The sequence below is a fragment of the Notolepis coatsorum genome, assembly GCF_963971535.1.
Source record: "Notolepis coatsorum genome assembly, chromosome: 5".
Lineage (NCBI taxonomy): Eukaryota > Metazoa > Chordata > Actinopteri > Aulopiformes > Paralepididae > Notolepis > Notolepis coatsorum.
Window position 1 is genome coordinate 22,081,979 of NC_140169.1, and position 144,179 is coordinate 22,226,157.

A 144,179-nucleotide genomic window follows, 5' to 3' on the forward strand; every position below is an offset into this window, starting at 1 on the left:
TCACATGAGTCACACAAGTCTCCAAGTCACAAGTCACACAAGTCCAAGTCTCCAAGTCACACAAGTCACACAAGTCCAAGTCACACAAGTCACACAAGTCTCCAAGTCACACAAGTCACACAAGTCACACAAGTCTCCAAGTCACACAAGTCTCCAAGTCACACAAGTCACACAAGTCCAAGTCACACAAGTCACACAAGTCCAAGTCTCCAAGTCACACGAGTCACACAAGTCTCCAAGTCACACAAGTCACACAAGTCTCCAAGTCACACAAGTCTCCAAGTCACACAAGTCACACAAGTCACACAAGTCACACAAGTCTCCAAGTCACACAAGTCACACAAGTCTCCAAGTCACACAAGTCTCCAAGTCACACAAGTCACACAAGTCACACAAGTCTCCAAGTCACACAAGTCACACAAGTCTCCAAGTCACACAAGTCACACAAGTCTCCAAGTCACACAAGTCACACAAGTCTCCAAGTCACACAAGTCACACAAGTCACACAAGTCACACAAGTCCAAGTCACACAAGTCACACAAGTCTCCAAGTCACACAAGTCACACAAGTCTCCAAGTCACACAAGTCTCCAAGTCACACAAGTCACACAAGTCACACAAGTCCAAGTCACACAAGTCACACAAGTCTCCAAGTCACACAAGTCACACAAGTCTCCAAGTCACAAAAGTCTCCCAGTCACACGAGACTCATGTGACTGGGAGACTCGTGTGACTTGTGTGACTTTTGTGACTTGTGACAATCAAAATACAACTCCCAAACGTTCCCGTAAACATGTTGTGACCTGTGTATTTACCACGTCTCCCAGTCACACAAGTCACACAAGTCTCCAAGTCACACAAGTCTCCCAGTCACACAAGTCTCCAAGTCACATGAGTCACACAAGTCTCCAAGTCACAAGTCACACAAGTCCAAGTCTCCAAGTCACACAAGTCACACAAGTCCAAGTCACACAAGTCACACAAGTCTCCAAGTCACACAAGTCACACAAGTCACACAAGTCTCCAAGTCACACAAGTCTCCAAGTCACACAAGTCACACAAGTCCAAGTCACACAAGTCACACAAGTCCAAGTCTCCAAGTCACACGAGTCACACAAGTCTCCAAGTCACACAAGTCACACAAGTCTCCAAGTCACACAAGTCTCCAAGTCACACAAGTCACACAAGTCACACAAGTCACACAAGTCTCCAAGTCACACAAGTCACACAAGTCTCCAAGTCACACAAGTCTCCAAGTCACACAAGTCACACAAGTCACACAAGTCTCCAAGTCACACAAGTCACACAAGTCTCCAAGTCACACAAGTCTCCAAGTCACACAAGTCACACAAGTCACACAAGTCACACAAGTCCAAGTCACACAAGTCACACAAGTCTCCAAGTCACACAAGTCACACAAGTCTCCAAGTCACACAAGTCACACAAGTCACACAAGTCACACAAGTCCAAGTCACACAAGTCACACAAGTCTCCAAGTCACACAAGTCACACAAGTCTCCAAGTCACACAAGTCTCCAAGTCACACAAGTCACACAAGTCACACAAGTCCAAGTCACACAAGTCACACAAGTCTCCAAGTCACACAAGTCACACAAGTCTCCAAGTCACAAAAGTCTCCCAGTCACACGAGACTCATGTGACTGGGAGACTCGTGTGACTTGTGTGACTGGGAGACGGGGTAAACACACAGGTCACAACATGTTTACAGGAACGTTTGGGAGTTGTATTTGGAGTATATTTCCTGACTGTAGTGAACTAGGCTAGATGTCTGCCCCACTTCCAGTGATGAAGTTAAGCTAGGCTAACGGTCCAGGCGTTCCCTAAGCCCAAAGCATGCAGAGAGACGAAAAAGGTATGCATCTTCTTGTCCAACTCCAGGGAAGATGTTAAATAAGCTAATTTCACAAAATGTTGGAGTTTTCCTTTAAGCGTTTCAATTGGCCAGCCAAACATGTTATCTGTGTACATGTAATATTGTACTAATTGTGTATTTATTAATGAGGTAAGTTATGCCCCGAAATCCAACGTTAGAGTCAGTGTGTCAATATAGTTACTGCACTTTAGCTTTGTAGGGCAGTATGGTTATGCTGTTAAATGAAGTAGTGGTATTGCAATGGCACCATCTCCGTCTGGAGAGAGAAGACATTTGCGCTTGATATAGCGAAGTTTACCTATCCCTATATCTTCTTGCAAGCCACTGACCTTGTATGTACCAATGTATGATGATTCACAGGGATACATGTAGTATGGCTGTTTGTGTCTGTACTTTCTGTAAATTATATACACCTCTTCCTCTGATTTAAGAATATTCTCTACTAATGCAAATCCATCTCCAACCTCAATACAATTGTCTCCTTTCTTTGTGGACAAAGTAAACCGATGAGTGGAGACCTTCCTGTACTGTTGTGAAGAAGTAAACTGTGGGGGGACAGGCCCATCAGTGTGAATATTACGCAAAATTGGATCATCTGTGGGACATGGGGATCCAACATGTGGAATTTCAGACAACCTTTTCACTACCTGTTGTAGAGGCTGATGTGGCTTGCGTAGAAGATGCTTAATTTGTCCAAGATAGTTCTCAAAAGGGAATCCTGAGATATTATCTAGAGTGCCAAACTTCCTGTATTCCTCAGCCAAATGAATAAGCTGGTGTACATTGTACACAATTTCACCTCTTCCATACACTGTCCCAAAGTGTTCAACAAAAGAAACCATCAACTTGTGCGCAAAGGCCAACATTTCCTCAGAAATACTAGGGGACAGCAACAAGTACATTCCAACAGAAAACAACATGAAGTTGTCATACAGCTCACTGGGGAGGGAATCCTTCAAAACAACAGGACCCCAATACAACATGAAGGATCGCAACTCAGTAGCGTTCCAGCGATCTAACTCTGACAGTTCCCTTGGTTTACGGTTAAATTCACAAGGCATGTAGGGACGTAGCTTTAGCAGTTTACCTGAAATGGCTTGTACAGTTTTGGAAGGGACCCTTGTTGCCAAATTCTTCCCCTTTAACCATATATTAAGCAGTTTCCTTGTAACTCCGAGACAACAGAAATGCATGTAATCAGTTGGAAACATAGAAACCATCTTAACTAAACCTGTTAAAGGGCTCGTCCCATTGTGATGTGCCTCATCAACCATGTCTGAGAAACTGGAGTCTGTCCTAAGTCTGACTTTTGTTTCAGGGTATGTCATTTTATTTCTCCATACACCCTCCTGAAAACACTTGTCACAACCAGAATAGCCATTAAATGCCTTGGTCTGCTTAATATAAGCTCTAGCCGGGGCATCACAAATGAAAGAAGAAATCTGTACATCAAATTGCTTGTCATTATAAATAATGCCATTAGACAGTACATTCTGAAGATCTTTGACAAACTGCTCTAGGTACTCAAAAACACTCTTTGGCTTGCTGAGACCACAAAAAATGCCAACAACAAATGGGGACTTTGTGTAGTCACATTTGAGACTTCCAAGTATGGGCCAAAACTGAAGTTTAGAACTTTTGAATAAAGGTAAACCATCTATATTAAACTGTAAATTAAGAGTTGTCAGAGTTGCCGGTAAAATCAAACATGCCAACCGTGAAAGCACCCCTTTGACTAAACCAAAATGATAGTATTCTCCCCCTTCAATCTTAGTGGTAGGCACATGTTTTTGTGTTCCTAGCAATGTTCTTCCATCTTTAGGAAGGGTGGGGTGAAACATCTTCAAAAAGGACAGCAAAGATGATAGTGCAACCAGAGAGACTGAATAGGATGTTGCCCAATATTTTAAACTTGTCATGAGGAAATCTTCATTATGCTCATCACTGTCAAAGACATGTTCAGGTTCAATTTCGTCATCCCCAGCTATACTTTCAAAATGTGCATTTGACTCACCTGGTGAGTCAATATTTTCACTTTGATCACTGATAGTTAGTGGTCTGTTTAGTGGCAAGTCTGAAGTTGATAAATCTAGTGGCAAGTCTGATCTAGTTGTTAAATCTAGTGGCAAGTCTGTCTTTGGTAAATCGAGCAGGCACTCAGTATAGGCTGTGACAGGATCTGTGTTCTCTAAAGAGTGATGGTTTGTCCTTGAATTAGCAGCAACAATTAACTTATAATCAGTGAGGATAGCCTGCTCTGTCTCTCTCACTAATTTGTTGACTCTACGTCTTTTAGCCCGAGAATAAGATGACATAGTGATGAGGTGCTGTAGTCAATGTAATGGTACATAAATTGTGCTATTTACTTGGCTAGAACAGGTCTTTGCTTCAATTGCTGCAACGTGCGGCTTCTTGAAACTGGTACGTGATTCTGGAAAAAGAAAGAAAAAAGAGAGGAGGGTCGACATTAATGTGCTGCATTGCAATGTGCAGGGTGAAACGCTTGCATAATTCTACATTTTGATCAATATCAAGAGAGTCCATTATTATATTATTGTTATATTGTTCATTAGAAAATACCATGTATATAACCAAACGTCTAACTATATAGTCAATGTAATGGTACATACATTGTGCTATTTACTTGGCTAGAACAGGTCTTTGCTTCAATTGCTGCAACGTGCGGCTTCTTGAAACTGGTACGTGATTCTGGAAAAAGAAAGAAAAAAGAGAGGAGGGTCGACATTAATGTGCTGCATTGCAATGTGCAGGGTGAAACGCTTGCATAATTCTACATTTTGATCAATATCAAGAGAGTCCATTATTATATTATTGTTATATTGTTCATTAGAAAATACCATGTATATAACCAAACGTCTAACTATATAGTCAATGTAATGGTACATAAATTGTGGTATTTACTTGGCTAGAACAATTAAGTCTCAAACAGCCTGCAAACTACCTGGCGTTCTATCGCCATGCTCTAAGACAAACTCTAACCTTAACCAACTTAGAAAGAGTGCAAGGGGAGATGAAGCATATAGCGATATAAACATAGTCATAGCATCAAATTAGTATTTAGATAAGCCACAGAAAAAAATCACGTTATAAAAATAAGCAGTTTCTAAGAAAAAACGATTTGTTATGTGACGCGCTTTATCAACATGGGCGCCGCCATTTTGTCGTGGTGCATTTAGCTAGCTGGCTACCTAGCCGCAGCCGGGATTCAAAGCCAACTAACCGGCTAACCCAGCTCGCTAAATACTGCATGTAGCTAGCAGAACTGTAAAATTAGTTTGAACAGCCATACAAAAAGAAACACGCGGTCCCGTTGTTGTCTGGTAGGCAACGTTGCATTTACGGATCCACGTGTTTACTAGGCCAGCTAGCGCGTGCTTCCTTGACTACTTCCTGTTCACCCAATAAGCATGCTTTTGATTGGCTGAGTCGCACAACGTCATTCAGTAACAACGCACGCAATTGGACCACGCAATTTATAATCGTTGGCGCTTTAATATTAACATCGAAATAACTTAAACAACCGTAATATTAACATCGAAATAACTTAAACAACCGTACGATTCCACTTGCACACTCTCCAGAGTTATATTAAGCACACGCTATGAATATTCATGAATATTTATCTTAGTTGACGTATATATATATTTACCTACCAAACTGCAGCATATCACATGCACAACGCCGTCAAGATCCACTGGTGCACACTCACAATAACGTTATTTTTCACAGAACACAGTTAAGATAAAAGTAATATAGCCAAAACTTACTGTAAAGCACTCAGTAGAATCAAATCCGGGGGGAACCAGACGTGCTGTTCTGAACAGCAGTTCACATTGAGAGATCGAGTGCTCAGCTGCATGCTGGGACGTACGTCTGTTTAAATTGGGGGGGGGAATTCGGGCCAACGTAATGACGACAAACAGCATATACGTTGAACAGCATCCGTTGATTCAACATTTATTAGATATTGGCATTTCAATCATTAAAATGCAACCACAAAACAATATTGATTCAATGATATGTTTTCAACAATAGTCAATTGCTTTAGCGGTTAATGGGTGATTCAACATCAATCGTCGACCTTAACCAAAAAGCAAGCATTGTGACCATAAATCAACATTGAATTAACACCTTTTGCTATCTGGGTATAACCGTGGCAGGGAATGTGTTAAAGTAGTTTTGACATGTGATATAGATAAAGATATTGTTTCATTGTGTATTGATTAACTTTACATTTGCGCTTCATTACTTTACAAAAGTTATACTGGCACATGGGTCTAATACAGCAATGGATTATGGGTAAATGCAACGTTAAAGCAGTGCCAATGTAAGACTGACTTTACATTAAACGAATGACAATAATATAGTATAAAGTAGGGTATTATTTGAACTAAAGAATGGTGTTGTCTCACCCTACTCGCATGTTGAGGGAGCGCACCATACATTATACACTGAGAAACCACGGCCGAGAGTGAGCTATCCGGGAACAACCCCACTTTGCCCGACAGTTTGTGGGTATCCCGTCAAGTCTTCCGGGCTGACTTACTGTGCTAACGGTCTAATATACACTCCTGCCACCTGTCGGCACGGAGGGGAATTGCAGCCATTTTGTATAAATTTAAAAATACGGGAAAAATACGGAAAAATATTTTAATGGAAGGACTGCGGGAGAGAAGGTTGAAATACTGGAGAATCCCGGGAAAAACGGGAGGGTTCACAGGTATGATTACATGGGTTATGAGAATTAGACCATGCCTAGGGGGTGGTCGTTAGACCCCCCTAGGCATGGTCTAATTCTCATAACGCACAACTGCATGTGGTGTAATGGCTTTTATACAACTGCCGCATTCATCCAACCTTATTGCTATACAATAAACACACATTAATTGAAGATTTATTGACAAAACCATCCGCAGAAAAAGTAGTTCCAAAAAAAATAAAAGAGACGTTGCCTCCGTGTGTAGAAGCAGCGCTGTTTCAAAGTGAGCGTGTGTTATCGGATTGATTGATTGAAAATGTTATTACAGGCGGCGGCTAGGTGGTGTAGTGGTCAAAGGCACTCGCCACCAGTGTGGAGACGCTAGGATTCGCGTGTTCGAATCCAGCTCTCCACATTGTTTTTCAGTTTGGCTGGTCGTCCGCAGTAATACACATTGGCCGTATTACGGGGAGGGAAAACTGAAGGGTGGGGATCGAACGTTGTGAACAAGCGACTCCTACAAGTCGGTTGGTGCGCCTGCGCAGTAGAATCAGGAAGTGTCGGGGGCAGCGTGAGCCTCCCACGCGTTACTCCTCGACACTGAGAGATCGAGCTGCGCGGGTGAAAAGATGCGACTGCTGTTACCTCAAGTACCGGAGGGGACTTGTGCTATGTATGACTTAGTCCACATTGCAGCCGGCTTGTGGGAGGCAAGAAACAGCGTTCGTGACAGGGGAGGGTTGAATTGGATGATACGAAATTGGGATGGGAGAAAATATAGAAAAATGGGAGAAAAAGTGGATAAAAAAAAAAGAAAATGTTATTACAGATAGACAGTGCTTACATCTTTATACAATTGCCAAATTCATCCAACCTTATTGCTATACAATAAACACATTAATTGAGCATAATGGACGTAGCGTTTATGCAGTCAGGTTAGACGCCGTTTACAGTCAAAGTTTTGCTTGTACACGGTTGCAATTCAATTCCCCCTCCTCGCAGTCCTCCCCAGTCGTGTTAAAATACGCATTGCTATAGGCTTTTAAAACAATTGAATATGCTAAACTTTGTTTTAAACTTCTTTAATTCACATTTGTTTATTTCATTTCATTTTTCCCCACATAATGCTACCTGCCTCGACAAAATCCGTGATTCGGTTGCGATACAGATGAATTATGAAGTTAGTGGTTGTTATTGGAATGATTGATTGATTGATTGAAAATTGTATTACCAGATTGCAGAATTGCAGAATCCAATCCAATCCAATCCACTTTATTTATAAAGCACATTTAAAACAACAAAGTTGACCAAAGACAAGACAAGTCCACAAACATAAAACATAAAACATAAAAAAAAATTGAATAAAAGCACACAATAAAACAGTACAATGTGTCACATAAAAAGGCCAGTCTCTCAAAAACGGTTTAAAGAACAAAAGCCAGAGCAAATAAATGTGTTTTGAGGCGTGATTTAAACACCTGCAGAGTGGGGGCCTGCCTAACATGCAGTGGCAGCTCATTCCAGAGCTTTGGGGCTGCCACTGCAAAAGCACGGTCCCCCCTAAGCTTCAGCCTGGAGTTTGGAACGGCCAAGAGGAGCTGGTCAGAGGACCTGAGGGACCTTGGGGGAACATAGGGTTCCAGCAGGTCCGAGAGGTAACCCGGTGCCAAGTCGTTCAAACATTTAAAAACAAACAGTAAAACCTTAAAAAAATCGCGCCTCTCAGCGAGGAGTGCTCAGGAGTCGGACTGTGTAATCGCAGACGTTACTAGTCTGTAGCCTGTAGTAGGTAGAGTAGAGTTAGAGTAGACAACTCACTTACCGTCCGGCCGTCTGGACGGTCTGGGCTGGGCTTCCACAGCACATTCCATGATAAAAAAATTCCGATCGTTGTAATACTAATAATAGTCCCCACGGCCACCGGAGCAGCACCAGCCGCAGGTGTAATTGCGCCTGTAGATGATCCGATTCCCGCCTCCTGCTGCTCTGTCAGCTTCACTGTCTTCGTGAAACCAAAATTGGTTAGGCTTACTTGTTTTCGTTTAGACATTTTACTGGCTGTCAAAACGATCACTGTCTGTGTCAACAAGTAACAGCCACAGCACAGGTTACATACAAAGTGGGTCAAGTTTGATGTGTGCCGACAGTGCCGTGCAGGCTGTAGCGCCGCCGCGCTCCGAATGGTAATTGCAAGAATAGCATGCATGTTGCCATATTACGTGTGAATTAGTGCGCAAATCATTAATCATACATCCAAAATAGCATACGTTTATTATTATACACGATGATGATACAGAAAATTACAGAAAAATGAGAAATGCATGGCAAAAGTAGCATTTATTTTCAGTAATTTAGAGACCCCCCAAAAAATCGCAAATCAAGTTTGCAGGGGAGCTGATGTCTGATCTAGGGGAGCTATAGCGGACCGGGCTCCCCTCGTGGATCGCACCCTGCTCCTAGGTTGGAAAAAACTCTTTCCCACCACAGCATTGATCTGCTTGTCCAACTTTAGGTCACAATAAAATTTTACCCCTAGGTTGGTGACTGTTGGCTTCACAAAAAGCCCAAGAGGGCCCAAGTCACCAGGAGGACTTGGGAGACACATGCCCATTGCTGGGACCAAACACCATGACCTCTGTTTTACTGTCATTGAGACAGAGACAGTTTGATGCCAGCCATGCCTTAACATCATCAAGGCATGCTAATAGTGGTTTTACCGGGTTGCCAGTGTTTCTTTTTAATGGCATGTAAATCTGGCTGTCATCTGCGTAGCAGTGAAAGGAGACGCCATGCTTTCGAAGTATAGGCCCTAAGGGGAGCAGATACAACACAAATAAAATTGGCCCGAGAATTGAGCCCTGGGGAACCCCGCAGGGGAGAGGTGCTGTGGAGGATACAGCGTCGCCCAGGCTAACACAAAAACTTCTCTCAAAAAACTCCAGGGCTTGGCCTTTAATGCCAACCCAGTGCTCCAAACGGGAGAGCAGAATATTGTGATCCACTGTGACGAAGGCAGCAGTGAGATCTAAAAGTACGAGGATAAGGGAGTCACCAGAGTCAGTGGCCAGAAGGATATCATTAAAAACTCTTAAAAGTGCAGTCTCTGTACTGTGCAGTGCTCTAAAACCAGATTGGAAAACCTCCAGAATGCCATGTGTGTCAAGGAAAGACATTAATTGGACAAGCACAATTTTTTCCAAAAGTTTGGATAAAAACGGGAGCTTGGAGATAGGCCTGAAATGAGAGAGGACAGAGGCGTCCAGGTTAGGTTTTTTAATAAGCGGTTGCACCACAGCATGTTTAAAATGTACAGGTATATCACCTGCAAGGCTGTTGTTCATGATTGTTAGGACATTTGGTCCTATGACCCTGCTGACCTCTTTGATAAGGTGAGGGGGGAGGACGTCTAGGGGGGCGCCTGAGGGCTTCATATGGGTAATAATTTCCTCTAGCTGAGCAAGGGACACAGGCTCAAACTGGCTAAAAGTGGCAGGGCAGGTGACAGTAGTAGAATGGTCACATGTAGGGATGGACGTGCTAGCTCTAATGTTGGCAACTTTGTCAATAAAAAACTGAATAAAAAGCTCCCATGTTTCAGTGGAAGCTTCAAGACAAACAGGCTGGGGGACATCAAGAATATGATTAATCATTTAAAAAAGAACACGAGGGGAGCTCCAGTAGCTCACCGCGTACCTCGAACGCTATTTCGGCGTCGGGGACAACCATGCGCGTCACGGATCTGGGGTAGCGAGTTCGACTCCCGGACAAGCCGTACTTTCTCAGAGTGTCTTTCCCCCCATCTGTACCCCCATTCAACCTGTTTCTGTCGGTCATACTTGACCAGAAAAAAGCGATAAACGCAAAAAGAACCAGCTGACTGGTCAAAGCTTAAAAAAAAAAGAACACGAGGCTTGTGGCAGTTGTTTAAAATGACATCAGAAAAATGCGTTGTTTTTTCAGCCTTAACAGTTTGCTGATATCTACACCAGCTGTCCCTCAGAATGTCGAAAGACACCTGCAGCTTGTCCTTTTTCCACTGTCGTTCAGCCCTCCTGCACTCTCGTCTGGCTTCACATGTGCTGTCGTTCAACCAGGGCTCAGGTTTAGGTTTGGAGCGCCTGGTTTTTAAAGGAGCGACGGTATCAAGGATCTCCAAACAGGTGGAGTCAAACCTGGTTAATTCCTCCGTGTTAACACACACGGGGCTAGCTGAGCTAGTTATAGTAGCGCTAGTAAAGGCAGACGAGAAAAGTACAGCAGTGGAAGGGGTAAACATACGGCATCGGCGGGCCTGTGCAGATGGTTTGTCAATACAGCATGCGAGAGCTACATCAAATAAAACGATAGGTTATGAATATAACCGTAGTTCTATTAGTGTTAGTGACGCTCAGCGTCATCGTGCACATATCTCACTCCAGTGACGTGCACTGAATAAAAACTTCACAAATGTACCTTTACATACCAACATCCGTCCAGCCACACCCCCATCTGCTACCTACATAAGCAGGGGTGGGGCCACACACTCATCTCCTTCTCAATCATTTCACCACAAGGAAAGATCAAGGGCCGCAGTGGCGTCTAGACGCTGAGCGTCACTAACACTAATAGAACTACGGTTATATTCATAACCTATCGTTCTATATCGTGTTAGCTTCCGCTCAGCGTCATCGTGCACAACAGGAGCTGAGCGGGAGCTCGAAATGTACCCCGCTGAGGCCCCCCACAACCATCAGAACCGGGGAGGACCGAGCCCCCCGACCCTCCCTAATGGAGGGATACCCTCCCTATTGGAGGACGGGAGGGAGATGGATCCGACCGTGCGAAGAGGAACTCGAGCAACTCAACGCACAGGGTGAGCAGACCATGGCTTGACCCCACGACTACACACACGCACAACCCGCATGCCACCAGGGAACGAACGGGAGGAACAAACCTCGCTACCGCCCCCAAAATCACGGGGTCAAGAGCAAACTCAACCCTGTGGCAAGGCTGTAGCAGCGGAGCGGGCCCGGAGAGGCCAATGATGCCACAGCATCAAGACCTCACCAGGCGGTCACTAGTGACACCGCCCCCCACATCGCCAGCGTATTCGGACCAGCGTTTCCGTTAGCCGGTAATTACCGGTATTTGACCGGCAAAATCTGTTGAAGTCCGACATATTTAATCTCTCCGGTCATAGTGTCAGGTGAAAATAGTTCCCTCTGGGCACAGTTTGATTATTTGAATTGTATTTGGATGGGCTGGAGTTGGGTGGCCTATGCGATGAACGAAACAATCATTGCGTTTGTTGTCGTTGCTTCGCTCAGCGAGAGCTTGCTGCTGGATTTGCGGAAGGCATGCAGCTGCAGACCCACAGAACCCACCAGCTTTGCTGGCACAGTGCGGTCCCCAGACCTGGAAAGCTGCTCTGCGGGTCTGCAGCTGGATGCTTCTTGCAAACTAACTGCGGCCGGCTCGCGCTGATAACAGCTTTCATTGTTGGACCGGCTGCTTGGTGGAGCAACGATGAAACGAATGTAATGAATCGTTCGTCGCATGGGCTATTTAATTTTGGCCTGTTTTGGTACGGTTCGGGTGGTCAAGTTGTGCTTGGAGGGAGTTGTTTTCACCGGACATTATGACCAGCACCAAGTCGTTGGGAGGTGGAGATATACATCACGCAAACCCACGATAATGTTGCTGTCTCTCTCTGCAAAATTTCTCAGTTCTTCGCTTGATATAATTAATACAAATGTCCAATATAACGGAATTCGTTAGCTCATAAAAATGTGATTATAACAGACTGCTGTTTAGTGTCGGACCGACTGCCCACATACGCGGTCTATTTTATTTCAAGTCAGCAGCAGCACGGAGTATCGAGGGACTTATTTTATTTGGAATATATTAATGACTGTATACGCAAAAGTAGCCTATAGTTTTAAGTAATAATATTATAAATCTACATGCCTTGAGGATGACATTCTTTATTCAATTGTTTTAAAGCTCAATAAACTATGACCGGAATTAATCTCATTTGTCCGGTAGATTGAAATCTTGCAGGTCACGGAGACCGGCAACAATTTTTTCTAACGGAAACCCTGATTCGGACAGGGCCCATCCAAGAGCAGGCCCTTCCCCCCCACTAGCACGCCGCCTGGCACACTGACCCTGGCATACTCAGGCAGTCAGCATGGCTGTAACTCGAAGCACTCAAGAGGCTACACTACAGTGGGAGAAGGCAGCGCACCGGGGAGACGACCTCCAGAAGAGGCCGATCTCTCAATCCAGGCAGCAGGCACTTGACCCGAGCCTGGAGCACTGCGGACGAGACAGGCGCCAAAGGGGTCAACTGAAAACAGCACCCCGGCGGAAGGGGCGTATGCTGGCATTGTTTGAGCACCATGTCAAAGCCTCCACCAAAAAATCCCCGACGCTCTAGAGGGGCAGAGGCAGAGAAGGCTGACACGATTGGCAGACATCATGTACGTGCAGGGGCACACTCAACCGGGTAACCCGGGAGTTGACTCTGCTCCAACACACCAGGGAATCAACCACCCTCTTGGTTCAACATGAGGTGGTTGTTCCTATAACCCCCCAGGAAAAAACTCCAAAACACACCTGTGGGTATACACTGGCTATACCGCAGTACAAGTGTTTCAGTTTTCAAAAAGGGGTTATCCCAGGCCTACGGGTCGAGGAAAACGACTTCGGACCGGGCCCGGCGGACCGGGATGCACACAGGGATGCCAGAGGAGGTCTATAAGACCACCCCAACAGCCCCCTCTCAGCCATGCATAAGCGGAGAAGAGAGGGGCGAAAAGAATGGAGAACCAGCCCTTTATGACAGGGTCTCCATAACGCCCAACCCTGTGACAGCCGGGCCGACCCGGCATTTTTCCCCCTGAAAAAAGCACAAGTCCCTCAGGGTACCAGAACAGAAGATCTGCGTCCCCGGCGGACAACGGGTTAACTGACCTGGACCAGCGTGACCAGAACCAGTCCCGTGCCCTAATCACGTCGACATCCCCAACTCCAGGAGAGGGGGGTAGGTACGAGTGTCGATCTAAAACACTATAGAAGGCGCCGCCCGGACGGTCCTATTCGTACCGCACTCAGTGGCCCACCCCAAGGGCGTGAGACCCCTCTACCTATGCTTTGATCTATTCCGTTAACATCCCCCAGATATGAACGAGAATTCGTCGAGACAACCTAGTAAACTGGCGCTCGGAAGAGAAAAACTCCATCCCAGTTGCCCTATAAAAACGCTGTTTTAATAACGAGCAACAAAGGCGCACCAGCCTCATGCGTGATTCCTATCAGAAACACCCAGAGCCAGCACTATGTACACGTCGAGACCCAAAACACATCAATGGATAGTCTAACAAGACACCAGATACCGTTCCTCCAAGCCGCCTGGGGAACGACAAGAAGCCGCTTTTTTTATTTTACTTTTTCAGAAAAAAGAAAAAATAATACAGACATGGGTCCCATGCGACGCGGCTGAGGGAAAACACCACCCCGTCAACCACACTTCATAAGAGGGGACGGTGAGCGACGTACCCCTATGACGGGGGGAAACCCATGACTCAACAGACCTGTAAGGCGAGGAGTCAGGGAAACCCTAAACAATACCCCGTCCACCTACTCCAAAAAGGAGAGGACGGGGAACCCCCAGAGAGACTTCCCACGTGAGCTGTATAGATTGAAAAGAATATTGCAACATTGAGCTATGTAACACCTGGGTTAGGACTCTCCGCGGAGGAGGCTCTGAACCAATACATACTCAATAATCGAATTGAATCGAATACACATACAATAGAGCAGAACTCCTTTTTGAAGTTCTACTCACCTTGACAATCTGAGGAGGAGGCTCTGAAACTCTGAGGAGGCTCCCTCACTGGGAAGGAGGGTCCGAACTCACAGAAGGCTCTTCTCCCTGAGGAGGAGCTTCGTGAGGAGGAGGCACTGACAACTCCCTGAAACAGATCCATAACATGGAACCTGAACAACTCACGGAAGTCTTACCAATAGAAACACGCTCAGTGACGTACTCTATGGCGGGGGAATTTCCGCGGTGCACACACCCAATCTTTCAGGGCGTGGGCCCAGGAACCCCCCCCCCCCCCCCCTACCCTGTAACGTGCCGAAACAGCAACGTGACAGTAACCCTGAAGGACAGGGGGTTTTAACCCCTGACCAATCAGAAAAGGGGAGGAAAGGTTTACCAGTTCACCCCTTTACGACCCCTCACCCCTGATACGATGTAATGACAAAGTAGAGCCATGACACCAGTCATAGCATGCTACATGAAGCATTTAACAGCTTCACATAGCTCATGTGCGAACCTGCTATCTGATTTTTACTAAGGAAAAAACAGAGAGGGCCCCTTTAAGAGCCCCGGTACCAGACTTACACATGTGCTTCTGTGGGCCAAAACCTAATCCAGTTGTAGATCTCAACGACACACACAACCCTTCATCACAACAAAAAATGGCAAAAATACACTCTTACTACAGAGGAACGCTGGTTTTCATAAAGAGAGAGACATAAGTCCTTGATTACGTATTGGCCACAGGCCTTGCTAAGCACACATGATAGTGACCAAACAACCTTTTACCTAGGAAAATAATCGTTTCTCAAGCGGAAGCACAACCCCAGCAGCTTAGGCTATGGTTAGACTAGTGTATTCCTGGCGTTTTTTTATATGTTTTTGACGACGTTTGATGTCCTATCTACACAGAAATGCGTTTTTTGGCGTTTTTTTGTGGATACGGCTGAAACGCAAAATTGTGTTTGCGTTTGGAGATACGCAAAAAAAACGCTTCGACAACAGCGTGTAGTCAGCACGGAGCAGTTGTTGCGAAAACGCCCATGCGCAGTAGATACCATCTGCGTGCCCTTCCGGTGACAACAGTGTGTGTGTTTGGGACAGAGCTCCGTGTCCCAAATAGCTTCAGCTACCATGTGTTGTCAAGTTATTGTTATAAGGACCCCAGTCCAAGCTACAACAGTCTGCATTCCCTTAACAATTGTTTGTATTGAGCCGTATTGTATTGTACCCATATGCAATATGTTAAATAAAGTTTACATCCATTCATTCTGCTAGCATTACCGATTGCATGAGCAGCTGGCTAACGTGAGCTATCAGGATTCAGACCGTTAGCTCAGAGTTCCTCTTTCAACTTAACAAGCATTAAACAAAATGGCCCAGTCATCTATTCACCTTTGTTTAATACACACAGCGTTGTCTCTAATGTTATCTAACTACTGATAGCTCGCGATATCATCAGTTTCGTGCTGGCTAAGTAGCGTGAGCTAACGTTAGCTTCTAGCCACAATGCTATATTGTTATAATGGCATACTCCATTGACGTTAGCATGCAGCTAACAATGCTACCAATCGTTTTTTAGACTAAACTATCCGCTCTTGGTGGTCACTTGTGTTGATGTTAGTTTTGTTTCATCAACAAATGACAGGCAGAACACACAGTGAATGTATCCGTTTTGTTTATTGCACTTTTATTAGGCTTTGCTGAAAAATTATTGCTGCATTGAGTGCATCTTGCATTGCAAGATGGTGGCGCGGCATAGGCGCCTGCCTTATTGACATTTTCTTTGCTGGAGCTTCCACCAGGAAGTGTATTGGCACATTCGTTCTGATTGGTTGAAATTGCCTTCATGTTTGCCACCTACTGCCACCTACTGCTTTGGCAGTGTACTACATCAGTGTGCTCGGCTGACAAAAACGGAAAAAAAACGAAAGTGTGACTCGAGGCGCATGACGTCGCGGCGATACGCGGCGATACGTATAAGAAAACAATACGAAATGATACGAAAGGTGTAACCTCAGCCTTAAGCTGAGGGTTACATCGTATCCCCACAAACACAGTGACACAATATATTGTAAACAACATGTCTGAGAGGAGGGGGGGGGAAGCCCCAGGGAAACCGGGGGGGGTCACCCCTCCTACCTTACCCTTGATACGACCAGGTTGAACAGGTACTGGTAATATGTGAACATGCTGTTCATTGTCATCACAGGCTGAGAAAAGGATTCATTCCTCAATCACATGTCACTAAGCATAGCTTCACAGGTTAATTAACCCACTTAGTTGTTAGTTCACCCACGTTACAAACGTTACATGAACACACATGTTCTCATCACAACTAACCAGTTCATTTTTACACATGTAAAAAACAATGCCGATTTTCTATGTGGAGAGAAGCTGTACCAGTGACAAGACAATTCACACACAACACGCGTCGTATCCTCAATGTATTGCAGCAACACACGTTCTGGAAAACATCGTTATTACAAAACATTTAGAAGGGAAGGAAAGAAGAAGTGTTTAAAGTCCGGTCAGGACTCCTACCCTGAGCGCAGGCAGAGAGGACTGCAACACTGGTTAACGGGACACCGAAGTCGAACCCGGCATCTCCTTCGTTTGTGACGAGGATAATGTCCGCTGCGCCACCCAGCCGCCGTTCTCCATGTTGACGAAGTCCTCGCTGGCATGGCACCCGGTGTAGGGTCGACTAACATCCTCTGTCAAAGATGACGTCGTAGTCAGAGTGTTTAAGGCATGTTATATTCACAGTAACGTTCAACAGTGTAGCATTAAGCTAACAGCCGCTCTCGACTGATAGCAACAAGCTAACGTTTCCTAGCTTAGTGAACACAACGAGCTAGCGCCGCAGCTAACAGCTGACTGGCTAACAGTAGGCCACAAACTAGCACGCAAGCTAAGCAGCTATCACCTGAACTGTACACAACGACATAACAAGCCACACTTCAGACAGGCCGCCGTCTGAGTCTCTCCTCATCCTAAGAGAGAAGAGAAAAAGAAATGCCAAAACAGTTTTCAACAGTGATTTACCAGACATACAGCGGAGCCGGCACAATTCCCATCCGGGCTGCAGCCGACTTGAGCATGGAACTACCGATAAAGAAGATCCATACCCACATTTCCTCGTTAGGGTGTACTCTCACATTCATGTGAAAGATGGGGCCTGCACGGGACAGAGAAGCATCTGCTTGTCCAGAGAATCCCGGGTTCAAACCAGGTCTCGGTCGCGGCCCACTAGTTTGACCATCATGGGCTTCAGACCAGGACCCTCCGTCCGTCGCCTAAGGGCCCGCGTCCACCTAGCGCATATTTCTCCGTGAAACATGCTGGGAGTGCGCCGGCAGCGCTGGCATGAAGCGCATCTTGTAGATGACAGAAAGAAATCTACAGCCATGCCGCGGTTTTGCACATATTATAGCATATTTGAATAACTTTATTGTATATTAATTATATATATAGTTATTGCCTGACACCACAGTTCGCCCTTTGCTTTTTATTAGCTTTTTAGTAGTGTATTCGTGTAGTTATTATTATTAGTTTTGTCGCGAATCTCAATGGTCTGTGGGAGACAGCCAGACAGGCAGGCAGCTCCGGTGTCAGGTTACAAACAGAGTGGTAGATATGAATGGCTGTGATTGGTTGTCTGAAAATGAGCTCAGCGCCTCGCTCTGAAAGTTGAGAAAGTTTCAACTTTCGGCCGCACAAAAAAGCTGAGAAAAGAAGCCGACGGCAGCGCACTTCCTAGAGGCGGCCGCATGCGGCCGCATGCGCTCCCTCCCCATTGGAATACATTGAAAACAGATGCGTGCGGTCAGAAATATGCGCCAAGTGGACGTGGGCCCTAAGAGGCCGAGCAGAGGACCCCAATCTGGGGCCGGCCTTCGTAAAATTGTCAGCTAACCCCCATAGCATTTAGCAGACAACTGGCGCTCGCAAGCAAAACATTACTCACCCAGCTCGGAAGCAACCAGTTTCTCACAACAGCCGGTGCCTCCCACAGTCCAGCTGTATAACCGGAGGTTCAAAGCTATCCAGCCGCAGCAAGGAGGACTGCAGGTGGGGAGTATATCAGTGACGCAAGCCCCTAATACGAAAAAGCCGGTGGAGGTCAGAATGATCATCATCTTCCAGACACTCCAGTGACGAAGACATTATCGCCGTATTTTCTCGAAAATAGTGAGAGAGAAAATAAAGATATAACATCAACGTATCTCCTTGTTCTTCTGTCCTTTCTTCAGCTAAATACTTTCTTTCCCACGTCAAGTGATTGGTATACAGGCACTCTCTTGGGGTGAAATTTGAGAAGGAGATGAGTGTGTGGCCCCACCCCTGCTTATGTAGGTAGCAGATGGGGGTGTGGCTGGACGGATGTTGGTATGTAAAGGTACATTTGTGAAGTTTTTATTCAGTGCACGTCACTGGAGTGAGATATGTGCACGATGACGCTGAGCGGAAGCTAACACGATATAGAACAGGCATGTGGTCAGAGAAAAAAGCATCACAGACTTCAATATTAGAAACGGGTAGACCATATGATAGGACAAGATCAAGTGTGTGCCTGTGTTCTTGTGTGGGACCAGTCACAGACTGCACAAGATCGAATTAGTCAATAAGATTCAAAAAGTCTCTAGCCAACGGCTTAGAAGGACAGCACACGTGTATGTTCATGTCACCCAGGATTAAGACGCAGGACTATTTAGGCATAATTTCAGCCAAGAAATCAGAGAAGTCAGTGATGAAGTGCTTATTGTATTTTGGGGGTTGGTAAATCACCGCGCACAGTACAGGGGGATAGCGACCCAGTTCAAACATATTCAGCTCAAAGCTGGAGAATGAGACTGATGACAGTTGTTTACAGTCAAAGGTTTGCTTGTACACGGTTGCTACGGCTGAGGATGTGGGGGTTTACCACTCTGTGGAGTCGGGGACAATACAGAATGGGTACAATACAGTACAGGCTAGCTCAATATACACACAATTGTTAAGGGGATGCAGACCAGAGAAAGACTTTCGTCTTGTTTACATCAGGGTCCCCCATTTTCAATTCATCATAACATATATGACATACATGACATACAGATACAGTACTGCTACATCTAGACATTTATGACATACCAGATTTACAAATACAGTACTGTTTTTGTAGGGTGATTATGGTTTATTTACATTGATGGTAACATTCCCGGTTATAGTGCAGTTTGTCCCGCGATTTATATTTTGAATAGGTTGCTTCAAAGCATGCCGTCTAACAGCGAAGTGAGCGGTTGTTATTGGTTTGATTGATTGATTGATTGGGAATTGTATTAACAGTGAAATGAGTGTCCTTTTGACAAATGGCATCTAACAACAGACTTTGCACGATTTTTATTTTGTTCCACAATGACTCATGACCCACCAATTACATAATCCAACATTGTGTAAGAAACTAACACATTCCACGTGACAGAATCGTTTTTGAATGAGTCGTAATGACGCTTTCAACACATCCATTCGTAAAGATTATTTTCCGCCATCTTGGTTTTTCCTAAAAAGTCGAACTGGCGGAGTGATTGTAATTCGGTTGTGGGCGGGTTCTGGGATCACGAGCGTGGGTTATGAGAAATAACCACGTCTAACTTGACTGTTTCAGCCAATCAGAATTGAGACATTTGCATCTATTGATTGTAGAATCACTACCCACTTTCAAAACCACTCTGAAAGAGCACCTATGAGAGACTGCAATTCGAAACTGTCCCCTGTAAATGTCCTAACGCAACCCCCTCCAATGTACAATAAATGTCCTTAAACCCAATAATACACGAGACCCTCTTCTTGGGACCAAGTAAGGTTTCGTTGATAATCAGTTACAGTTTTACCAACTCTGATCAATCTGTATCCATCGATCAACACTGTTGTACAGTCATGCAGGCATGTCAACAGTCAACTAAACTCCAGTGTGACTTGGATTATTGAAAGCTGTGGGCAAACATATTATTATTATCATCATCATCATCGTCATATTACCTTTTGATTTGAGCACTATTATGAGTAGCATAGATGTTTGATGTTTGGGGGGATTGGGTTTCTTCATTGAGTGCTTATCCTTATCATTAGGGCCCAAGTATCTTGTGTTTAATTATAAATTGGGTTTTGGGCGGAGTGAAGCCTGGTCAGGCTCTTGAGGGTGGTCTTCCTAGGTTTTGGGTCACCACCCTCCTCTTCCCTCGTCCGACGTTTATCCTTATCATTATGGTACAAGTATCTTGTGTTTTATTATAAATTATTATTATCACCATCATCATATTGTTATTATTGTTATTATTATCATATTATTATTATCATCACCATCATCATTATCATCATCATCATCATCATCATCATCATCATCATCATCATCATCATCATCATCATCATATAATAATAATAATTATTATTATCATTATCATCATCATCAGCATTGTCATCATCATCTAATTATTATCATCATTATCACCATCATCATCATATTATTATTATTATTATTATTATTATTATTATTATTATTATTATTATTATTATTATTATTATTATTATTATTATTATTATTATTATTATTATTATTATTATTATTATTATTATTATTATTATTATTATTATTATTATTATTATTATTATCAATAATAATATCATCATCATTATTATTGTTGTTATTATTATTATTATCACCATCATTATAATTATTATTACTATTATTATTATTGACAGCTTCATGTAGAAACACTAAACTTCAAAAGGGAATGGATGAATACAACGAACATTAATAAATATTGTTAGGTGAATAAAAACAACAGTGGTCATGTTGTCATGTAAATAAAATAATAATCAATAGCTCCCTCTCTCAATTTATTATGAAATGTGTTGACCGGATGCTGCTGAGGGCGTGACGCTGGACAGGAAGTGATCATCCTCCTCCAGCGTGCCGCGCAGCGGGTCGTTAGCCGTTCAACACACAAACACGTCAACTAGGAGGATCTGAACCTGCTTTTAGTTCTGTTTTTTTAGTTCGGACCCGCTGCTAGGTTTCTGGTTTACTCTGTTAGTAGAAGAGACACTGGAAACTAACTTAGGAGCGAACATTGGCTTCATATCACCGGTTAGCATTAGCATATAGCGTCATTTCCGCCTGGTTTGATTTGAAACTAGCTAACGGGTTCTGTTCTGCTGCTACAGCTAACAACACAACACTATGGATTTACAAGGTACCTGTCTATATATATATCCGTCTGTCGTTATATCTCTGTCTCTTTGTATCTATATTGTCATTCTATATCTGTCTGTCTCTTATCTATCTCTGCCTGTCTATCTACCTACCTGTCTTGATCTCTCTGTCTTTATCTATCTATTTGTCATCAATATCTTCCTAGGCTATCAGGTTTGTTAAACATAATTAGCATAATCAACACACACACAGATATAGCTTATAGCATGCTTCCTTATTTTAGAATATTTCAGCTAATTAAATGAAATATTTATTATCATCTACTATCCAGCTTTTATAGTGTAGCGTTTGGCTACTTATAATCATTGAACATACAGAGACAGTCCAAGCCCCTCGCATTCCTAGCTCTCCCTGCAAAAATCAACTCAAAGGAAAGTAAAGTCGCCCAGAGGACTGCTCTGCTATGAGACCCCGGTAAATGTCCAGCAAATTTGGCAATATTTAACTAAATATACGTTTTCTGCCAAAACCTTCAAGTCCTGTCATAGTCCAGACATGGCATACATTAGTCTAAAGGTCCTGGCATAGTCCAGACATGACAAACATTAGTCTAAAGGTCAAGGTCCTGTCATAGTCCTGACATGACATACCTTTTGGTCGGTAATCAGTGGGCATAGAGTCCACTTGTACTATTGGGCTCTGCCTGATGTCCTCGGTAAAGGCTCCATCGTTTGAGATTGTCTCAGGCTTGGGTTAAGACTGTCTCGTTGTCCACCGGAGATTTGGGCACGCTCTTGCTCCTGGAACGGCACCTTCTGTTAGAAGGCGGGGTTCGGCTCCTCGATTTGGACTTTGAGCCAGACCGTGGCCTGGAGGGAGTCTCGGTTTTGCTCCTGTGGGGGCTCCTGGACTTGGGACGGGAGTAGGAGCGGCTGTGAGACCGAGCGGCTTCTGCTGCGTCTGCGACGACAGGAGCTGATTAGATTTATAGATATTTTTAACATACATTAGTCTAAAGGTCCTGTGATAGTCCAGACATGGCATACATTAGTCTAAAGGTCCTGTGATACATACTTAGGTAGTTAGGGATGCACCGATCCGACTTGTTCAGTCCCGATACCGCTTTGGGTATCGGCCGATACTGAGTACTGATCCAATACCATTATCTGATTTTTTTTTTTTTTTTTTTAATCTAACCCTAACTAACCTTACTGTCATGCACTTGTCCTAATATACTAACCTACACTGTAGCACTCAACACTTTGATGAACATTGTTACTCAGCTGATAGAGTTGTGCCCTTCCTGATGACTTGTCGTACAGAACTTGTAAGTCGCTTTGGATAAAAGAGTAAATAAATGACTAAATGTAAATACCCATTGTTCAATTAATAAACTGTGCCTCACTGTGTGGAAGAGACTGGGGTCATTATTTTGTGTAAGGCAACATCAGGCTTGACTTAAAACATTACTTTCCTAACTTAGTGAAACTAAATGTAACAAATGAACACATAGGGCCTAAAAAAAATGCTTTGGTTCCGGTTGCCTACCGACCCTGCCGATTTAGGTGCGACCCAATTCATTTGATGAGTTTAAAGAAAAAAATATTATTTTTTATACAATAAAGTTTCATAAAAATCTTAGTCAAACCTTTAGTACAAGATACAAGAGTTTTATTTGTCACGGCATACAGGTATACAGTGAAATGCGGGGGGTCTCGCCCGCAACGATGTGCATATTACAAGTAATAATAATAATAAGAGTCCAACCAATAGAGCGACATAGTGCAATAAACAAGTAAACAAAGTAGGCATATCGGTATCTACATGGGTTATTTACAGAGCATGGTAGGACATGCTAGGTCCTGTGGCAGTGCAGTACACTGTTAGCTACGGATGAGGCATTGGGTCTTTATGTACACTGCTATACAATGCTATATTATACGATCTCAAGCTATACTATTCTTAAAGTGATCTTTCCTTCTGTAAAGTGTCCATAGTGTGAGCGTGTGCATAGTATTATGGATATTAAACATGCTGGCAGAGTACATGCATCCATGTTGTTGTGAACATTTTAATTAAATAAAGAAATTCCCTATCCATAGTCGCCGTGGGAAAAATTTTAATTAAATAAATTCCCTACCTACCCATGGCTTTAACTGACAACCAACAGGAACCACATTTTTTTTTATGCCTAGATATAAATGTACTGAATTGTTATTTCTTATTTCTTATTATTATATAAAAAAAAAAATCCGATATATATTTTTTACCGATACCCGATCCAGCTATTTTAGTGATATCGGGGCCGATATCAATATCGGATTGGTGCATCCCTATTCCCTAGTGATGGTCCAGACATGACGGAGGTCCTGTGGGAGTCCAGAGTCCAGACATGTCATACAGACACATACATATTACACATACTCAATGTGTCCACTCCACGGCACGCAGACCTATCATGCTGGTGTCATACAACATGTCTTTGCCCGAGCACTGATCAAACAGCTCGTATGACTGGACTATGAAAGACAAAGGACTCAGGATTGTCGGTCTGCATAGTGTATGTACATTGCGCCCTGTACTTTAACACGTCTTGCTCATATATAATGGAACTATATCTATAACTATCTATATCAGTTAGGGGTGCACCGATATATCGGTCGGGTATCGGTATCGGCCGATAAGTGCCTTGTTGACTGCTATCGGCCGATAAGCTCAAATGTGCCGATAGCAGTCGCCGATAAATAACCATACATTTTTGTAGCGTCAAAAGGCAAAAAAAAAAAAAGTTCACTCGCGACCTACCTGCACAACGCCCGCCGTCCCCCACACACACACACACACAAGCTACTGCATCAAAGTTACTTTATGATTAACAAGGCATTCGTTTTGTGGCATTAACGTTATATAGTTAGTGTTACACGGACAATAACATCAGCATATTATTATTACCCATAGCAGCAAGGCATTACTCCGAGTCCGTTCATTAGCTACCGGGAGATGCAAGACTAACGTTACTGGTGAAAATGTGATTTGCGTTGGAATACTCCTTTGCCAACTTGCTGTACTTTGCTTGCAGGTCTGCAGCCATTATTGCTGGATTATGAATAGCCCCAACTTTAGCCAAGGTAACGTTATGGCTAAACCTTTAACAATAGTTAACGCTAGCTTTCGGTTAGCTGTTCAATGCTATTAATAACACAACTCCCCGTCAACACCCTCTCTCGGGAAGATGGCATTTAAGAAAGCTGCTGTTAAAATGACACAAACATTCGTTTTGTGGCATTAACGTTATATAGTTAGTGTTACACGTTCAATAACAATCATATTATTTACCCGAAGATAGCAGTAAACAAGGCATTACTCCGTTAGTCCGTTCATAGCTGAGTTCCATTCCGTTGCTCATTCCGTACCAAACTACCCATTCTGCAATCTGTTAATAAAGTTTTCAACCAGACAAATGTATAGAAAGGCTTTGTTTTATTATAACATTTGTTGCAGTAAAATCATTATGTCTCATTTGGTCATGCTGTGTGGAGCGCTGGTCGGCGGGCCGTTAGCTCCGTTAAGTTTGTTGTGCTCTCGCAAACAGAATGGCGGCAGTAGTAGAAAGTAGAAAATGAATAAACGCTTGCCGATTGGTGGTAAGGACAGCAGGAGGTGGGTGCTAGCGGTGTGGCGTAATTGGCCGAATCGACTGTCAATCAAAATGGTTCCATTGCATTGGTTGAAAGCTCTGGTTGAGAGAATAGTATCCGGCTGCAGGCCGCCAGAATGGTTCCATTGCATTGGTTGAAAGCTCTGGTTGAGAAAATAGTATCCCTCTGCAGGCCGCTAGACGATACTGGGAGAGAGATAGTGATACCATAAACATATTTCTTGATGTTTCCTTTTTTTAAGTAAGTAAAGAGGCCTACAAATACAAACATACACATACAAATATACAGTAGTTTCATTAAAAAAAAAATAAAAAAAAATAAAAATTACAAATACTTATATACAAATATACAAATATCGGTATCGGCCGATAGTGTTAGTTGAACAATCGGTATCGGTGGCCAATTTTCATATCGGTGCATCCCTAATATCAGTGTTGTAGTACTTGAGTCCAGGACTCGTGACTCGAGTTGGACTTGAGCACTGATGACTCAGACTTGGACTCGATCATTGACTGCATTCGGAAGGTGCAGACTCGGACTTGTTAATTGATCAATTATTTATTTTTTGTAATATGGCCTAATTTGGCATAAGATCTTGATGGGTAGTGCATTTGTTTGGCTCTATAGTAAATAAACTCCCTTTGAAATGGTTACCGCTATGTAATTTAATTTATGTTTAATGTAGACCTTTCTTTATTTGTATGTCAGCTCTTTGATTGCCAGAGTGGAGTGGACTCAACCTTGATGACTCGGACGAGGGTAATGGGGACTCGACTCGGGCTCTTCTTTGGTGACTCAGACTTGGACTTGAACACTGGGGACTCGAGACTCGACTAGGACTCTAGATTTACTGATTTAGTGACTCGACTACTAGTGATGCACCGATGTGAAAATTGTGGCAGATACCGATAACCGATATTATTATTGCTGTTCTGGCCGATACCGATATTTACCAATGTCGATATCTGTATAGAAAACACTTTTTTATGATAATCAAATAAAGAGCTATTTTCCAAAACGCATTTATTTTTTTTATTTTATTTTCAGAAATTACTGATATTTTCTTTTTTGATCAACTTTTTCTCCCATTTTCTATTTTTCTCCAATCCCAATTTTGTATCGTCCAATTCTACCCTCCCCTGTCTCGAACGTTGTTAGGCCATGCCTCCCACAAGCCGGCTGCAATGTGGACGAAGCCTTACATCACATGTCCCCTCCGGTACTCGAGGAAGCAGCCGTCGCATCTTTTCACCTGTACAGCGCGATCTCTCAGCGTCGGGGGTCTGCGTGGGAGGGCACGCCGCCCCTGTCGCTTCCTGATTCTGCTGCGCACCAACCGACCTGTAGGAGTCGCTGTCCACAACGTCCGATCCCCACCCATCAGCTTCCCACCCCCTAATACTGCCAATTGTATTAGTATGAACGACCAGCCAAGCTGATAGCAATGCGGAGAGCTGGGCTCGAACCCAGCGTCTCCTGCATTGGTGGTGAGCGCCTTGCCCACTGCACCACCTAGCCGCCCAGAAATTACTGATATTTTTTAACTATTTAACACATTGGTCGCCAAAATCGCTTTCCAGCGGTATTGCCCGCCATGCGTTGACCGCCAACATCGCTGTACAGCGTTTTTGAGATCAATATTTCATATTTTCGCCATGGCATTCATAATTCATCCACCCAACCCCCGGTGCCCTAGCGGGACCCTAGATGGGACAGCAACGGCTCAATACTGCCGCCTGGTGGATGGTAGGGCGAGTTACACACTCAAAAACCGGAAAGTGTCATCGGTGCGTAGAGGAAATTCTTCCGGCAGTCACATCTCGCTACGGGACTCCTGACAGACACTATAGTACATATGGATCGCTACCATAACGCAATAATCGATATGATTTTGGCGTTTATTGCGCCATACAAACCGGAAATGGATCTAGGTGATCGGCGTCGAATAATTGGGTTCTTTCTCCGCCAGTCTCATCGGCGCACGGTAAGGGGGCAGTAACGTTATTTTCAACCTGATTGTGCATTTTCTTGTTTGCAAACAGTCTGATCAATATATAAACCCATAGTAAATAAAGCTGTTAGTGACGATCAAGGAATAATAAACACCCCCCCCCCCCCTTTCCTCCACGCATGATGAAGCATAATGTATACCGATCATATACTTTTGAATTTTTTAATATAGCGTGTATGGGAAAGAAACGCCAATCGATAATCTATATATACTTCAGGGCCTATAACTCGTTTTTGGAATTACAGCAGAAAAGATTAAAAACATACTTATATTCTCGAAGGTATTAACAACAATGTATGAATGAAAAAATATAACGTTCCCACATCCTGAACGATAGATAATCGATGTTGAATGGGCCATAGTCATGTCAATACAGCAATACAATTAAAAAAGTTATAGCCCTGCAAAGAAGGTAAACATCTTCATAGGCTTTTAACGGTGGCAGAGAGGTATAAGATGGGCACAATGCCCAGCGCCCAATGTGTTAAGGCCAAAACATGTAAAAAAAAAAATATAACGGTGCGGCTTATATGTGGACAAAACCCGAAAATCGAAATATTGCTTTTTTTACTGCATTGAAATGTTATTTATCTGTTCCCTTATTTACTTAATACAACTTGTAAATGAGTTAATTCTTGTTATTTGTCCGACAGTATTGTGTCCCAATGGGAGTCATTCTCTGTAGAGGTGGGAGTCATTCTCTGTAGAGGTGGAAGTCATTCTCTGTAGAGGTGGGAACTTAAAGCTCAATATAAGAACGGCCATGCACCACCACCCACAGAATCGAGAAAGAGCAATCAATCTGTCAATCCTTTCCGTGTCCGGGCCGGGTGAGGTTTCCCGTGTTGAGTCAAATTAAGCCGCAGGCTCCACCTCTTACATATGGTAATTAAACATTTAAAACACATGCAGTTTATAGTCCAGTGCGGCTTATATATGTACACATCATTCAATTTAGCTGCTGCGGCTTATAGTCAGGTGCGGCTTATAGTGCGAAAAGTACGGTATATATTATCTACATAACTATAGATATATACAGTATATCATGGAAGATGTAAAGATGTGTAGGAATCACAGCCTATTTTCTGTCTGTCCAGCGTGTTCTGAACCCATGACCCTGGGTTCTCCCACCTCTCCCAAAGTGGGGCCTGGAGCCCAGTTCCTGCCTGGCTTTCTGATGGGAGACCTGCCCGCTCCAGCTACCCCACAACTCAGAGCCTTCAGCCTGTCCTCTCCAGAGACCAGGACCACTCTGCTGTCTGCAGGTAGGAGACAAACTCGTGCGGCATTCTGTGTGTGGGGACTGGGGAAGGGGCATTCTGTCTGTGTGTGTGTGTGCGCGTTTGAAAAGACCAGATGAAGTCAGGAGTATATTATATTGATAGTATTTACTGAGGATGGACAGATAATGTTGATATTTAAACATAAAAAACAATAGATTGTTTTTCATTTAAATGTCTGGAAGAGCTCAAAAATAAAAACGTCAATTGATATTTCCGTTGCCTTTTTTGAGTTGATCTAAATATGACTGATTGTGTTAAATGGGCACATAATATTGTCTCATATTGATCGCAGGCACCTGAATCGAATCATATCGTATCGTGGCAGACTGTGATATCGGCAAATATTGCATCGTTGTCCAAAGAATCGATATCGTATCGTATTGTGATGAAACTGGTGAGTCCCACCCCTAATAGACACACAGGCAGGTAGCGCTAACAGCTGTCTGCATATAGACACACAGGCAGGTAGCTAACAGCTGTCTGCATATAGACAGGTAGCTAACGGCTGTTTTCATATGGAAACATAGAAGGGTAGCTAACATGTCTCTATAGACGCATAGACAGTTGGCTCACAGTTTGTCTACATATAGACGGGTCAGTGTTTCCCCTGAAAAAAAATTCAACAGCGGTGCTGTGCTGCGCGCACTCTGCCGGAATCCATATTGTGCATGCGCACGTGCCGCCGGAATCCATATTAGCGCACGCTGCCGGAGAAATAACTTAAAACTACCTTAGAATTGTTCGAGATAGGTTATTCATGTTCATGGAGTCATGTGCGTGTGAATTTGCTAGGATGTTTTTGGTGTGTCCGCTGACACTAGAAGTGCTCTGGAGGCCCAGGTAGCTGCATATTTGTACACTGCAAGTGAAAATATCTTGTATTTGGTACAATAAGTCCAATATTGAGTAGAATTATCTTGAATTATCTTATTCCACAGATCATTTTGCTTATTTCTTTCTTGATTTTGGTCAATTTAATCTTGTTTTAAGAAAATGTTAATCTTGTTTTCTTAAAACAAGATTAAATTGACCAAAATCAGAAAAAAGCTAAATTATCTGCCAGTGGGATAAGTTAATTTAAGATAATTCTACTCAATATAGACTTATTGTACCAAATACAAGATATGTTCACTTGATAAGATACTTTTTTTTGCAGTGTAGTTGTAATCAAAGTAAATGTCAAGATTAATGACATGCCTCAACACTTGTACACTATTTGTATTAGGGATGCCCCGATCGATCGGCCACCGATCGTTATCGGCCGATAATCAGTATAAATATGCGATCGGTGATAATGCTTTATTTTCGTCGATCGTCAAAACCGATCGAAAAACGAGATCTCACTCGCTGAGTTCTGTCTCAGACGCTCCGTCTCCTCCTCCTCCTCCCTTCCCCGTGTAAACAAGCTCGGGCAATAGTCTGCTCTAACCCAGTCAACTATTCACTTTTAGTTTAATACATGAGGCATTGTTAACGGTATCTAGCCGGCTAGCTACTGATAGCTCCTGATATCAACAAATGCTCCAGCAATAGTCTAGTAGACATGCATGATAGCTCACGTTAGCTCACTGTTAAAAACGAAACGTCCCATTAAACTAAATAGTTCACTGAGGCGTTGTCTTAATGTTATCTAGCAGTAGCTACAGATAGCTCCTGATATCAATGTCTTATAACTAGGGCTGTCAGTTTATCGTGTTAATTAGATTAATTAATTACACAGCAAATTATCGCGTTATGAAAATTAACTCAAAATTAATTACAAAAAAAAAAAAAAAAAATTATAAAGATTTTTTTTATCTCATTCATTCCATAAGAATGTAGAATACACATTTACAGATTTTTTTTTATATGGCCATTTGCATGTTCTTGGTATCTGATTCTAGGGACATCTGTGGATCTCAGGTAGAGCCATATGAAATCCGTTTTATTTTTTTCCAAATTCCATTTAATTTTTTTCCAAATTCCGTTTTAATATTTCAGAATTCTGTATTTTGCTTTGTACGCTCATTTTACCATCAGAAATAGTGTCTAATAAGTTGGAATGAATAAATGTCCACAATTTAATAAGATATAACAGTCCATTTAATAGGGCTGTCTTAAATACTTCGAAGCTTCGTTCGATGGGCATGGGATTCGAATATGAAAAAAGAATTAGATTATATAAAAAAAAAAAAAATATATATATATATATTAGAGGTGGGCATAGATAATTTTTTTAATCTAGATTAATCTATCTGCAATCCTGGATTTAATCTAGATTAATCTAGATTAAAATGGCCCAAAAAAAAAAAAAAAAACCTGCCGAAGGCATTAAAAATATGTGTGTTCTACCCAAATAATGACCAGAAGTAAGTCCTTACTTTTTCTTTCCTCCTTATGTTTCTCAGGCCAGGTGGCCCATTACACCATGAGCCCATCTCCCGTTTCCAAAATGCATTACAGACTGTTTGAAAAAGCTGTTTTGCTATGATAATTGGTAATGAAATATCAAAATAATGTTCAATAAGATGTACTTGTGTTTAATAAGTTGTTTTATTCAGAAGTTAACACAAATAAATAATATTACCAGTACAGTACAGTATCTAGCACTCTCAGGAGCAAAACAGAAAGAATCATTTCAAACTTGAACTATGTGACATGGCTTGAATCAACTGCTCCAGTGGAGTTGCTCAGTGGCCAATGGTGTCAACTGTGGTTGTACTGGGCAGCTCCCAGGTGTGAATGGAACTGTGTGAATGTGAAGCAGGGCGTTCCTGAAAAAGAGCATCTGTGCTCAGCGAACCTACCCTGGGTAAATTTTTATTTTTTATTTTTTTTTTAGATTAATGCGTTAATTATATTATTGCGCAATACTAGTATAGCGTTAACGCAGCACGTTAACGCCGTTAACGCGATACTATTATCGCGCGATAATATAATTGACGCATTAATCTAATTTTTTTTTTTTTTTTTTTTTTTTTTACATTACTTTTTTTTTTACCTTTTTTATTTACCCAGGGTAGGTTAGCTGAGCACAGATGCTCTTTTTCAGGAACGCCCTGCTTCACATTCACACAGTTCCATTCACACCTGGGAGCTGCCCAGTACAACCACAGTTGACACCATTGGCCACTGAGCAACTCCACTGGAGCAGTTGGGGGTTAAGTGCCTTGCTCAAGAGCACTTGAGCGGCATATTTTTTTTTCATTCAGTTAACCTCAGTTGTGAATCCAGGCTACTTTTTATTTTTTTTAATTTATCCTTTATTTATCCAGGAATGTCCCATTGAGATACAAGATCTCTTCTTCCAAGGAGTCCTGACCACTGTACTGTAATTCAGTCTGCTGCTGTTCCCTTCTGTCACCACTTGGTGTCTCTGTTGCTCCACCTCACCACCTCTGTTGCTGCTGTCTGAGAGATGAAGATGAAGGGAGAACTGCACAAACTCAGAGGCTTCTCTCTCTCTCTCTCTCTCTCTCTCTCTCTCTCTCTCTCTCTCTCTCTCTCTCTCTCCCTCTCCCTCTCCCTCTCCCTCTCCCTCTCCCTCTCCCTCTCCCTCTCCCTCTCCCTCTCCCTCTCTCCTCTCTCCTCTCTCCTCTCCTCTCTCCTCTCTCTCTGAAATTAAACGATTTATTAAACAAGTACATCTTATTGAACATTATTTTGATATTTCATTACCAATTATCATAGCAAAACAGCTTTTTCAAACAGTCTGTAACTGAGGGGTACAATTCCCTGACTGTATGGTTAGATATGGTACTTACTACCACTACCTCTTGTACTTTAGACTCTGGCCACCCAGTACTAGGTATGAATATGTTGAACACTCCCACCTGATAAACGGATCCAACACAAATGTACCAAATCGAAAGTTTGAGTTTTAATACATAGCAAAAGGTATGTACAACGATCACTTAATTACATTTATGATTTGAAATAGTATGCACTTTTATGGCAAATGAGTATTCGTAGGTAGATCAATATCGAATGTCCAATCTCTGATTGCGCAGGAAGCAAATATACAACCTGGAATATTTAGGGAACAATAGCGATGATACTTATATGATTATATAGCTGGATACACTAGGGGAAGGTTCCGACTGCTTGTAGGACAGCTGGAGGGGGGGGGGGGTTAGAGAGTCACTGGCTGGATCCCGTCTGGCCGAGGGTATCTTGGGAGAGTCCACAGTTGTGCGACACGGTGCCCAACGATCCTCGATCCACAGATGAATGCAGTTGGACCCTCTGTGGCCGGCGTCCTCCGGTCCACGACGGAGAGACGTGAGGCGACCTCACTGTGCAGAGCGCCGTCTCACCTGTCGTCCTCTCCGGGGGGGGTATTTCCAACACACCGCAGTGTTGGCCTTTATCCATAGAATAATCAAAGTACTCAAAGCATAATCCAAGCCGGGGAAGGCTAGCCGTCGTCGGTAGAATAATCCAATATACAGGTCCACTCGCTCTTTGGCCTGGAGCTCCTCGGGTGCAGCTTCACGTGGGGTCAACCACCCTGGATAAGCGTCCAGCTGATGCCCGAAACGATGGGGGTGCTGATTACTATAGAACTCTTACCGCACGAGGCACTATATATGAATAGACTATTATTAGCTTAATAGAATACGTCCAACTCGACGATATAGTGCCAAATATGACTATTCAAATATTAATATACACAATGTCTCAATGCCGATACTGGGCCGAATTGGCCTTACTGCCCACACGTGGTTCGCGGGGAGGCTTTTGCGTCTGTCACTCTGTTGGAGGGTAAGGAATTGGACTAAAAGAAAGCTCTACTTTAATAGCGCAGTATATATACGCACTATGAACAAATAGTACCATTAGTGGTGCGGTAGACATATTCCTACGCGGAACTAGGACTTGTCCATACATGTTGAGCGGTACGATTGAACCTGGTCTGAGGGGTATGGCGACCTGGCACCAAGGTCTCGTCCAATGGTAGAATGGAGACTATTATGGGATGTTCAGTAGACTAGAAGGGATATTCAATGCATATTGTACAAGGAATATACAAGGGATATCAGGGGATATCAGGGGATATACAAATACAATTAAATATATATATATAAATAAATATATATATTCGGTTTAATCTGATCCTTCAGAACAGCCGCCCCCTAATTGGTCCCAACCTAATTAGTTAAGCAGAGACAGATTAACCGCACTGTCTACCACTCAAGGGTTCGCTGTAAGGGTCAGTCAACTCACAAAGTCATAGGGTCATGGTCATCATCGATTGTGTCTGGGAGTCGGGGCAGTTCTATGAGCCTCGCCACAGGACGGGTGTAAATGCGCCCCTGGACGAGTACTTCAGCTGCTCGGACCTTGCCATCAGCACCGGTGATCACTTTGCTTACGCGGCCAGCCGGCCACATAGCTCTGGGTAGTGACTGGTCAATAATCATGACGACTGTTCCTTCCGTCAAATTGTCTCTCTCTTTTACCCACTTCTGGCGGGTCTGTAGAGACGGTAGGTAGTGCAGTAGGAAACTGCTCCAAAACTTGTCGGCTAATACTTGGCTGTACCTCCACATTCGTCGGCCGTTCGCTTCTTCAGGCCGGTACATTGTCTGGGGTAACGCGGGATCTAGCCGCCCCATCAGGAGGGTGTTGGGGGTGACTGGGTCGACATCTGCTACATCACTGGAGACGTAACCGAGGGGCTTTGAGTTCAATACTCCCTCAATCTCCGTGAGGACTGTCATTAGGACTTCTTCCGCCACAGTCTGGGCCCCAAGTACTGCGTACAGGGCTGTCTTTATAGAACGTACTTCTCGTTCCCAAGTTCCACCGAAGTGGGGTGCGTTTGGGGGGTTGAATTGGAAGTCAATCTGGGCTGGAGCGAGGTGGGTCTTAAGTTCTGGGCCCATAGCTTGGAAGCTCTCCCTCAGCTCTCTTTCTCCGCCTTTGAAGTTTGTCCCGTGATCGGACAATAGTGTAGACGGTTTTCCTTTCCGTGATGTGAATCTTCGGAAGGCCATAAGGAATGAGTCTGCGCTCATGGTCGGAAGGAGCTCGATATGTATCGCTCTGGTGGTCATGCATTTGAATACAATACCCCACCGCTTCTCGGTGCCTCTTCCTTTCTTTATGTGCAGCGGGCCAAAACAGTCCATGCCTGTTGAGTGGAATGGCTTGTCGCCGAGTCGGAGGCGACATGGAGGTAGGTCAGCCATCCGTGGTATGCTGGGCTGCGCGCGCCACTTTCGGCAGTCTAGACAGGTTCGCTGGAAGCGTCGCACCGCCTCTCTTCCTTGAAGTATCCAGTAACGACGTCTGATCTCCGCGAAGACTCTCTCTGCTCCTGCGTGGTGTACATCCTCGTCGTATTTCTTTATAATCAGCTCTGTGACCTTGTGTCGGCTGTTCAATACGATCGGGTACTTAATGTCATCCGGTAAATTGGGGGCTCTCCGCAGGCGACCACCCACTCTGATGAGGGTATGGGTGTCACTCTCGGGGGCCAGATGAATCAATCTGCTGTCTGATGGGACGGGCTTTCCTCCCTGTAGACAGTCTAGTTCATCGGGGAACGAGTCTCTCTGGGCTCGTTGCAGTAGAAGCAGTTCTGCTTCCTCGTAGTCAGCTGCTGACATATCAGCGGGGGACTGAATCTCTGGGTGGTGCCGCAGGAATGTCCGTTGCTGCGCACTCTCTATGGTAATGCAATCGTCTATGTTGGGGTCTGCGGAGACAACAGTGCTCAATCCACAGAACATAGGTTTCTTATTCTCAGCCTCCTCGTCACTTGCTTCCCTCGGGGTGGGCGTGGGCCAATCTCCTTCCGGGAGCTTGAGGAATGCTGGTCCGTCACTGTAGATGTTATGACGGGTTAAGTCATCTAGGGACATTCCCCGGGTGATGACGTCAGCTGGGTTGTGTTTTGTATCAACATAGCGCCAGTTTGCTTCTCCGGTTAACTCTCCGGTTAACTCTTGAATCTCAGTGACTCTGACTCCCACGAAGACTTTGTATTTGCATGAATCCGATTTGATCCAGGCGAGTACTGTCGTGGAATCTGACCACAGGATTGTTCTATGCACCGGAATGGTGAGCTCACGTTGGATGAGCGTGGCTAGATGCGCTCCTGCGAGGGCTGCGCAGAGCTCTAGACGTGGGATAGACTGTTGCTTGCGTGGGGCTATTCTCGAGCGGGCGAGGATGAATGCTGTGTAGATCTCTCCCCCCTCTTCTTGGGCCCGCAAGTAGGCTACTGATCCGTAGGCGACCTCGGAGGCGTCACTGAAGACGTGTAAATCCATTTTACATGTCTCTGGCCTCACCGTGGGTGGGAAGTAGCTTCGGCGTATATTAACGCCTGGGAGTGAGTGGAGTTCCATCTCCCACTCTCTCCAGGTGGATGCAAGCTGTGCGGGAATGGGGTCGTCCCAGCCCTGGTCCTTGTCCCACAATGCTCGTACAATCATCTTTGCCCTGGTGGTGTACGGTAGTATACATCCTAACGGGTCATATTGTCGGGCGAGTGTTCTGTACACACTCCGTCTGGTGGTCGGTATTGCCGTCGACCTTCCCTGCTCCGTGGTCAGGGGTTTGTGTCTATAGTGGAGCGAATCTGTTTTGAAGCGCCACACTAGTCCTAGTGTCATCTCTTGGGCTTCTCCTGGGATTGTGGCCATCCAGGTCTCGCTGCTCGCTGCCTTGTCCGCGGAGGAGAGGCTGCGCAGTACGTGCGGATCGCTGCTGGCCCACTGCCTGAGATCAAAGCCGCCTTTGATCAGAGAGGCGCAGAGTTTAAGTAGGAGAGCCTCGGCTTCTTCCTGGGTCGAAACGCTTTGTAGACAGTTATCTACGTAGAAGCTGTTCTTCACACTGTGTCGGACCTCTTCGTCCGCTGCTGGGTCCTCTGCGACATGTCTCTGTAGTGCAAATGTAGCACAGCATGGGCTGCATGTAGTTCCGAAAGGGAGGACTTCCCATTGGTAGATGGCTGGGTGCTCATCTCCTGGCCTCTCTCTCCATAGGAACCGCAACAGGGGCTTGTCCTCCTCTACTAATCTCACCTGCAGGAACATCCCTTTGATATCCCCGCTGATAGCCACCTTGTCCTGGCGGAAGCGGAGTAGTACGCCTAGTAGGGAGGGGCCGAGTGTAGGACCGGGCAATAGTTCTTTATTCAGATTTTGGGATCCGATCTGGTAGCTGCAGTTAAACACGATGCGGTCTTTGCCGTTGTGATGAACCTTGTGGTGGGGCACGTACCACGATTCAGTCGTCTGGTCGGCCTCTTTAATGTCAATCTTTGTGACGTGTCCCGCTGTGATGAGCTTCTCAATCTCAGCGCGGTATACACTTTATTGGGCGGGGTCCTTGGCTAAGCGCCGCTCTGTGTTTAGTAGGTACCGCTCTGTGGCGTCTTTCTTTGCGTGAAAGGTAGGCATCCCTTCCCGCCGCAGGAGTGGCGTGGCGTATCTCAACACGCCGCTGACTGGGACTCTTTGTTCCCGTCTCGAGGAGGTTAATGGCGTAGATGTCGTCTTTAGAGCGAATGTCTTTCTTTTCGTTCTTAAAGGGCATTTGTTCTAAGGTCCATAGCCTCTCTACATGCTGCAGGAGTGCGGTGTCTCCCTCTGTGACTCGGGAGTGGAGACAGCTAGTGGCTGTGGTTCGGTTGAGAGATTTGGCGAGTGGGCCTTGGAGAGTCCATCCTAGGCGGGTCTCGACTGCTGCAGGACAGCCTCTGGGTCCGGTATGAACCCGGTCTATCGGGACAATGAGGTCTGCATGGTCGGAGCCTATCAACAGTGTCGGGGTAGCACCGTCTATGAGTGGGATCGGTAGTTTGCGTAGATGTACATATTTCTCCATCAGCTTGGCTACGGGGTATGTGTACCGCGACAGTCCTATTTCTTGGCTGGTGAAAGCGTCTGTAATCCTGTACCGTCGCTCGGGCTGGCCGCTTGCTGCGATAGAGAATGAGACATTCTCGCCCTTTATCGTTTTCAAATCTCTTCTTATTGTCCGAATTGTCATTTGGTTTTCGCTCCCCCGCAGCCCTAGCTGGGCCGCAGCGGACGTGAGCAGAAGGGTCTTCTCTGACCCGTCATCAAGGACGGCGTAAGTGTCCATGACTTTATTCTGGTAGCTCAATGTCACACGGACTACCTTTAAGAGCACTCTGGCTCCGCTGCTGCTGGCGGGGTCGATGTACATGACGCTTGCTTTGCTGCTTGATGGTGCGGGTGGAGGCCGCCGTCTGTTACTGTCGTGGAGTATGTCCAGATGGGCTCCATCGCACCGACTGCACTTTTTCTTTAAGCGGCATTCGGCTGCCATGTGTGATCGCGCACAGCGAAAACAGCGTCTGTTGGACTTTATCCATTGACTCGCTTCCTCCGCATTCATCTTGGGGAATGAGTCACATTGTGACAGCCAGTGTTCTTTCTCACAGTAGGGGCACACTATCTTCCACTTCTCCTTTCTTGAGGGGGTACTGTGGCTCCTACTGCTTGGCACTGACTCCGATTGGTGCATGACAGTCACCGATCTTCTTCCATCATTTAGTCTCCTGGTTCCTTCTCTGGAGCCAGGGGTGCTCCGTCCGAATGTATCTAGCCGTAAGCTGCTGACTTCTCTCGCCAGGAAGTCGGCTAGATCGAGGAGGTTCGGTTCGGGGCCATTAGGGTCTCGGTGGTCTCTCTGCCGCCTAAAGCGCTCCTGTCGGGCGGGCGGTAGCTTCTCCAAGATCCTCTCTACATTTGAGTTGGCGTATAGTTCATGCCTACCCTTTTCCCTCTGCGCTCCCAGCATCCCTACCAGGGACTGCACTCTGATGGACAGGTCGTCCAGTGCTCGATTGTCTGTTGCTGGGGGTAGGCGGTCGATGTGCCTGATCTCCTGGATCACGTAATCCCATATACGTCCATATCTCTGGTCCAACGCTACCAGCGCTGCGGTGTATGGGGTCGTGGAAGTGGCGTAGGCGAGCGCTATGTTGTGCGCGCGGGGTACCTTTAAATGCTTCAGTAGTATCGCGTATTTATGGCGTTCATCAATGACATCCACCAACATTGTCTCCAGACACATGCGGAGCTCCGTATACTGGGCCCGGTTCTCCTGGGTGAAGTCTGGTACCATAGGTGTGCCAATGTATGACGCGGATTGTTGATACATCGGCGAGCGTTGGGGGAGAGGCCTCCTAGGCGAGTCTCCTCCTGCTCCTTGGCGTGGGCTGGTACCGGCTGTGTACCATGGCCCGCTGGTCCAGGTGCTGTTCCTCGGTGCGGGTCGTGCGTCGTGCTCACCCGTGAATAGCGTCGGGGGTCTGTAGCGCAGCTCCGCGGGGGTATAGCCTGGGCTGTACTGGACCTCCTGGTCCGGTAGAGTACTGTGCTGTCGTCGGGCGTGGTTCTCCTCCTCTTCCTCTTCGTCTTCCGTTAGGTCATCCAGGGCTTGTAGTCTCTGATTTAGCCTCTCCGCAGTGTATGCTGCTCCTTCCCGGTGGCTGGGTCTCGCTTGGACCGGTTGGGGAAGGGGGTCTGCGGGGGGTATAAACCTCGTCTGTTGGTCAAGTTCAGGGTCGCTTACTCGGCTAGGGGATGCCGCCCTGGAGTGATGTCTAGACGAGTTCCTGGAGCCTCTGGTGGAGGGAGGGGGTGTTGTCCTTCTGATCAGCTGTTCTATTAGTTGCGCTTGTGCTCTGTCGCGCTCGGCTTCGCGCTTGGTGAGATCCGATTCTCTCTGGGCATTCTCTTCCATCTGAATGCGTCTTATTTCCAGGCGTATGTGCACTTCTTCGCTCCGTTGCTGTATCTGCAATCGATCGCGTTCACCCTGGAGTCTATCGCGTTCAGTAGAGGCTTTCAGGCTGACGAGGAATGCCTGCTGTAGTGTCCTCTCTGCCTCGCTGGGAGAAGACGGTTGTATAGGGGAGCCGTCCCTTGGGGTACTCCGTGCGGAGTCTTGGAGCTCTATCTCCACGGTGCTCTCCTCATCTTCTTCCGTGCCGAGTTCTCTCTCGGTAGTGTTGTCTTCCTCCCGGGACTCGTCGGGGACTACTTCTTCGGTATTGGCGGGGTGTAAAGTCATGTCTGGTTCCCCCTGGTCCCCACCGTGAGCTTGGTCAGTTACATTAGAACCCATAGGGGCCTCTATGGTCGGGGTAGCCTGGTCGTTAGGGTTAGACATAATTTTACTTTCTAGTTTTACCGCGTTTACTGTTGGTAGAAGACTAGGTTGTTGACTGACAGCGTAAGCCTCTAGGTACTGAGGGAGCTGTCGTTTGCGCCGCGGGCGTTGTTGGTTAGGAGGATCGTTTCGTGGAGTGTTCATCATAGGCCATTTTAATATTAATAACACTATATTAATATTACACTGATTACCATCCGGCTCGAAGGACCAATTGTAACTGAGGGGTACAATTCCCTGACTGTATGGTTAGATATGGTACTTACTACCACTACCTCTTGTACTTTAGACTCTGGCCACCCAGTACTAGGTATGAATATGTTGAACACTCCCACCTGATAAACGGATCCAACACAAATGTACCAAATCGAAAGTTTGAGTTTTAATACATAGCAAAAGGTATGTACAACGATCACTTAATTACATTTATGATTTGAAATAGTATGCACTTTTATGGCAAATGAGTATTCGTAGGTAGATCAATATCGAATGTCCAATCTCTGATTGCGCAGGAAGCAAATATACAACCTGGAATATTTAGGGAACAATAGCGATGATACTTGAATGATTATATAGCTGGATACACTAGGGGAAGGTTCCGACTGCTTGTAGGACAGCTGGAGGGGGGGGGGGTTAGAGAGTCACTGGCTGGATCCCGTCTGGCCGAGGGTATCTTGGGAGAGTCCACAGTTGTGCGACACGGTGCCCAACGATCCTCGATCCACAGATGAATGCAGTTGGACCCTCTGTGGCCGGCGTCCTCCGGTCCACGACGGAGAGACGTGAGGCGACCTCACTGTGCAGAGCGCCGTCTCACCTGTCGTCCTCTCCGGGGGGGGTATTTCCAACACACCGCAGTGTTGGCCTTTATCCATAGAATAATCAAAGTACTCAAAGCATAATCCAAGCCGGGGAAGGCTAGCCGTCGTCGGTAGAATAATCCAATATACAGGTCCACTCGCTCTTTGGCCTGGAGCTCCTCGGGTGCAGCTTCACGTGGGGTCAACCACCCTGGATAAGCGTCCAGCTGATGCCCGAAACGATGGGGGTGCTGATTACTATAGAACTCTTACCGCACGAGGCACTATATATGAATAGACTATTATTAGCTTAATAGAATACGTCCAACTCGACGATATAGTGCCAAATATGACTATTCAAATATTAATATACACGATGTCTCAATGCCGATACTGGGCCGAATTGGCCTTACTGCCCACACGTGGTTCGCGGGGAGGCTTTTGCGTCTGTCACTCTGTTGGAGGGTAAGGAATTGGACTAAAAGAAAGCTCTACTTTAATAGCGCAGTATATATACGCACTATGAACAAATAGTACCATTAGTGGTGCGGTAGACATATTCCTACGCGGAACTAGGACTTGTCCATACATGTTGAGCGGTACGATTGAACCTGGTCTGAGGGGTATGGCGACCTGGCACCAAGGTCTCGTCCAATGGTAGAATGGAGACTATTATGGGATGTTCAGTAGACTAGAAGGGATATTCAATGCATATTGTACAAGGAATATACAAGGGATATCAGGGGATATCAGGGGATATACAAATACAATTAAATATATATATATAAATAAATATATATATATTCGGTTTAATCTGATCCTTCAGAACACAGTCTGTAATGCATTTTGGAAACGAGAGATGGGCTCATGGTGTAATGTAAGGAGGAAAGAAAAAGTAAGGACTTACTTCTGGTCATTATTTGGGTAGAACACACATATTTTGAATGCCTTAGGCAGACTTTTTTTTTTTTTTTTAGCCATTTTAATCTAGATTAATTCCAGGATTGCATATAGATTAATCTAGATTAAAAAAATTAATCTATGCCCAGCTCTAATATATATGTGTATATATCTTTGCAAAATCAACTCTGCCTCTCTTTGTTAACTACAACAAGCAATGCTGTTTGTTATTTAAGATGAGGTCGGACTCGGCACTGACAGATTTGTGTTCATTGTGCTGCTTTTATAAAGCCTCAAATGACGGCTTACAATATTTCATGAAAGCAAAGTGTTTTGTTTGTCTAAGATTTAAAAGGGTTTAAACTTTACAGCACTGACAAAGTTGAACAAAGTGCTGTACAAGTCCCACAACATAAAAGAAAGAAAGTAAAAAAAAGTATATATAAAAAAAATTAAAAAAAAAACGTTTAATTTTTTTTTTTTTTATATATAGTTGATTCCATTTTTATTGCTCAATTCCGCGATTCCGTGATCGCGGATTCCATATGGCTCTAATCTCAGGGAATGTATTCCCAGTGTCTGAAATACTGTGTCTGTTACTAGGCTTGAGTAAATTGTAATGAACCAAATGAGAATATCAAGTAAAATTTTTTTTTATCTTTGACTGAATAACACTATGCTCAAATGTACCAGACCTGAAAAATCTTAAGCAAATTAATAGATGGAAGATGATTAAACAGAAGGCTTTGTAGATACAGTACTGAATTCTGCCATCCGGACACATGCCATTTGAAATATGATTATAGAATATCAGGCATAAAATGGTTATGCGATTAAAATGTGATTAATTAGATTAATTAATTACAAATCCTGTAATTAATTAGATAAACTTTTTTGTATCGCCTGACAGCACTACTTATAACAGTGATTCGATGCGTATTCGAGCCCCGGCTTGCATCTCAGTCACAAACGGGGCTAGCTGAGGGAGTATGGTATATCTGCAGAGCCTAGGGTATATCTGCAGAGCCGCAGATATACCCTGCTGAGGGCATGCTGAATGTGATTTGATCAAAGCAGAGTATACACACAGACAGTGGAGATAGCGAGCATTTTGACTTGTTGCGTGGTGGCGATGTCTCTCAGATAATACAACTACAAGTATAATTATATAATATACCGTATATATTTAGGGCTGGGCGATAAAACGATAACGATAACTAACGCGATAAATTATTTCCTCGAAATAAACATGAAACGTGGTCGCAAAGTTTCGATATATCGATTTTCCAAGCTTGGATATGAGCACACGCACTAACAACCAATCAGTGAAGGAGATGGCCGATAGCGGAAGGAGAACCGCGCTGCACCTCTGGGTAGAGAGGTAGCACTCAAGTAGTAAACAAGGCTGGCTAGGATAATTAGCTTGCACGGCGCTATTTTATAGTTTACGTGCCGAGTGGGTGTGTGGCGTGAATTCTGAGGGCACGGTTATAGTAGTGTGGGGTATACGGTGGACGTCGTTGCAATGTATTGGGGCGGAACAGAGTATTTTAGGCTTATATTGAGTGCATTGGAAACAAGGCTGGCTAGGATAATTAGCTTGCACGGCGCTATTTTATAGTTTACGTGCCGAGTGGGTGTGTGGCGTGAATTCTGAGGCCACGGTTATAGTAGTGTGGTGTATACGGTGGACGTCGTTGCAATGTATTGGGGCGAAACGGAGTATTTTAGGGTCATATTTAGTACATTGTCATGGGATACACGGCTTGCTCTGGCTAACTGCTAACGTGCGCGGACTGATGACGACATCAACTCGAGACATTCGCAGCAGCAAAACAAGTCTATTAATAGCCCGTCCATCGGCGCCGGGCATAAGAAGTTAATTAAACTTGACAGACATTATATCGACGATAATTATCGATATCGAGTTATATGAAAATAATTTTATAATTTTATCGCGATAATGTTTTTGGCCATATCGCCCAGCCCTATATATATTTTATAAAAAAAAATATATATATTTATATAAAATAATTTTTTTGATTTTTTTCTAATCAAAAACGATCGATATCGGATCGGTATCGACCGATATGGCTCAAGACGATCGGTGATCGGTATCGGTGGCAAAAAACGTGATCGGGGCATCCCTAATTTGTATTGAACATAGATATAGATGATTTAATAGATAATATAAATACTAACATACTAACTGTCTAACATACACAAATCATAACACTACAACAGCACTTTACACCTAAGAAGTCTCAGTGGCATAGGCTACATTCTGCCTTAGCATTTCATTTTCCTGTGCTTTTGAAAGAATTATATAATTTTTTTTTAATATTATAATTTTTGATCTCTTATTTATTTTGAATATTTTTTTTTTAATAGTCTAGTTCATAGCAGCGGCGGTCCTAATTCAGCAGCGGCGCTGTTGAATGCATATAAGGGAAACACTGCGGGTAGCTAACAGCTGTCTGCATATAGACGCATAGACTGGTAGCTATCAGCTGTCTGCATATTATAGACACATACACAGGTAGCTAATGGCTGTCTGCATATAGACCGGTAGAACAGCAAAAGCTTCTAAGCTAAATAGGAACAGGTTTGAAATAGCCACCCACAGACCCCATAACATTAGACATGATCAATGCACAGTATTCGGTTAGTTAGTCACTCACTGTTTAGTCCAAGCGTTTTAATGGTGTATTGGGAGTTGTTGAGCTAGGTCAGGGGTTGGCAACTCGCGACTCTAGAGGCACATGCGGCTCTTCAGCCACTCTGTAGTGGCTCCCTGTAGGTTTGAAAAAAATATATAATATGGAAATAAATAATACCTATTTTAATGTATTTTTATTATGGAGATCGAGGTGATACTGTGAACTGAAATAAACATCAAACCCCACCCCTCTCCCTGCCGTCTGCAGGTGGCTAATCTTGAGTGTCCGACCCCCCAATAAGCTAACCATGGATACAAAAAAAATAGGGTTTAATTCAGGGTGGACAGATTAATTTGCTTTCACTACTAAGTAACAATGCAGGCTTACCCGTATGTCACCCGCCACTCAAATAAATCTAAAGCATGTATTTAACAAACTCACAAATGTTCTAATCACGGATTTATATTAACTTAATTAATACGGGTTTAAGTGGTTAATAAATACACTAAAAAATCTACTTATGTCGACAAATATCCAATTATTATAATACATGTCTATTATTATTATTATTATTATTATTATTATTATTATTATTATTATTATTATTATTATTATTATTATTATTATTTTGCAACAAGATAGCCTACTTAGAACATGAATAGCCTGTGGTCCCGGGGTGTCAGATGGGAGGAGCGCATGCAGCCTGGTCACAATCAGTCCAAAAACACTCTTGGATGGTACCCATGTCGCAGGTATACAGAGGTACTGCCCGCCAGCTCTACCAGCCTGGGGAATCCCCCCGCAAGTGACGGTAACATAGCTTTCGGTCGCCAGGGCAGTCCAGCTGTCTGTCGTCAGGGCAACCTTGCGACCTAGCTCTCTCCACAAGCACCCTCTCTTCGTTACGCCCGCGCAGCGAGTCTGATGGCACACTGGAGTAGATGTATGAAATTATATTAAATAGAAATAGAGAACTAATTTCTATATTATATGCGCACTGCCTTTATGTGATGGAGAGATACACTTTCAATTCGAGATAATCTCACGATTCAGATACAAGATACAAGAGTTTTATTTGTCACGGCATACAGGTATACAGTGAAATGCGGGGGGGGGTCTCGCCCGCAACGATGTGCATAATACAATAGTAATAATAATAAGAGTCCAACCAATAGAGCGACATAGTGCAATAAACAAGTAAACAAAGTAGGCATATCGGTATCTGTACATGAGTTATTTACAGAGCATGGTAGGACATGCTAGGTCCTGTGGTAGTGCAGTACACTGTTAGCTATGGATGAGGCACTGGGTCTTTATGTACACTGCTATACAATGCTATATTATACAATCTCAAGCTATACTATTCTTAAAGTGACCTTTCCTTCTGTAAAGTGTCCATAAGTGTGAGCGTGTGCAGCATGAGTGTGTGTGTGTGTGCTCATGTTAAAGTGGCTGCTAGTGTGTGAGCGTGTACAGTGTGTGTGCTCATGTGTGCTTGTGTGTGGAGAGTTCAGTGTTCAAGGCTCTGATGGCCTGGGGGAAGAAGCTGAGCCGAAGTCTCTCTGTCCTCGTTACTGGTGTTCGCAGGCGTTTGCCTGACCGCAGCAGCATGAACAGGCTGTTGTTGGGGTGGTGAGGGTCTTTCATTATCCTGCAGGCTCTGGATTTGCACCTCTTGTTGTATAGGACCTGCAGGGTTGGTAGTGCAATACCCGTGGTACGCTTGGCTGAGCGCACCACTCTCTGTAGGGCCTTCTTGTCCTGTGCCGTGCTGTTGCCATACCAGGCAGTGATGTTTCCAGTCAAGATGCTCTCTACAGCTCCGGAGTAGAAGGACTGGAGTATCTTCCCAGATACTCTGAACTTCCTTAACTGTCTCAGGTGGTCGAGGCGCTGCTTCGTCTTTTTTACGACTGAGTCTATGTGTGTTGTCCATGTCAGGTCCTCTGGGATGTGGACCCGGCAGGTACTTGAAGCTGCTCACCCTGTTCACGGTAGCCCCGTTTATCCTCAGTGGTGTGTGTGTCTCCTGCTGTCTCCTCCTAAAATCCACGATCAGCTCCTTGGTTTTACCAATGTTCAGGAGCAGGCTGTTGTCCTGGCACCAGCGTTCCAGTACCTCAACCTCCTCCCGGTAGGCCTTCTCGTCGTTGTCCGAGATCAGCCCCACCACCACTATGTCGTCCGCAAACTTCACTATGGTGTTGGAGCCGAACTTGGCCACACAGTCGTGTGTGTGTATAGTGAGTACAGCAGGGGGCTCAGAACACAGCCTGGGGGGACCCGATGCTCAGGATGATGGTGCTGGAGGTCTGACCCCCCACCCTGACCGCCTGGGGCCTTTCGCTCAAAGTCCAGTATCCAGGCGCTCAGAGCGGAGCTCAGACCCAGCTTGATCAGCTTGTCTACCAGTCTGGTGGGGCCTATGGTGTTGAACGCTGAGCTGTAGTCAATGAACAACAGTCTCACATAGCCCCCCTTCTGGCGGTCCAGGTGAGAGAGGGTGCTGTGCAGTACTTGGGAGAACGCATCATCAGTGGACCTGTTTGGCCTGTATGCAAATTGCATAGGGTCCATATCACTGGGGAGGGAGGCACAAATGTGATCCTTGACCAGCCTCTCGAAACATTTCATGGCCACAGAGGTGAGTGCCACCGGTCTGTAGTCATTGAGACCTGTTGGGGAGTGTTTCTTTGGTACAGGGATGATGGTAGACATCTTGAAGCAGGCAGGGATCACTGACTCCGCCAGGGATCGATTAAATATGGCGGTGAACACAGGGGCTAGCTGGTTAGCACAGGACTTAAGTATGCATCCTGTTATTCCATCTGGGCCAGCAGCTTTTCTGGTGTTCGCCTGCATAAAATACAGGCAGCAAGTCACTTGCCCAACTCGGGGAGTGAACACTCTGGATCACTGCTACTGTACTATTCGGCAGGCCTACCATTCTGTCCCCCGTGCTGCACTGGGCAACAGTGATCATCATCTCATCCACCTGATTCCTCGCTACAGGCAGAGATTAAAACAATCAAAACCTGTAGTGCGGAGCTTCAGAGTGTGGTCCAGTGAGGCATGCGAGTGTCTCCGCGCCTGGCTGGAGAGGGCAGGCTGTGACCAGGACTTTGTTGAGTGGGCGGGGCCTGAGGCTGGAAACAACCTGGATGACTACACAGACACTGTGACATCCTTCATCAGCCTCGGCGAGGAGGTGTGTGTCCCCCTCCGCACTAGGAAGATCTACAACAACAACAAACCCTGGTTTTCAGCCCAACTCAGGCGGCTGAGGTCGGAGAAGGAGGTGGCCAGGCTCAGTGGTGATGCTCATCGGTTCAGGCAGGCCAAGTACAAATTCGCCAAAGAGGTGAGGGAGGCGAAACTTCGCTTCTCAGAGAAACTGCGGCAGCAGCTCTCTGAGGGGAATTCCTCCTCCGTTTGGAAAGGCCTCAAGACCATTACAAACTATAAGCCGAAGTCACCACAGGCGCCTGATAACCTCCCTCTGGCGAACGAGCTAAACACATTTGACTGTAGGTTTGAGAAAGAGGTTCCCCCCCGCCCTCTTCCTTCACACACTCGGTCACAACCTCCACCCCCCCACCCCAGTGCCCCCCCCCCCCCTCCCCTCTCTCTGTCAGTGTGAGAGAGGTGAAACGGCTGTTTTCCAGTCAGAATCCCCGGAAGGCGGCCGGCCCGGACTCTGTCTCCCCCTCTGCCCTGAAGCACTGTGCTGACCAACTCGCACCGGTGTTTACCACCATTTTTAATGCATCGCTGGAGCTGTGTCACGTCCCAGCATGCTTCAAGGCCTCAACCATCATCCCTGTCCCCAAGAAGGCCAAGGTCACGGGCCTTAATGACTACAGACCTGTCGCCCTGACCTCTGTGGTCATGAAGGTCCTGGAGTGCTTTGTCCTGGCCCACCTGAAGCTCATCACAGATCCTGTGCTGGACCCGCTGCAGTTCGCGTACAGAGCCAACAGATCCACAGAGGATGCTGTGAACATGGCTCTGCACTACACGCTGGAACATCTGGACTACGCGGGCAACTATGTCAGGATCCTGTATGTGGACTTCAGCTCGGCCTTCAACACCATCCTTCCACCCATCCTGGAGCACCAGCTATCCCTGCTGCAGGTGCCGCCTCCACTCGCAGGTGGATTACCGACTTCCTGTCCAACAGGTCTCAGCTGGTGAGGCTGGGGAAGAGCATTTCCAGCTCTAGGTCCATCAGCACCGGTTCCCCGCAGGGCTGCGTTCTATCCCCACTACTGTTCTCCCTGTACACCAACAGCTGTGCCTCTCTACACCCCTCGGTCAAACTCCTGAAATTCGCTGACGACACCACCCTGGTGGGTCTCATCTCCAGGGGGGACGAGTCAGCCTATAGGAGGGAGATCGAGAGGCTGCAGAGCTGGTGCAGCTGCAACAACCTGGAGCTCAATGCTCAAAAGACAGTGGAGATGGTAGTGGACTTCAGGAAGAAAGCAGCCCTGCCCCCTCCCATCATACTGGGAGGCACTCAGGTGACCTCCGTGGATTCCTCGGCATGACCATCTCCCGGGATTTGAAGTGGGAGCTCAACATCACGGGCCTGCTCAAGAAGGCCCAGGGGAGGATGTTCTTCCTCCGGCAGTTGAAGAAATATAAACTGCCGAGGACCATGATGGCCCAATTCTACACGGCCATCATTGAGTCCATCCTCACCCACTCCATCATCTCCTGGTTCCCCGCTGCAGCTGCAAAAGATCTTGCCAAGCTGCAGCGGGTGATTCGCTCCGCGGAGAGGGTGATCGGCTGTTCCCTGCCCTCCCTCAGGTCCCTGCACGACTCCAGGGCGCTGAAGAGGGCGAGGAAGATCATGGCCGACCCATCACACCCCGGTCACAGCCTCTTCACCCTGCTCCCCTCTGGGAGAAGGCTGAGGATCCCAAAGGCTGTGAAAGCTCGACACAGACTGAGCTTCTTCCCCTCAGCCGCCAGGCTGATCAATGCCTCAGGTCCCCCCCCCCCCCCTCTGCCCCCAAGTGATACTGGCACAATGACACTGACTGCACTGCACTAGTCCGCTCTGGAACTCTGCACTCTTCACTTTATATATATATATGTATTTTATTGATTAATCCCCCACTGCACTGTTTCGTTTCTTGTCTGTGTTGGTGTTGTTTACTGTGAAAAAAGAAAAGAAAATGCATACACTGTATTGCTGCAACAATTACCAATGTGTTTTACACAAATGGCTCAATAAAGGAATCTGAATCTGAATCATAAATGCTCTTCTCACACTGTGTACCGACAACAAGAGAGCGTCCTCGCCCCCCCCCGCGGTTGCCCCCCCCCCTCCACAACAGCCGGCGCGCCATTGACGTCACTAGCCGTTGAGCTAGCGGCGCCACTGTCTACACCAAACAGAGCGTAGAAAGAGTTGAGTTTGTCCGCGAGAGAGGCGTCGTAGCTCCCCATTGAGGGGCGCTGACTTTTTAGTCAGTTATCGTCCTCAGTCCCCGCCATAAGCCTCTTGTGTCGTTTTGTGCCATTTGTGTCTCCAATTTGTCAGCATACGTCCGTTTTGCAAGTTTTACAGCCTTGCGCAGAGTATAGACTGTAGTCTTATACTACTCCATGTTTCCTGACTTTCTGCCCAGGTTGTAGGCAGTGGTGCGGGATATAATATACAATTGAACACAAATGGTTCCAAAGATATTTAATGTTTGTAGGCATATTTTCACACCACTAACAAAGTACTTGGTCCGTTGTCTCTTATTCGGAATGGATTTGGTGCCAGCTGTCATTTCTGCCTGTCTCCTCTCCGACACTTGAGACTGAACGGAAAAATCACAATAGGTACATACTAGTGGTGGGACTCGATTAAACATTTTAATAGAATTAATTTGAGACTTTGTAGTTAATTAATCTAAATTAATCACATTTTAAACGCATATCAATATTTGATGCGAAAAGCAAACATTTTCAATTAAAATGGATTTTGGTATACAAGTGAATCAATACATTATACATACGTTTTAAGCAGCAACATCTTTTTTATTAGCTACTACACAGACCAACAGATCAATGCCACTTTTAACAAAGTGCAGCAATTTTAGGAATAATATATATATAGCGCAAAGGACTTTTTGTAAACTCAGGCACTTTCAAGGTAAAACAGTACTTTCAACACGTTTCAAGTACATTCTAGAACAGTTGACCATTGGAAAAAAACATCTTGATATCAATTTCTCTTATTCTTTCAATATTATGTATGAACAAACCAGACTAAGAAAAAAATTGTTTGCTCTGCTCTGTAGGACCAGAGCACTGTTAGCCCCCTCTTCATCCTCTGAAGCAAACAGCAAGATGCTGATCTTTGCTGGCTCCTCTGTGGGTTCTGGAGTGACCCTGTTGGGTTCTTCTCACAACAGTGCCTCACATATCTGCAGTAGATACTAGTTTAGGAAAGTGATTAATTATTGTACCAATTAACAGTAGATTAAAAAAAATTGCTAATAAAAACAGCAGCAACGTTTTACTATCGTGATCAATATTCAGTACATTTAATTTTGGAAAAGCCATTTAATTTATACTCTAATTCACCGTCAATTCACAAAGCTTTGATGGACAGTAACTTGTAATGAATACCATTAATAGAACAGTTCTTATTGTGGGTGGGTTGTTTACCTGCATGGTTCAAGGAGGGTCTACTCTACAGTAGGGAATCACCGATCCGACTTTTTCAGTCCCGATACCGATACCTGGGTTTGGGTATCGGCCAATACCAATACCGATCCGATACCCATTGTCCAAATTCTTTTTCCAATTTCTTTTTTATTATTATTATTTTTTTAATATATTTTGTTTTTAAGAATTGTAAAGGATCACAAGTGTGTTTTTGATTTGTTGTAAACAAAGACAGAAAATAAACTTCATTCAATTAATAAACTGTATGCCTCACTGTCACTGTGTGGAAGAGACTGGGATCATTATTTTGTGCAAGGTAACATCAGGCTTGACTTAAAACAATACTTTCCTAACTTAGTGAAACTAAATGTAACAAATGAACACATAGATATAAATGTACTGAATGGTTATTTCTTATTTGATTTATTACCGGTATTTATTCGATAAAGATATTCGATATATATATTTTTTTTACCGATACCCGATCCAGCTATTTTACTGATATCGGCGGCCGATACCAATATCTGATCGGTGCATCCCTACTCTACAGCGTCTGTATTTTGGTGGTCTACAGTCCACAGCAATCCAGCGAGCGAGTGTGTGTTTGTTACTTCGTTAAATGTGGTCCGACTCATCTTGGATCAGAACCCTGTCATCTGGTCTAGTGTGGGTTGGCGACCCTGCTTGCTCGTACTAGGGCTAACGTTAGCCTGACCAGCATTAGCTCTAGCATCCACGTTAGCTGCAACATGCTTAGCATTGAGGTGATGATAACGTAGGTTTGAAATGCTCTGGTGATATGCAAAGTATTTGCAAACACAACCGTTCTCGTATCAAAACTTCCATCTGTTTTTTTTTTTTTTTTTTTATCTCCCATTCAACGGGCCTAGCAACGCAGTCTCAACTTTTCCCATGATAGCCTACTGCTGTCTGATGTCACCCAATGCACGCTGTGCAACGGTATGCCTGGAACTCGTCCACTGAGAAAAGTTCTGCAGTGTCTAGAATGCAAAGAAATTATAAAATGTGTAATTTCTTTTACAGTTAAATTTTTTCTGGAGTTAATTCATCGAAATTAACTCGATAAAGTCCCAGTCCTAGTACATACTAGAAATACGTTTTTGAATAAATTCCAATCCCTCTTTATATATAGTATAAGTATATATAAAACTTTATACACACTGTGTTATCTTCATTTCTAGGGTAAACCGTTTTGCGGCTCCAGATTTTATTTTGTGCAGAAGGGGGTGGGGGGGGGGGGGGGGGGGGTGGCTCTTATGATAGTAAGAGTTGTGTAATAGTTGGGTGACTGTCATTGTAAGTTGTGTAATGAATATATAGCCTTGTAGGTTTTTTTTGTGTAATGTTACTTGTATAGTCTTGTAGTTTTTTCCATGGTGGGAATCGACCCAGGAGCCCTCAAAATTCTCTATTCAGGGAAAAGTTATTCTTCTGGAATAATATTTTGTTGGGTTGCTTGTTGTTCCAATGTTGATGTTGTTGTTTTCAGGGGGCAGTCCACCACAGCCTGTGGTTCCTACTCCTAAAGATAAGAGTGGAGCCCCACCCACCCGCAGTATCTATGACGACCTGACCAGTCCCTCACCTACCATGGCAACCACTCCCCTCAACACACACAAACAGGTAGAATGTTTGTGTAAATATAAATATTTGGACATTGACACAATTTTCACAATCTTGGCTCTGTACACCACCACAATGTACTTGAAATTAAACAATCAAGCAGATCATGTGCAGACTTTCAGCTTTAATTTGAGGTAATTTACATCCAAATCAGATGAACAGTGTGCACCCCCCTTTTTAACTCAATGGACGCCACGGACTTGAGCATCGTTTGTTCCTACCACGCCACGCTCTAAATGATAGGAATAAGTGGCGGTGTTTGCAGGGCTATATATATTCTATATTATAGCTATGGATACAATTAGGGCTGACCTTCGAATTTTTATTTGGAATTCGAAGCTTCGGGCCGAGATTCGATTTAAATTTGAAGCTTCGAAATTAAATATTTTTTTATTCTTTTTTTTATGTTGTGGGACTTGTACAGCACTTTGTTCAACTTTGTCAGTGCTGTAAAGTTTAAACCTTTTTAAATCTTAGACAAACGAAACACTTTGCTTTCATGAAATATTGTAAGCCGTCATTTGAGGCTTTATAAAAGCAGCACAATGAACACATCTGTCAGTGCAGAGTCCGACCTCCATCAGAGGCAGAGTTTATCGAATTTTATTTTCATATTCGAATCCCATGCCCATCGAACGAAGCTTCGAAGTATTGAAGACAGCCCTAGATACAATACTATGGCCCATTTGACATCAACTATCTATCGTTCAATATGTGAAAAATAATGCATTTTTTCATCAATACGTTCGTGTGGTATACCGTGGTGTAGGGGTGGACGGTATGGTCTAAAATTTATATCACGGTATAATTTGAAGCATAGACGGTAACGGTATATATCACGGTATCAGTGTTTCCGTTCGAATAATTTTTTTTGCCTGATAGGCAGGCTATATAAAGAATGACATCCTCAAGGCATGTAGATTTATAATATTTTAACTTAAAACTAGGCTACTTTTGCGTATAAAGTCATTATATTCCAAATAAAATAAGTCCCGAGTCGAGACTCCGTGCTGCTCCCATTGCAAACAGCGGGGCTGGATTTTGCTAGAAGCATATGTAGCTGCAGAGCCGCAGAGCCAGTGGCTCTTTCAGGTCGTTCAGCCGTTTGGTGGGGGGGCGCTGTTGAGCGGGCCTGTGACCAGACCTGAAAGAGCCACTGGCTCTGCGGCTCTGCAGCTGCATGCTATTTCGCAAATCCACTGCTGCAGCAGCCGTCCTCTCATCGTTATCATAACACTACACACATATCATAATGTTTACAGCAAACTGTAGTTGATCACCAGGTATGTTTTATTAACGTAGAATAATTCATATAAGAAAAACGATAGGTAAGATCTCTTACCTTTCTCCACTGGTTAAAAATGCCAGGAACTGAAATTGAAACTTGCTGTGCGCCGCGGTGATGTGTTTATTATGAAATGACAATTGCGTGTTGACACGCCCAGTGCAGTGCGCCCACTGCGCGAAGCCTCCTAAATAACTTTGTCCAGTTTGCACATATCTATTATCTATGACTAATTCGATCTATTTTTAGGGGCAAATGCGATTGAAATAGTCGCGCTGTGGTTACATGACGTCATTGCTATTTTAGAGCTGCCCTACCGGTTACACGGTATAGTCAAAATCCATACCGTAGAGCAAATTCATACCGTTTATACCGTATACCGTTTATACCGTCCACCCCTACCGTGGTGAATATAAGTATAGTTTTAGAGTGATCCTGTCTAATACCAGAAAACGACGATATGCAGCAAAACGTGTCGTTTTTTGATGCTTTGATCGTCACCAACGGCATACGTTCTGGAGTATGTTACACATGGTCGCAACGATCAATGTGAAATCATGGTTGGATCAAAGCAAGCAAGATTGATGTCATATAGTCCTTACCTTCACTAGGAGGTACCCCAAAAAGAATATTCCAATTGTCTGATCGCGATTTCCAGTATTGGTGTCCATCGTGTTGCCAACATAATCCACCACAACACATGCATCGGGGGCATTGGATGCGTTTCAATGCCATCGAGTGAACCGCTAGACTCGCCTGACCAAGAAAACTGTGCCCGGAGTGAATTAAACATAACACCGGGTGTGAAGAAAAGGTTTAGAAGGGTGGGCGATACTTCCACCTATCAGGATGCGGCTGGTATTACACTCTAGCGATCTCAGAGTGGTTCCCTATGGTAACCCCGAGGTCCGTGTGAGAGAAATTAATAAAAAAATATTGAATAAAAGAAATAACGATGAAAACCTGACTATACTTGGGTTTTCGGGGGTCCTGGCGATCAACGCATGGCGAGATAACCCGACTATCCTCGGGTATGGCGCTGATTGAGTTAAGGACACATTTTTCACATTAATAAACATATTTGGACAAATGTTCTATAACTCAACCAGTTATTGTCATTTTACTGTAATGATCATTTTGAACTGACAATATATGTATTTACTCAGAAGAGTGTATTTTCATATTTGATGTTTATTTTTATTGCAAAATTGTCCTTAAATGTCTCTCTCTCTCTGTCTCCTATCTGTGTGTGTATCTCCCTTTCTTTCTCTCTGTCTCTCTCTCTGTGTCTATGTCTCTATCTCTGTCTGTGTGGTGTGTCTCTCTCTCTGTCTCTGTGTTTCTCTCTCCCGGTCTCTCTTTCTCTCTCAGTCTTTCCCAGTACTGCACCAGACTCCGCTCTCCAGCTACACAGCTGTAACTCCAGGAACAGGTAATACATTCTAGATCTAGTTAAACTAGAACAAGGTGGATCTAGTTAAACTAGAACAAGATATATCTAGTTGAACTAGAACAAGATGGATCTGGTTAAACTAGAACAAGATAGAGCTGGTTAAACTAGAATAAAATGGATCTTGTTAAACTAGAACAAGATGGAGCTGGTTAAACTAGAATAAGATGGATCTTGTTAAACTAGAATAGATATATCTGGTTAAACTAGAATAGATACTGTATATCTGATAAAAAATAGATGTTAGATGATCTGGGACCGATTGTGACTGTGTGTCTGTGTGTACACACAGGGTACAATGGCATGTCTCCAGCTCAGGTGGATCCCTTCTACAGCCAGGGGGAGGCACTGTCACCATCCGACCAGCTTGATCAGACATGGATCACTGTGTTTGGGTAGGAGACACCTGTCTGTCTGTATATTTTATTTCAATTATTTTTGGAGGGCATTCCAGGTGTTGGAAGAATCAAAAGAAAAAGTAGTTTTTCCTAGTTCAGAGCAAACTAGAGGAACCCTAAGAACCTGCTAGTCATTTGAACGTGTATAAGGGTTCCAAGATATCATTCCGACCAACAGTGTTGTGATGTAAGGGGGAAGTTTACCTCTTTCTACTAATCATGAGAAAGCTGGATCTATTTCTGTAGAGGATTCTAGGGATAACTAGTCTTACTAGAATTGAGGACTAATTTAAGATTAATAAAAGTTTCTTGAAGAACATTAAAAGGAAGCTGCAAGTTCTCAGTGGCCAATGAACAGTGTCAGTGATGCAGTACACAATAATATCGTCTGCATTATGGCTGATCGATTAATCGATTTTAAATCGAAATAGATATTTAACATAAAAAAGTATAATACATAATAAATGTATACATGATCATGAAACATTAAAGTTTAGACTTCAGAGAGAGAAAGTAAAGTACTGAAAAAAGGTACCGTTGGGGTATCGATTCCCAGGTAAAAAGAAAAATGTCCAGGCTCGGTATCCCGAGCAGACCCATCGCGTAGACCAGATGCAAGCCGCATTTTACAATAAACCTCCGTTGGGCTGCTTAAAATATATATATATATCGCAAATGTTATCGCAATCGCAATATCTGTCAGAATAATCACAATTCAATTATTTCCCAAAATCATGCAGCCCTAGTCTGCATACAAATGGGAATGACAGTCATTCAAAGAAGAAACAATATCATTCATATAAATGGTAAAAAGGGCAGGACCCAGCACTGAACCTTGTGGCACACCTGTAGTTATTGACAAGAATTCAGATTGAGCAGCACCCGACATCTAGAAGATGCATAATCCTGAAACCGCATACACCACTATCCAAGCCAATACTAGATTAACTATTTAAAAGTAGGTGATGATCAACTGTATCAAAGGCTTTTGACAGATCTATAAAGAGAGCAGCACAGTGTTTCCTATTATCTAAAGCCAAAATTATATCATTAGTAATCAATGTGTGTGTGTATGTGTTCCAGGTTCCCTCCTGCCTCAGCGTCTTACATCCTGCTACAGTTTGCTCAGTATGGAAACATCCTCCGACATACTGTGAGTTTCTCTGTCCAATCAAAACACACTGTGATTTTTTTTGTCCACAATTCTTTGGTTTGCAGCACAACCACAAGGTATTTTATCACAGTCATGTGATACAGCGTCATTTATGTGTTTTTGGTAAAACTGACGGTAGATCCTCCTGACTGCACATCTAGCAAGTGGAAACAACTGATTGAATAAAGGTTATGAATGATAACCCTAGTTATATTAATACTGGCAAAGCATCTTGCTTGGCTTATTCGGTTGCTAAGTCGTGACATATCAACCTTCCAATAAACAGTTTCCGGGGCCAAGCTTCTTGCATTGGCTGAGGCTCTGGTCTTTTCAACATACCCCAGTGCTGTGTCCCTTGTTGTTTTAATAGATCAGAGTCATAAAAAACTGTTTGGGCTATGTGCCCTAGTTAGTATCAGCTTGCTGTCTGAAGTGAAGCGCTTGGCCCCTGACATGTCAGACATGACAACCGAATTGGACTGCTCCTAAAGAAATTTACCCAATGCACCTATTACTGTCCAGGACCACACCCTTCTGCTTTGCATAATACGTTTCAAGTTTATTTGTCACATCCCTATCATTTTACAGGAGTGAAATTATTTCTGTAAATAACCTCTTAACAGGCACCCAGAAAAGTGGAATTTATTTTTTACTTGAACTTGAGGACTGCATACCCTTTCTTTGAAAAGCGTATCTTTATACTTATAGCACAGGCATAAGCCTGGTCCCTTTTTGAAAGATAACATTCTGAAGTTTCTTACACAATAAAGAAAAATCACTTTTAGTGCTAATTAAATAGAGTAACATAGGGCTGAACTTGAGTTGTACTTGTACTTGTGGGTCCATAGCCTGAAGTCTTATGTAGTACAGGTCCAAATTCCATAAAAATCCATTCAGAACTAGGTTATTAACACATTCAGTACCATTCACTGATTAACACATTTCTGAAGCCCGACTGTTGAGTGTTAACACGTTTCTGGATTGTTAAAAAAGAAAAATCTGATTTTAATACCCTATTCAATGTCCGGGAGCTATGTGTTGCCTGAAAAATGCATACTGGGAATCCGAAGGTGCAGTACCGGTCGCATCCTACCAGGCGGCCGTATCGAGCACCCTTTGAAACTCTGTCTTGGGCTGTGCGTCGATTATATTGGTCCGGGCAGACCTTTCCATGTCGGGCAAGGGGAGCGGTTGTCCCGATCGGCTTGAGGAGCGTCAAATGCTCCAGATGGATGATATATGGCGGATTATGTTGGCGACACGATCGACACCAATACTTGGAATGGCGATCAGATAATTGGAATATTCTTTTCGGGGTACATCCTAGTCAAAGTAAGGGCTATATAATATCAATATTGCGTTGATCCAAGAATGTTTTCATTGCGATCCGAGCGTATGTGTGTAACACTAGTCCATAACGTATTCCGTTGGTGACGATCAAAGCATCGAAAAACGACCCCCCACATGTGCTCCTTGGGGAAAAGGTTAGCGTAGAGCCCTGCATATAACTCAAGAACCGAGCTACGGATTTTGTGAGGTGGCATTCGAATGGCAACAAATAGGGCTTTAATTTTATATATAATATGTTGTATAAAAAATGCAGACCCAAGCTGCTAGATGCTTGCAAAGTGCCGGTGGGCACATCGTCCTAAAAAGGGCCCGGGCCGCTGCACGTTATGTGGTTAACTATTTAAAATAACAGTAGCATCAATTACAGTATTAACTCTAACCCCTTTTTTTCTCCCTTTCTCTCTCCATCTCTCTCTTTCTCTCTGTCTCCCTCTTTCTCTGTCTCTCTCTAGATGTCTAGTTCAGGGAACTGGATGCATCTTCAGTATCAGTCTAAGTTGCAGGCGAGGAAGGCCTTGTCTAAAGATGGCAAAGTGTTTGGAGAGTGGATCATGGTGGGAGTCAAGCCTTGTATTGATAAGGTAGGATTGGTATTGCATTATTATTATACACTATATTCATATGGCAGGACTGTTATTTTATTATTATTATACACTATATAGAGACTCACCGGATATTTCATTGTGTAACTCGAGACTGGAATCGCGCAATAGGTTGAGTGTGGTGACGATCGAAAGGTGGAAAATTCAACTTTCCAACAATGTATTGGTTGATCAGCGAAAACGCAGCCCGGAGCCGACAGACGAGAGCAAAGTGCAGATCGTCCCCCCACTACCTACCAGTTTCGAGTTACAAGACGAAAGCGATCTAAACAATCAATCCATGCCAAAGCTAGTTGTAAAAGGTGAAAGACTCACACTCACAGCCTTGCTGATTTGGCTAAATTTAGTAAGGGGAGTGTCATGGTTTCTCCATAGAGCCTGCATTTTAGTGCAACAGCTTGCGCAAGTAGTGGGCAACTTAGTCACGTGACTCAGTTTGTATTGCTGATTGGCTCGAACATGGTATGTTTGTAAACAGCGAACAGGTCTATTAACCCCTTAACTCATTGAGTGCCACGCCCTTTCCCCATCTGCACTGGCTGGTGCCAGCTTTTCTTTTTTTTTAGATTTATCTTTTTTTATTGGAAGAATTAGTACATATTTATACATTTCAGTTATCAAAATTATACAACTTCCATTTCCTTCCCCATTCCTATCCCCTAATCCCACCCATCCCACCCAGTGAGGGCGACGACAAACATACATGAAAAAAAAGGAAAAAAAGAGATAAAATAAAAATAAAAAAATAGACATTTAAATAATTAAACAAAAGTACAGATGTGGCAGACAAAGCTACGCAAAAGAAAAATGAAGTAAAATTAAAATAAAACAAAGATATTTTTATATATACATACCGTAATAATAATATATAATATAAGTGTTACTCTACATTTTAGTAGCGTAATTTCCAGATGGTAAAACAAATAAAATGGAAAGTAAATTTAACACCCTTAGCAGACCACCACAATGCCATCTCCCCAGCCATGCGTGGGCTAGCAGTGTCATGAAGATAGATAGGGGGTGGAGGGGGGTCATGGGGTCCCAAGTTTGGATGGAGTCATATGGGTTTTGAAATGAGATAGGAAGGGCTGCCATGTTATGTGGAAGATATCCGTGTGGCCTTGTGTAGTAAATCTGATTTTCTCTATATGTATAAGAGACATGACATCCCTCATCCAGTGTAAGTGTGAAGGGGGAGTGGCTGCCTTCCAGTTGAATAGGATGAGGCGTCTGGCAATGAGTGAGGCAAAGGCCATGGCATTGGATTGCCCAATAGATATTGCAGCGTTTTCCGGTGTCAAGCCAAATAGTGCAATAAGAGGGCATGGGTCAATATGTTTGATCTTGTGCCAGCTTTTCTTGACCATTTTCACGATATTTCACGATCTTTGCGGAGCTATTGTATATTCTTTTTTGTTTTTGTTTTTGATCTTTTTCCCCCTCCATTTTCCTCCGATTTTCTCCCATCCCAATGTTAGTCGTATGCCAATTCCCAGTCCCTTGCTGGTCGCTGCGCACTTACCCCCCACAGTCAGATCATCTGGGAGAGTGGAGGCTACCACGTGCTTCCTCCGACACACGTCCAGCCAATCACGCTTCTTTTCACCTGGCAGCGCGGATTCTCATTGAGAGGGCGTAGCGTGTGGGAGGATCACACTATCCCCCTCAGGTCCTATCCGCGCTTAGCAGGCGCCCCGACCGAACTGTAGGAGTCGCTGTTTACAACGACCCGGACCCACCCCGCCAGCTTCTCCCACCCTCTAATACAGCCAATTGTATTAGTGTGAACGGCCAGCCAAGCTGGTGACAACCCCGGAGCTGTGAGCTGGATTCGAACAGGTGAATCCAGCTCACAGCTCCGGGGTTGGTGACGAACGCAATCTCCGCTCGGCCACCTAACCGCCCGCTATTGTATATTCTATATTATAGCTATGGAGACAATAGTATGGCTCATTTGACAGACACTATTTCTAGTCCAACATGTAAAAAATAGTTTGTTTCTACATACCTTCGTTCGTTCACAATACCAAGCTAAACATTGCCCCGTTTCACTCAAATCCAGGCTGGTTTCCTAGATCGTGAGATAAAGGGTGTTTTGTGCAGCGTATGCGCAAATCTCACGGCTGCTCGCTTGACACCTATATTATTGCCAGGTCAAAGGTAAACACATGACCTTGTTTCTTCACAAAGCGGGGGGGGGGGGGGGGGCTGCGTGCATACAAATGCATGTTTTATGATGGTGTTTCGGTAAAGTACACGTAAAACAGACGTTACCTTTGGTTTAGAGGTACTCCATTTCTCACTACGAGTCCAAAAGTGTCTTGAATCAGAACAGGATCATACATATAACGTTAGGTAGTCCGTCTTCTTCATCTGCTCGAGCCAGACTATAGACCAGGGGTAGGCAACCCTAGGCACGCGGGGGTATTTTCATAGGCACAGGGGGCAGCATATTTTTTTCTTTTTTTGCTTTGAAATATTTGTATTTTATTTTTTTATTATTTTTTAAACAAACACATAAACAAACATGACAACACACAATAGGATATACAAATACACATATGCTCCAGCTCGTACCCCCCTCTCCCGGACCCCCCATTGTATAATCCAACCATTATAATTTTTTCCTAACCAGACACTACCATTATATGATAGCTTTTATTCTCTCCACCACTTCTAACCACATTGCCATTTTGGATTCATTGAGACCCAAAATTCTTGCTGTAGATATTTCTTGATAAATCACATCGAGATATGTAAGAATCCAGACCTTCTGGCACATTTTTTCCGCTTGAAACCATCGTGATGCTATCAGCTTTTTAGCCACTGTGATACCGGATAAAACCAATCTCTTTAGTTGTGGAGGTACTGCATGCTCAAAGACATCATTCAGCAGTAATACAGAGGGGTGTACAGGTATATCCAGAGTTAAGAGATTTGACAATTGCTGGGTCACTTCTTTCCAAAATATCTTAACTGGTGGGCAGTCCCAGTACATGTGCATAAATGTCCCTTCGTCCCCATTTGTACATAAGGAGCATTTGGAGTCTTGTTTAAGACCCATTTTGTTCAGTCATATAGGAGTTAAGTATGTCCTGTGAATATAGTTAAGATTGATTTGTTGATGGTCCGGGTTCCTTGATGCAAGGCGTACATTTGCCCAGGCTTCTTGCCAGTCAAAGTCTATCTCCAGGTCTGGTATATCCCTCCTCCAGACTGAGTCTAGATGGAGGGTTTCATACGAGGCCGTTAGTAATTGATGATAAAAATCTGAAACAAAACCTCTCGATGTCTCTTTTTCATAGAAGAATTTGTGGTATCTGTGGTGTACAATTGGTATCCTTAATGGAACACCGTGAGCCTTCAAACATGCCAATAACTGTGCGTAAAAATAATATGAGGACTTGGTGAGATTACATTTTTTGCGTATTTCATCGAAACTACAAAAACCCTGTTTGTTGAAAACGTCTCCTAATGTGTGTATGCCTTGCTTTTCCCATCTAGGGAATCTTATAGGTTGTTTTCCAATCAAGAGTGCATTGTTATTGAATAAGGGAGTATGATTATGCCATTTATGTGGGATAGAGTATTTTTTTTGTGTTTCACGCCATATCCGGATCGCATGAGTGATTATGGGGCCAAATTTCCGTTCGCATTGCTTAATTGATAATTTGGTGTACACTATGTCCTTCAGCCTATGTGGAGCTACTATATTTTCTTCTAAATTTCTCCAGGATACTGATGCTTGGGGATCAAACCATGTTGTCAGTGGTCTTAAAGTGTACGCCTTAAAATAGTGGTGGAAATCTGGAAATGCCATACCACCGTCTGCTTTGTTTCTCTGTGCGGTGGATCTTTTTATACGTGGTGGTTTGTTATTCCAAATAAATTTGTATGTGGAGGAGTGTAATTCTTTCCAGTAACCCTTTGGAGGGGGTAACGGTAGCATTGAGCTGAAGAAGTTGATTCTAGGTAGGACGTCCATCTTAACTATTGATATCCGTGCTTGTACTGAGTTTTTAAGTTTTGACCACCTGACAAGGTCGTATTTGATTTTGTTTTGGATTTTTATGTAATTGTGCTTCACCGTTTGGCTTATGGTAGGGAATATTTCAACTCCCAAACATCTAAAGTGTTTTACCATCGGTATATCTTCTGGGAGGGTTATATTTCTTTTTGCCGGGGCGTTAAGTGGGAGGAAGGCCGACTTCGGCCAATTTATCCTAAATCCCGATAAATCTCCAAAGTCCTCAATCAACTTGAGAAGATGAGGCAATGCGGTGTTGGGGTTTTGCATGAACAGTATTACGTCGTCCGCATATAAACTAATTTTGTGTTGTGTGCCCTTGATTACAATTGGTTCTATGGATTGGGATTGTCTTATATATTGTGCTAAAGGCTCTAATGATAGATCGAATAGTCCGGGACTAAGAGGGCAACCCTGTCTGGAAGACCGTGATACTGGAAAGATTTCGGGGGTGATTGTACCTGTTGTAATCATGGCCGATGGGTCTTTGTATAATACTTTAATCATATCAATGAATCCTTTTCCTAACCCCATCCTTTCTAATACTGCCCATAGATACGACCATTCCAACCTGTCAAAAGCTTTCATTGCATCCAGGGACAGCATCGCCTTAGGTGTGTTGTCTTCCTTGTTAGCATCTAGTACGTGTAGTAATCGTCTTATGTTATCAGTGATCAGGCGGCCTCTTATGAAGCCAGTTTGGTCCGGATGAATTAAAGACGTCATATGCTTTTGTAGTCTGATGGCTAATACCTTAGAGTACAGTTTGATATCGGTTCCGATGAGGCTTAAAGGTCTATAACTACCGCACTCGGTGGGGTCTTTGTCTTTTTAAGGAGGACTGTTATGAGTGCAATATTGTCATTCTTATGGAAGTTCCCCTCCTTGACTGAGTATAAAATCATATTTAGTAATAAGGGTCCAATTATGTCCCAACAAGAGAGATACATTTCTGGTGGGATACCGTCTCTTCCAGGGGCCCTACCACTTTGCATTTCAGATATGGCCTCCCTAAGTTCATCTAGTGTGATCGGTGTTTCTAACTGTTTAGCGTCATCCTCTGAAAGTTTAGGGAGGTTAATTTGATTAAGATATGTGTCCATTTTGTTTTGATCGAAGGTCGTTTCTGATTTGTATAAGTTGGAGTAGAATTCTTTGAATGTCGTGTTTATTTCTTTGGGTTCTGTAACAAGTCCTTGTTGTGCTCTAATGGTAGTTATATCTGCAAATTTTGCGTTGACTCTTAATCGCATAGCTAATAGGTGACTTGGTTTGGAACCTTGGGAGTACTGCTGTTGTCTTGTGCTACGTATTTGCATTTCAGATTGTTGTCTGTATATGGCGTTAATCTCTTTTTTTAGTATATTGACTTGATTTTCCAGTTGAACCGAGTTGTTGTATTGTAAAGAATTAAATAACGTTGAGTAAAGCGTTTCCAGTTCAGCCAGTTTTGAGCATCGATTCTTGCGTATTTGGGAGGAAAAGCTATCGGTGAAATCCTTGATCATTCCCTTTGTCGACATCCATAATATTCTGGGGTCCTGCACCGAATTCGCATTTATCCGTAGGAATACCGTAAGAGCTTCTTTGATTTGTGTAATGAATTCCTTGTTATTAAGCAGCATCGTGTTAAATCGCCATCTTGGGGCTCGGGATGATAGTATACCAAATGTTCCTTTTAAGAGTAAATAACAGTGATCAGACAATGCATTGGGTATCATTTCCACATCGTAGTTATCAAATAGTCTCGGGGTTGTGAAAACGTAATCTATTCTGGATAATGTGTTATGTCTCGCAGATCGACAAGAGTACTTCCGGGTCATGGGGTTGAGTGATCTCCATAAGTCATTTACACCTGTAATCTTCTACCAATCCTTTAATGCATTAGATGAATTTTTTTGTTCGTTGGAAAAGGAGGGGTTTGATTTGTCCATCCTTGGATTCCAAATGGCATTAAAATCCGCACCAATTATAAATGAGTATTCGGGAAGGTCTAACATTGCTCTGGTAAGTGTAGTGAAGAAACTAACTTCGTATAAATTTGGGGCGTATACCGCTACCAACGCTATTTTTCTGTTCTTGTGTAAAATCTTAGCTATAGTTATCCGACCATCTGCATCAGACCATACTCCCTTCAATTCAATATTCAACTTCCGTCTAACGACTATGGCTACTCCCCGAGTTCTCGTTCCAAAGGAAGAGTGACTGATGTTATGATATGTGTTGTCCGCTAACGTATCTATGTCTTTCTCTAAAATGTGCGTTTCGCTTAGCAGAGCCACGTCCACCTGTTCTTTTTTCATCAGTGTGAGCACGCTTTTTCGTTTGTGTTGTTTATTTATTCCACCAGTGTTCCAGATCATTATGTTCAAACTAGCCATAATCTATACATGTTGTTGTGTGGTTGTTGGTAATGCAATATTTTTTGACGCTTGACCACATTATTTATACCCTTCACATTGAGGGTTATAATTTTAAGATCACTCATGTCAAAAACTCATATAATACATAGTGTGTTGCATGAGTGCGTACTGGGAGCCTATTGAAGCTAATGTGGGCAGGTCTCTAAATGGCTGGAATAAGGGGGAGGTGAACGGAGGGGGGAGGGGGTGAAGTACATAAAACAAAATAACCCTAACGTCTTGCACAGACGGGTTACACATAAAACACATATGGCCCATCCCTAATGGATGGGCTAAAATGATTAACATCGTTCCAGTGAAGCTGAGAGGAGTCCCGCCGCGGGAGAGTAAAGGGCCAATCTACCGAGTGATAAAATCCCTACAGAGATCGGCCCCTCTCCGCACACACCCCCCATCCCCACACCGCCGTATCAAATGGTAGTAAATAGTTACAGAACCCAATAGTACTGGAGCTTCACTCCTTGTCTGTAGGTATAATTTCAATCAGATATTTAAAGATAATATAGGCTACTCTCATCCGATAATTTGACAAAAAATAGTATGACCATTTTCTTCTGTTTAATCCCTCTTATTTATTATTAACATTATTTTGTCCACATATTGTGGCCCTTATGGAGTTAAAGGAAAAATTGCAATCAGGAGAAGAGGGGGGGGGGGGGGGGGGGGGGGGCTATATAATAATAATAATAATAATAATAATAATAATAATAATAATAATAATAATAATAATAATAATAGTAAAAAAAAAAAAACTATGGGAATGAATCATATTTTTTGTGTATATATTCAAATTGGAGTTACATTGGTCTGTTTGTTTGTCTGAATTGCATGAATACTGTGTAATATGTGATAATAATAATAATAAGACAAAGATGGTTGTGCCACTGATCTATAATCATGATTTTAAATCCATTGTTTGATATCTGAAGGAGTTTAAGAGTATTTAAACCATAAATCACGTGACTAAAGCATATCATGAAGCTGTATAGCCCATATCAGATAAAGTGATACAAATTAAATTAAAAGAAAAGCAGAAAAGAAAAGAAAGGCAGGGAGAGCCCGGGAGAATACGGTGACTATGAGAAAATATCATCATAACCATGAACTACTGTAGCACTCCATAGGTTATAGATATGCTTGCCTTATAGTTTTATCCAGACTACTCCATTCCAACTCATTGTGGGGGTTGGGGGGAGCCCCAATATTTGTGTGTCTGATATCAAAGCTGGACATTTCAATTGTAAAAACTAGTATTTTAATACATAATAAACTATATCAGTATAATGTGAAGTGTGCCAGTAAAAAACAAATAATAATAAAATAAAAAATGGGGAGGAAAAAAAGCAAGAAAAAAAAAAGCAACAAAACTGGAGAGAAAGAGAGAGAGAGAGAGACCTCAATACGTTCTGCATGAGCGCATTCCATCAGTCCGATCCCTGTGTAGGGTGGGCAGTACCTTTAATCACGCCTTTCAGAAAGTCTTCCGCTTCTTGTGGGGTCTTGAAAATCTAGTCTTTTAATACATAATAACCTATACCAGTATAATGTGAGGTGTGCCAGTGAAAAAGATTGGGAGGAAAAAAAAGGAGAAAAAAAGCAAGCAACAAAACTAGAGAGAGAGAGAGAGAGAGAGAGAGATCTCAGTCCGTTCTGCATGAGCGCATTTCATCAGTCCGATCCATGTGTAGGGTGGGTGGGCAGTACCTTAATCCACGCCTTTCAGATAGTCTTCCGCTTTTTGTGGGGTCTTGAAAGAGTGGTCCTCGCCGTTGTGTGTAATAGTTAGTTTAGAAGGGAAGCGCATTTTAAATCGTATCCCTTTTTTGATGAGCTGATCACACACGGTGTTGTATTTACGTCTTTCCATCCTGGTCTGATAGGAGATGTCTGGTCTGATCAGAAGTTTATTGCCCTCGTAGTTCAGTACGCCTTTCGCCCGTGCTGCTGTCGTAATTCGTTGTGCATCTCGCATGGTTTGAAATTTTATGACCACAGGTCTGGTTTTATCAGGCTGGATGTCTCCTGCAGCCCTGCGACACCTGTCAATCTTCACGCTGCCTTTTTCTGTATCGATATTAAGCAGAGTTGGAAGCCAGGTCTCGAAGAATTTAACAGGTTGTGTGCCCTCTGTCCCCTCTTTCAAACCCATAATACAAATGCTTTCACGTCGGCTTTGATTGTCGGCATCTTCCGCCCGCTGTTGTAGAGTCGTCACTGTTTTTTCCAGCTTTTTCAGTCCGATTTCTGTTGTTGATGTGTTTTCCTCGGCCGCTGAGATGCGGGATTCCTCCTCTGTAATGCGTTTGGTATTGTCTGACAGTCGGCTATTAAAGCCCTCAAGTGTTGCAGTCAGGGCAGTAAGCTTTAGGTCCATCAGGGCACTTAACTTTTCAGTCACATCGCGAACCACACGGGCAGCGATGTTTTCCCATTGACTTTCCTCGTCGCGGCCACCCGCAGCGCCAGGTTCAAGTTCAACTTCGGCGTCATCCTGTTTGTTTGTCGCTGAGCGAGTTTCAATTGTGGCGCGTCCTTGTCCTTTCTTCTTCTTTTCCTCGTTGGTTGACATTATTAGGGTTACTCCAACTCTACCATGGATTAAAACTTTGTTGACTATAAGTAGTGTTTAAACTACCATTTTCTCGGTGGGGTTTGGGGAGAACAGCAGGAGCGTCTCTCTCACACTGACGTCATCACCGGAACTCGCTAACCAACTGCTTTGAAATATCGCATTTATCTTGTTGAAATCCTCCCACAGGTTCTTTTTACTACCACATATTTAATTGAGACCCTTTATTTGTTTATTATTTCAATTTAGCTGGAAATACATTGCTACATCATTCAGTAACATTTGCCTTATAACAAAAACATTATTACGGTCACCATTGTGACCAGTGGGATTAATCAACAAATTGTATTATTTATTTTTCTATATCATTGAACATTGCACATGTTAAAAGCCATTTTTTTTCTCAATGTGAGTATTACCAAGTCAACTTGTGTTCTTAAAACAATGACAATACACATAGTTTTATTAGGTTGAAATAATGTGGTTGTGTACTTATTTTTCTGTTAACTTATTATGGATTGAAAACTGAAAACCTTAATGCACAGTAACTGAACTCAATATTTTTAAGTTCTGGTAACTTATTATTATACATTTTTTTACAGTGTAGTCTTGCGATCAATCAAAACTTATTTACACGATATACCTCACATTCACCCTCCATTCACCACATCCTGGTGTTCTCCTGGTGTTCTCCATTAGGCCTGTAGGTGGAGCTATGACGGCACACGTACAGTACACTGTATGCAGCTGTTTGTCTGCATTGCACCCCCCCCCCCCCCCCCAACTCAGATTTAGGGTTGATACAACCATCATAATAATATTGTTAATAATAACAATAACAATAATGTAAAAATTATCATTAACACTTTCTTTGCCAGGCTTATGTACATCATTATACCATCCTCTGCCAGCTCTATTTGTCTATGGAGAAGTTCCCCACCCCTTCTTTGCAGGGCTATAACTTTTTAAATTGCATTGCTAAATTGACATTACTATGGCCCATTCAACGTCAATTATCTATCGTTCAGGATGTAGCAACGTTATACTTTTTCATTCACATATTCATACTAAAATACGGTCTAAAGTATAAATATGTTTTTATCGTTTTCTGCAGCATTCTGCAGAACGTGATTTATAGCCCTAAATGCATTATATTGATGATCAAATACAGTTTGATAGCGATCGGCGCGAGATAACAAATTTCAAATGGACGTGCTTCTAGAAGTTACTACTTATCATCTGATGTTGACCGGATGGGGGGGGGGGTCGTTTATAATTCCGTGGCCAACGTTAGATGATTCATCTAGTGTGGGTGATATGATCATTAGAGCAGTTTGTATCGAACACTGTAAAAAAAAACGTTGAATCTTACCCCAGTCTCCTCGGGGCGATGAGCGTGGAGCAAAAATATTCCTATTATGGGATGTTGAAATATGCGATCCATCTCCAGGTTGTATAATAGTATATACGTCCAAATCATGTTGTTTATCGAGTTATTGGTAACGGATCGCTATCCATTGTGTCGAGCCCGAGTCCCGGGACCTATAGCGAGTGGTCGGACCGATTTTGGATGAGCACCAGTTTCCGTTTCCGGTTTGGGCGATCCGCCGATCGGCCACCAGATGGCGCTCTTGAACCGTTGGAGAGTTGAGAGGGGATCAACAGTAGATCTCAAGTCTCCGCGGGAGAAATATGATTGCGATCACAGATTTTTGAAATATTGATCTCAATGATGTGTTACGGCGTCATTGGCAGAATTAGCATGGCGGGGAATGACAAGGTAAGGCGTCCTTGGCGGCCATAGTGTTAAAAAGACCTGATTATGAGAAAAAAAAATTATGATGCATGGAATATTGTTGAGGCACACTAGTTACAACTATATTTCAAACAGGCACTCCATGTCAAAAAGGTTGCTGACCCCTGCTATAGACGGAGCCGAATAGGTTTCTTCATCTGTCGATTTGATTATAGTTGTTTTACGTTTTACCAGTAGTGCTTAGTCCAGCAAACGCACCTTAATGGCCATAATCATCATCTATAATAATCCATTTTGTCTTTTTCATAATATCCAATAGTTCGCTCGCCATTGCATTGCAGCCAGGTTACTATTGTGTGCTCGGGCCAGACTATACCACGGAGCCGAATAGGTTTCCTCATCGGTCGGTTTGATTATAGTTTTATGTTTTACCAGTGGTGCTTGGTCCAACAAACGCACCTTATCGTCCATAATCACCATCCATATAATCCATTTAGTCTTCTTCATAATATCCAATAGTTCGCTCTAGGTGATCGCCATTGTCGAATGTGTCCTGCTCACTGCTGCTCGCCAAGAGTACCTAGTTGTTTTGTGGGCTGTAATAGCTGGTCCATGTTCATACGGTAGGCGATACTGCCACCTGGCGGATTTCGATCGCCATTGCAATTCCAATGTTCCGGGGATCAACGGAAAAATATCAAAGGATCCAAAAACTAGTTAACTCGATATTGGCACCCATTGAGTTAAGCATACCCCACATTTTGCATAAAATGCCCGACGATTGCATACCCAAAGTAATTTGCGATTCATTATACGTATAGCGCATGCATGAGTCTGGTCTCTTTTGAAAGGTAACATTCTGAAGTTTCTTACACAATAAAGTGTAAAAATCACGTTGAGTGCTAATGTAATAGAGAAACAGAGGTTTGAAATAAAACACTGAAATAAAATATTTGCTCCTTACTTTTGTGTTGACTTGTTGCCAGATGCCTGTTTTTGGGTTCCAGCTGAGAGGTAGGAGCTGGAAAGCATAATGGTTCCATAGCCTGAAATCTTAGGGTGCTTTCTAACAGAGCTGTTTGGTCCGGACTATCGGACCAGAGTTCGTTTTCTCGGATAGTCCGCTTTTTTGGGGTGGTGTGAATGCTCAGTCGAACTCTGGTGCGGACCAAACACGCAAACTCTCGTCCACCTGAAAACGTAGGTCTCAGTTCGCTTCATCAGACCAAACGCGGACCAAATATAGGAAGTGACCTGATAAACTGCATCTTGGGTAGAAGGAAACGAAACAAAACACTGCGGTGACGGCGTGCATTCACTGCAAAACAAGCATGCGCTAAACATGTCTCACGCACACACGTTAGGGCTTGCAGTCACACACACGCAGTTCCACTCTCTATTGTGTCCAATAGACTAGCGCCCTTTTCGACCGCGTGACATTGTTCAGAAAGTTTGGTGCGCTTGACAAATTGCAATGTGAATGCAGACGAACCAAATGAAGAATGCAACAATGTTGCAACTTCACCCCCCGAACCGCACCGAGTCCACCAAAACTATATGTGAAAGCGCCCTTAGTCATACAGGTCCAAAGTGTATAAAAATCCCACGGAAAATGTGTTATTTTTTTTTTTATCTACTTTTTCTCCTTTTTTCTGTATTTTTCTCCCATCCCAATTTAGTCGTTATGCCAATTCCCCCCTCCCCTTCCTGGTTGTTGCGCGCATTTGCCCCCCACTTGCCGGTCTAGGGAGGGTTGATAGATACTATCACATGTCCCCTCCGATACATGTGGAGTCAGCCAGCCGCTTCTTTTCACCTGGCAGCGAGGACTCTCACTGGGGGAGCGTAACGAGTGGGAGGCTCACACTACTTCCCCCAGTTCCCTCCCTCGCTGAGCAGGCGCCCCGACCGACCTGTAGGAGTCGCTGTTTACAACGACCAGGATACACACCCCGCCGGCTTCCCACCCGCTAACACTGCCAATTGGTTAGTATGGACGACCGACCAAGCTGGAGGTACCGCTGACAGCTGGATTCGATACCGGTGTCTCTGCGGTGGTAGGCAGGCGCTTAGTCCGCTGTGCTACCCAGCCGCCTGGAAAATGTGTGTTTTTCAAAGGTTTTTGTAATGCGTGTACCGCAAGAATTCAGCGTGATTATCCAAAATGGCCGTCCAAGTCAAGTCAAGTAATTTATTTATATAGCACATTTAAAAGCACAAGAGCCAACCAAAGTGCTGTACAATCGAAGCTTAAAATCAATGTCCTAATATAAAATACACAAATACAAAAATACAAAAAGGCACAGCAGGACAAGACCGTACATTCAGAGAATAGGACAGTAGGACAACACACGGATAGGGGAACACAAAGTACAGTAGCACACAGGGGACAGAGGAGCATAAGAAGAGATACAAGAGGGAGGGGGCAGGATGGATCTCCAGGGGAAGCTGGTTCCATAGCTTGGGGGCCACGGCCTTGAAGGAGCGATCGCCTCTTTTTTTGAGTCTGGTGCGGGGGGGGGGGGACCAGCCGAGCCTGGTTGGAGGATCTTAGTGACCTGGGTGCTGCGTAGGGGGTGATGAGCTCTGTGATATATAGGGGTGCTGCACCCGATAGTGCCTTAAAGGTGAGGAGGAGGATTCTGAAGGTGAGGAGGAGGATTTTGAAGTCTATTCTAAGTGGGACTGGGAGCCAGTGTAGGGAGGCTAGGACTGGTGTGATGTGCTCTCTCTTTCTGGTGCCGGTAAGGAACCTAGCTGCAGAGTGCTGGACCATTTTGAGGCGGGACATGGCTGCCTGACTGATGCCGGTGTAGAGGGCATTGCAGTAGTCAAGGCGTGAAGTGATGAATGCATTGACTACCATTTCCAGGTCGACGGGTGAAAGGATTGGTTTTATTTTACTGATGTTGCGGAGTTGGAAGAAGCATGATTTGACTACGGCATTTACCTGCCGGTCGAATTTGAGCTCTGGGTCAAAGATTACACCCAGGCTCTTGACGTGGGGTTTGAGGTGGGTGGAGAGTTGTCCTAGGCTGTTGGAGAGTGTTTTGGTGGAAGAGGGGGGGCCAAACAAAATGATCTCCGTTTTATTTTCATTTAGCTGTAAGAAGTTGAGGGCCATCCAGCTTTTTATGTCCCTAAGACAGTTTTTAAGAGAGTCTAGGTTAGCTGTGTCAGAGGGGTTGAGGGGAAGGTAGATTTGGGAGTCATCGGCATAAAAGTGATATGAAATGTTGTGTTTCTGGATGATTTCGGCCAGAGGGAGCATGTAGATGGAGAAGAGTATGGGGGCCAGGATGGAACCTTGGGGGACCCCATACGGTAGACTAGCTGTGGGGGAGGAGTGTCCACCCAAACGGACCGAAAAGGAGCGGCCGCTCAAGTAGGATGCGAACCAGTTTAGGGCAGACCCCCCAATACCTAGCCTGTGTTCGAGACGATCGACCAGGGTGGAGTGGTCGACCGTGTCGAACGCGGCAGAGAGGTCCGTCCACTGCCAGACGCGCCAGTCAAAACAAAGAACTTGTTGGTCGTCTTCTGCCCCTTTCTCGTTGCAATGAGCGCTCATCTGGGATCGCTTTTGGAGCAGACACTCCTTGGCTACAACGGTAGTCAATCATTTTCGCCATCAGTGGTGACTGGTCAATTCAGGACCGTTCACAACCGGACGTGGTCACAATGGCTTGTCAAATGATGGTCGCCGGATATTTCGTCTTGTAACTCGAGACCCGAAGCACGCAATAGGTTGAGTGTGGTGACGATCGAAAGGCGGCAAATTCAACTTTCCAACAATGTATTGGTTGCACGGCAAAATAATGCACCTCGGAGCCAGCAGATGAGCGCGAAGTGCGCGCGGGGTTAAGCCAAGTGTTCCTTTATTAATCCAGGTGTCATACCAGGGGCAAAAAAGGTCTTGAATCACCAAAACCATGGGAGGCCTAATTGGCCCAACCAAACGTATGATGAAAAAAGCAAATAATGTAGCATTAATTATATTGCAAAAAAAAAGATTTCATGGTGGTAATTATTAGGGATGCCCCGATCGATCGGCCACCGATCGTTATCGGCCGATAATTAGTATAAATATGCGATCGGGGAATTCCGATAATTAGTCATATTCGCCGATCGCGGAAACTGATCAAGTGGATATCTCACTCGCTTGTCTCAGACACACAGGACCTGCAAACTGCTCCTCCTCCCTAGCCCCGCCCGTACCCGTGTAGAGTTTGTAAACACAGAGGAGGCGGACCGCCTCTGCTGAGTCTAGATAGTGCATTCGACCTGAGCTAACGTTAGCTACCTAGCTATCGTTACTGTTTAAACAAAATTACCCAGTCAACTATTCACTTTTAGTAGGCATTGTCTAACGGTATTTAGCCGGCTAGCTACCGATAGCTCCTGATATCAACAAATGCTCCAGCAAGTCTTGTAGTGCATGTTGATACCTCCGTTAGCTCGCGTTAGCTGACGTTAATTCACTGTTCAAAACGAAATGTCCGATTGAACTAAATAGTTGTCTTAACGTCATCTAGCCGGCTAGCAGTAGCTACAGATAGCTCCTGATATCAATGTCTTATAACATTGATTGAATGCGTATTCGAGCTGAGGGCTTGCTGAATGTGAAATGACCAAAGCATAACGTTACCAATAGGGTCCCGCTGCAGCGCCGGAGAATCCTTTTTGGAGCTAGGGCTACTAGAGTACACACAGACAGTGGAGCTGTTTGCAGATAGTGAGCATTTTGACTTGTTGCGTGGTGGCGATGTCTCGCAGATAATACAAGTACAAGTCTAATTATATTATATATATATTTTATTAAAAAAAAAAAAAAAAAAATTATATAAAATAATTTTTAATTTCTTTTTAATCAAAAACGATCGGTATCGGATCGGTATCGGCCGATATGGCTCACGACGATCGGTGATCGGTGATCGGTGGCAAAAAACGTGATCGGGGCATCCCTAGTAATTATTGTTTCTCTGTCTCTCAGGGTGTGATGGAGACGTCAGATCGAGTCTCATCCTCCAACTCAGTCTTCACTCCTTCTAAATCCTCTACCTCCTCACCTTTTCGTCCCTCCACCCCTCACTCCTCCATGAGACCTCTCAGCGCTGCATACAAGGCATCCAGCAGCGACTACCAGGTAACCTGTCTGTCTTTATATCTGTCTGCCTGCCTGTTTGTCTATCTATCTATCTATCTGTCTGTCTGTCTGTCTGTCTGTCTGTCTGTCTGTCTGTCTGTCTGTCTGTCTGTCTGTCTGTCTGTCTGTCTGTCTGTCTGTCTGTACATCTACATCTATCTATGGTGTCTGTTACTATGTGGTATTTCATTTCAAACCTTTATTTAAACTCAAAAGGCAACTGAGGTTTTCCTCATTTACTGTCACGTCGAGTGTACATACAGACATAAGCATAAATAAAGCATATAAAAGCAAATCAATTAAAACACGTACAACTTGATTGATGAAGGTTGGAGATCAAGGTTTTAAATTCTGCAACAGATGGGAGAATCTCGAGCTTTAAGGACTGTTGGAGTTCATTCCATGAGCTATGGGGCATCATAGCAAAATTAGCTTGATTAGCATTAACCAAAATAAGTTTAACCTCTTAACTCATTGGGCGCCAAAAATGTAATATCTCGCGTTTCGCCGCCAACCGTTGAGTGCCAAAAACGTAATATCTCGTTTTTAGATCCTTTGATCTTTTTCCATTGATCCCCGTTCGAAGCACTCTAGGTCTCCCTGGCTCATTTGCCTACGTTGGACTTGCAATGCGAGTTTGAACAGATGGGTTTTCAATTGTGATCGGAATGATGAAAATTTATGAAAATAAATTTGATTTTGATTTGATTTTGATTTGATGACAGTGAGTCAGTCGGATATGTGGGGGCAGGGAGTTCCAGAGTGTGGGAGCCGAGCAGCTGAACACTCGGGCACCCATGGTGCTGAGGCGTGAGCTGGGGATGGATAAGAGTCCAGTAGAGGATGAGCGGAGGGTGCGGGAGGGGGTGTAATCCTGGAGGAGGTCAGTGATGTAGATGGGGGCTAGATTGTGGAGGGCTTTGAAGGTGAGTAGGAGGTTTTTGAAAACCATCCGATAGTGCACGGGGAGCCAGTGTAGTTGAATGAGGACGGGGGTGATGTGGTCACATGAGTTTGTGCGGGTGATGATCCTGGCAGCAGATTTTTGGATGATTTGGAGTCTGTTGAGTTTGGTGGGAAGACCGGTGAGGAGAGCGTTGCAGTAATCGATCCGGGATGTGACAAATGAGTGGACCAGGGTTTCCATATTTGATTGGGATAGGGATGGCCGGAGTCTGGAGATATTATGGAGGTGAAAGAAGGCAGACCGGGTGATGTTTTTGATGTGTGGTGCAAAGGAGAGGGAACCGTCCAGGATGACACTGAGGCTTTTAACATGGGGGGAGAAGGGTACAGGGAAGCCGTCGATGGTGATGTTTGGAACTGGGGTGTTTTGTGATTTGGTGAGGGTGGATTTGGAGCCGATGAGCAGGGCCTCAGTTTTGCTGCCATTTAACTTCAAGACGTTTCTGCTCATCCAGCTCCTGATGTCCTCAAGGCAGGTGGTGAGGGAGGTGGGCGGAAGGGCAGTGGTGGGTTTGGAGGAGATGTAGACCTGTGTGTCGTCTGCATAGCAGTGGAAGTGGACCCCATGGTGACGGAGGATTGTGCCCAGGGGAAGGAGATAGATGGTGAATAGGAGGGGGCCCAATACTGACCCCTGGGGGACACCCAGTGAACAGCTGAACACCCTGACTTGTGAGTCTTGAGTTGAACAAACTGTTGTCTGTCAGTGAGGTAAGATGAAAACCAGGAGAGTGCGACACCAGTGATCCCAATGCCAGCCAGGCGGTCCAGGAGTAGTGGATGGGAGATGGTGTTGAATGCCGCACTGAGGTCGAGGAGGATGAGGATGGTGAGAAGTCCAGAGTCAGCTGCACGGAGGAGGTCATTGGTGATTTTGACAAGGGCTGTTTCGGTACTGTGTTGTGGGCGGAAACCGGATTGAAAGGGTTCGTGTAGATTGTTTGTGTCGAGATGGGATTGCAGCTGTGCGGCAACCACCCTCAAGGGTTTTTGAGATGAAGGGAAGGTTGGAGATGGGCCTATAATGATTTAAATCAGCTGGGTCAGCACCGTGTTTTTTGAGGATGGGGGTGATTGCAGCCAGTTTGTGGGGGGTACGATTCCAGAGGCGAGGGATGAATTTATTATGTCCGTGATCATGGGTGAGATTGATGGCAGGCAGGCTTTGACGAGGGTGGTGGGAAGAGGATCGAGCTGACAGGTGGTGGTTTTGGCTTTACGGATAAGCTCTGAGATGGTGTATTCCGATGCTGGGGTGAAGTTGGAGAGGGAGCTGATAAAATGATGGCTGGTGGTGATCATCCAGGGTGGATCACATGGGGAAGGTGCATGATGAGGCCAGCTGTAGGTGAATGGTGTTGATTTTGGAATAAAAAAAATAGCTGAAATGCAGTGCACTGCTCGGTGGAGATTTCTGGAGGGAGGGTTTGAGGGGGGTGGAGTAGGTGGCTGACTGTGGAGAAGAGGACTCTTGTTGTTCCCTTTACCAGTGCTGATGAGGTTGGAGTAGTAGGAGGATTTGGCAGTGGAGAGAGCGTTCTTGTAATGGTGGAGGTGGTCGGAGTACATTTGGGTGTGAACTGAGAGTCAGTTTTTTTTTTGCACAGCCGCTCCAGTCGACGACCTGTGGTTTTGAGCTGGCGGAGGTCAGAGGTGAACCAGGGGGCGGAGTGGGTAAATGAAACTGCGAGTTTTCAGGGGAGCCAGGGCGGTGAGGGAAGAGGAGAGGCAGTTATAGTGATTCACCAGGTCAGCAGGGGAGTGGGATGGGGGAGGGCTGGGGTAGGAATTGATCAGGGTGGTGAGATCTGTGGGGTTTATAATAATAATAATAATAATAAACGTTATTTGTATAGCACCTTTCATACAGAAACAACGTTTAATATTTCTGAAGGAGATGCGCCGTTCTTTGGTTTCTTTTTTTTTTCTTTTTTTGGAAAGGGGGGCCTGAATGTCGAAGAGCACGGCTTTGTGGTCGGAGATGGGGAACTCCGTGACAACCAGGTTAGTGGGAGTGATACCAGTGCAGCAGAGTACGTCCAGTATGTGACCTTTGTTGTGTGTTGGGAGGTTGACATGTTGTGTGATGTCGAGGCAGTCCAGGAGGGAGGTGAAATCATTTGCAAAAACATTGGATGGGTCGTCAATGTGGATGTTAAAGTCGCCCAGGAGAATAACGGTCAGGGACATTGCACAAACAGATGTTAACAGTGATGAGAATTCAGTGAGAAAAACAGCAGAGGGCTTTGGTGGTCTGTAGATGGTAACAATGATAGTGGGTTTGGGGCCTGTGAGTTTTACAGCTAAACATTCAAAAGAGTGGTGGAGGACAGTGACAGCAGTGACTTTAATGTTCTCACGGTACAGCACAGCAACCCCCCCCCCCCCCGGGGTTGACTAATATAGGCATAACCTGGAGGGATGGCTGCATTGACCTGGGAGAAATCATTAGGCTGCCTGTTGCCATGTCTCAGTGTGGCATAAAAAAATCTAGCCTTTTTTTTTTTAAACGTTTATTTATTAGTCATCAAAGGTACAGTTGAATACATTACACATTGAATGGAACATTTTGTATTTTCGCCCTTTCCCCCCTCCCTCCTGGGTTCCCACAGGCATTGCAAAATTAAATTCAAGGACTTTCTCAAAAAAGAGAATTCAAAAATAAAAGGGATACAGTTAACTTTTAAGTGCTGTTTTCTATAGCAAAAATTTATAATAATAATTAATAAAGAGTAAAAAATACACCTTTAGTCGGATCCAATATTTATGGCTCAAAGCCAATCTCCGACAATTAGCGCTACCTTGTGTCAAAATACAAGTACTAAGCATTTCAAGGACATTGTACGAACCCTCCCCCCTCCCTCCCATTTTCCCTCCCCTATCTTGCCCAATCCTACAAATACACAACAGGAAACATAGAACATACAAACGCATATCTCTCACTCATCCTTCCTTCTCATTATCCTAGTGTCTTTAGCTTGGCTATGTAACCAATAAAAGGGCCCCATACAATTTCAAACTTTTCATTAGACCCCCTTAGGTTGTATTTGATTTTCTCCAGATTTAGAAAGAACATGAGATCTTTAAGCCATAGGGATGCTTTGGGGGCTGCTGGTGATTTCCACTCTAGCAAGATCCTTCTGCATGCTAGTAGGGATGCAAAGGCAATTCTGTCTATTGTTCTTCTCCTAACCCCTTGGTGATCCGGTCTTGGTAAGACTCCAAAGATGGCTATTTCTGCACTGGGAGTTGGCTCCATGTCGAAAGCCTTGGCGAGGTGTTTGAAAATAGCTGTCCAGAAGCTGTGTATGCGGGGACAAGACCAAAACATGTGCGTCATATTTGCTGGAAACATGTGACATCTATTACAAGAGTCTGTAATATTGGGATATATTTTGGCGAGTTTAGAGTTTGTGAAGTAGATGCGATGGACCACCTTAAATTGCATCAGATTGAGCCTGGAACAGGATGTACTATCATTTACTCTGGCCAATACTCCATTCCAAATATTCTCATCTATAGCATCACCCCATTCCTTTTCCCAGTTCTCTTTGATTTTATCTGTGTTACGGGAGATCAGGGTGTAAATCCTTGATATAAGACCTTTTTGATTTGTGGGGATGTCCAGAATTGTGTCAATTACTGAGTTGGAGATAATAGGGAAGGAGGTATTATGTTGTTTAACCCAGTTTCGAACTTGAAAGTATCGGAATAAATGAGATCTCGGGAGGCCAAATTTTTCACACAGATCGCTAAAACTACAGAAAACCTTATTGGTGTATAGGTCGCTCACTCTAACTAGGCCTGACCTTTGCCAGGTCAAAAAGGTTGCATCAGTGTGGGGAGGGATAAAGAGGTGTTTGTTGCAAATGGGTCTGTGGCTGGAGAACCCAAGGAGTCCAGAGGCGCGCCTGAATTGAAGCCATATTTTCAAAGTCGATACAACAATTGGGTTTCTTGAAAATTTGGTCGGCCGGATTGGCAATTGAGATGAGAGCAGAGCCAATAGTGAGGTAGACTGACAGGATCCTGCTTCAGATTCACACCAACTCAGTGCCGGTTCTTGGGTCCATAAAATCATCTTGTGGATGTTGGCTGCCCAATAGTAGTTTCTTATTTCAGGGAGTGCCAATCCCCCACCCTCTCTAGGCCTCTGTAAGAACTCTCTTTTGATTCTGGGGGGCTTGCCTCCCCATATAAAATGGGAAATCAGTGCATTTACTTTAGTAAAAAAGGATTTGGGTAAGAAGACTGGAAGGGATTGAAAAAGGTATAGGAAACGTGGAAGCACATTCATTTTTATGCAGTTTACCCCCGCAATAGTTATATGTACATTTACACATTTACATTTAGTTATTTAGCTGACGCTTTTATCCAAAGCGACTTACAAGTTCTGTACGACAAGACGGCAAGAAGGGTACAACTCTTATCAGCTGAGTAACAATGTTCATCAAAGTGTTGCGTGTTTACAGTGTAGGTTAGTTTATTAAGACAAGTGCATGACAGTAAGGTTAGTCAGGGTTAGATTTTAATTTTTTTTTTTAATCATTTCAGATAATGGTTGAAGAAGTGAGTCTTTAGTCGACGGCGAAAGATTGGACGGGATTCGGCTGTCCTAACTGGGATGGGTAGTTCATTCCACCATTGTGGGGCAAGGACTGAGAATAAGCGGCTTCTCTTTGATGACCCTCTGGGAGCTTGGATAGGAGTAGGTCGACTCCCAAATCAGGACGGAGTTTCACGAAAGCCTGTACCTCCACCTCGCACTCATGCGGTTGACCCTCGCTCGGGAGTGGTACCAGATCCGCCGGGTTACTGCCGTGGCATGTTTTTATCGTAACGTCCGAGTACTGCAGGAGCCTCATGTAAGCCTGTTGCCGTTGGCTGGTCAGAACAAATTTGCCTCTTTCAATCAAGTTTGCCAATTTGTGATGTGTCCAAATGCAAATGTCATATCCCATTGTCACGGCCGTTGCTTTCTCATACATCAAATGTGCTGCGGCCAGGGCCTGATAACAAGGTGGCAGACCCTGCTCTACCGGCGAAAGAGCTCTAGAGTAATATGCTATCGGTTGTTTTTTCCCACTCCCCCCCTGTGTTTGAGTCAGGACAGCTGTCGCATGCTGCGCTCTATGTGAGACGAATAGGTGAAAACACTTCTCATAATCCGGCAGCGCCAGGGCAGGGGCCTGTAACAACAGACGCTTAATGTTTATGAACGCGTCCTCCCCCTCCTCGGTCCATGTCAAGGGAGCGCGAAGCTTGTCTGTACCCGCCTCTTTTATCATCATCCTCAACGGCGCTGTCGCTATCGTATAGTCCTCCACCCACTCAGAGCTGTACCCAGTCATCCCTAAAAACGTCATCATCTGTCGGACCGTCAACGGCCTAGGTGCCTTGGATACAGCTTCGAGCTGCGTGGGTGAGATGTTTTTTATGCCCTTTTGAATGACACGAGACAAGTACTCAACTTTTGGCTGGCAGTACTGCAGTTTTGAACGGGATGCCTTGTGGCCTCCCATGGCCAATCCACTCAAAACTTTGATGGAGTCCTCATGGCACTGCTGACGTGTATCCGAGCAGATTAGAATGTCATCTGCATACAGTAAGACCGTGCTGAGTAGTGTGTCGCACACTCCTTGCAGGTCTTCCTTGAGCACCTTCGAGAAGTAATGTGGCGAGTGCGCGAACCCTTGTGGCAACCGGGTGTAAGAGTATTGTTTCCCCCTGTGGGTAAAAGCAAACAGATACTGAGACTCTTTTTCCAATGGAACACTGAAGAATGCCTGCGTGAGATCAATGATCGTATAGTACTGCGAGCTACTCGGGATGTTTGTCAGGAGGGTGTGTGGATTAGCGACTTCCGCCTCTGGTCCAGACACCACGTCGTTCACCGCCCTCAAATCGTGTACCAGTCTGTACCTAGCCCTGTCCGCCTTTAGCACTGGGTGGATAGGTGTATTACATCTGGATTTGAAAGGGACGAGCACTCCCCCCTTTAACAGTCCCTCAATCTGATGTGATATAGCTTCCTCCGACTCTGGCTTCATTGTATACTGTCTGATAAAGGGTGGTCTACAACCCTTCTTTAACCTGACCTTCACTGGCTGTGCCGACAATATTAGACCCACATCTGTGTCGTGTTTTGACCACAACCGTTCTGGGGTGCGCGCCAACATGTCCTGTTCCAGCAAAGCATCCGCCTCTGGAATAACGCAAGGGTCTCCTGGTAATCTGATTACTTGAGGTTTTGCCAAAACCGAAAAGGAAATCATTATTTTTATGAAACTCCCATCTGCGCTGTGCCAAATTAGCGGAGATTCCGTGGAGACCCACCTTTGAGTCTCGGATTCCTGTATCATTGAACCTAGATGTTCGGATTCGTAACCAGGATTTATTCTCAGAGTGATGTGTGGGGCGGCGTCTCTTAGTCTATGTTGTTCCCGTAGATACTTACTTGTGTTAACCCTCAACGCCGCGCCCTGTCTCCCTACAATTACCGTAGATGAGTTAATCTGCACCTGCTCGGGCTGTCCCTGCAACCATGCCTTGTTCCTAACTAGGTCACTATTCGTCAAATACTGTAGTGTGCAATGTGCCTCCATGTTTGTTTGTCTAGACTGAGGCAGTTGGGTTTTCAGAAATGGCTCCCAGGGGTCACAGACCCTTTGCAGCTCTGCATCTATGTTGCCCAGCCAGAACACAGTGGCCTCTTTCTCCCCTGTCCCTTGTAACATCATTTGGTACACGTCTTGTTCAATTTGAATCCCCTCAGGCGTACATAGGATTTTACAGCCTAGTTTACACATTGCATCTCGTCCCAAGAGATTGCGCGGGGTGCTGTCCGAAATTAATACAGGTATTGTTATGGTCTTGTTGTTAAACGTCATAGAGATTGGATCTGACGTGGGTATTAATTGTGTTTTTCCCGAGAATCCGACCGTCCGAACATACTGTCCAAAGTCAAAATGTTGGTATCATAACAACACTACAACATACAAAAGCAGCTTGACAACCGATATCCTTTGCGTTTGATTGATTGAAAACTTTATTAACAGATTACAGAATGGGTACAATACAGTACAGCTCAATACACACAATTGTTAAGGGGATGCAGACCAGAGAAAGACTTTCGTCTTGTTTACATCAGGGTCCCCCATTTTCAATTCATAATGTGCACACGCACAGTATAATATGCATGTGATAAATAGTTAATAAACTCTGTTACTTGAACAATTTTCACTGTGCTCCTAAATTTCTTTGTGTGCTCCTACATTTTTATTTAGATTTTATTTATTAACATTTTATTTAGGAGCACATTTGCTCCTTGGGAAAAAGGTTAGCGTAGAGCCCTATATATGGAGACATTAACATTACATTATCAAACATAGGGACAAAGACTGTAAAAAAAAGTGTCAACAATGTTTTATAATCCTTATGTTAATTTTCATCATAAAAATTCAGTGCCCCTGAAATACAAAAAAAGCCCCCGAAAATCAATTAAGGGGGGCAAAAAAAGCCCTTGAAAAAAAAAATTTAATTTCTGAATGTTACCCAGTGATTTAGTGTAGAGGGAGAAGAGAAGGGGTCCTAGGACCGAGCCCTGGGGGACACCCGTCCGGAAGGGGCGGGTGGCCGACAGAGTCCCTCTCCATGACACTTGGTAGGAGCGGTCGTTGAGGTATGATGTCAGCCATGTCAGCGCAGATGCAGCCACTCCCATTCCTGCGAGGGCCGCGAGGAGGATCTGATGGTTGACTGTGTCGAAGGCTGCAGATAGTAATATGTAAGCTATTCCATCTCTCCAGGTCTAATTTAAGCTTGGCTATTAGGGGTGAGAAATTATTCTCGATAAGGTCTGAAAATTTACGACATATGTTCACTCCCAAATACTTAAAACTGTCTTTAGATATATTTTTTTTTTATCCACTTTTTCTCCCATTTTCTATTTTTCTTCCATCCCAATTTTTCATATCGTCCAATTCAACCCTCCCCTGTCTTCGAACGTTGTTTCTTGCCTCCCACAAGCCGGCTGCAATGTGGACTAAGTCATACATAGCACGAGTCCCCTCCGATACTCGAGGTAACAGCCGTCCCGTCGCATCTTTTCACCTGCGCGGCTCGATCTTTCAGCGTCGGGGGTCTGGGCTTTTGGAGGGCCCCTGTCACTTCTTGATTCTACTGCGCAGGCGCACCAACCGACCTTTAGGAGTCGCTGTCCACCACGCCCGATCCCCACCCTTCAGTTTCCCTCCCCGTAATACGGCCAATGTGTATTACTGTGGACGACCAGCTAAACTGAAAGCAATGTGGAGAGCGGGGCTCGAACAGGAAGCATCCTGTTTGAGCCTAGTCTCCAGCATTTGTTGCGAGCGCCTTGCCCACTGCGCCACGTAGCCGCCCCTGTCTTTAGATATCTTAAAGGGGAATTGCTTTTCAGGGATCTGTAAGGCTAGATTATTCACTGGGAAGCATTCACTCTTTGAAAAGTTAAGTTTGTAACCTGAAAAGGTTCCGAATCTATTCAGCAGTCCGATGCAGGGGTCAGGAACCTTTTTGACTGGGAGAGCCATAAAAGCCAAATATTTCTAAATATATTTCATTGAGAGCCATATAGTATTTTTAACATATAATAAATTAAATATGTCTTACTTTTAATGCGACTTCTGGTGCTGCATGGTTTTGCTGATGGCCTTGTAATCAGGTTCATACGTGTTGAGATTGAGCTTCATGCAGGCGTTGAGGCTTCCATCAGTTAAACATGAGCGTAGGTTGGTCTTAATGTTCCTCATATGTGAGAATGACTGCCCACATGCATATGTAGAGCCAAACATGGTCAATACGGCAATACTCACGCTGCATTGTGTGGTATGCCACAGGAAGCTCGTTCCAAGTTTTAAGAATCAGCTGGTCTTCAGGTTGAAGATTTTTTATTTCTGTCCACTTGTGTTCCCTCGCCAGCTCTGCTCGCTATATCTTCAGCTACAGATACTAATTAGCTGTATCTTCAAAACTAATTTCTGTTTACTTTAAAATGACACAGTATTATTAAGAAATATCACAAGTATTAAATTTTCTTTTTTTTTTTTTTTTTTTTTGTCAAAAAATTCTGGGAGCCATATGCTGTCACCAGAAGAGCCATATATGGCTCGCGAGCCATAGGTTCCCGACCCCTGGAAGAGGGATGGTAGACAGTGGATCAGAAATGAATAATAATAAGTCATCTGCATACAAAGAGAGTATATGTGACTTGCTCTTACAAAATCAGTCACATTGACCCGAAAACACATTTTGAGATGTATACAAGAGGAGAATGTTAGCTTTCCAATGATACCAATATCACCTTTCTACTCCAAATATAAAACAAGTTATTACAATAGTTAGTTACTACATATCGGATGTCAGCAAAACCTTATTGTGGAGAAAAAAGCCTTCAAAGTTTTCAGTTAATTAATTCGAATAAACTTATTTAATTAAATTTTTTTTTTTTTTTTTTTTACTCACACACCTGGCCCGAGGGACAGAATGTCTGGGACATGTAAGTAGATCTCAAAGTAATATCCTGCAGGGACCCTCAATGGGGAAAACACGTACATAGGATGAAATCTGAGAACACACACTTAACGTTAGATCATACGAGTAATTTTCAACGCCTTGGCCCGAGACAACAAACACCATGCTATTTTTCCACACGGCATCAAGGATATCAATGACGTTATGCTGCCACCCTCAGTTTACAAAAGGTAACAGCAGTCACGTTAACAAAACTATAAGCTGATACCTTTTAATGAACTTAAAACACAGTTTGGGCTGAAAGACACAGAATTTTTATCTTATTTACAAATACAATCAGTTATTAAATCATTGTTGTCTAAAGGCATAGCTATAGGAACAAACAGAGTCATGGAAGAGACATTAAGGGGAATTACAGGCAGGAAAGGCATTGTTTCTGCAATGTATAAACTATCATGTTCAACCACCCCTGATACCAATACCCAAACTAAAGTCCAATGGGAGCGAGACATGGGTATACCCATATCTGAAACACAATGGGAAGCAGCACTTAGGAATAGTACAAAAATATCAAAATGTGTTAGATATAAAATTATACAATTAAAGATACTACACAGGGCCTATATAACACCCTGTACATTGAATAAAATGAATCACACCCTACCCAAATTGTGCTGGTGTGGAGTAGAGGGTACGCTCATGCACTTGCTGTGGCACTGCCCGCTTGTTAGGAAATTTTGGTTGGACATTGCTGAGGACCTGTCAGTTACTCTCCAAATTGACATTAATCCTTGCCCTATAATGTGTATATTGGGTGTAAAAATGGACACTGCTCAAGCAAAGATTGTAAATAATACTGTAGCACTGGCTTTTCTAGCATGCAAACGGATTATTTTAATGAACTGGAAAGAACGCAAACCGAACTGCTTCAGTATGGAGAACTGGCGCAAGGACTTCATGGACTTGCTATCGATGGAACAGGCTGCTCTGTCTCTTCAAGAGAGTGATGGGCCCGATGGCCTTCAAGGTCCCCTGAACTTTATTAGATCACTATCTGGAATAAGTTTGTGTACTGAACCTTTGTAACGCTCTGCAACCCCCCCCCCCCCTCGCCCCTTGTTGTTATTGTTATTATTATTATTATACTTTTTTTGTCTTGTTTTGTCATGTATGTATTGTCTTATTTGAGAAAAATTTAAAACGTTAAATATCAAAAAAAAAAAAAACTATAAGCTAAACTAACCTAAACATTTCACATAACTGTACCTGTGAATGGGACACACACAACCAGCAGGTCAAACAATACAGTCGGTCGCTCGCTCCAGCTTGCATCAAGCTACAGAACAGAAAAATGCACATTAGCAACTAGCAACATGTGCATAAAAGCAGCGTGCACTTCCGTCACCTCTCAGTCAGTAATAAAGGTATTTACACAAATTATCAGCAAACTAATTGTGGTCTACATAAGTTACAGTGAGTCATAAAATTATACTGATGACTTTTCCACACTGTGATCACTTAAATTATAGTATTAACAGTTTTTCTATACCGAGCGAGGAGCAGAGCATCTTACTCACAGCTGAAGACATCTTTCTGCTGTACAGTAGGTTAACCACAATGCACCGGTATTATGAATCGCACCACAAAAGTCTTGACTTTTTCACACCTGTAGGTGGTGCACTTGTACATTAAATAAAAGGACTTTTATTTACAATGGCTGCTTGACCCAAATTATTCACAATTTAACAATATACTAAAACGGTATTACTAACATACTGTAGCTGAACATCATTCTTCACACCGTTACAAGTGCATACACTACACTCACTCACTCACACACACCTGACCGAGGGATAGAAGGTCGGGGACATGTAATGTCCTTGGTCTCCTCAGTGCAATAGTCTCTTATCTTGTCGAAGAGGTACCATTGCCTTTTGGCATCCAGTCCTGGCCTCTCCTGCTGACATGGATCTTCCTGCCTCACCATTGCATCAGGGCGCAGTAGCTCAAACTCTTGCTCTGGTGAGTGTTGGAACTCCTTGGCCAGGACGACCCCAGGCTTTTGGTGTGTGAAGCGGAGGTGGTGAAACCGCTTGATTCCGGGTAGTGGGCGGTAACTGGGGGATAGGAAGGTTTGCCAGTCATACGATGGCACCAAACCCTCCCCAGACTCCAACCCAACCAGCTGCGGGATGTTCACACCGCTGACTGTGCTTTGTCTCACTGCCCAGCAGATGTCTTCAAGGCAGGAGACAGGTGTGCGGCGGAACTTCTGCTTGAAAAGCCCAAAGCACCAGTGAGGGGCAAACTTGGTGTCACCCACCAAGAGGAAGTTCAGTGAGATGGTGTCATGCAGGCCCACCATGCAGCACCAAGCACAGTACCAGAGCAGGTATCTGTTCTTGTTCTGCCCGGAACAATTGTCACAGTGCAGCTGCAGATGCCTCTCCCCAAGGCCATAGTGTGCAAAAAAAATTGTGGAGGTAGCTGATCACTGCATTAGACCCTTTGCTGCTGCAGTGGGCCTCGTCGATCAGGTAGTTTACCTGCTGGGGTACTCCCTCGTAACAAACACCAAATACTCCACACTTTCTTGGCACAAGAAAATATACTGGGCCAGGCTGAAGAGGGTCACTGGGGTAGTGGACCTGCAACATTAAATGAAGAAATGTATCAGCTGAATGAAAGAATATTGTAAATTACAAATGGGTGATAATTCAATTACAGTAATTAAACTAACCTGCTGTGCAAAGTCAAAACTGTAATGTACAGTTACATCTCTACTGCAGGGTGGGTTAGGGCCAAGCTTAGCAGAGAGAGATCCTCTACCACCACCTTGCAGCTGTCGGTCATCCCCCGTAAGATGTCCCGCTCCTTTCCCACCAGGCGTAGGTGTTCCTCCTGCTTCAGAAGTTTGGCAGACTTCACACATTCGGGCAGGTTGGAGCTCCGATATATGGCCACGTTATGTTTTTGACATTACTATGTATGGCAGAAGTTGGCACCACATCTTCCGGAAAGTGCTGTTGCCAGCAGCACGATAACCTGAACAGTGAACACACAGTGATAAAATAAGACCGGTTCGTAGTAGCAGTAGTCCACTTAAGCAAATCAAGGGCCTAACTTATAATGAGCCATTAATCATTATTATTGTCAAATAACACTAATTAATCAATCAAATGCAATGAAAGCATTTTGGTCCATGTCGTCTAGTGTTAGTCCTTGAATCAAGAGTTCAGTCAGTCGAATAGAGAATAAAAACATCTGCCCATTTCTTTTTTTGGTGGTGGGGCCACCCATTTGTTATAATGTGGATCATTGACTGGATCTTTAACAACTTAAAACATTTTTTATAAACGTTTTATTTATTTATTTTTTATTTTGAATCATTTTTATCAACACAAAAAATATACATTCATAAAATATTTATAGATGAGTATGTATAATTTATGTGTGTGTTAAATGTATGTGTGTGTTAAATGTAACCTTTCTGGTGTTTCCTTTAATAATAAAAAAAAAAAATGTCACCTGTTTGTATGTCTGCAGTAATAATAACATGTATCTTAACACTTTGATCACCGGGGTTAAATTCATAATTTACCATCCCTCGCCAGCCCTATTTAACATGGAGAAGTTCCCCTTCTTTGCAGGGCTATAACTTTTTAAATTGTATTGCTAAATTGACATTACCATGGCCCATTCAATGTCCTATATCTATTGTTCAGGGTGTAGCAACGTTATACTTTTTCATTCACATATTCATACTAAAATACGGTCTAAAGTATAAGTATGTTTTTATCGTTTTCTGCAGCTTTCTCCAGAACTTGATTTATAGCCCTGAATGCATTATATTGATGATCAAATACAGTTTGGTAGGAATCTGTGCGAGATAAAAAATGTCAACTGCACGTACTTCTAGAAGTTACTACGTATGATCTGATGTTGACCGGATGGGCGGGGGGTCGTTTATAATTCCGTGGGCAACATATCATTCATCTAGTGTGGGTGATATGATCATTAGAGCAGTTAGTAAAGAACACGTTGACAAATAACGCTGGATCTTACCGTATCTTCCTCGTAGTGTTGGGCGATGAGCGTGGAACTGAAATATTACTATTATGGGATGTAGAAATACCCGATCCATTTCCAGATTGTATAATAGTATATACGTCCAAATCATGTTGTTTATCGAGGTATTGGCAACGGATCGCTATCCATTGTGTCGAGCACGAGTCCCGGGACCTATAGCGAGTGATCGGACCAAATTGAAATGAGCACCAGCTTCCACTTCCTGTTTCTGCCCTGGGCGATCCGCCGACCGGCCACCAGATGGCGCTCTTGAACCGTTGGAGAGTTGACAGGGGCTCACCAGTACATATAATGTCTCCGGGGGAGAAATATGATTTCGATCACAGATTTTTGAAATATTGATATCAAAGACGCTGTCCAGCGTCTTCGGCAGAATAAGCATGGCGAGGAATGACGTGTTTCAGCGTCTTCAGCGATTAAAGTGTTAAGACAAAGAAAATATTAAGACATACACACCAGTTTCATGCATTGACGCCTTGTACTTCCGCCACACAGAGGACTTAGTCTCCGTTGTTGGAAGCACATGGATGTCTGCCCTCTTGAAGCCGGGAATGCGTCCTGGGAGTGACATGGCACAGTCATCTGCAAAGTTGCTGATGAATCTCACGATCCTCCTGATGTCTTCATAATGAAGCACCTTTTTGTTGGCCAAGCGACCCCCACCCCTCTTTATCCTGGGAGCCACACCATACTCCTTGTAGAATTTGATGGTTGCCGTGAGCTTGTCTTGTGAAATTCTGAAACACGTAAACATGGACATTAAGCCAAATAAGAACGTGAGAAATAACAATCTATTTATTGTGCAAACACAAAGCAATGAACTGTATAGGATGCAGAGGGGAGTTTGTTATGATCGTTAAGGATACTCCCCATAATGACCATTTCAGACAAACGTTTCACGTACTCCAAGTCATGTAGGTTAGAGTTTAGCTTTTAATTTTTGTAAATGAATGACATTGGACTAGTTTTTAACTTTTGTAAATAGAATATAATGCATTTATTTGTCATTGTCACAAGAGTAAGTAATCATTGGTGATTATATTCTAAAACAAAACACTTGTAGCTTTCAGAAAATGTATTGTTGGGCAATGTTACAGCTAGGGCTGACCTTCGAAGCTTTTTTTGGCAATCGAAGCTTCGGGGCCGAGCTTCGATTTTAATTCGTAGCTTCGAGAAAAAAAAAGAAAAAAAAAAGTGTGTTGCGTGTTACAGTGTAGGTTAGTTTATTAGGACAAGTGCATGACAGTAAGGTTAGTCACAGTTAGATTTTTTTTTTTTTTTTTTTTTTATATCTTATGTTGTGGGACTTGTACAGCACTTTCGTAAACTTTGTTGTTTTTAAATGTGCTCTATAAATAAAGTGGGTTGGATTAATTAATTAAGTAGCCCCTTTCGTGACTGACGCATCCAACAAGGTTTCACTCGGCTGTGTGATTTAATTCAAGGTGGATCGCTGTTGTCGTTTGAACAACTTCAGATTTCATGGGAACTACCAATCCCCCAAATCAAGAATGTTTAAGATGAATGAAGTAAGATTTTGATTATTTGAAATATGGCCTGTGTTGACTAAACTATGCACAGAATTATGTCAGTCTACAAGGTCCGGATTCTACATGGTCCGGCAATGTAGACCTTGTAGAATGTTCATGCATTTTTAAGAAGGGCAACTTCCACAAAAAAACAAAGAACTCACCAAAACATCTCAGTAGCACCTTATCTAAATGTTATATTTCATATATGGAGATTCATATTTATTTATGTATTGCATGCATTTCTACATTTTATTTCCTATTTTGTTTATTCATCCCAGTATCTTTCTTTCTTATGTGTGGAATTCTACAAGGCGCGCGCGCACACACACACACACACACACACACACACACACTTACATTTAATCATTTAGCTGACGCTTTTATCCAAAGCGACTTACAAGTTCTGTACGACAAGACAGCAAGAAGGGTACAACTCTATCAGCTGAGTAACAATGTTCATCAAAGTGTTGCGTGTTACAGTGTAGGTTAGTTTATTAGGACAAGTGCATGACAGTAAGGTTAGTCACGGTTAGATTTTTTATTTTTTATTTTTTTTAATCATTTCAGATAATGGTTGAAGAAGTGAGTCTTTAGTCGACGGCGAAAGATTGGACGGGATTCGGCTGTCCTAACTGGGATGGGTAGTACACACACACACACAAATCGAAGTAATTTTTTTTTTTTAAACTTCGATTTCTTTTTTTAATGTTCGAAGCTTGTGCCATCGAACGAAGCTTCGAAGTATTTAAGACAGCCCTAGTTACAGCATGCTTTTAAAGTTGTGGACCCAGTACCGGGTAACCCTAACCTAATTATAATAATGCATTGATTTGTTCCAATGTCTTTAATACAAAAATAATACTTACACATGAAGAAACTTGAATGTTTCTCTGCATATTTGTTGGCCATCTATGAAATAAGAGGTCCTCTGGTGCTTCCTCTCTTTCTGATCTTTCCTTTTGGAACATGCAGTGTCTTTGGAGAGGTTCATGGTGCTGCTTATCTTTCCTAACGGGAACATGTGTTTTTCACCTGGGACATGACACCAAAATTACCGTTATTCACTGCCATCAGTTGCCATCGTGTGTGTGTGTGTATCTGTGGCTGTTTGCCTACGTTTTTGACACAACAAGTCAATGGTGAATATGTTCGGGTGATGCTGTAGCACACACGCTGTGAGGCCTGAGTTGATCCGTGAAGAGTTTCTAATTTAATTGATTTATTAATTGTTTGATCAGGTCCCGGTGCAAAAAAGTAATCACTAATAAGCTGGCGCCATCTATCACCAGACTCTGCGGACAGCACCGCATTGCTGTTCAACAGCCGAGCGATTACATCTTCTTCACCCCGGTCCGGATCGCGGGATGCCATTATGAACTAAAATCTAATACAAATCTAAAAAGAAAACAGATGATACAGATGTAGACCGATCGATACAAGCGTTAACGTGTTGGCTGGGCCAGCATAAGCATAACGTTGACCGTGAGCTCTGACAGAAGTGACAGGTGCGTCGCATCCTTCGCGCGACTTGTACATAAACACTCATTGATTGGACAATCAAGAGACAACAAACAAACAAACAAGCCTATCATTCATAGTTATTCAGGGTTCGTACGGGTGCTGGAAATCCTTGAAAATGCTTGTATTTCAATGTGGTGTTTTCAAGGTTTGAAAAGTGCTTGAATTGTGTATAAAGTGCTGGAAAGTTATTGAAATTGTAATTGCACTGTATATACTTTCATAATAAATCGCTATCTGACTGAATAGTTAGGTTTTTAGATAAAGAAATACAATTTCGGAGTCCTCTCTCGAGCCTCGCCACTCGCATGCCCGCCCTGCCAACGGCACCCCCGCCCCTCCTGAAAAGCTTGCTTTAATCCCAGTAACGTTAGCGAGCTAACGTGAGCAAGATTCTTATTAAATTTTTTAAGACGTTAGCAAGCTAGTGAGCTAGCGTTGCCACAGACGGCTATGTTTATTGTTAATGTTGACAACGACAAGCGACACCGTATATTAAGGTGAGTTAATAAATTCACTGCTCTGCTCTGATAAACTAACTCTTCGGTCAGTCTGCACAACTTGAGTGTGCTCGCTCTGACACACTGAAAGCCAATTTACCTTCAAACAAGTTTCGTTTAGCTAACGCCATTATGCATTGGAGCTGTGGTTTCGCTGTGATCAACATGGCTAACAAGCAAATCAGTTCTTTCTATTTTAAGGAATGTTCTGTAGGATATGTCGGCAACATAAGAAGCCAGGCAGCTACTAGGGGTAGCTGTTTGTGTGAAATAACAAGAGAGGAGACTAGAACGTGCATCAACTAACTGTGCGTCTGTATTGCAACCAATAACATGGGCATCATATAGCTTACATCCTGGTCCCTGCTGGGACGTACCAACTGAACACACCATTCGGGGGTTATATAAAAATCCTAGGTTGATTTGATTTTGTATACATTTTAAGGCTCAATGAGCTGATTGACTGCCTACCTCAAAGACTGTTCTCTTATTTTGCACATTTTCAGTAAATATTTGATTGAAATTGAAGTTTTATCTGGTGATTATTTGAGTGATTGTTTCATATTGGCCCAGCCAGGTTATATAGGATGCCAACATCATTTTGGTTGTTTATAACTTTATAGCACAATAACATCTGATTTAATGTGATGGAAGAAGTAAAATTATCATTTTGAGTAAATATTAAATTTATAAGATGCTGGAAAAGCTTGAAAATGCACCTTGAAAAAGCTTGAAAAGTGCTTGAATTTAGCTTTGGAAAAGGTGTAAGAACCCTGTTATTCTTGTTGCCATGCTGTGTCATGTGTCAGAGAAGATTGGCAGGGCCACTGCCGAGTCAGTTTTGGGAGGAGACAGTAAACTGACGCTTGAGTAAACTGCGACCTGATTATTATTATTCCCCCCATCTCTCATTGCTACGCTTCAAAATCATATTTCCCAGTCGAAATGAGAAATAATATATACATATTATGAAAGCCAAGGTGTTGTTTTATTAGAATAATGTTAAAAAAGAAAAAGAAAAAAAGTGAAAAAAATCTGCGGTTTGACAGAAAAAGGCATTCCTATGTAAATGAGCAATTGCGACATCCGACTGATTCTGTGAGAGCACGTCACATATGTTCCGAACCATATCTGAAGATTCCTTGATTGGAGTTGGCGGATTTGAGCGCAATAGATAAAGGTTCGATTGCTACAGCAAATAGCAAAGGACTCAGAGGACATCCCTGTCGGGTACCTCTACCAAGAGTGAATTACTGGGATATCATCCCATTAGTACTCACAGATGCTTTAGGTGCCGAGTATAAAAGTGTTATCCAAGAAATAAAGTTGGGACCCATACGAAACCTATTAAGGACCTCTAGCAGATACCCCCACTCCACCCTATCAAATGCTTTCTCTGCATCCAAGGAGACCACCACCTCTGGTGTCTCTCCGGATGCAGGAGAATGAAGAATATTTAAAAGGCACCGGATATTAGAGAAGGAGTTGCGGTTTTTCATAAACCCTGTTTGGTCTAATGATATGATACCTGGCATAACCGAATCTAGCCGCATGGCTAATGTTTTTGCTAGGATTTTATAGTCTGCATTTAAAAGGGAGATAGGGCGATAGGAGCTGCAGTCAGATTGTTCTTTACCCGGTTTTAATAGCAAGGTTATTGAGGCCTCAGTGAGAGTTAGAGGCAGAGCCCCTTGGTCCAGAGAGTGATTGAACATTTTTAACAGGAGGGGGGTTAATTTATCTATGAATTTTTTATAGAACTCTATTGGATAGCCATCTGGGCCAGGGGCCTTGCCACATTGTATCTGTCCAATCGAGTCTGCTATATGACCAAGTTCTAGAGGTTGGTCTATTTCGCTCGCTTGCGTGTGGGTTATGGATGGGAATTCCAGGTTGTCAAGAAACCTTGTCATGTCTGTATCGTCCGCAGGGGTTTGTGAGGTATAAAGCTCGGAGTATAATGTTTTAAAGGTCTCATTAATAAGAGATGGGATGACTGTGAGTTCTCCGGAGGGAGTCCTTATTTGTTCAATTTGTTGCAATGTCGATCTACTCTTAATTTGGTGTGCCAAAAGGCGCCCTGCCTTTTCCCCATGTTCGTAGAAAGACCCACGTAATCTTAAAAGTCGTTTTTCAGTCTCACGAGTTGAAAGTAAATTATATTCCATTTGGAGATTTTGTCTTTCCTTGTCTAATTCAGGGGTTGGGGATACTGATCATTTTCTGTCTTTTTGCAATACTTTCCATGAGCTGTTCCTGTTTTTGTTTTCTCAGTTTGTTTTGTCTTGCAGAGTAGGATATAATCTCTCCTCTAACTACCGCCTTTAAGGTCTCCCAGAGTAGGGATGGGGATATGCTGTCATGGTTATTGGTTATAAGGAATTCGTCAATCACCTTGGATATTGTTTGACAGAATCCATCATCACTTAACAATGTGCAGTCCAGCCTCCAAGCGGGGCCTGATTTTTGTAGTCAAGTCAAGAGTTTTAATTGTCACGGCATACAGGTATACAATGAAATGCGGGTGGTCTTGCCCGCAACGATGTGCAATACAGTGGTACATATAATAGAATCAAAAGAAGAAAACAACATTGTGCAGTAACAGGTAACAGGTAACATGGAGTGACATCTCGGTATCTGTACATAGTTATTTACAGAGCATATGGGACATGCTAGTTAGCTTTGGTAGTGCAATACACTGTTCCTGTTATTCTAATTTAAAGTGTCCTTTCCTTTGGCCATAAGTGTGCGTGTGTGCGACATGAGTGTGTGCCCGCTCATGTTAAAGTGTTAAGTGGCTGCTCGTGTGTGAGCGTGCACAGTGTGCGTGTCGTGTGTGTGTGTGTTCATGTGTGCTTGTGTGTGGACAGTTCAATGTTCTGAGCACTCAATGTTCATTGTTCATGGCTCTGATGGCCTGGGGGAAGAAGCTGAGCCTAAGCCGCTCTGTCCTAGTAGCTGGGGTTCGCAGGCGTCTGCCTGACCTCAGCAGCTGAAACAGGCTGTTATTGGGGTGGTGAGGGTATTTCATTATCCTGCAGGCTCTGGATTTGCACCTCTTGTTGTATAGAACCTGCAGGGGGGGTAGTGCAATACCCGTGGTACGCTCGGCTGAGCGCACCACTCTCTGTAGGGCCTTCTTGTCCTGTGCCGTGCTGTTTCCATACCAGGCAGTGAGAATGCGATGTCAAGTAACAATGGGGCGTGATCCGATATCACTATAGTTGAGTATTCTGTATTATTGACAGCCGGAATGAAATAATTATCAATATAGAAATAATCAATTCTAGAGAATGTTTTATGGACCTGAGAGTAGAAAGAAAAGTGTTTTTTTACTCTGATTAAAAAAACGCCATGGGTCCACACATCCTATTTGGGTCACAAATTATGTAATTGATTTTGCCATTTTAGAGGGAGAGACATTCTTTGGATTAGATTTGTCTAGCCGTGGGTCTATTGCACAGTTGAGGTCGCCCCCCAAAATTAAATGGTGAGAGTTAAAATCACGTAAACATGATATTAATTTTCCCATGAATGCTGCATCATCCCAATTGGGTGCATATAGATAACTAGCACTACCATGAGATTATTAAGGGATCCTGAAACTATAATAAAACCTGCCCTGGGGGTCTGCAGTAACCTTAGTTGGTCTGAACTGTACTGTTTTATGTATTAAAATAGCTGTACCCCTTGCTTTACTACTGAAATTGGAATGGAAGGTTTGTCCAACCCAAGAGGCTTTCAACCTATGATGATCCTTTGTGGTCAGATGGGATTCTTGCAGGAAGGCTATTTCAGTTTTAAGATGTTTTAGGTGGGAGATTATTCTACCTCTCTTGACTTGGCCATTGATGCCTTTGACGTTCCAAGAGACAAATCTTAGACTTGCTCCTCTCTTATTCGATGCATTAGCCATATTCAGATATCAGGGTATGTGATGAAGTAGCATAGGATCTTGTTGAAAGGAGGCGAGGAGAGAGTACAAAACTAACACAGACAAAACTAACACAAACTTGTAGGATCTAACACCCAAATTCCCTGACACCCAAACACTCCTTGCAGAGAACATATACACATATTTACACCTCCCTAAGCTTGTCCTAAGAACTAGAACTAGCAGCAGGGCTCCAAATACTGTGTCACTTCCGTATGACATAATCACTAACATTCTTGAGCAAACTAGGCTCCTGTCTTATTCACAGTTATGTCCATTTAAGTATATTAGAATAGACCATATGAAAGCCAACAATATCGACACCCCTGGGTAGGGAAACAGGTCAAACAGAGTAAAGTCAAATGAATAGCCTATGGCAGCCCAATTGGACTATATCAGATAGAAAAAATAAAGATAAAAATAAATGTATAATAAAAAATATATATATATATATATAAATAATAATAATAACTAATAAGAAATAATACTAAAAATAAAAAAAATCTATTAGAAGAAAGAATATATATGTATAATAATATCATTAACAAAAAATATAAAATAGGAGTGAAACCATAAATAATACAAAAAAGGGGTATTATATATAAAAAGTGGAAAAGTCAAAATAGAGTAAGTAATAACAAAATCAAGATTTATTTATAAATAAATTATTATTATTATATCCAAATGTATATCTAAGTTGTATATATACCCATATATCTACATATGTATATTCATACACATACGCCTGTTCTTATACAAAATAATAATACTCAAGTAACATATTTAAATACCCTTAATAATTATAACCATAGCAGTGATAATAAGGTCCTAAGAACTAGAATTAGCAGCAGGGCTCCAAATACTGTCATTTCCGTATGATATAATCACTAACATTCTTGGGCATACGAGGTTCCTGTCTTATTCACAGTTATGTCCATTTAAGTATATTAGAACAGACCGTATGAAAGCCAACAATATCAACACCCCTGGGTAGGGAACCAGGTCAAACAGGATAAAGTCAAATGAATAGCCTATGGCAGCCCTATTGGACTATATCAGATAGATAACATAGAGATACAAATACATTTATATATATAAAAAAAAAAAAAAAAGTAATAACAATAATAAAAAATAATAATAAAATAAAAAAATCTATTAGAAAAGAGAATATATATATATATATGTATAGTAATATCATTAGCAAAAAATATAAAATAGGAGTGAAAACATAAATAATAATAGTACAAAAAATGGGTATTATATATAAAAAATGGAAAAGTCAAAATAGAGTAAGTAACAACAAAATCAAGATTTATTTATAAATAAATTATTATCACTATATCCAAATGTATATCTAAGTTGTATATATACCCATATATCTACATATGTATATTCATACACATACGCCTGTTCTAATACAAAATAATAGACCTCAAGTAACATATTTAAATATCCTTAATAATAATAACTTAATATAATAACTCTCTTTTTGGCCAAAATGGCGCTGATATCCGGGTACATTCTTAACTCGTGGCCGCCGTATGCCCGTTTATTTTGCCTTGCCCATCTTAGTATTTTTTCTTTATCTTGGAAACGGAGGAATTTGACTATGAAAACTCGGGGTTTCCCCTCGCGGTTCTCACCCGACTTTGGTCCGATAGAACGGTGGGCCCGCTCTATCTCCGGAGGATTGTTAAGAACGCCAGGTCCAGTCACCGCCATCAGCATTTCGGATATAAACACCGCCGGGTCTTTGCCCCTCTCGCTTCCTTCGGGTACGTTGATTATTCTCAAATTGGAACGCCTGGATCTGTTCTCAAGATCATCCACTCGGTCCTGGAGCATCGTGGTTGTGGACCGCAGCTCTTCAACAATGGTTTCCATCTCGGTGAGTTTTGCGAAGTTGTCTCCCACCAGCACGTCGGTGTTATCGAGCCTGATTTTGAACGTTGACATCTGTTGTCCCAGTGAGTCCACCGACTTTTTCAGAGTTTTTGTTGATTGTTGTATCAAGCTTGCTATGTCGGATTTTAAGCTATCACGTTGTCTACTGAGTAGTTCCAACAGGTCGTTTTTATTGATTGGGAGTTCCCCGTCCTCATCAATGTTGCCCTCTGCAAGCTTAGCAGCTGTGCTAATTGCACGAGTTGAAGTAGTCGGTTGTTTCTGCTTTGTATCGCTCATTGTACCACAGCACTTTTGTACAAATAGTGTATAAATGCAAGGTGGTCCCAAACGTTTAGGTTGTTCGATTTGGAAGGTTTAAAGGACGTTTTTAGACGGAGCCTCTCGTTTGCACGTCTGCTCACTGATGCATCAAACCGGAAGTCGGGAAAAAAAATCTAGCTTTCTATCAGCAATCAAATCAGAGACCAGCAGGGCCTTATTAGTGAGTGATCTCACATTGAAGAGACATAATTTCAGACAGTTGAGTGGTGTGTATGTGGCTGCTTTAAGCAGAGGGGATAACACACTGTGATTGACAGCACGGGCAACGGGCATTGTGTGGGGGCTGGGGGGCGTGGCTCAGTGGACCAGAAGGAATGGATTATTTTGTTACTGTACTGTGTGTATTCAAAAAAAAATCCAGATCCGCGGTGAATGTATCTCGGTCGTGTTAAGATGCTACGATGGTGGGCAATCAGAGCTGGAGGGGTTCTGGAGTAAAACCGGAGACGTGAGTTAGTGATGGGAACAACAGTGATAGGAAGAACAGGAGCATAAATGGGGGGAGCCAACTAGGGGTGCACTGATATATCGGTCGGATATCGGTATCGGCCGATAAGTGCCTTGTTGACTGCCATCGGCCTATCGGCCGATAAGCTAAAGTTTGCCGATGGCAGTGGCCGATAAATATCCCTCAATTTGTGTTGCGTCAATCTGGTCCACACGTTCAAACTTTGAAAAAAGTTTCAGTCAAGCGACCTGCACAACGCCGCCCCCACACACACACGCTACTGCATCAAAGTTACTTATGATTAACAAAGGCATTCGTTTTGTGGCATTAACGTTATATAGTTACACGTTCAATAACATCAGCATATTATTTACCCGACCATAGCCAGCATTACTCATTCATATCTCTCACTTCCTTCCTTTGCTCAGAGAGCCCGTACTGAATTGTACCCATTCTGCAATCTGTTAATAAAGTTTTCAATCAGACAAATGTATAGAAAAGTTTTTATTATAACATTCGTTGCAGTAAAATCATTATGCCTCGTTTAGTACTCCTGTGGAGCGCTGGTAATCTACTTGTGGGCCGCGGGGAGCTAACTTTATTAGCTTTGTTGTTGATCTCGTGAAAAATCAATGGCGGACTTCCCGGAAGTAAAAAACTAATAAGCGCTTGCCGATTGGTGGTAAGAACAGCAGCAGGAGGTGGGTGCTAGCGGTGTGACATAATTGGCAGAATCGACCTGTTGTACCTGACAAGACGCATGCATTGCAAACTCAGATTATGGAGATATTACTGGAGAACATGGAGCTTTGTTTGAGAGAGATACAGTGAGTGCTCTCTCTTAAACTTTTTTGTCTTTTTAGTCAAGTTAGTCTGTTGAAGATGAAAGCCAGTGGGTATTGTATGACTCAGACTTCAGCAATAATCATGAGCATTATAAAATATATAAAAAACACACATGGCATGATGGAATACCATAAACATATTTCTTCATGTTTCCTTTTTTAAGTAAGTAAAGAGGCCTATGTTCATATCGGTGCCCACAATTTGTAACACAAAAAGAGAGACGTGTAGCCTATTTATTTATTTAATATTTTATTTATTCATTTTATTATTATTATTTTATTTGTTGCCATGCCTAAAATAATAGTCAAGCATAGGGCTAACACATTTTCATAAACAATAATATAATTTTTTGTTATATGGTTATAATAAAAGCTTTTCTATACATTTGTCTGATTGATTGATTGATTGAAAACTTTATTAACAGATTGCAGAATGGGTACAATACAGTACAGCTCAATACAACAACAGTGCTAAGACTGGAGGATGAAGACCAGAAAAAGACTTTCGGCCTTTTTACATAAGGGTCCTCCATTTTCAATTCATCAAAACATTTAGAGACATACAAATATACAGTAGTTTCATTAAAAAATATATATATATACCGGTAGACTTTATTTTTTATTTTTGGCACAAATATCGGTATCGGCCGATTGTGTTAGTTGAACAATCGGTATCGGCCGCAAATTTTCATATCAGAGCCAACGCAGGGGTTGGTTGGGGCAGGGCTCCAGACTAACTTTTTTCACCACCGTCCCAGAACTGTCCCGAAATACAATTTTAACCGTCCCAAAGTGAATGTAACCGTCCCAAAAATCAAATGTTGTTTATTTACTTTGGTTTTGTCGTCTATAGTAGTTATTGCCATAAGAAACACCATTCAGAGAAGGGGAGAATAAATTGATTTAGTCAAAAGGCTCCCAGGTGGAAAGATTTCACAAGAATAATTATGATTAAAAAAAAGTGTTTAACAAGGTGCTAGTATAGGGATATTTGGTCACGGTCCTGTTATAGTCAACCAATTGGAGCCATGTTGATTATTCCTTCCATAGGAAAATATATTTAAATGTATTTGTATTTTATTTCGTTTTCGTTTTTTTTGTTATTACAAATGTGTGTTTATGGTTGAAAATGTTAGAGATAAATAAAGATCAAATCAAATCTAACTGAATAAGTTATCCCTTCTAACAAGAAAGAAAAACGTAGTTTAGCTTTAAACTATATAATGTCATTGCGTCCAGAGATTCCACCTTTGATAACTAAAGTAATGACACTTGACTAGTAATGAAACATGTCCCTTAGATCGCGCTGTCCTCCTGGTCGATATTGATAACTGCTGCTAAAATTAAATAAGTCCCGAGTCGAGACTCCTGCTGCTTCCAACGAATCCCAATAGTATGCAACTGCAGAGCCAGGGGCGCTTTCAGGTCCGGTCACAGGCCCGCTCAACAGCGCCCCCCACCCAACGGCTGAATTGCCAATGGCTGAATTGGAGTATTGCACTGTGCAATACTGCAGCGCTAGCTCACCTAACTATCTAACAACTAACAAACGTGACTGCAACACCAGTTCCATTAGTGAGGAAATGGGGGGGGGGGTATATTGACGACGCTTGACAACAGGTTCAAAGATAACTTCACATTTATTGGCAATTCGTTTCTTTATATCGCTTCCTCCAGGTTCAAACTGTTGTTGACAAAATGCCATCATGGTGTGGTTAGCTACGGAGCATCAGAACGCTCTCTCTCTCGCTCTTGCTCTCTCTCTCTCTCTCTCTCTCTCTCTCTCTCTCTCTCTCTCTCTCTCTCTCTCTCTCTCTCTCTCTCTCTATATATATATATATATATATATATATATAGGTAACGCTTGTATTCCCGGTAACCTGCCCCATTTCAAAGCCATATAACCCAGGACGTTATACGAACAACATTAAAATATTTTTTCATGTCAGGAATGATTGTTATAGATGCCAAATAATTCACCTTTAAAAAAGAAATCATGTAATGAGGGATGGCGGACCTCTAAAGTTGACCTAAGTTACCGGGAATACCAATTCACTTATCTCCTCCAATTTAAGAGAGAATTAAAATATTTTGGTTTGTTTTGTAGGGATATCATCATCATGTAACATATAGCCATAGTTCTCCCTGAGTTATCTCAAGAGAATTAAAATTTAGCTGAATCTGAAGGAAAAATTCAGGTAGAGGGATATGAGTCAACATAGTTCATGGCCTTCAATTGATGACAAACAAAAAAGGCTTAATTTTCATGGCAGATGCATGATATGTTTTGGGCATGATCTTGGCACCCCAATGAACAACCAAAATGAGTTTAGTCTTTTGTGGCCAATTATTTTAGGAGATAATTACGTTTCACATATTGATCCCAGGTTACCGCAAATACCTATCCTCACAATTCCAGATAAACACTTAAATCTCCTATTTTACTAAAGATTGGTGAGATTTTATTTTTGGAAATCATAATAGCAATAATAAGGGTTAGATGTAAACCAGAATTACTAGAATGTGTTGTTTTGTCTGTTAAAATGAGCAAAAACAAGGAAAGGGTATTCCCAGTAACTTAACAAACGAGTGCAAAAAATAGTTCTAGAACAAGTATTTAAATGTTTTCTATCTTCAAGAAAGTGGAAAGGAACCCAACATTTTCAATTGTCTGCACACAATCGTTGTTTTGTTATTCCAAGATGGCATTTGAACTGAATTTTGGAAAAAACAGGTATTCCTGGTCACCTGAGTTAGGGTTCACCACCATGCCCCTAGTGCAGGGGTGGCCAACCTGTCAGAGACTAAGAGCCACAAAAATGACTGTGGTACCACAAAGAGCCACACCATATACCAGCTAGGGATGGGTACCTTTCACATTTGAACCGATACCGGTACCGGTACCTGTGAATCGATACCGGTACCCAACGGTACCTTTTTTCGGTAAAAAAAAAAAAAAAAATGTTACTTTTTTCTTTTCATGTCAACGTTCACACGCACAATATATGCTTACCTAGGATTTGACTTGATTCAACAACAAAGCAGTCGGAGCAATGACAAGCCGAAAACTGTCGAAATTTAATTTACCTACAATTTCGACAGTTTTCGGCTTGTCATTGCTCCGACTGCTTTGTTGTTGAATCAAGTCAAATCCTAGGTAAGCATATATTGTGCGTGTGAACGTTGACATGAAAAGAAAAAAGTAAAAAAAAAAAAAATATATATATATAAAACATTTTTTTTTTTTTTTTTTTTGGTTTCTCACTTGATTCGATACTCGGTAGTACCGACGTGTTTCGGTTCGGTACCTCAAAAGTACCGAATTCGGTACCCATCCCTAATACCAGCGTTTCTCAACCTTTTTTTTCAGTCACGGCACCCTTCATGTGTTTATAGGTCTCACCCTCTGGCCTCTGAAGTTGCTAATGTCTTTTTTATTTGGGCCTCACAGGGTTAAAAGTACCCTGTGAGACCCACGGTTGCAAAATTACAAAATCACTTTTAGCCATTTAAAAAAATAATGTTTATTATTTAAAGGGGAACTATTTTACTATTTCTTTCACTATTTGGGCACTTTTACACAATTCCTGTGAGTCTATGGAACACCTAGGTTTTTTTCAAAAAAAATGCATTGTTTTGTATTTCTAATCAAGTACTAAAAACCGCATTTTTCTACCTCAAGATCTTAAGCTGTTTTTGAGGCTGGGCGCCAACCACTGTGTGGCCTGGTGCCAACTGCCACATCAACTGCCACATTATTATGCAGCTGAGAAATCTCTGACATCACAGATATGCACATTTTCAGATGACTCAGTTCAGTGAGGGTGAATATTGTGAGAGGAGAATTGGAAGAATGCGCCAATATGAGAATTAGAGACATATATCCTATTAATATAAGTCCACATAGCTAAGAAACAATGGTAAACACTGAAAAAGGCCATTTATAAGATAGTTCCCCTTTAAGCACATGTATAGTCAATTGGTCCTGTTCAGCCTCACAATGCTATTTTATAGTAAATGTGTTTATATGTCCCACCCTCTGGCCTCTGAAGTTGCTAATTTCTTTTTAATTTGGGCCTCACAGGGTTAACCTCTTAAGCCCGAGATATACAGTAAAAGTGTATATTTTCAGCATTACGTTTGTTTACCAATTATTTTAACTGTTATTAGTGAAATATAAGATTATAGAAATCTCAGGGCATTGAGTCGGAAACCGACGCATATTGACAGGAGGAAGTGGCACAGCCAAAAGTGAGTGTAGTCTTTTGAAGGAAGAGACTCAGGGCTTTCAAATTTCGAAAAACTACCCTACCCAGCTCACACCAGCCCCTGTCAATCATCTGACTTCTGGATTTACTTTTTAATTTCTCTTATTTTTTCGGATTATCTCCCACAAACCTGAACGTTATTGCCATAAAACAGAACGCAGTTAGTTTCTCTACCTTTCTGTGAACGTCTTGCAAAAAACGGTGTTGCAATATGATGAAAAATGGTGGAGAAGTAAACAAACTCCAGACAGCTAATGTTGACGCTGCCATTTTGGTTCTGGGCGATTTCAACAGCGCACGCCTTAAAAAGGTGTTGCCGAATTTCTATCAGCATGTGACCTGTCCCACCAGAGGCGAGAACATATTAGACCATGTATACTCGCAATTTAAGAATGGGTACAAGTCACAGGCTCTTAGTCCATTCGGTAAAAGCGATCACGCCGCCATCTTTCTTTTGCCAAAGTACAAACAAAGTCTCAAGCGAACGCCGGTGGTCTCGCGAGAGGTTAAGCGTTGGGCCGTGACGTCAGAGGAGTCACTCCAAGCTGTACTGGAATGCACAGACTGGAGTGTATTCCGTGATAACACAGCCAATATTAATGAATACACCGAAACAGTGATTGACTGTCTGTACTATGGTAGAAGAAACAATCCCCTCCACCAAAATTAAAATCTACCCAAATCAAAAGCCCTGGGTAGACAAATCCGTCCGTGAGGCTCTGAAAGTGCGCACATCAGCATACAACACCGGGCTGGTGACAGGCAACATGGAAGAACACAAGATGGCAAGATACAACGTCAGGAGAGCAGTAATAGAGGCAAAATGGCGTTACAGGGATAAAGTTGAACTTCAGTTTGAACAGGCTGACTCTAGAGGCATGTGGCAGGGCCTCAGAACAATGACAGACTACAAAGGCACCCCCCTCAAACTGAACAGTGACATCTCCTTAGCAAATGATCTCAATTCCTTCTATGCGAGGTTTGAGGCTGTGAATAACAACACCAGCCTACAAACCACGGCAATGGGGGGGGGGGGGGGTCTGCTGATGGAGACTCAGTGTTCAGGGTAACAGAGCATGAGGTGAGACGGATCTTTAAAAAAGTGAATATCAGGAAGGCAGCAGGACCGGACGGCATCCCCGGCCGCGTCCTAAAAGTCTGTGCCGACCAACTGGCCCCGGTATTCACTGACATCTTCAACCTGTCCTTGGAACAGGCTGTCATCCCCATCTGTCTGAAGAAGTCCACCATCATCCCTGTACCCAAAAAATCTACGCCCGCTTGCCTCAACGACTACCGCCCTGTAGCCCTCACCTCCATAGCCATGAAGTGCTTTGAGAAGCTAGTGAAGGGCTACATCTGTTCCTCCCTCCCCATCAACCTGGACCCTCTGAAATTTGCATATCGCCCCAACAGGTCCACGGAGGACGCCATAGCCCATGTGCTGCACACAGCAGCATCACACCTGGACAAGAGGCAGGGGAACTATGTGAGAATGCTGTTCATCGACTACAGCTCAGCATTCAATACCATAGTCCCCTCCAAACTCATAGCCAAGCTCAGGGACCTGGGCTTGAACTATGACCTCTGCCAGTGGGTCTTGGACTTCCTGACGGGCAGACCCCAGGTGGTAAGAGCCGGCAACTGCACCTCCTCATCCATCACGCTCAACATAGGGGCCCCCCAGGGCTGTGTTCTGAGCCCCCTCCTCTACTCCCTGTACACGCATGACTGCGTAGCACAGCGGAACAACAACACCATCATCAAATTTGCTGATGACACAGTAGTGGTGGGCCTGATCTCTGCCAACGACGAAAGGGCCTACCTGGAAGAGGTAGAGAACCTGTCACAGTGGTGTCAGGAGAACTGCCTCTCCCTGAATGTCAGCAAAACAAAAGAGATGATTGTGGACTTCAGGAGGTCGGGGGTCAAGGACTACAGCCCCCTCAGCATCGACGGGGCACCGGTTGAGAGAGTGAACAGTTTCAAGTACCTCGGAGCCCACATATCCGAGGACTTGACATGGACCACACACATTGACATTGTTGTGAAGAAGGCACGACAACGCCTCTACTTCCTCAGGCGCCTAAGGAAGTTCCAAGTCAGTCAGAAGATCCTTAGGAACTTCTACTCATGTACAATAGAGAGCATCCTGACCGGCAACATCACCTCCTGGTTTGGGAATAGCACTGCACAAGACCGTAGCAGACTACAAAGAGTGACACGTTCAGCCGAACGCACAATTGGAGGGGGGCTTCCCACCCTCCAGAACATTTACAACAAGCGGTGCAAGGGGAAGGCTAAGAGAATTATTAAGGACTCGAGCCACCCGAACAACTGCCTCTTTGAACTGCTGCGGTCAGGCAAGCGATACCGGAGTCTTAAGGCGAGCACAGAAAGACTCAGAAGAATCTTCTATCCCCAGGCCATCAGGCTGCTAAACGAACAATAATCGCTAAACGAACAATAATCATTATGCAACAACCATCAAATGCACACAGCACACACACCCACACGCACACACTCACTCAAACAAACAACACACTGCAGCACCCACTCTCCACACTTTAGATCACACAAACACACTTACACTTTATATTTATTGATAAAGGATTTGCACTACAACTCGTACACCTACTGTGAATTGTACCTAAATTGCACCTCGTCCCATTTCTCCATTTCTGCCTTGCACTATATAGTATTATATATTAGTACACTGCACAGTATTGTATATTGTATGGTAACTATGTCTATTCTGCATCGAACATTGTACATATGTCTAAACTGAACACTGTGACCTCATTTTTTTACTTCTAATTTTACTATGTTATTTTATTTCATACTTATCTTGTCTTGCACAGTCTCTGGAGCGCAACAGTAAGAAGCATTTTGTATAAAAGTATTCTGTACTTCTGTATGACAACTATTAAAGAAACTTGATTATAAAAAAGATGGCAGAATTCAGTACTGTATCTACAAAACCTTCTGTTTAATCATCTTCCCTTTATTCATTTGCTTAGATTTTTCAGGTCTGGTGAATTTTAGCATGGTGTTATTCACAGTCAAAGATACATTTTTTTTAAATAGAATTGATATTCTCCTTTGGTTCATTACAATTTTCTCAAGCCTAGTAACAGACACACTATTTCTGACACTGATCCATATATGTCCCTAGATTCAGATACCAAGAACATGCAAATGGACCATTAAAAAAAAATATTAAATGTTTATTCTACGTCCTTATAGAATGAGTGACATAAAAAAAAAAGGTAATTTTTTTTTTTTTTTTTTAATGGATGGAAGAGCCGCACATTGACGGGCAAAGAGCCGCATGCGGCTCGCGAGCCGCGGGTTGGCCACCCCTGCCCTAGTGTGTGTGTGTACTGTATGTGTGTGTGTGTGGGTGGGTGTACACTGTATGCGTTTGTACAATATTTGTGTGTACTGTATGTATGTGTGTGTACTGTATTTGTGTACAGTGTGTGTGTACAGTATGTGTGTACAGTATGTGTGTGTGTACAGTATGTGATACAAGATACAAGAGTTTTATTTGTCATGGCATACAGGTATACAGTGAAATGCGGGGGGTCTCGCCCGCAACGATGTGCATAATACAAGTAATAATATAAGAGTCCAACCAATAGAGCGACATATAGTGCAATAAACAAGTAAACAAGGTAGGCATATCGGTATCTGTACATGAGCTATTTACAGAGCATGCCACAGGTCCTGTGGCAGTGCAGTACACTGCTACGGATGAGGCATTGGGTCTTTATGTACACTGCTAATACAATGCTATATTATACGATCTCCAGCTATACTATTCTTAAAGTAATCTTTCCTTCTGTAAAGTGTCCATAGTGTGAGCGTGTGCAGCATGAGTGTGTGTGTGCTCATGTTAACCCATTCTCTGCCACGCTTATATCCATCAATATTTGATCTCTGCCACCACTTTAACAGGGCTGTACGCTGCGATGATATCGTCGCGAATTGCCCCTTTAATTGGCCGTTGCGATTGGTAAATATTATCTGGGGGCGGGCTTGCGAGTAGTGCTTTCAAGCCTTGGATTCGCATTTCACTCCTAAATTATCCAAGGCGTGTGATGACGCGATGACGTCACTCACGCGAGCTGAGCAGTGAGCACTCAGCAGGTATGATCAGCGGGAACAATCGACTGAGCACTCACTCTGATAGACTGGCTGACTGTCTGATTTAGCTATGAAGAAAAGTAAAGTTAGTATTGCTTCATATTTTCGACGCGTTGTTCGACCTCCTATAGTGAGCCGAACTGAACTGAACTCAGACACACGGAGAGAGATGTGGCATCTGCTTCTCCTCCAGCCCTCTCGCACCCGTGGCTGTTGTAAACACTGGGACCTCGGTGAGCCTGCCAGCCGGCTAGCTACTGATAGCTATCAACAAATGCTCCAGTAAGTCTAGTAGTGCATGATAGCTTGCGTTAGCTTACTGTTCAAAACGAAACGTCCCATTAACCTGTTCCACCCCACGGCCACGGTACCGACCCCTTTTTGACATTATTATCATATATTAGTATTTTTATGAGTGCTGCAATAATTTAACGTTTTTAAAATCAAACGTTTTCAAGTATTATTATCACTACTATGTCACAAATACCTGTAGAATGTAAAACGTTAGGTTGGCAATAGTTTAGCAATAGGTTAAAAGTGAGTTTATATCATTTTAAGTTTTTATTTTTCACTCGCGTTTTTGACGCTGAAGCGTAAATGGAAATGTTGAACCATGGGAATTGTAGTTTTTTTGCGGCCATTTTGAAGAGCGCATCGCCAGCTATCTGCCAGCGTCGGAATTTCTCAAAACTACACTTCCCATGGTCCGCTATGGTCGTTCAAAGTTAGGCATTCTGAATGAATCATATCAATAATTGTTATGATTCGCGATAATAAGCTACAAAAGGTAACGTTTTTGACAAATATTGAAACGCAGTCAGTTTCTCCACACTATTGTAATCATGTAGGAATAATTAGATCTGAAATTAGTTACAAAATGATTACACTGTGGGAGAAATAAAAAAGTACAGTCGATTACATTAAATATCTGTATATGTTATTATACATGCCTGGTGATACTATATCCAAATTGAACTCGGCCATTTGAAAGATACTATATGTATATATATATAAATGTGCGAATTGGCTATAATAAGGTAATGTATAAGCATATATTCTATATTCTATAATAATATTTCAAATTGCATTGGTCCGGATGGGAGAATTCAGTACTGTATATACAAAACCTTCAATTTTATCATCTTCCCTTTATTAATTTCCTTAGATCTTTTGTACACATGATCTCAAGATGGTACTGAATTAGCTCAGTGGCAGTTTTTTAAGTTTGGTCATTATTATGGTTTTATTCACTGTCAAAGATGAAAAGAAAAATCATAATTCATATTTTCCTTTGTTTCATCAGAATTTAAGCAAGCCTAGTAATAGACACAATATTTCTGACACTGAGAATACATTCATTGAGGTCCATAGATGTTCCTAGATACCAAGAATATGCAAATAGCCCTTGTAGAAGTGGAGCAATATTCCATTTACCATAGGTATACATTTTATGCAGATTTCACCTGGGGTGGAACAGGTTTTAAACTAAATAGTTCAGATAGCTCCGTCCTGATATCAATGTCTTATAACACTGAGTCGATGCGTATTCGAGCTGAGGGCACGCTGAATATAGTCAATAGGGAGCAGCTGCAGCGCCGGAGAATCCTGGCCGTAGCTGGAGGCTACAGTATAGGGCCCAGCTGCAGCTCCGGAGAATCCTGGCCGTAGCTGGAGGCTACTCAGTACACACAGACAGTGGAGCTGGTTGCATATAGCGAGCATTTAGACTTGTTGCGTGGTGGCGATGTCTCGCAGATAATACAACTACAAGTATGATTATATAATATATATATTTTATTAAAAAAAAATTATATAAAAACAATCGATATAAATAATGGTAAAATTGTTATTTAAAAATTTGCCCCTAAAAAATATTTTTTGCCCCTAAATTTCTCATTTAGGGGCAAGTGTGCCCCTAGTGAAAAAGCTTAGCGTACAGCCCTGTTTAAGTCTATGGAGATGTTCACCTTCTTTGCAGGGCTATAACTTTTTAAATTGTATTGCTAAATTGACATTACTATGGCCCATTCAACATCGATTATCTATCGTTCAGGATGTAGGAACGTTTTACTTTTTCATTCACACATTCATACGAAAATACCGTCTAGAGTATAAATATGTTTTATCGTTTTCTGCAGTATTTCCCAGAACGTGAGATATAGGCACAAATGCATATATTAGATCATCAAATGCAGTTTGATACCGATCGACGCTATATAAAAAATGTCAACTGTACATGGTCCTAAACGTTATGACTGATCATGCGCGGGTGAACGGAGGGGGGGGGGGGGGGGGGTCGTTTATAATTCCGTGATAGTCGTTAAATGCTTCATGTAGTATGGGTGATATATAGATCAGAGCAGTTTGTATGGTTAATAATAAAGAAAAACGCTGAAACTCACGGCAGCTTCCTCGTAGCGTTGGGCGATGAGTGGAGCAAACAGATCCCAGTTATGTGATGTGGATCGAGGCGATCCAGTTCAGGTTTGTATAATACTAATATACGCCCAAATCATGTGGATTATTGAGTTATGGCAACGATCCATATCCACGGTGTGTGTCTTGAGTCCCGGGACGATAAACGAGTGGCCGGACGGAATTAGGGGACGGACCGAGCTGCAACGGGCATTTCCGGTTTGGCAACTCGCCGATCAGCCACCAGGTGGCAGTATTGAAGCGTTGCAGAGTTGTGCTGAGTCCTACAGCATCAGCCAAGACTCCGTGAGTGAAATATGAATACCATGGCGAAAATATGAAATATGATCAGAATAACGTTGTACGCCGTGATCTGGCAGAATTCGCATGAACTTGAAACCGGTTCTAAGCCGTTTTTGGCGGAGAAAGGGTTAACATTCTCTCTTCTGTGCTATATTGTGTTTTTCAGCAAGTACAGGACGCGTGTAGCTTATTCCCAGCGGAAGAGTGCGTCGCGTGCTTCCGCGTTTTCTCTGATTGGCCATGACGCCCATGTGACCACGGCAGCGCGAGAGAGCTGCAGCGCGGAAATAGGCTGTCTATTGCCATTCTCTAAGACAAACTCTAACCTTAACCAGCTCCTTAACAGCGCCTAAACTTAACCCTTCTAACCTTAACCAACTCCGAAACAATGCCCAACCTTAACCTTAACCATGCCTTAACCTTAACCATAACCAACTCCGAAAGAATATTGCCATTCTCTAAGACAAACTCTAACCTTAACCAGCTCCTTAACAGCGCCTAAACTTAACCCTTCTAACCTTAACCAACTCCGAAACAATGCCTAACCTTAACCTTAAGTTAACATGACTAAACTTAACCGGCGAAAGAATGCACGTTAAAAAAAAAAAAAATTGAAGGGATTCGAACTTGTCACCAACGGACCGCAGGACCGCAGCGCTGCCAGTTGAGCTAAGCGTCGAATGAAAATCATCAGGGATTACGGCTACATAATGCCGCAAGCTCTGCCGCAAGCTCTGCCGCTCCGCTCTGCGCCTGCCGCGGGGCGTGTCGCAGCCAATCAGGGAAAACGCGGAAGCACTCGGCAGCACTCTTCCTCTGGGAATAAGCAATAAGCGTACAGGACTCCCAATGTATAAGTTAGTGATCATTAAAGGGTTAGTTCAATAAGGTCATTTCCCTCAGTGCCGACCTGGTCATCTGCGATGGCCTTAGCGAAGCGGGCACAGTCGAGCTGGAGGTAGATGTCAGTCAGCTGGTCTAGGAGCTTCTTGGGCTCAAAACCGTATTTCTCTGGGTTCTCCACCTTCAGGTCCCGACACTTGGGCCCGCACAGCTGTTGAAGGTTAAAGTTCAGCATGGCTGCTAGACGAGGGCCCAGCTCCTATAGACAAGGGAAGGAACACTGGTCAAGAACGGGTACGACACAGGACGTCCTGGTGGCAGCGGCTCACAACCAACATCACACCATTCTCTATTCCTGTCTCTCTCCACTTTGTACAATCAAATAGACACAGCATTAAAATAATCAGTTTGTTGTTATTTAGTATACACTTATACACCAGTATTTACAGTATATATTGTTTATTGGATGTTAAGGTCAGTTATTTGGTACGCCTCCTACTTCAGTATTTACGGTATATGCTCTCCATTGTATACAGGCGGAATGGGAGTTTCTGTTTTGTTATTGAGCTTGAGGCTATGGTGAAGGACACCTGTACAGATGCTGTGTTGACAGCAAAGTTGTGTTTTTTTAACGATATAGAAAGTATTTTCCTGATTCAACATTCATATTCACCCTGTGATATCTTTCGGGTATACGTGCACAACATTTCCATTATTTCTTCTTTATTGTTAACACTTTGGTTGCCTAAGGTTAAATTAATGATATACCATAGATTGCCAGCGCTATTTGTCTATGGAGAAAGTCCCCTTCTTTGCAGGGCTATAACTTTTTAAATTCTATTGCTACATTGCCATTATTAGGGCCCATTCAAAGTCCTATATGTATTGTTCATTGTGTAGCAACGTTAAACTTTTTCATTCACATATTCATAGTAAAGTATGGTCTAATGTATAAGTATGTTTTCATCTCTTTCTGCAGCTTTCTCCAGAACGTGATATATAGCCCCAAATGCATTATATTGATGATGAAATACAGTTTGATGGCAATCAGCGCGATATAAAAAATTCCAACTAGACGTACTTCTAGAAGTTACTACACGTCATCTGATGTTGACCGGATGGGCGAGGGGGCGTTTATAATTCCGTGGGCAGCGTTATACCAATCATCTAATGTGGGTCAAATGTTGATAATATCAGTTATTATCGAAGACGGTAACGTTACACGCTGAAACTCACCCCAGTCTCCGCGCGCCGTTGGGCGATCATCGTCGAGTAGAAATTTTATCATTATGGGATATATTTTTACCCGGTCCATCTCCAGCTTGTATAATGGTATATACGTCCAAATCATGTTGTTTATCGAGTTATTGGCAATCGATCGCTATGTAGTGTGACGAGCTTGAGTCACCGGACATGTACCGAGTGGCCGGAAGCAATACGGACGTCTAGCAAAACCTCTACTGCGCTTCCTGTTAAGCGGTTGCGCCGATCGGCCACCAGATGGCGCTCCTGAACCGCCAGAGAGCTCAGTGGGTCCTGCTGGTGGATCTCAGGCCAGCGGAGGGACATTATGAATCCGATCGCAGATTTTTGAAATATTGATATAAGGACGCTGTACAGCGTCCCCCGGCAACTTTAGCATGGCCAGCAAAGACGTGAGAAGACGTGTCCCGGCACCCAAAGTGTTAAAGTGGCTGCTATTGTGTGAGCGTGTACAGTATGTGTGTGTGTGTACAGTATGTGTGTGTACAGTATGTGTGTGTACCAGGGTTAGAAATTAACATTTTTTTTCAAGGGCTTTTTTTGCCCCCCTTAATTGATTTTCGGGGGCTTTTTTTTGTATTTCAGGGGCACTGAATTTTTATGATGAAAATTAACATAAGGATTATAAAACATTGTTGACACTTTTTGTTACAGTCTTTGTCCCTATGTTTGATAATGTAATGTTAATGTCTCCATATATAGGGCTCTACGCTAACCTTTTTCCCAAGGAGCAAATGTGCTCCTAAATAAAATGTTAATAAATAAAATCTAAATAAAAATGTAGGAGCACACAAAGAAATTTAGGAGCACAGTGAAAATTGTTCAAGTAACAGAGTTTATTACTATTTATCACATGCATATTATACTGTGCGTGTGCACATTATGAATTGAAAATGGGGGACCCTGATGTAAACAAGACGAAAGTCTTTCTCTGGTCTGCATCCCCTTAACAATTGTGTGTATTGAGCTGTACTGTATTGTACCCATTCTGCAATCTGTTAATAAAGTTTTCAATCAATCAAACGCAAAGGATATCGGTTGTCAAGCTGCTTTTGTATGTTGTAGTGTTGTTATGATACCAACATTTTGACTTTGATACAGATAGGAAAGGTAATGGAATATATTATTAGATGACAGAACATTGAAAATTCTTTATACAATTATTTAATTCATTATGAAATAAAAATTCCGTTTTTGGGTGGAACGTTTGTTGCAAGGAGCTAGGGAGGCGGGGACCGCTGCGTGTTACACACAACACGGAGAAATGTCCAAGCGTCTAGCTGCTTCGGTGCGTCGTTAACGTCGGAAGAAATTCCCCACTAAGCCCTAAATTCAGAGCAGAGCAGTATCCTAATGACTTTTATGCTTCAGTCGATAAGGTGTTTTGCGAATTCTGTCAACATACCGTGGGGACTGGACCCGCAAAAACACGTGCGAATATCACTTCAAAAAACCATGTCAGCCGGATTCCTCTTTCTCCTCGTCTCTCTTTTGCTCAAAATAAAAATGAATGGGCTTCATGGCTGGCTGATTTTTTTGCGTTGTCTGATTCTGAATGTATAACTTGCCTAAGCCGGTACCGTGACTTTGTTTTCGGGCGCTACTGTGATTGGACGTTTATGCGCCTTGTGTAATGTGGGACTATTAACAGCGCAGCTGTTTTGTAATCGTCACACGTCTCGGGTAAATGATTTTTCCGGGTCGCGCGCACACACATATTATTAGGGGCAAATACAAGGGAAATGCTCGCACTGTAGATCATATATATAATTATATATATAATTAGTAAACTGTCAGGGGCATTTTCTGCCCCCCTTAACTGATTTTGGGGGGCATTTTGTCCATTTTCAAGGGCATTTTGCCCCGAGCCCCCGTTAATTTCGAACCCTGGTGTGTACAGTATGTGTGTGTGAGATAACATAGTGTATCTTCATTGATCTCAATCAGCTCTGCTCTGTTTTGTCTCGTCAGCACTTTCTCTGCCCTGATGAGACAAGATACAGGAGCTGGGAGGGGGGGGCTCACATGTAGGGGGGGGGGTCACATGTAGGGGGGGGTTACATGTAGGGGGGGGCACATGTAGGGGGGGGCACATGTAGGGGGGGGGGTCACATGTAGGGGGGGGTCACATGTAGGCAGGTGTGTGTGTGTGTGTAGCTTGGGCCTCCATGATGTGTTAGCTTCAATTAATTAATTACCGGAATACATATAAGTTACCGTGAATACCTATATGGTAACGGTATTCCTGGTAACCTCTCCTTTTCACAAGTAACCGGAATACATATCAATATCTAAAGTTACCTTCACGGTAACGGGAATACCTATTTAGGTAACCAGGAATACCTATGCAAGGTATTCTCGGTTACCCATAGGTTACGGGAATACCTTTCTCCAGTTACCGGGAATGCTTTACAGATATCTCTCTCTCGCTCTCTCTCGCTCTCTCTCCCCGTTCAATGATTTAAAGTGGCCAAACGTTACAATATAAATACTAACTGGATAGTTGATGATAAACAGTTAATTTAATTATCTAAAATATTATAAAATCATTAAGTCTGCTATAAGCCATTATGCCTTTGTGTGTGATTATTATTGTCTCACAGTAGTGTATATACATTGTGTGTGTGTGTTTTTAGCTAAAGTGGATAGAAAACACAGTACTGTGCAAAAGTCTTAACCCTTTATTCGCCAAGGACGAGTTTCCACGTCATTCTCCGCCATGCGTAATCTGCCAATGACGCCGTAAGGCGTCTTTGAGATCAATATTTCAAAAATCTGTGATGGCAATCATATTTTACCCACGGAGACTTGGGATCTCCTGTTGATCTCCTCTCAACTCTCCAACGGTTCAAGAGCGCCATCTGGTGGCCGATCGGCGGATCGCCCAAACAGAAAGTGACGCGCCGGAAGTGGTGCTCATCCATATCCGGTCCGGGCACTCGCTATCGTTAGCGGGACTCTAGCTCGACACACTGGACAGCGATCCGTTGCCAATAACTCGATAAACAACATGATTTGGACGTATATACTATTATACAACCTGGAAATGGATCGCATATATCAACATCCCATAATAGAGATATTTCTGCTCCACGCTGATTACCCAACGGTCAGAGGAAGCCGCGGTGAGTTTTAGCGTGTTTGATTATTATTAAACGTATAATCTGCTCTGATATATATATCGCCCATACTACATAAATGATTTAACGTCGGCCACGGATTTATAAACCCCCCCCCCCCCCCTCCGGTCACCAGCAGATGATGAGGCAAGACGTTTAGGACCTTGTGCAATTGAAAGTTTTATTATGAGTCAATCGGTATCAAACTACATTTGATGATCTAATATAATATTTAGGGCTATAAATCACATTCTGCAGAATGCTGCAGAAAACGATAAAAACATATTTATACTTTAGACCGTATTTTAGTTAGGGGTGGGACGATACATCGATCCAGATCGATATATCGATCTATTATCAATAATCAAATAGGATCGATGCCATGTAAAAAGATCGATTCATATTGCGATACTCTTATTTTGAAAATCCGGCGACGTCATCGCCCCGCGCCCAGTGTTGTGAAACTCAAACTCTGTTTAACATCAACAGCTGCCAGTAGCGTCTAGAGCGTCACTACTAGAGCAAGACTAGTGTGCCTATTCTGTGACCCAAAACATGTCCCTGCTGTTTTATTCTACAACGGGTCCAATGCATCTAACCTGCTTTGCAATCCTCGTCACTCCATTATGCCCACGTCGCGTTAAAGATCGAAGATAACGTTACTTTAGCGTGAGCTAACAAGCTAACCCAGAGCCATAGGCAGAGAGAAGTGGGGACTGGGAGGGTGCATTCTCGGGGATAGCCCCACTAACATGATCTGGCCGGTACTGCACCTTGGGACTCCCAATATGCTTTTCCAGCCAAAATACAGCTCTGTGACAGTGAATAGGATATTAATATCGAGAAAAAAAAGAAATGAACCAAAAACAGTGAACAGGAGGTCTATTTGTATTAAAAACAATAGATTGTTTTTCATTTAAATGTCTGGAAGAGCTCAAAAATAAAAATGTCATGATATTTCCATTGCCTTTTTTGTTTGTTGATTTAAATGTTACTGATTGTATTAAATGGGCACATAATATCGTCTCATATCAATCGCAGGCACCTGAATCGAATCGTATCGTATCGTGGCAGACTGTGTGATATCGGATAATATCGTATCGTTGTCCAAAGAATCGATATCGTATCGTATCGTGATTAAACTGGTGATTCCCACCCCTAATTTTAGTATGAATATGTGAATGAAAAAGTAGAACGTTGCTACATCCTAAACAATAGATACTTGACGTTGAATGGGCCATAGTAATGTCAATTTAGCAATACAATTTAAAAAGTTATAGCCCTGCAAAGAAGGGGAACATCTCCATAGATTTATAGTGGTGGCAGATAGGGGATTAAGATCAGAATAATCCCTGGCAGATAAAGGGTTAATAGCCACCCAAGAGTTTTTATATAAATTGTCTTACAGTAGATTTATTATTTTATTTTTAATAATAATATAAGCTGCATAAGGAATACAACCAAATCCTCTGTCATACCATAAAATGTTATCATTATTTTGCATCGTGTTGAATTGCATCGTATCGCCCCGAATCGCATTATGTTTAATCAAATCGTATCGTATCGTATCTCAACAGGGGTGAATCGTATCGCATTGCATCGCCCGGTGCTTCAAATGTATCGTTAATGTATCGTATCGTTGGCACCGTATCGAGATGCGCATCGCATCGGCCTCAGTGATGGAGATGCACATCCTTAATATGTACATGGTATATACATTTGATGTGGAAGTATTTGGGGTTTCAGGCGATCAACCAGAACGATTTGGGCATATTGCATATAACGCGTCATATCTCGCAATCTATGAAAAAATACTGGATTATTTTGGAAAGGGGCAATGTTTAGCGTGTAATAGTGCACAAACTTCAGTATGTAGAAATTAACTGATTAGTCAGTGATGGACTATGAACAATGCCTGTCAAATGAGCCATACTATTGTCTCCATAGCTATAATACAGAACACACGATGGGTCTGCAAACATCGCTAAAATGGTCAATAACGCTGGTGCCATTGAGTTAACAGGCGGGCACATTTAGCATAAAACGCCTGTCGATTGCATACCCAAAGTAATTTATTATACTTTATACTTAGCACATGCATGAGTCTGGTCTCTTTTGAAAGGTAACATTCTGAAGTTTCTTACCCAAATCAGGAAAATCACTTTAGTGCTAATTAGGGATGCTCGATATTGGCTTTTTTACCTATACCGATCTTGTCCAACTCTTAATTTCCGATACCGATATCAACCGATACCGATATATGCAGGGTTTCCCCCCCAAAAAACTGAATAATTTCAGGTAATTAACATTACATATCTCTTGTTGTGGAATTAACACAACATTATGCATACTTTTGACAATAAATAAAATCAGAATTTGTTCTTACTTGCTTGCCTGGGTAAATAAAGGTTCTAGAAATGTTAAAAAAAAAAAAAATTGAAAACCGATACCGATATTTTCCGATATCACATTTTAATGCCGATAATATCGGTAGGCCGATATTACACTGCCGTTTGAACACTGAAATAAAATAGTTGCTCCTTACTTTTATGTTGACTTGTTGCCAGGTGCCTGTTTTTGGGTTCTAGCTGAGAGGTCTCCTACCTGGAAAACATAAATGTTCCATAGCCTGAAGTCTTATAGTCATACAGGTCCAACGTTTATAAAAATCCCACAGAATAAATTAGTGTTTTACAAAGGTTTTGGTATGCGTGTACTGCAATAATTCAGCGTGATTATCCTAAATGGCCGTCCGCTGCCATTCATTCAGACGCGCTAGTCAAAACAAAGAACTTGTTGGTCTTCTTCTGCCCCTTTCTCATTGCAATCAGAGCTCACCTGGGCTTTCGGATCTGTCTATCTATGGTCACCTGGTGTCTGTTTCTAGGTTGTATAACACTTGTTTTTCTATATTTCTTATCTATAATGTCTGTTTCTAGGTTGTATAACTCTTGTCTGTCTATGTCTATCTATGGTGTCTGTTTCTAGGTTATGTAACACTTGTTTGTCTATATGTCTTGTCTATCTATGGTGTCTGTTTCTAGGTGGTGACAGACAGACAGACTCCCAGGAAGGACGACAGTTTAGTTTCCAAGGCGATGGAGTATATGTTTGGTTGGTGACCTCACGCAATGCATCATGGGTAGTTTGGTATCTGGAAGCCCAACCAGTGAACCAAAAACTCTTCCTCTCTGCCATGGATGGATGGATGGATGGATGGATGGATGGATGGATGGATTACTGAGTACAAAATAAATACACAGTCAATTAAATATATTTACAGTTTTCTTTTTACAACAGATAACATTCAGATACTTTACAAGTGTTTGACATGCCTGAAGGGAATGGATGAGATTAGATTTGACATCAGGTTACTTACTACCAATTGACATATCTGGAAGTAATGTTTGATAGGGTTTTGGTTAGAGATGATGATAACACTATTCGTGTTACAGACACAATGAGTCCGATTTTTTTAATGTCACAATCTTTTGATTTTGGAGGCAAAGTAACTTAAAATAATCAGATTACATTACTGAGTTTATTCTAGTGGATCGTGTCATTGGTTTCAGCAGGTTTCATTAACCTCATGGATCATATTTAGAAATGAACCTTCCCGTGTGCGTGTGTGTATGCGTGTGTGTGTGTGTTGATAGTAATATTACATTTTGAGGTGCATTTTAAGAGTGAATGTCTTTGTACTCGATCAGCACTATGGACACTATGTATGTAAATCTGTCTCTTTCATTAAAGTTTGAATTATTTGTACCCTGTTTATGCACAACATTTGTTTTGAAAAGCATAAATAGAGTGTATTGCTTTGTGCTATAATTCAAATATGTTGTTGATATATTCTGTAATGTATGACATCAGATGGATGTTGAAGACTCAAATTAAAAGTCATTAACATCACAAATAATTTGTATAAAATGGGGTATCTAGTGGGTGGGAGGGGGATGCAGGGTATCTAGTGTGTGTGGGGGGTGCGGCTGTGGTACACAGTCCACGATAGATGCCACATACAAGTGTTGCCTTCAAAATGCTGAGGTGAAGATGAATTGGAGATTAAAGATCCCCCCTACTCAAAAACATGTTGAATGCATTACTTTGACTATACAGATTGTAGGGCTTTACCGAATACATTTTTTACATTTACATTTTTAGTCATTTAACTGACGCTTTTATCCAAAGCGACTTACAAGTTCTGTACGACAAGCCATCAGGAAGGGCACAACTCTATCAGCTGAGTAACAATGTTCATCAAAGTGTTGAGTGCTACAGTGTAGGTTAGTTTATTAGGACAAGTGCATGACAGTACGGTTAGTTAGGGTTAGATTTTTTTTTTTTTATAGTTTTTTTTTTAATTCAGATAATGGTTGAAGAAGTGCGTCTTTAGTCGACGGCGAAAGATTGGACGTGATTCGGCTGTCCTAACTGGGGTGGGTAGTTCATTCCACCATTGTGGGGCAAGGACTGAGAATAGGCGACTTCTCTTTGATGACCCTCCCGGAGCTTGGATAGGAGTAGGTCTGAGGCGGCCAGAAGATGCAGAGCGTAGGGGTCTTGAGGGTGTGTAGTTAGAGACCATTGACCGGAGGTAGGCGGGAGCGGTTCCCTTTGCCGCACAAGACGTAACAATCACTTTCGTACCAACCGTGCCCTTATTGGATTATTTATGTTGACGAAACTGAGTTATATTCATTAAAGAAAGTTGATTTAATATTTTTTTTAAAAGCCTTTATTGAGATTAATCACTTTATACAAAATGAGGATTTTGTTTTAGGATATTTTTCTTTTTTATGATTACGTCATAAAATATGACGACAGACATTCGAAGCTACATTCGAAAGCTTCAATATTCGGTACAGCCCTAACAGATGTTATTTATGGTTAACTCCTCTTGGAGGCATGCCTTTGACTATATACAGATTGTTATTTGTGCACCAGAGCACCTTTTTCACATTGTTCCCATGGAGAGGGAGAGCTTCTCTGTACTTCCCTGAAATCTGATTTGTATGTGATGTCACTAATAGGTTGAACCTATCATGGTCTAATATGTGGTAACTTGACACCTTTAGCTTCAGCAGTACACAGAAAGCTGAGTAGGTATATTGACATGTCTTGAAAGCATATAAGCTGCTGACTTGGAATTCCTGGTAAATATCAATGGGTGCTTGTTGCAATTACCATATTAATAGAACCTTGCATCTCAATCAGGGTAAGGGTGTAGAGATGCTTCAATGGCATTTTCAATAGTTTATTGAACAATTTGGTGGGGAAAAATCATACAAATAATTGGTGTCATTGGTTTAGTTTATCACAAGCTTTTATTGGATCCCCCGCTTCTCATGCATTGCACCATTAAAAATGTAAGAACGTCTACTCCTCGTTCACCATTACCGGAAGTCGTCTGTTGCTTTGTTTGTGTTAAAGGGGACATGTACTATAAATGTCTTTTTTCAGTCTCTAGCATTGTATTATAGTAATAGGAGTTAGTATCAATGTGTTTTAGTGTCTAAATACCATATTGGCGGATTGCTCTGATCCAGCTCAGATAATTTCCTGCTCCAGTAAATTAGTCCATCCTGATTTGAAGGCCTGAGTCACGTCATTCAGGCTCTGGGTAGAAGACAGTGATGTGATTGGCTCTGTGGTTGTAGCTAATGCCCGCCCACAATCTACATAGACTAGACGCGTCTCTACAATTCGTAGCCGCATTTCTGCAGACCCCTCTCTGATTGGTTGAACTCCATTTCTGCAGACCCCTCCCATTTCTGCAGACCCCTCTCTGATTGGTTGAGCGAAGCCTCTCTCTGATTGGTTGAGCGAAGCCCCTTTTAAGGTACGCGCTTGGTTTGAGCAAAGCCCCTCTCAGGTACGTGTTGTAAGGTTATCGCGGTGCTCGCGCCAAAAAAAGAAATCGCGCCAAAAAAAGAAAAAAGATGCCGCACATTAATATGGCAGCAAATCTTAAAATACGCGTCAGCAATGCTGAGCGTTTTCCCTGTACTCCGCCATGTGAATCTAATCTGGATGCGTACCCTGAACTTGTGGTAGGCCTAGACATTTTCAATTCATCATCTTGTTTACATCAGGGTCCCCCATGTTCAATTCATGATAACATATATGACATACAGGTAGACAGATGGACAGTACTGCTACATCTAGACATTTATGACATACCAGATTTTGAACTTGTGGTAGGCCTAGACATTTTCAATTCATCGTCTTGTTTACATCAGGGTCCCCCATGTTCAATTCATGATAACATATATGACATACAGGTAGACAGATGGACAGTACTGCTACATCTAGACATTTATGACATACCAGATTTACAAATACAGTACTGTTTGTGATACAAAAAGAGTCCAGAAAAGAAAGGCTATACATTTGACGTAGAAACTGTACATTGGAGGAGGTTGGGTGGGTGGGGGGGACTGTACATTGCTTCTTCTAAGTGTCTATGCTTTTTTTTGTCAGTATTTACTGGCTTTAAAAAAAATAACATCTTGTTGCTTGTGTGTTGAAGGACTTTTTACCAAAGGGTTACACATATCATGTCTGCACGTACAGACGTGCAGTGAACCCATCCTGCGTTGACCATACCTCTTTTGAGGCCACTGTGCGAATGACTCACCAGTCTGAGGAGGAGATCCTGGTGTGGGCAAGGTCGATGCAGGTCACCTGGAGAGTGGCCCATACAAGACCCAAGAAGATCATCTTCAGAGTATGTTGTTCTTTTAGAGTTGGTATGCTCAACATTCCCTGAGAAGTGATTTTCCACTTTCAGTACGTTCAGCTGAAAGGTCATTTATGGCTGATACTATAATATTTGTCTCCAAATATATGATGGCTCTGGATCATTTGACTCTTATTTACCATTTCAACCACATTTGCATAACTACAGTGGATGTCATTACTTGGGTTCATGGGTTCATGACAAAGCAACATCTTGGGAGGATCTTTCTGGTAAAATAAATATCTTATAATTTTTATACAGAGAGACTACAGGTGCCAGCACAACACCAGGTGCACAACAACCACACAAACACCTGGCAAGGTGTCTAAAAACACAGGTTGCCCGGCTGGAATGAAGATCACCCTTGTGCGCACTGTGGACTCCAGTGGACGACCGAGCACGTATGTGTAACACACAAACCATTTACATTCCAAATGGAATTCAAATTTTATATTTTTTGTTTTTTATTTCTCTGTTTAACAATATGTTTTACCACACCAGGAGCACTGATCCCCACATTCCCGCCTATCCCATGAGCGTGTATATCAGCAATATCCACAATCACAACATCCATGTGGCTGATGCTGTGCGTCACAAGGATGTGGGCAGCGAAGCCGTAGAGAAGCTCACCAAGCTGTTCGAGTCTGGACACTCGCCGTCCTCTGCACTGGACGTGTTCAAGTATGATCTGCAGGTCGAACATGGGGATGAGTACATCTACGCCTCAGCAGACCGCTCCATCTGTCCTGACCTGCGGTTCTGCTATGCGTATGTATGATGACTGGATAGTACTGACATTACACTTTCACATGAGACAACATCCTGTACCTGTTTTACCGTGATATGTGTTGTATGTTTCATGCCTTGTATTTTTGACACGGCACATTACAAATTGCTCAAATTGGCACAAATCAACATGAACTGATGTCATATTGTTAGATTTTCATTGTGTGTCATGTTCTATTTTAACAGACTGTACCACCAGATATTCAAGGCAGAGTATGGAAGCTCAGAGGGGAAGGGGATGCGAGAGGCTCTGGAGAGGCAGGTTGAAATGTACAATGCTCAGTGTGGGAGTGACTGTGCCAAAGTGAGCCAGGCAGGGGATGGTAGGCAGTTCCTTGCCGTGATCTGCTCTCCTCTGATGAAGAGGGTTCATGCTGGCCTTAAGCAGAGTGGAGAGATGGCCTTTATGGATGCATCCGGTAACATGCTCATGGTCGGGAGAAGCTCGATGTGTATCGCTCTGGTGGTCATGCATTTGAATACAATACCCCACCGCTTCTCGGTTCCTCTTCCTTTCTTTATGTGCAGCGGGCCAAAGCAGTCCATACCCGTTGAGTGGAATGGCTTGTCACCGATTCGGAGGCGACATGGAGGAAGGTCAGCCATCCTTGGTATGCTGGGCTGCGCGCGCCACTTGCGGCAGTCTAGACATGTTCGCTGGAAGCGTCGTACCGCCTCTCTTCCTTGTAGGATCCAGTAACGACGTCTGATTTCCGCGAAGACTCTTTCTGCTCCTGCGTGATGTACATCCTCATCGTATTTCTTTATAATCAGCTCTGTGACCTTGTGTCGGCTGTTCAATACGATCGGGTATTTAATGTCATCCGGTAGATTGGGGGCTCTGCGTAGGCGACCACCCACTCTGATGAGGGTATGAGCGTCGCTCTCGGGGGCCAGATGAATTAATCTGCTGTCGGATGGGACGGGCTTTCCTCCCTGTAGACAGGCCAATTCATCGGGGAACGAGTCTCTCTGGGCTCGCTGCAGTAGAAGCAATTCTGCTTCCTCGTAGTTAGCTGCTGACATATCAGCGGGGGACTTGCACTCCGGGTGGTACCGCAGGAATGTTCTTTGTTGTGCACTCTCTATGGACGTGCAATCGTCTATGTTAGGGTCGGTGGAGGCTACGGTGCTCAATCCACAGAACACAGACTTCTTATTTTCCACCTCCTCTGGACTTGCTTCCCTCGGGATAGGCATGGGCCACTGTCCTTCCGGGAGTCTTAGGAATGCGGGGCCGTCACTGTAGACATTGCGACGGGTGAGGTCATCTAGGGGCATCCCCCGGGTGATGACGTCAGCTGGGTTCTGTTTTGTATCAACGTAGCGCCACTCTGTTTCTCCGGTTAACTCTTCGGTTAAGTCTTGAATCTCGGTGACTCTGACTCCCACGAAGACTTTGTACTTGCATGAGTCCGATTTGATCCAGGCGAGTACTGTCGTGGAATCTGACCACAGGATTGTTCTAGACACCGGTATGGTGAGCTCACGTTGGATGAGCGTGGCTAGGTGCGCTCCGGCTAGGGCTGCGCAGAGCTCTAGACGTGGGATAGATTGTTGCTTGCGTGGGGCTATTCTCGAGCGGGCGAGGACAAATGCTGTGTAGATCTCTCCCCCCCTTTCTTGGGCCCGCAAGTAGGCTACTGATCCGTATGCGACCTCTGAGGCGTCACTGAAGACGTGTAAGTCCATTTCACATGTCTCTGGCCTCACCGTGGGTGGGAAGTAGCTTCGGCGCATATTAACGCCTGGGAGTGAGCGGAGCTCCATCTCCCACTCTCTCCAGGTGGATTTAAGGTGTGCGGGAATGGGGTCGTCCCAGCCCTAGTCCTTGTCCCACAATGCTCGTACAATCATTTTTGCCCTGGTGGTGTACGGTAGAATACATCCTAGCGGGTCATATTGTCGGGCGAGTGTTGTGTACACACTCCGTCTGGTGGTCGGCGCCGCCGCCGGCCTTCCCTGCTCCGTAGTCAGGGGCTTGTGTCTGTAGTGAAGCGAATCTGTTTTGAATCGCCACACCAATCCCAGGGTCATCTCCTGGGCTTCTCCCGGGATTGTAGCCATCCAGGTCTCGCTGCTGGCTGCCTTGTCCTCGGAGGAGAGGCTGCGCAGTACTTGCGGATCGCTGCTGGCCCACTGCCTGAGATCAAAGCCGCCTTTGATCAATGAGGCGCGGAGTTTAATCAGGAGAGCCTCGGCTTCTTCCTGGGTTGAAAGGCTTTGTAGACAGTTGTCTACGTAGAAGCTGTTCTTTACGCTGTGTCGGACCTCTTCGTCCGCTGCTGGGTCCTCTGCTACATGTTTCTGTAGTGCAAATGTAGCACAGCAGGGGCTGCACGTCGTTCCGAAGGGGAGGACTTCCCATTGGTAGATGGCTGGGTGCTCATCTCCTGGCTTCTCTCTCCATAGGAACCGCAACAGGGGCTTGTCCTCCTCTACTAGTCTCACCTGCAGGAACATTCCTTTAATGTCCCCGCTGATGGCCACCTTTTCCTGGCGGAAGCGGAGTAGAACGCCGAGTAGGGAGGGGCCGAGTGTGGGACCGGGCAGTAACTCTTTATTCAGATTTTGGGATCCGATCTGGTAGCTGCAGTTAAATACTATGCGGTCTTTACCGTTGTGATGGACCTTGTGGTGAGGCACGTACCACGATTCAGTGGTCTGGTCAGCCTCTTTTATGTCCATCTTTGTGACGTGTCCCGCTGTGATGAGCTTCTCAATCTCAGCGCGGTATACACTCTCTTGGGCGGGGTTCTTGGCTAAGCGCCGCTCCGTGTTCAGCAGGTACCGTTCTGTGGCGTCTGTCTTGGCGTGGAAAGTAGGCATTCCTTCTCGCCGCAGGAGTGGCGTGGCGTATCTCAACACGCCGTTGACCGGGACTCTCTTGGTCCCTGTCTCGAGGAGGTGAATGGCGTAAATGTCATCTTTAGAGCGAATGTCTTTCTTTCCGTTCTTAAAGGGCATTTGTTCCAAGGTCCATAGCCGCTCTACGTGTTGCAGGAGTGCGGTTTCTCCCTCCGTGACTCGGGAGTGGAGACATCTAGTGGCTGTACTTCGGTTGAGAGATTTGGCGAGCGGGCCTTGGAGAGTCCATCCCAAACGGGTCTCGACTGCTGCAGGACAGCCTCGGGGTCCGGTATGAACCCGGTCTATCGGGACAATGAGGTCTGCATGGTCGGAGCCTATCAACAGGGTCGGCATAGCATTGTCTATGAGCGGGATCGGTAGCTTGCGCAGATGTACATATTTCTCCATCAGCTTGGCGACGGGGTATGTGTACCGCGACAGTCCTTTTTCTTGGCTGGTGAAAGCGTCTGTAATCTGGTACCGTCGCTCAGGCTGGCCGCTTGCTGCGATAGAGAATGAGACATTCTCGCCCTTTATCGTCTTCAAATCTCGTCTTATTGTCCGAATTGTCATTTGGGTTTCGCTTCCCCGCAGCCCTAGCTGGGCCGCAGCGGAGGCGAGCAGAAGGGTCTTCTCGGACCCGTCATCGAGGACGGCGTAAGTGTCCAGGACTTTATTCTGGTAGCTTAGTGTCACACGCACTACTTTTAGGAGTACTCGGGCTCCACTGCTGCTGGCGGGATCGATGTACATGACGCTCGCTTTGCTGCTGGATGGTGCGGGTGAAGGGCGCCGTCTGTTACTGTCGTGAAGTATGTCCAGATGGGCTCCATCGCACTTGGTGCACCTTTTCTTTAAGCGGCATTCGGCTGCCATGTGTGAGCGCGCACAGCGAAAACAGCGCTTGTTGGACTTTATCCATTGACTTGCTTCCTCCGCGTTCAGCTTGGGGAAGGAGTCACATTGCGCTAGCCAGTGTTCTTTCTCACAGTAGGGGCACACTATCTTCCACTTCTCCGTTCTGGAGGGGGTACTGTGGCTCCTGCTGCTCGGTACTGACTCCGATTGGTGCATCACAATCACCGATCTTCTTCCATCATTTAGTCGTCTGGTTCCTTCTCTGGAGCCAGGGGTGCTCCGTCCGAATGTATCTAGCCGTAGGCTGCTGACTTCTCTCGCCAGGAAGTCTGCTAGATCGAGGAGGTTCGGTTCGGGGCCATTCGGGTCTCGGTGGTCTCTCTGTCGCCTAAAACGCTCCTGTCGAGCGGGCGGCAGCTTCTCCAAGATCCTTTCCACATTTGAGTTGGCGTAAAGTTCATGCCTCCCCTTCTCTCTCTGCGCTCCCAACATCCCTACCAGGGACTGCACTCTGATGGACAGGTCGTCCAGTGCTCGATTGTCTATTGCTGGGGGTAAGCGGTCGATGTGTCGGATCTCCTGGATCACGTAATCCCATATGCGCCCATACCTCTGGTCCAATGCTACCAGCGCTGCTGTGTATGGGGTGGTGGAGGTCGCGTAGGCGAGCGCTATATTATGTGCGCGGGGTACCTTTAAGTGCTTCAGTAGGATGGCGTATTTGTGGCGTTCATCCAATACATCCACCAACATGGTCTCCAGACACATGCGGAGTTCTGTGTACTGGGCCCGGTTCTCTTGGGTGAAGTCGGGTACCATAGGCGTGCCAATGTATGACGCTGACTGTGGATACATCGGCGAGTGTTGGGGGAGAGGCCTCCTAGGCGAGTCTCCTCCCGCTCCTTGGTATGGGCTGGTACCGGCAGTGTACCATGGCCCGCTTGTCCAGGTGCTGTTCCTCGGTGCGGGTCGTGTGTCGTGCTCACCCGTGTATAGAGTCGGGGGTCTGTAGCGCAGCTCCGCGGGAGTATAGCCTGGGCTGTACCGGACCTCCTGGTCCGGTAGAGTACTGTGCTGTCGTCGGGCGTGGTTCTCCTCCTCTTCCTCTTCGTCTTCAGTTAGGTCATCCAGTGCTTGTAGTCTCTGGTTTAGCCTCTCCACAGGATATGCTGCTCCTTCCCGGTTGCTAGGTCTCGCTTGGACCGGTGGGGGGAGGTGGTCTGTGGGGGGTATAGACCTCGTCTGTTGGTCAAGTTCAGGGTTGTTTACTCGGCTAGGGGATGCCGCCCTGGAGGTGTGTCTAGACGAGTTCCTGGAGCCTCTGGCGGAGGGAGAGGGTGTTGTCCGTCTGATCAGCTGTTCTATTAGTTGCGCTTGCTGTCTGTCGCGCTCTGCGTCCCGTAGAGCACCAGCAGCTGCTCGCTGGCTGTCTGCTCGGTCTCGGGCCACATTCTCTTCTCTCTGAATGCGTCTTATTTCTAGACGTATATGCTCTTCTTCGCTCCGCTGCTGGATCTGCAGTCGGTCGCGTTCAGCAGCGGCGTTCAGGCTGATGAGGAAGGCCTGCTGTAGGGTCCTCTCTGCCTCGCTGGGAGAAGGCGGTTGTATAGGGGAGCCTTCCCTCGGGGTACTCCTTGCGGAGCCTTGGAGCTCTATCTCCACGGTGCTCTCCCCGTCTTCTTCCGTGCCGAGTTCTGTCTCGGTAGCGTTGTATTCCTCCCGGGACTCATCGGGGACTACTTCTTCAGTACTGGCGGGGTGTGAAGTCATGTCTGGTTCCCACTGGTCCCCACCGTGAACTTGGTCAGTTACATTAGAACCCGTAGGGGCCTCCATGGTCGGGGTAGTCTGGGCGTTGGGGTTAGACATACTTTTACTTTCTAGTTTTACCGCGTTTACTGTTAGTAGAAGACTAGGTTGTTGACTGACAGCGTAAGCCTCTAAGTACTGAGGGAGCCGTCGTTCGCGCTGCGGGCGTTGGTTAGGAGGATCGTTTCGTGGAGTGTTCATCATAGGCCATTTCAATATTAATAACACTATATTAATATTACACTAATTACCCTCCGGCTCGAAGGACCAATTGTAACTGAGGGGTACAATTCCCTGACTGTATTACTAGATATGATACTTACTACCACTACCTTTGTACTTAATATTCGGCCACCCAGTACTCGGCATAAATATATTATGATGAACACTGTCACGTAGATGAAACGGATCCAACACAAATGTACGAATTAGAAATAGGTCTTTATTTCTACACAGCGATGGTGTGTAGAGCAAGCACTTAATCAAATCAATCACATTTATGAATGGGAATTAGTATGCACTTTTATGGCAAGAGTATTCGTCGGTATATCAATAGAGAATGTCCAATCTCTGAAGGCGCAGGTGGTACATATACGACCTGGAATAGTTAAGGAATAACAGCAATGATACTTTAATGATTATATACTGGATACACTAGGGGGGGGTTAATCCGGTCGCTTGTAAGCCGACAGGAGTAGGAAGGGGGGGGGGGGTAGAATCCGGCTGCCTCATCCGGCCAAGGGTATCCCAGGTGAACCCACTGTAGTGCCGTTCAATGCGCCGGCGATCCTTGGACCACAGATGAAAGCAGATGGACTCTTTGTGGGCCGGCGTCCTCCGGTCCACGGAGGAGAGACGTGAAGCGACCTCGTCTTGCAGAGCGTCTCCTCACCTTGCGTCCTCTCCAGGGGGGGGTTTTCCAACACACGGCAGTGTCGGGGGTCTTTATCCATGGAATAATCAACGTATACAAAGCATAATCCGTGCCTGGGAAGGCGGGCTGTCGTCGGTAGAATAATCCGGTATACAGGTCCACTCGCTCGTCGGCTCTGGGGCTCCTCGGGTGCAGCTTCACGTGGGGTCAACCACCCTGGATAAGCAGCCAGTTTTCTGCCCGAAACGATGGGGTGCTGACTACGGTAGTATTCTCACCGCACGAAGCACTATATATTAACAGACTATTATTAGCTTAATAGACTACGTCCAACTCGACGATATAGTGCCAAATATGACTATTCAAATATTAATATACACGATGTCTCAATACCGATGATAAGCCGAACTTGGCCTTACTCCCACACGTGGCGTCGCGGGGAGGCTTTACGTCTGTGACTCTATTGGAGGGTAAGAAACTGGACTGAAAAGGAAGTCCTACTTTAGTAGCGCAGTATATATACGCACTATGAACAAATAGTCCCATTAGTGGTGCGGTAGCCAGATTCCTACGCGGAACTAGGACTTGTTCGTACATGTTGAGCGGTACGTTTGAACTGGGTCTGAGGGGTATGGCAGCCTGGCACCAAGGTCTCGACCAATAGTAGAATGGAGACTATTATGGGATGTTCAGTAGGCTAGAATGGTTATTCAATGCATATTGTACAAGGAATATACAAGGGATATCAGGGAATATTAGAGAATATACAAATACAATTAAATATATATATATAAATAAATATATATATTCGGTTTAATCTGGCCCTTCACAACACATATCAATATACAAATTCAGCTATACCTGTCTATGTGTAGGTGCTCATATATCTATATCAAATATATCCCATTGTCAACTTACAATATGCTGTGAAATATTTCCCATATAGTGCCTAATCCAGACCACCATTTATCAAAGAGATGTGGTTTTCTTTTGAGATTGTACATGGCATCAGAGAAAATGATGTTCAAAGAAATTTAACTAAGCCACATAATGGGGGGGGGGCTACACTCTTCCATAGAAAGGCAATACACTTATTACCAGCAATCATGGCCAGTTTGATAAACCACACCTTGTTTCTCTTATCAGGAGAGATGTCAAGACATGTCGCCCAGTGGCGTCGTTAGCCCTGGGCTTCTGGGGCTTTAGCCCCGGATGTTTTTCTCCTAGCCGGAGCTTAAAAAAAAATAAAAATAAAAAAAAAATTGTAATTTTTTTTTTTTTTTTTTTTAAAGATGTCAGCATCCCCATTGTCTGTGCTGAATGTTTGTTAGTGTTTGGTATTTTTTTGTTGGTTTTTAGTACTTTTAAACATCCATTTTTAGTAAGTAGTTTTCATTTGATCCTATAATTTTTTCATTCACCGATTTGTGGACTTTTTTTTTGTGTCCTGAAAGGCGCCTTATAAATCAAATGCATTATTATTATTATCATCCAGGAGGGAAAAGACACTTTGGATAGTAGGGACTGCATCTCTGCCTGTCCTGACTTTTGCAACACTTTGCAACTGTGATCTCCTCTGGCAATAGTTGGATATTGTAATGTGTGGCGAGGGGTTGCAGCAATTCCACTGAGAGAAACTGGTCTGAGGCTGGATAACATGCCTGTATGCCTCTCATAAGTTGTTATCCAACTCATGAGAACCTGCTCTCAAGCTCTTGCAGCATTCTGTCGACGACTGGATAGAACAGTCTCTGTCTCAGGTGATCTCCTGAGCTGAGGTCTGAGCTTGTGCCACAAGATGACTCAACTACATACTCGTCCATCCTTTTCTGCTTCCTCCTTTGGCTGGTAGTATGTTCCTCAATCCAAAGGCCATTACATATGGCCTTTGTCCTGTCATACATGTCCACTGCCATCTCTGAGGTGCGATAACCTTTGAGTGTGTCCTGCACTGTTCTTTTAAATAGTACAGATAGGTATTGAAGATGTGCACTTTAACGCAGCAGCACCTGGAGCCATCCATACCCATGTCCAGTGTCCACTGACAAAGACATGCTCATGATACTGTGATAAACTATAATAAGCTTTAATCGAACCCTGGCTCATTTCCTCGGATAGTCCGGTTAGTTTGGGGTGGTGTGAAAGCTCATTCACTCTTGCAAGTGAACCCTGCTGCGGTTCATTTGAGATGTGAATGCAAAGCGGACCAAAGGAAGGAAAATACCCAAAAATCTAATCTTTTTTTTACGAGAAGACTGAAACATATGTATATAATGAAACACACAATACCGTTTTTTTCGATTGCTTAAGCATGATTTTGAAAACGGGGCCCGGTGTTTCAAAACACACAATTAGCACAACCACACACACAATTATCAGAACACCTCAGATCCTTTGCTAAATTAAACACTTGTCAAAACCATACACTAATTTATAAAAACTACATTTTGTTACTATATGAAACACACGTTTCATATGACTTAATTCGAGAGTACTGTAAGTGAAGTATGCAGAGAATGTGCAAATATACAATAAATTCACCAAACACTACACAAGACCAATGCTGTAGACTGATGAAAATATAATTTATTTATCTACATATACCCAAATCAATAATGCAGACTGATGAAAAAAAATTACATTTTCTCTCCATATACCCAAAATCAATGATGCAGACTGATGAAAATATAAAATGTCTCTCCATATAACCAAATCAGTCAACTAGGGCTGGGCGATATAACGATAACGATAAATATCGCGATATATTTTAATAATCGATATCAAATATCAAAAAATCGTTCTTTCTTGCCTGCAACTTAAAGTAATGGCTTTGCTTGTCCAAATGACAATACTGACCAAATTGAGATTTATTTTTCTCGTCCATTTATTTTGTTTGCTTTTTAATTTAAAATACAGTTTGAAACAGTCTGTACACAGTAGGCTATGTGTGCTAGCAGAGCTAGACTCCAGTCACGAGTCACGGTGCACATGTGCGGTGGTTTGTCCACCAAAAAAGCGCCAAAAGATCGAAAATAAACTAGCAGAGCCAGAACTGTTCAACTCCCCTGGAGCCACAGCCAGCAGAGAAGCCGGTTTATTTTCGCTTTTAAACCAGCTGCAGCCTGAGAACTGGAGTGTGAGGGGATGTAACACTAAAGATGGTGGCAACGACAAAGAATTGCTGCAAAATAAACATACATCTGTTGTTTAAAAAAATATATATTTAAAAAAAAATTATACTTATAACAATTTCGATAATTATCGATATCGAGAAATATGATAACATTATCATATCGTTATCGCGATATGATTTGCCATATCGCCCAGCCCTACAGTCAACATTTCAACATTGAGAATCACAACAAAACATGTCCCAGTTTTCATGCTACTATGTGCATAACATTAAGCTCAGCAAATATCAGACAAACATAAAATACTGTATCCAGTACAGGTTAAAATTACAATAAAACAAAAACAATTTTGAAAAAATTTAAATAAGAGTACAGAAAATACTAGACATTATCTCTTTGCCTAGCTGGATCTGGCAAGATAATTTTTTGTTGTGATTCTCCATGTTGACATGTTGACTGATTTGGGAAAAAATTTATATTTTCATCAGTCTGCATCATTGGTTGTCTTGTATAGTGTTTGGTGAATGTATTGTACATTTTCACGTTCTCTGTGTACAGTACTTCACTCTCCTTCCATTTTGGTTGAAGACAGGTAAACTCACCTGCTGCATTTTTATAGTGCTTAAACCCGATTGGTGTATCTACAATTAAGCAATGGTGTTTGTGCATCTGATGGCTGTGTTTAACCAATTGGCTCATATGTGTGGTAATTTGACATTCTGTGTCTAATGTAATGCAAGTGTGTTTAGTGTTTTGCAAATCACTGTGTGTATTGTTTTGCAAAAAGTGTGAGGCTGACATTGTGCTTATAGGGGTGCAAATCTGGGCCTATGTTTTGCTCCTTGAGTGTAAGGTTTTGATAATGGTGTAATACTTTTGATTTGAGTGTTTATGCAATTGAAGAAAACTGTAAAGACTAGAGATGAACTGTTTATTTCTTTTGTACATTGTTTATTTGCTTATGTGTATGATTCTTTGCTTATGTGTATGATTCTTAACACTATGGTCGCCAAAAACGCCGTACCACGTCATTCCCCGCCATGCTCATTCTGCCAAAGACGCCGTACCACGTCTTTTATATCAATATTTCAAAAATCTGTGATCGCAATCATATTTCTCCCCCGGAGACTTGAGATCTACTGTTGATCCCCTCTCAACTCTCCAACGGTTCAAGAGCGCCATCTGGTGGCCGATCGCTCAAACCGGAAACAGGAAATGGAAGCTGGTGCTCATTCCAATTCGGTCCGATCACTCGCTAATAGTCCCAGGACTCGAGCTAGACACAACGGATAGCAATCCGTTACCAATAACTCGATAACATGATTTGGACATATATACTATTATACAACCTGGAGATGGATCGCATATTTCTACATCCCGTAATAGGAATATTTCTGCTCCACGCTCATCGCCCAATGGCCAGAGGAAGCTACGGTAAGATTCAGCGTTATTTTTTAACGTATTCGATACTAACTGCTATAATGATCATATCACCCAAACTAGATGAATCATCTAACGTTGGCCACGGAATTATAAACGACCCCCCCCTGCATCCGGTCATCATCAGATGATAAGTAGTAACTTCTAGAAGCAAGTCCATTTGAAATTTTTTATCTCGCGCAGATTGCTATCAAACTGTATACAATCATCAATATAATGCATTGAGGGCTATAAATCACGTTCTGGAGAAAGCTGCAGAAAACGATAAAAACACACTTATACTTTAGACCGTATTTTAGTATGAATATGTGAATGAAAAAGTATAACGTTGCTACACCCTGAACAATAGATACTTGATGTTGAATGGGCCATAGTAATGTCAATTTAGCAATACAATTAAAAAAGTTATAGCCCTGCAAAGAAGGGGAACTTCTCCATAGACAAATAGAGCTGGCGTGGGATGGTAAATTATGAATTTAAGCCTGGCGACCAAAGTGTTAACTGTGTTTTTATTTTGTTATTGGTGTATATGTGTGTATGCATGTACAGTATATATATTATATATATATATGTGTATATATGTATATTTGTACTCCTGTTGGGGCCTCTTGGACCAGATCAATGTTTTATCTGGCTAAATAAATGTAGCAGGGTGGATTATCCCTGCTTTGTGGGAACGGTTGCTGGCAGTCACAAGGTAGCTGGACGCAGTAGAGCTCCGTCTGACTACACCCTCGTCTTTGGGCCTGGAGCGTCAAACTGGGGCCCGGTAGTGGGAGTGAATGGGGCCCGGGATTTACCAACCTGGTTTGGTACTCTGGTCTTCCTCGCCTCTCCGGGGCGGTCAGCAGTACTCCCCAACTCGCTCTCACTTCCCTCAATACCTCCGTTAACCCTCCCACACCTAGTGACTGATATGCCTAAATAGATTCGTTCATCCCGCAAGCAGTACCCTCCCTCGACGACCACTAGAGACCTTAATGACTGGAAGGAAAAAGGGTTAAATAATAATAATATTACCCGCATCAAAAAGGGTTAGGGTTAGTGTAACTGAGGGGTACAATTCCCTGACTGTATTGATAAGTATGGTATCATTAAACCACTACCGCTTTATGTACTTTAACTACTGGCCACACAGTACATGATATAGATATGATGAACACTTTCCCACCTGATGAAACCAAGTCCACACAAATGTATCCGTCGAATCTCTGGTTACGCAGGAAGCAAGTATACAACCTGGTTCTTTAGGGAACTATAGCGATGGTACTTAATGATTATAGCTGGATACACTAAAGGGGGTCCCGCTGGTTGTAAGTCAGTAGGGGGGGGGGGGGGGGGGGGGGTTAGGAGAGCCGCTGGCGATATCCCATCTGGCCAACGATTTCTTGGGAGAATTCAGAGTGCTGAACACGGTGCCCACAGAACCTTGGTCCACAGATGAATACAGTTGTGCCCTCTTGTAGACGGTAGCTGCCGGTCCACAACGAAGAGACGTGAGGCGACCTCACTCGGGTTAGAGCGCCGTCTCACCTGGACTCCTCTCGGGGGTAGTTCCAACACTTACCAGTGTTGGCTGTTATCCATGGCATAATCAAAGCACCCAAAGCAAGTAGATAATCCAAGCCGTGTAGGGCTCGCCGTCGTCCGGGTAAGGTAATCCAATGTGCAGGTCCACTCGTCCTTGCCCAGAACTCCTCGGATGAAAGCACCACACGTGGTCTGCCCAGCCTGGTTAAGACTCTAGATAACGCGAGGAAACCGATGGGGGTACTGCTCACTTTATAACTCTAACCGAACGATGCACCATACATAATAGACTATTATTAACTTAATAGAAATACGTCCCACTCGACGGTATAGTGCCAAACTATGACAATTCAACTATTAATCCACACGATGTCTCAATGCCATTCTGAGGCCAAGTTGACCATACTGCACCACACGTGTATCGTGGGTGAGGCTTAACGTCTTGCCACTAGGTTGGAGGGTAAAGAACTAAGGGCTAAGGGACTAAAAGAAAGTTCTACTTTACTTGCGCCATATATATATGCGCTGTGAACAAATGGTACCATTCGTATTTCGCCAGACGTATTCCTACGCGGAACCGGGCTAGTAACGACATGTTCGTCGGCACGATTGAACTTGAACCAAGGGGCTTGGCTGCTGGCGCCAAGTTCTTGTCCAATGAGAGAATGAAACTATTATGGGCTGTTAGTAGACTAAAGGGATATTCAGTGTATATGTACAAGGAATATACAAGGGATATCAAACGATATACAAATACTATTAAATATATATCCATAAATAAATATATATATTCGGTTTAATCTGATCCTTCACAACAGTTAGACTCAATAATGGACACGCACAATTCCCGTCTTAGTTCGTTTAGTGTTACTTATACTGGGCAGTGACAAGTATTACTGGCAGTGAGTCAAATGGCATATACTATCATTATTCCTAATTACTAATAATTATAATAACATATAACACTTATACAATAATACCTTCCTCTAAGGCTTTACATATTACGGCAGCATTAATGTACCCCAGGAAGAAACAGCTTTAACGAGATGGGAAATTAAGAGGCATGACCATACACGTTATTACACTCAAAAGAAATGAAAAGGTGGGCCCACTGTACCTAACAAAAGTCCTAAACTAATGCCGGCATGTAATGTTTATGGGGTACCCCTATGAACTGTGGTTAGCAACCATTAGCTTCGCCTGTAGGCCGCGACACACTGTGTACTGTGCAATAGGATCCTGAGCCCCGAAGCTCTAATGTACTCAACCAAGATGGCGGCCTCGCCGTGCCACCACTGTCCGGGTGGTAAGATGGCGTTGAACGCTCTCGTCACGGGCGCTAGCAAGCGGGGCTGGAGCAGAGGGAGCAGTAGCGGGCTGAGAGCGCGTGCTGGGTGATGGCGACCTCTGCTGGTCGGGACAAACTCCCGTGCTGGGCTGAAGACAGCTGGTTCAGAGCAGATGTCGAACGCCGGCGAAGACTGGTTGTTAACGGCCGGTGCTGGGTCGACGCGCGACAATAATCTGGCCCTACCTTAACTGAAGCTACTCTGTGGGTCCCAAACAGCCCTCCTGCTAGCCGCAACATACAATGACGCAGGGTGCCTCTAAACACCGGTCCTCTTCAAGCCACGCTGGCTGGGCACCTCACTGGAGGGAATATCGTTAAAGGATAACTCCACTTTTTTTTTTAAATTAGCTTATTTAACATCTTCCCTGGAGTTAGACAAGAAGATGCATACCTTTTTTGTCTCTGTGCATGCATTTTAGCTTTGGGAATAGACGCTCCGTTAGCATAGCTTAGCTTCATCACTGGAAGTGGGGGAGGACAGTAGCCTTACAGTGCCTTACAGTGTATTGCAAGGTCTGACATTGACCAAACTTGATATGCGTGACCTTGGTGGGCTCTAGGTCAACTCCTGAAAAGGGGGTCAATGTCAGACCTTGCAATCAAAAGTTAGGGGCGCACTGAAATTATGGCAAGGGTTATTAGCCCCCTAACTTTTGATTGCAAAGTCTGACATTGACCCCCTTTTCAGGAGTTGACCTAGAGCCCACCAAGGTCATGCATATCAAGTTTGGTCAATGTCAGACCTTGCAATACACTGTAAGGCACTGTAAGGCTACTGTCCTCCCCCACTTCCAGTGATTCTCCATGTTGACATGTTGACTGATTTGGGAAAAAATTTATATTTTCATCAGTCTGCATCATTGGTTGTCTTGTGTAGTGTTTGGTGAATGTATTGTATATTTTCACGTTCTCTGTGTACAGTACTTCACTCTCCTTCCATTTTGGTTGAAGACAGGTAAACTCACCTGCTGCATTTTTATAGTGCTTAAACCCGATTGGTGTATCTACAATTAAGCAATGGTGTTTGTGCATCTGATGGCTGTGTTTAACCAATTGGCTCATATGTGTGGTAATTTGACATTCTGTGTCTAATGTAATGCAAGTGTGTTTAGTGTTTTGCAAATCACTGTGTGTATTGTTTTGCAAAAAGTGTGAGGCTGACATTGTGCTTATAGGGGTGCAAATCTGGGCCTATGTTTTGCTCCTTGAGTGTAAGGTTTTGATAATGGTGTAATACTTTTGATTTGAGTGTTTATGCAATTGAAGAAAACTGTAAAGACTAGAGATGAACTGTTTATTTCTTTTGTACATTGTTTATTTGCTTATGTGTATGATTCTTTGCTTATGTGTGTGACCGGTGTACTCTCTGACGGCGTTGTGTATTAAGGACGACAGACATGGATGACTGTTGATGGTCTTTATTTTCCTCCTGTTAGGTTACAAAGGCAACAATATGCAGCAGCATTAGGAACAGTCATCTGCACTGCAGCACGTGAGCCCACGGAGTTCCAGGTGGGGCTGGCTCATAAGAATGACACATTTTAATATACAATTACATTGGAAAAATATACACAATTGAATACAAAACGGACACATGGGAGCTACTGTACACACATACCTGTTAGGTTACAAAGGCAACAATATGCAGCAGCATTAGGAACAGTCATCTGCACTGCAGCACGTGAGCTACAATTGGGAAAAGACGTGACTGCATTAACTCCATGTTAACAGTGCACGTGTGTGCAAACTTCCTACATGCTATTAAAGTGCATTTTACCCAGTCAAACCTCCCACAAAACAACTGCACAGGTACATATTAACAACAGTAGTTACATTACAAACTCGTTTCACAGTTTTAGGAATGTAACATACAATATTTAACAACTTTTAGACCGAAGTCTTTCACTGAACATAAGTAGTAGTGCTTACCCCACGGAGTTCCAGGTGGGGCTGGCTCACCGCGAGACAGCAGGCAGGATGTGTGTCCCGGAGGACCGGAAAAGTAAGTGTGTCGATTTCAAAATAAAAGCCTTAACTCCCAAAAGTGCAATAAAACAAAACGAAAGGAATTAAATCAACTTAAATCAATAAAATAAAACGTTTAGGAGTATTAGTGGAATGTATTAAAGTGTATTTTGTGATGGGGTGTAATTATCTATACAAGGCAACAAGGCACTTGTTACATTCACCCCACAGAATTACACCTACATCGAAGAAAAAAAACTGTGCCTACCTCGTGTCACACTAGTCACAAGCTTACTATGAGAACCACACACTGCGGAACAATCCAACGATACCTGTCACCTAATAAAAGGCCAGGAGGGCACCAGGAGTGGCCAACTCCCACCATACCTCCAGGGATAACGACGGTGCCTTATACACCATCCAGCTACACTTGACCATACCGTGACGAGGGCACATACACATAAATAAAACTGTTACTCCTTATCACCACAAAGGACACTGTATCAGGCCGTAAGCGCTATACACAACACTGCAGCTAACCTCACACACGTTTGATAGAGGCTTGCGGCTCGAAGCCCATCAAACTCTCAAGTTGGACCATTGTCTCTATCAGCCGAAAGACTGGCTTGATGACCCTACCGAACCTGGACGTGTAGTGTTCAGTGGTCTGTGGACCCTGGCTCTGACCAGGCACACTGACACTCATTAGCTCAGGAGTACGCCCTGGTTGTGTGGACACAACACTGTCATCATGCTGGACTACAGCAGGGGGGGAACTCGGTGGAGCAAGCAACAGTGGGGGACTGGCGGCACTTGCCACTGGAAGCTCACTCAGAGCAGGGGACATCCCCTGGGGGGAATACGGACGTAGCCCGTCATCCTCACTCTCCACTGAAGACTGCTCTTGCACCCATGATGCGGTGCGATCCCCATCTCCCATGGAAGGCTCTGCTGCCACACTGTCCACGTCTGAGGCGCTAGCTTCAGGCATGACTGAGAGGGAGGCTTCCTCTTGCACCCATGATGCGGTGCGACCCCCATCAGGTCCATCTCCCATGGAAGGCTCTGCCGCCACACCGTCCGCGTCTGAGGCACTAGCTTCAGGCATGACTGAGAGGGAGGCTTCACCAGGCGCACAGGTGTCGCTGTCCGCGGCTAGACCCTCATCATCAAATGACCCGTCCAAGGGGAGGAAGTTGACCTGAAGCAGGAGGTTTCTGTGGACTGTCTTCTCCCGCCCAGTCCGGTCTCTGATCCGATATATGTGGCACTGTGGTCTGGAAGCGATGACGGTGTAGACGTCCGGCTCCCATTTGTCCGCCAGCTTCCGCTTCCCTCTGGCGCCCTTGTTCGCCACCAGGACCCGATCACCCACCGAGAGGGGCAAGCCCTTCATCTTTTTGTTGTACTGGTCAGCCTGATGCCCCTGTTCCACTGAGGTGTGCCTCTGGGCCAACAGCATAGCAGACTGGAGATCGGCCGCCAGGGACTTCACATAGGCATCATAGTCACAGACCACCTCGTCCTGGAGCACATTCTTAAACAGCAGATCAACTGGCAGACGCGGGACCCTCCCGAACATCAGGTAAAAGGGGGCAAAGCCAGTCGTCTCATGCTGTGTACAATTGTAGGCGAAGGTCAGGCTCTGGACCATCTGGGGCCATCTGTGCTTAGACTCCGATGGCAGGGAGCGCAGCATTCCACCCAGGGTCCGATTGAATCTCTCAGTGCCACCATTCCCCATAGGGTGATACGGAGTGGTCCGGGACTGCGTGACCCCTGCTAAGTCCAGCAGCTCCGCCATCAACTCACTCTGGAAGTTCGCTCCTTGGTCCGAATGCAGGCGCTGTGGGAAGCCATACACACAGAAATAGTTGTCCCACAGCTTTTTAGCAACCTTCGCGGTTTGGTCTTTGCAGGGGAAGGCGTGGGCCAGCTTTGTAAAGTGGTCAGTTATGACCAGAACATCCACAGACTTGTTGTTATTATCTTCAGCTGACCAGAAGTCGATGCACACCAGCTCCAGTGGTGCAGAGGTTATTATGCTCTCCAGAGGGGCTCTGGCCGCCGGCTCTGGAGTCTTGCTGAGTACGCATCTGGGACAGTTCCTCACATGGCCCCGCACATCCTTCTCCATGTCATACCAGTAGAAACGCTGACGTACGAGAGACAGCGTTCTAGGTTGACCTTGGTGACCAGCCAAGTCATGCACTCCAGACAGCGCCTCCGACTTCAAGGACTCAGGCAGAACATACTGGAACATCTTGTGCCTGGTCATGTGGTCCTTCGTAACCCTGTACAATATGCCGTTCTGCATAGCGAGCCTCTCCCACTGCTTCAGCATCCTCAAGGCGGGCTGATCTTCATAGCAGCGCTCGCGTCTGGAGGGTCTGCGGCCCCTTTCAACGTAAAAGATGACTCTGGAGACGGTGGCGTCTTTTTGCTGGCGGGCCTGCAGATCGGCCAACGACAAGGAGGAGACTGCGTCGTGGTCGGCAGTGACAACAGTGGACAGGTGACCCGCCATAGATACTGCCCTGTGTCTTGGCGCAGAGTCCCAGTCTTCCTGGGAGGAAAGCACCGTGGAGGTCTCATCCGCCGACATGGACACATCAGCAACCGCACATCCAGAAGGGGTCACTAGAGCTTGGGGCTGGCATGTCAGACGGAAGATATCCTGCACCCCCCTGTTCTCCACATCACACACCTGCTCCAGAAGAGCGGAGTAAGGCTCGGTCAAGAGACGCCGGCTGAGCGGCCTCACGAAGGGATCTCTGCTCAGCGCATCGGCCACTGTATTCAGCCTCCCAGGCACATGCTTGATGTCGAAGCAGTAAGGGGCCAGCTTGGACACCCAGCGCTGCTCGCATGCGTCAAGTTTAGGCTTGGTCATGATGTACGTGAGTGGATTATTATCAGTCCACACAGTGAACTTGTGACCCTTGAGCCAGTGACTGAATTTGTCACACACTGACCATTTGAGGGCCAGGAACTCCAGTCTGTGGGCAGGATAGTTCGCTTGACTGCGGCTGAGCGACTTGCTCGCAAAGGCGATTGGTCTGGCCTTCTCCTCCCCGACAGGGACTTGAGAGAGCACTGCTCCAATACCGTCCAACGACGCGTCAGTGGAGAGGATGAACGGCCTCTCAAAGTCCGGGTGAGCCAGCACTACACATTCGACGAGCGCCCTCTTGAGCTCCTCAAACGCAGTCTCACAGGCGGGAGTCCAGTCCTCAGGAGTCAGCTTCCGGAACGTACCGGCTCTCATACGACCAGCACTGGTCTTCCCTTTTCTCTTCTGGCCAGCTGTCAAGGCAAAGAGGGGCTTGGCTATACTGGAGCAGCCATGTATGAAATTTTGGTAATACAACACCATGCCGAGGAAGGATCTCACTCTCTTCTGAGCGGGAGTGCGGCCATCCGACTCCATCAGATCCTCTCTCTGGAAGCCAGAGATGACAGAGACCTTCTCTTGGTCGACAGAGACTCCACTGGCATCGACCACATGACCCAGGAACCTGACCGACCTCTGTAAGAAGTTACATTTCTTCTGTGCGAGCTTGAGGTTGTTCACTCTGAGTCTGCAGAAGACCACCTCCAAACGCTTCAACGCCTCCTCCTCAGACGGCGCAAACACCAGCAGGTCGTCCAAGTAGCACACGAGGCTGGAGTAGTTGAGGTCGCCAAAGATGCCGAGCATCATACGCATGAAAGATGCCGGACTGTTGCACAGGCCTTGCGGGAGTCTGTTGTACTCGTACAAGCCCAGTGGTGTTGTGAAGGCAGTGTACCGCCGGTCAGACACATGGAGAGGGACGTTGTAGAACCCTGAGGTCAGATCCATGGTGCTAAAGAAAGCGTTCCCACCAAGGGCAGCAAGGCAGTTGGACTGATGGGGCAACGGATGAGCATCTTTGACGGTCTTTGCGTTGAGCCAGCGGAAATCCGTACAGATCCTGAGGTCTCCATTCTTCTTCCACACCATGACCAGAGGTGAGGCATACTCGCTCATCGACTTGGAGATTATCCCCTTCACCTCCATCTCAGTCAACACCTCTCTCAGTTTGTGATAGTCAGCTGGGGGGACACGCCTAAAGGGCAGGCGGAACGGACGGTCGTCCGAGAGGTGGATACGGTGCACAAAGTCTTTGACCTTTCCACAGTCCAGCTTGTCCTTGGAGAAGACATCTTGATACGTCACCAGTAGGTCAGCTAGCCTCTTCTTCCCATCAGGAGACACCTCACATGACTTGATGTTCACGTCCTCCAGTCCACAGTCGGCCAACATCTGCTCAGCATCTAACGAGGAGCCAGGAGAGGCGGAGGAGCTGGAGACACCAGACTGCTGCTGACACAGGCCCTGA

The 144,179-nt window shown here is 43.8% G+C and overlaps 1 protein-coding gene across 1 annotated transcript; it reads left to right on the forward strand.

The window, feature by feature from the left end:
* The first annotated feature begins 21,374 nt into the window (after window positions 1-21,374).
* nup35 (nucleoporin 35) lies at window positions 21,375-120,252 on the forward strand. Its single transcript, XM_084314647.1, has 9 exons — window positions 21,375-21,655; window positions 28,383-28,550; window positions 52,253-52,386; window positions 55,043-55,103; window positions 55,414-55,516; window positions 56,603-56,672; window positions 58,475-58,603; window positions 74,393-74,545; window positions 119,524-120,252. The coding sequence occupies exons 1-9, from the start codon at window positions 21,643-21,645 to the stop codon at window positions 119,599-119,601; spliced, it is 909 nt and encodes a 302-aa protein (XP_084170773.1). The 5' UTR covers window positions 21,375-21,642; the 3' UTR covers window positions 119,602-120,252.
* The last annotated feature ends 23,927 nt before the right edge of the window (window positions 120,253-144,179 follow it).

Coding starts and splice junctions, on each gene's coding strand:
- nup35 (XM_084314647.1), top strand. Junction 55,104..55,413: donor AGCTGTAACTCCAGGAACAG/GTAATACATTCT, acceptor GTGTACACACAG/GGTACAATGGCATGTCTCCA. Junction 74,546..119,523: donor CATCCAGCAGCGACTACCAG/GTAACCTGTCTG, acceptor GTCTGTTTCTAG/GTGGTGACAGACAGACAGAC.